At 40.3% G+C, this 142,526-nt stretch overlaps 8 protein-coding genes across 15 annotated transcripts; 3 read left to right on the plus strand and 5 right to left on the minus strand.

The window, feature by feature from the left end:
- Nucleotides 1-12,159: 12,159 nt before the first annotated feature.
- LOC124864813 (cdc42-interacting protein 4 homolog) lies at nucleotides 12,160-33,889 on the minus strand. Of its 5 annotated transcripts, XM_047359741.1 has the most exons (17): nucleotides 33,565-33,888; nucleotides 32,873-32,941; nucleotides 29,240-29,355; nucleotides 28,668-28,724; nucleotides 28,248-28,395; nucleotides 25,812-25,874; nucleotides 24,273-24,377; nucleotides 24,051-24,179; nucleotides 22,985-23,131; nucleotides 22,685-22,870; nucleotides 17,102-17,269; nucleotides 16,851-16,874; nucleotides 16,173-16,282; nucleotides 15,790-15,922; nucleotides 15,563-15,651; nucleotides 15,341-15,474; nucleotides 12,160-13,412 (listed from the first exon to the last, which is right to left on the minus strand). In XM_047359741.1, the coding sequence occupies exons 5-17, from the start codon at nucleotides 28,353-28,355 to the stop codon at nucleotides 13,261-13,263; spliced, it is 1,548 nt and encodes a 515-aa protein (XP_047215697.1). In that variant the 5' UTR covers nucleotides 28,356-28,395; nucleotides 28,668-28,724; nucleotides 29,240-29,355; nucleotides 32,873-32,941; nucleotides 33,565-33,888; the 3' UTR covers nucleotides 12,160-13,260. The 5 variants fall into 5 exon arrangements, with proteins under 5 accessions (XP_047215697.1, XP_047215692.1, XP_047215694.1 ...); XM_047359736.1 differs by lacking the exon at nucleotides 32,873-32,941 and having other exon boundaries at nucleotides 33,565-33,889; XM_047359738.1 differs by lacking the exons at nucleotides 17,102-17,269; nucleotides 32,873-32,941 and having other exon boundaries at nucleotides 33,565-33,887.
- A 326-nt stretch (nucleotides 33,890-34,215) lies between these two features.
- On the minus strand, nucleotides 34,216-38,801 carry LOC124864564 (hemicentin-1-like). Its single transcript, XM_047359393.1, has 10 exons — nucleotides 38,557-38,801; nucleotides 37,412-37,690; nucleotides 37,000-37,311; nucleotides 36,582-36,884; nucleotides 36,236-36,487; nucleotides 35,788-36,126; nucleotides 35,469-35,705; nucleotides 35,154-35,378; nucleotides 34,765-35,031; nucleotides 34,216-34,584 (listed from the first exon to the last, which is right to left on the minus strand). The coding sequence occupies exons 1-10, from the start codon at nucleotides 38,639-38,641 to the stop codon at nucleotides 34,385-34,387; spliced, it is 2,499 nt and encodes an 832-aa protein (XP_047215349.1). The 5' UTR covers nucleotides 38,642-38,801; the 3' UTR covers nucleotides 34,216-34,384.
- Nucleotides 38,802-43,265: 4,464 nt separating this feature from the next.
- On the minus strand, nucleotides 43,266-45,389 carry LOC124864163 (angiopoietin-related protein 2-like). Its single transcript, XM_047358829.1, has 4 exons — nucleotides 45,371-45,389; nucleotides 43,974-44,167; nucleotides 43,470-43,732; nucleotides 43,266-43,368 (listed from the first exon to the last, which is right to left on the minus strand). Exons 1-4 carry the CDS (start codon nucleotides 45,387-45,389, stop codon nucleotides 43,365-43,367), a joined length of 480 nt encoding a protein of 159 aa, XP_047214785.1. The 3' UTR covers nucleotides 43,266-43,364.
- A 13,457-nt stretch (nucleotides 45,390-58,846) lies between these two features.
- Nucleotides 58,847-66,548, plus strand: LOC124864434 (suppressor of SWI4 1 homolog). The gene is made up of 12 exons (XM_047359212.1): nucleotides 58,847-59,072; nucleotides 59,295-59,465; nucleotides 62,014-62,115; nucleotides 62,205-62,255; nucleotides 62,443-62,613; nucleotides 62,804-62,880; nucleotides 64,687-64,794; nucleotides 64,900-65,023; nucleotides 65,112-65,190; nucleotides 65,383-65,512; nucleotides 65,589-65,746; nucleotides 65,834-66,548. Exons 1-12 carry the CDS (start codon nucleotides 59,058-59,060, stop codon nucleotides 66,307-66,309), a joined length of 1,662 nt encoding a protein of 553 aa, XP_047215168.1. The 5' UTR covers nucleotides 58,847-59,057; the 3' UTR covers nucleotides 66,310-66,548.
- An 836-nt stretch (nucleotides 66,549-67,384) lies between these two features.
- LOC124863993 (P2Y purinoceptor 11-like) lies at nucleotides 67,385-68,684 on the plus strand. Its single transcript, XM_047358590.1, has 2 exons — nucleotides 67,385-67,498; nucleotides 67,596-68,684. The coding sequence occupies exon 2, from the start codon at nucleotides 67,619-67,621 to the stop codon at nucleotides 68,534-68,536; it is 918 nt and encodes a 305-aa protein (XP_047214546.1). The 5' UTR covers nucleotides 67,385-67,498; nucleotides 67,596-67,618; the 3' UTR covers nucleotides 68,537-68,684.
- A 3,547-nt stretch (nucleotides 68,685-72,231) lies between these two features.
- LOC124864583 (eukaryotic translation initiation factor 3 subunit G-like) lies at nucleotides 72,232-75,000 on the plus strand. Its single transcript, XM_047359419.1, has 10 exons — nucleotides 72,232-72,322; nucleotides 72,400-72,446; nucleotides 73,063-73,154; nucleotides 73,297-73,356; nucleotides 73,449-73,553; nucleotides 73,913-74,108; nucleotides 74,232-74,342; nucleotides 74,436-74,572; nucleotides 74,719-74,825; nucleotides 74,904-75,000. The coding sequence occupies exons 1-10, from the start codon at nucleotides 72,300-72,302 to the stop codon at nucleotides 74,917-74,919; spliced, it is 894 nt and encodes a 297-aa protein (XP_047215375.1). The 5' UTR covers nucleotides 72,232-72,299; the 3' UTR covers nucleotides 74,920-75,000.
- A 6,946-nt stretch (nucleotides 75,001-81,946) lies between these two features.
- On the minus strand, nucleotides 81,947-93,445 carry LOC124863672 (DNA (cytosine-5)-methyltransferase 1-like). 2 transcript variants are annotated; one of them, XM_047358097.1, is made up of 35 exons: nucleotides 93,274-93,445; nucleotides 92,828-92,864; nucleotides 92,508-92,615; nucleotides 91,680-91,914; nucleotides 91,494-91,566; nucleotides 91,320-91,401; nucleotides 91,192-91,232; nucleotides 91,062-91,113; nucleotides 90,881-90,964; nucleotides 90,689-90,798; nucleotides 90,477-90,595; nucleotides 90,282-90,374; nucleotides 90,051-90,202; nucleotides 89,776-89,963; nucleotides 89,609-89,623; nucleotides 88,849-89,029; nucleotides 88,652-88,749; nucleotides 88,350-88,497; nucleotides 87,616-87,731; nucleotides 87,338-87,539; nucleotides 87,132-87,259; nucleotides 86,804-86,983; nucleotides 85,115-85,339; nucleotides 84,834-85,026; nucleotides 84,631-84,721; nucleotides 84,404-84,538; nucleotides 84,035-84,317; nucleotides 83,803-83,944; nucleotides 83,523-83,689; nucleotides 83,257-83,434; nucleotides 82,983-83,178; nucleotides 82,735-82,898; nucleotides 82,455-82,571; nucleotides 82,231-82,327; nucleotides 81,947-82,140 (listed from the first exon to the last, which is right to left on the minus strand). In XM_047358097.1, the coding sequence occupies exons 1-35, from the start codon at nucleotides 93,318-93,320 to the stop codon at nucleotides 82,106-82,108; spliced, it is 4,512 nt and encodes a 1,503-aa protein (XP_047214053.1). In that variant the 5' UTR covers nucleotides 93,321-93,445; the 3' UTR covers nucleotides 81,947-82,105. The 2 variants fall into 2 exon arrangements, with proteins under 2 accessions (XP_047214053.1, XP_047214054.1); XM_047358098.1 differs by lacking the exon at nucleotides 89,609-89,623 and having other exon boundaries at nucleotides 93,274-93,444.
- Nucleotides 93,446-98,484: 5,039 nt separating this feature from the next.
- On the minus strand, nucleotides 98,485-129,990 carry LOC124863700 (sphingosine 1-phosphate receptor 2-like). Of its 3 annotated transcripts, XM_047358136.1 has the most exons (3): nucleotides 115,009-115,536; nucleotides 107,778-107,947; nucleotides 98,485-101,583 (listed from the first exon to the last, which is right to left on the minus strand). In XM_047358136.1, exon 3 carries the CDS (start codon nucleotides 101,438-101,440, stop codon nucleotides 100,325-100,327), a length of 1,116 nt encoding a protein of 371 aa, XP_047214092.1. In that variant the 5' UTR covers nucleotides 101,441-101,583; nucleotides 107,778-107,947; nucleotides 115,009-115,536; the 3' UTR covers nucleotides 98,485-100,324. The 3 variants fall into 3 exon arrangements, with proteins under 3 accessions (XP_047214092.1, XP_047214093.1, XP_047214091.1); XM_047358137.1 differs by lacking the exons at nucleotides 107,778-107,947; nucleotides 115,009-115,536 and adding an exon at nucleotides 129,877-129,990; XM_047358135.1 differs by lacking the exon at nucleotides 107,778-107,947 and having other exon boundaries at nucleotides 115,009-115,535.
- Between the last annotated feature and the right edge of the window lie 12,536 nt (nucleotides 129,991-142,526).

Genomic DNA, 142,526 nt, shown 5'->3' on the forward strand with positions numbered 1-142,526 from the left:
CAGTCCCGCCAAGACGTCTAAGGGACTATCCATCACCAGATCAGCATTGTAACCTGGGGATAGATTTCCTCTACCTTTGCCCAATCATCAATCACCAGAGGCCACTGTGCATACCCAAGGAGGCTGCAGACAGTGAGAAAGGCCAAGCAATGTTATCCCCTCACCTCAGAAGTAAGTTGCACAATTCAAGAAAAATAAATAGTTTGAAGAAATTACAAAACGTTTGCACCAACGTTTTTGGTGAGGACTAAATGCAAACGTTTCTCCAGATGTAGGTTTACAAAGCAATCAGTTGCATTTTATTATGATTTAAACCAAAAACAAAAGATCATTTTGGCATCTAAAAGTAGATGTATTTATACTGAATTACTACATTTTGTGCATTAATTACACATTAATAACAGAAAAAAAGGCAAATAGGATTTTTTTGTAATTGACACTGCCAAAGAATATTTTAAGAAAAGAAACATCCTACTGCCTGATGCAGTAAATGCATGACAAGATTTCAAGCAAAATAATTTTTGTGTAATATAACCTATATCATATGTCTGCAGATTTTATGTTCCAAGGAACCCATTTTTGTCCTTTTGCTCAGAATAAAATAGGCCAGGAGCCACAAATGAATGAAAATTTGCACAGTACAAAGTAATAAACTCAAGTTCTTATTTAAATAATAAAACTCCCTTTTGTCACTCTTTGTATGCTACTGGGAAAAACACACCTTTATCTCCTTTTCTTGTATAAATATAGTTGACTTTAGCACTCCTTGTCATCATAAAAGCCAGTCAGTTCAAGTGAGTGTGAAAAAGTCTATATTTTCTCTCTACAAGTCAAATATTAAAGTAAATGAGTAAAATATGTGTTCTGGAAAGGGAACACAATGCATGCCAGAACACTGGATACACAATGTCTGAAGCAGATCAATAAACTATGAGCTTTAATCTTTTTTATCTTCATGTAAAAATTCAAAAGTTATATTTAGCTAAAGCCACTAATAAAAATGCTGGGAAGCTGTGCAGGCTGTCCCATGTAATTATAATGGTTTACAGCCTAAGCTCATTCACAGGCAGCACACTCTGGCTCCAAAAGACAATATAATTAAAGTGTCATTGCTTTTGAAATTTAAACATGACAGGAGTTCCTGGTGTTTTTGGTCAAATTTTCACAGGGCAAGAGAAAAACTAAAGATTTTACTTTTTATTTTATGGGTTTGCTAATACATCAAATTCAAATGTTTTCCTCACAGTAAGGAAATAAGGAAACTGGTGTTGCTCTTCCAACAGTTTTGGAGAAAATGTAGAAATTGTTTTTGTAAAAGGACGTCCACAGATGCTTTGCCAACATGTTTATAATGTATGTAAGTAGTTGTAAAGACATACAACCCCTGGCAAAACATATGAAATAATTTCAGTTCAATTAGCTCTTACAAAATAAAGAAGAAAAAAAAAGAAATAATCACAAATACGACGCAAAATAGTTTTGTGATGTTCTGGCTTTGTAAATTATTAACTAAATAAATAAATAGCAATGTTGTAAGATGGAGCAAGGAAAAATGTTAGGCCTTCATTTAATTTCTATCTATTCAATTCAATTCAGTTTTATTTATATAGCACCAATTCACAACACATGTTGTCTCAAGGCACTTCACAACAGTCAGGTACATACATTCCAATTAGTCCTAACCATTGAACAGTGCAGTCAGATTCAGTTATTTATTCAAATTGGATAAAAAGTTTTTCTATCTAAGGAAACCCAGCAGATTGCATCCAGTCAGTGAGTTGCAGCATTCCCTCCTCCCTGATGAGCATGTAGAGACAGTGGACAGTCACTGGCGTTGACTTTGCAGCAATCCCTCATACTGAGCATGCATGTAGCGACAGTGGAGAGGAAAAACTCCCTTTTAACAGGAAGAAACCTCCAGCAGAACCAGGCTCAGTGTGATCGGCCAGCTGCCATGACCGACTGGGGGTTTGAGAGAACAGAGCAGAGACACAAAGAGAACAAAGAAGCACTGATCCAGGAGTCCTTTCTATGGGAAGGAAAAGTAAATGTTAATGGATGTAGCTCCTTTAGTCATTTCACCTAGAAAGAAAGAACAGATAAACTTTGAGCCAGTTTTCAATGTTAGAGTCTGAAAGACAGCACATAGAGTTAGTCACAGTAAAAGCTCAGTCAATCACCATGTCTAGAAGAGAGAAAGGTTAAACACTGAAATACAGGGCCATGTGGATCATCGGTAGAGGGTGAGCATTAAGTTGTTGCCAGCAGAAGCTTGGACGATTCCCCTCTCCAGAAAGATGTCACAGGTAGACACAGAGTCAGGCCAGGTGTATCTTCTAGGAAGAGAAAAGAGAGAGAACAAAGTTAAAAGCTGAAATAACAGCAAATAATGCAAAATTGGAGAGTAGTGTGAGAATGTAGCGCAGAGGGTGAAAGTGGTCATTATGTCCTCCAGCAGCCTAAGCCTATAGCAGCATAAGTACACAGATAGTTTCAGTTCAGATTATTTAGTTAAACGGCGCTTATTTACAACGATGTCGTATCAAGGAACCCCACAAAGTGTCCCACTGATGGTCATTGTTATACTAAAAACCACAAGGATTGGGATACCTCTCTCTGTCAGACTGATTATAACCATTGGAAAAGAGAAGAGGTGATACAGGTAGCAGAAATGGAGGGTGTGTTTGCACCTCAACCATAACTGAGCCAGTTTAGGCTAAACCTGACTCCTCCTTACTCCAACCAATAGGGAGGGAGGGAGGAAGGCTCCCTCCCTGATAACCTAAGCCACTCGAACTATAAGCTTTATCAAAAAGGAAAGTTTTAAGCCTAGCCTTAAAAGTAGACAGGGTGTCTGCCTCATGGATTAAAACCGGGAGCTGGTTCCACAGGAGAGGAGCCTAATAATTAAAGGATCTGCCTCCCATTCTACTTCTAGAGACTCTGGGAACCACCAGTAAACCTGCAGTCTGAGAACGAAGTGCTCTGTTAGGAACATATGAAACCATCAGATCTCTGATGTATGATGGAGCTAGATCATTAAGGGCTTTATATGTGAGGAGGAGAATTTTTAATTCTATTCTGGATTTAACAGGGAGCCAATGAAGGGAAGCTAAAATAGGAGAAATATGATCTCTCTTTTTAATTTTCATCAGAACTCTTGCTGCAGCATTTTGAAACAGCTGAAGGCTTTTAACTGCATTTTGTGGACATCCTGATAGTAAAGAATTACAATAGTCCAGCCTTGAAGTAACAAATGCATGGACTCGTTTTTCAGCGTCACTCCTGGATAGGATATTTCTAATTTTGGCAATGTTCCGGAGGTGAAAGAAGGAAATCCTAGAAACCTGTTTAATATGGGATTTAAATGACATGTCCTGGTCAAAAATAACACCAAAGTTTTTTACTTTATTATCGGAGGTCAATTTAATGCCATCCAGGTAAAGTGATTGACTAAGCAGTTTCTTATTTAAAGACTCCGGTCCAAAGACGACAACTTCTGTCTTGTCTGAATTTAGAAGCAAAACATTTAAAGCCATCCAAGTTTTTATATCTTCAAGACATGCTTGTAGTCTATCTAACTGGTTGGGCTCATCAGGATTTATGGATAAGTAAAGCTGAGTATCATCAGCGTAACAGTGAAACTTTATCCTATGATGCCTGATAATTTGACCTATTGGAAGCATATATATAGTAAAGAGAATTGGCCCAAGTACTGAACCCTGTGGTACTCCACAATTAACCCTGGAGTTTGAAGATGATTTATCATTTACATGAACAAACTGGAATCTGTCAGACAGATAAGATTTAAACCAGCCTAGCGCTGTTCCCCTGATCCCTACAACATATTCCAGCCTTTTTAAGAGAATATTATGGTCGACTGTATCAAATGCAGCACTGAGATCTAACAGAACCAGAACAGACACAAGTCCATTATCTGAGGCCATAAGAATATCATTAGTGACTTTCAGCAGAGCTGTTTCAGTGCTATGATGAGCTCAGAAACCTGACTGAAACTCTTCAAACAGGTCATTGCTGTGTAAATGCTCACACATTTGATGAGCAACTATTTTCTCAAGAATTTTAGATAAGAATGGAAGATTGGATTGTAATTGTAATTGTAATTGTCTGTAATTTTTCAAGTCATCTCGATCAAGCGAAGGTTTCTTAAGTAAAGGTTTAATTACAGCTAACTTAAAAGCCTGTGGTATATATCCATTTACTAGAGATAGATTAATCATATCTAAAATGGGGCTGGTAATCAGAGGGAACACTTCCTTAAATAATTTGGTTGGGATTGGGTCTAACATACAAGTTGAAGGTTTAGATGAAGCTAATATTTCTGATAACTCAGGAAGCTCCACAGGATCAAAACAGTCCAAACACAAATCAGGTTCTGCAGTTATTTCCAATGTTGTATCACTTGCTGAGGATGAAGTAATCATCTTCGAGAGTATGTCAAAGATTTTCTTTTTAATAAAATCCATTTTATTTAAGAAGAATCCTCCCAACTAGCAATAATCTAGTAAGAAAAAACGCATCTATTATATTACAGTATTCACAGCTCTTTGGAAACTTCAACAACTGCTTTTGAACCCATGAAATAGAAGCAAGCTATTTTGGTAGGTACAGGGGGGGGGGTATAAAAATCAGTCCTACATTTGAGAAAAAAGATAATACAGAGAATTTCCACAGTGATGCAAAATCATGCAAGAAACAATGACATGGGCTCAGCAGAATTGGGAATAAACATGGTGCTAATTATTCAAACTACAGAAGAAACAAGTGATGATGCAACTCAGCAGAAAGAGCAGCAAAGTAGAGAAATTGAAAGAAAAGATTAGCTGCAGTTTTGAAAAGGAGGGGGGGCTGGCGCCAACAGGACAATATGTCCTCTGTCACTGACACCTGCAAGGAGAAGATGCAGAAGAGGAAGAAGCTTCTGTCAAGTCGATACAGCAGAGGCTGAGCACAGTGGCTGATAGCACTGAGTAAGACAGCACCTTGTCAGTGTCCTTCTGACATCTGTACTCCCCTAAACGAGCCACTGAAGAAAAATAGAGCGTGGCTCTGCAAGCAACACCCTTCCAATTAAAACCAACAGTTAATTAATGCTATTTAAAGATGCAGATATATTCCCGGCTGCAGGAAGCACAGTAATGTGGGAGAATAATAACTTAACTGCTCACTAATTTAACTGCTCTTTGTACAAGCTTTTAGCATAGCTACTGATTTCCACAGATCCATTCTGCAGCTGTCAGATAGAAAATAGAACAAACTCAATGCAACTAATGTGCACAAAATCAGCATTTTCTCTCTAATAACGAATTTTCTTTTTTTAATTTTTGGCAGTGCAGTAACCTCACCGTGCTAAGAAATCAGACAACATGAAAAACATAAAGGAAAATAAATTGAAAGACTTTCATGTGATATTTTTAAATTGGCAATAATGTAAGAAAAATAGATGATGAAGTTTAAATTCTGTTACGTTTTAAAGAAATAATTTCTCATTCAGGATTCAATTTCTGCTAAACAGTTTTTTTCTTGTTTTTTCTCCTTTGTTTTGCATATGTATTGCAAGACTCCACAAAATAAAAAGTCCAATTAGGATTAACTTCAACAAAATTCAATGATACAAAGGCCCCCAGCAACCAGAACAACAGATGTTTTAATAAAAGGGAGAAGTTTTGGTTTAACAGTGTCTGCATTTTGTGAAATTAAAGTTGCATTGATTAGTCAGCTAAGTCTAAGCTTTTAATTATAAAAGTGCAGCAACACAATGTGCTGTCCAGAAAAAGTCTGAATGTTTCCTTATCTTTGTATTTTTGCCTATTAACATTATTTGCAAGAGAAACTGTTTTCAGCTATTCTATTTGCAGGAATAAATCTTAATAACTGTCTAAGATAAACTGCTATGCAACAGTAAAACATGCCCCAGGACTTTGAAGAGGAGATGCAAACTTGCTATTAACGACCCAATCCATCACTTCATTCTGACCTCCTGGAGCAACTTTAAATTGCACTTTTTTAACTTTCATTTTATTCCTAATTATATGATAAGGTTTTGTTTATGGAAGAGCTTCTTTTAAAGCTTGCACATAGACATTTTTACATTTGAAGAACTGCATGTATGTTTTTCAAACTGTTTCTGCTTCACGTATTTGCATCTTCAGCCGTGTGTCTATCCACTTTGCAGAGCAGCCTTTTTATGTTTGGTTATCTCTCTATGTGGGTTGTTGGTTAGTCTAATGGGAGTGGCAAAAAAAAAATTTCTTTGTATTCAACAGACTACATACCAACATTGTATCTTCTGTATTTGCACACTCAGCATAGTGTGTGACATTCAGGAAAAGTTACAAAAGAATAACATTAAAACAGACATGAAGAACATATGATTTGCCCTGAGCCCACTGTGTGGAGAACTGGCTGATACCAGGCAAAACAGGGCGGATCTATTAGTGTAAATATCCTATGCTCACATGTGTACCTCATCCTGGTCCAAACCTTTCTGTAATACAATGAGAGGGACACATTTTGGCAGCCTGCATTTTCTCCTGGTAAAAAGAGGTCATTAGCATCTCTTGCTCTCTTCCCAGATAGAACTTCCCCTCAAGCTGAATACAGATCCTATGTCTTTATTTCCAAGTGAAACACTCAGAACCAAACCATGTGGGTAACCTAGCGAATCTCAAGCCCTATTCCAAAATAGATTCATCTAATTAGTTGAATGCTTTGGGAAAACTGCAAGGAGACACAGATCTGTGTTGTTTATATCTGTTTTGGTTTAAACACAACTACAAATCCCTGATAGTATATGTCATATATTTAGATATCTCACCAATCAAATTGCCTCTGTCAGTTCTTCAAACCTATTTTCATTTAAAACTTGCTCATACTTGTCTTTCCGTTCAACTAAAAACCTGTCGTCTGTTGTGCAATTATGTAAACTGTGAGAACCTTTTTTGAATGCTTTGGGATTAATTTAAAAGGCAATATTTACACAACTTGGTGTAGCTTCTTGAATGAGAATTTGAAGACTTACTTAATATAATAGCAGTTCAATACTGCTATTATATTTTCAAACACAATGACAAAAAATCTGTGCTGTAATGGCAAACCAGGTTTCTAGAGATTAACTGTATGAGCTCGGCAATGGTTACTTCACAAAGGTGCACTATTTTAACATGCAATGAACAAAACAGGTGGATGTTCATTACCTTTAAACACATTAATAACTTACTCCACGTTGTTATAGGATGTATTTTTATGAGAATAAAGACTTCTTACAATCATAATTGTAATCTTGGTATTATTGATTAAATTATATCCTTGCTTTTCCTCTATGTGGATTAATTAGAGTTGTTGAGAAATCTTGGCAGAGCTGTGTTAGATTATAGCTCTGACGAGTGATGAATGATCAGTCAGAAATACAATACTGTTTTCTGTTTAGAAACTAGTGCATTCAGTGAAAGTACTGAAACAAAATAATATTTTGTAATTCAGTAATGTTTTATATGAATTGTCATGTATGAGTGAAGAGTTTAAAAGCAAAATAACAGCATTTGCAGTTTCTATTTTGTCTTTAGTTTATGAAAATTATGTGCAGTGACTTCTTTTTTTCAGGATAGTGAAGTAAAGATCCCCCAATGAAAAAAGGTTTTTAATTTCAGGTAGCATTTATTGGACCATCAAAGAATCAGTAATGTTTAAACATTTTTTTCCAGCTAAGATCTGTGGCTAAAGTTAGAAGTAGTTACATATTATTTTAATAATATATGCCCTCTTGATCCTACTTGATGAGGGTCTCTCTTATTAAAGCAACACAAATTTTATTAGGATAAAAAGCTTTTGTGTAGAAATGGCATAAATAGGAAGCAGCAGTATGACACACATCTTCAGTTCCTTTTTCTTTCATTTGGGTGTTTGTATGAGACTGATAGGTCATGTAACCACTGGGTCAGCCATTGCTTGGAGAATGTGTGGTCTGAAAGGAAAAGACTGAACAAAAAAACAAATATCACATCATCACTTTCCTTGTCAAACAACATTTAAGGGGTTCTGATCCAAGCAGAAAAACATTCTGACATCTCATTTGAAACCAACCGGAATTTAAAGATCCAGTGAGAGATGATAGATGTGTTTATATACCATGGATACCCAGCGGGAATCCATGGAATATAAACACATCCATCTGGGTTAAAGTTACCATCTGGCATATCCTTTTCATTTCATTGTTTGTTTGATTTTTCTCTATGGATTACTGAAAAACGTGCTTTGTTTCTTGTTGCTAAAGGGTAAAATAAATTCCACTATAAATCCTTTAACAACTTGTAACTCATACCATCTTCTACCTTTTAATACCGGCATAGCCTTTGGTAAAACCCTGAGGGGACTGTTGCTGCAAATGTTTTTGAGAATTACATTTTAGAAGAAATCCAATTACCTTTGTCTTGATTTTTAAATTGTATGGTGGAATAATAACCACTTCACTCAAATGTGAGCTTTGTGTCTTGCCTTTAAGAATAAATGACTCACAATATTTTTATTAGCTGCTAACAGAGCACACTTCTCAAACAAATGACTTATGCATAAATAAAAAATGCTTACTGTTGAGTTCAGGCCAATCTCTTATCTCTTTTTCGTTTGAAACTGAAAAAGGATTTAACATGAAGCAATGATCAGTGGCGGTTCTCATATTAATGATGCCCTGGGTAAGTCCCCCCCTTTTGCACCTTATATTTAGGTTTTGCATGCCACACACAGTCACACAGTAGCGCACTGTTTACGGACGTAATAATGGATGTGTTGTTATTAAGTTGTGCAGCAATGAGAGCCGGCAATATTATGGCCGCATCATAACATGAGGGACAAAGGTACGAAAAAAGAAAGCACAGCTATTAACAATGGCCTTTTATGGAGCAATGACTGCTACATCTGTAGAGAAATCTGTGTGGATGCGTAGTCAGAGCCAGGACAATGACATAAAAGTTGGATAAAATGCGAAATAATCGTTCTGACTGCGGACACTTTAAAACCACTGCACACATATCGGATTTAGTACCACATATGAAAGTGGCACAATTCTGATTTTTTTGGAGATGAAAAGACCAGAATTGTTCCTTTCTGACTTCAGATTTCTCAAAAACCTAAATTAATTAAAACAGGAAAATGGCCCTTTAATTTAGCATTTGAATCAGATACCAACTTGACAGTACAAGACCTGACATTAATAAATAAAAAATAAACAACAAAGGGCACACCTGACTTCTCCCACCCCTATCCCGTACTGAATTTTTCACATTTTATCCTGGTGATATTTTTTAACAGTTATTTTTCTTTATGGACAGTAACAGTTAATTCTCTTCTATGCTCCACTGAGGCACAAAAAAAACCTTAAGGCTTCGTTCACAATGTTTCTTTCTGCAGCAACAGCTGGAAGATTGATTTCTAAGCTCTTCAATCACCTACGGTGCAGTAGGCAGAGAAATAATTGCTTGTTTTGTAACATCACCCACCTCAATAAACATGTTCTGGTAGTTATTGTCCTATAGAGGTACAGTTGGGGAATTTTTCCAGAAAAATTGTTTATAGTAGCTTTTATCTCTATATTAGCAAAACATTAAACTGGACTAAAAGCATTGCTAAGATCTTTAAATTGCAGTTCATTAGTTTATCAAGCATTAAACGTTTAAATTAGGTGGATGGTGAGGACCATTAGTTGTTTATTCCTGAATTATTTTGTGATAAAAGCAAAAAAGCTGACATGTTTCCTAAGAATCATTGAGTAAACCAAAAAAAAACTGAAACCCAAGTCAAATGTCACATTTATCCAATTTATAAAATCGTAAAAAATGAATTTTTTTAATGTTATATTTTAGTATTTATTCAAAAGCATATAAAATCTAATTTGTCTCATTCATTAGTATTTTTTAAACGTATTCATATTATCTAAAATAATGTTTGGTTTTACCTTAAAATTCATATGATGATTTTCCGAATTTGTGTGGCCTTTCTTGGTATGTTTTTAAATAATAAAACTTAAAAAAATTAATGATGGGCACAATAAAGCCTGTGCACCACTTAAAAAAGCAGTTTTTGTAGTCCAACTGTGCTTTGCCATAAGTGCAATATGCATAAAATATGAAGCCACATTCAGCACTAAAACCACTCTTTCGTTAATCTCTGCATGATCATTGTGAAGTTCCTCATTAATACCCCCACAAGGGTGGGCTGAGGTGCCAGGATGCAGCACTGCCTCCCCCACTGCAGGCAGGTGCAAGATATCGGCTTAGGGAAAAGCTGACCTTTAAGGCATCTGAAGGGTTAAGGCTTTGCATACAAATGTTGATCTGATTCCTCAGTCATCTGCTCAGTTATTCACTGTCACAGAATGTCACTGCTGGAGTCCCCCTTTGCCCAGTAGATCTTATCAATATGTTCCATTCTCACTGAAACTATGAAGAAATATTTCATAAACATTTTGTTAATATTCATGTTTGTATTTGTCATTTTCTTCACTTGCTTTATGCTATGAATTAGGTAATAATAGAGATGCAAACTTGCAAAAATTAGGTTTATTAATTTGTATCCAAAGCCACTGCAATTTAATCACAAATGCAGATGTATGGAACTACAAGGAGAAGTAAAAAAAAAAACAATGTAAGAAATTATGCAACATTGCCACCTACTGGCAATAAACCCTAAGAACTCGCAAACCTACTCACTCCCGCTAGTAATTAAACTTTGTTGAATCCAACTCTGGATTCTGAAGATTTATAACAAACACTATGCCTCGACTGTGACTTGAGCTCTTAGATGTGACATTCTACACTGAAACAATGACAGCCTGAAGAGATAAAAACACAAACAGAAATACTGGATTTCTATGTGCATTCATGGGATAAATAGGATAAATACAAAAACTCTAACCCTATGTAAACTCAAACAAGCTGAATTGCACAAGAAAAAACTAAACTATTTCTGTTTCTCAGGACTATTTAACTAAGTAACAATTTTCAGCCAGAACATAATTAGCTATGGCAAATTCACAATACATAGTGCTGTGCAAAAGCAATCAGACCCTGGAGGTTTTCCAGACTTTGTCACATTACAACCAAAACCTTTAATGTATTTTAGTGGGACTTGTTTGAGGTAGACAAATATAAAGTAAAGCATAATTGTGAAGTGGATGGAAAACCATACACGATTTCCAATATTTTCTCACAAATTACAATCTGAAAAGTGTGGCACGTATAGGTATCAAGATCTTTTTTAATCTAATACCACTAAATGAAATCCAATCCAATCAATTGCCATAAATAGATTAAACTTGTGTTTAAGCTGTTCTCACACACTGTTCAATCAATCGTCTACAAATGTAAATAATGAGGCACAACTGCAAAGCTACCAAGACATGGCAGTTATCCTAAACTGACTGGCTCAGCAAAGATAAGATTAATTGGAGAACCAGCCAAGGAATCATTGTAACTCTGGAGGAGCTGTAGAGATCCACAGCTCAGGTAGACAAATCTGTTGACCGGACAACTGTTAGATGTGCATTCCACAACTCGTCTTTATGCAAGAATGGCACAATTGTGGAAAGAAACCATTCCCCTGGTGAAACATGGTGGTGGCAGGCGACTGTGGCTCAGTAGGAAGAGTAGTCATCTTGCAATCGGAAGGTTGTGGGTTCAATTCCAGCTTCCTCCTGCTGTATGTCGATGTGCCCCTGGGCAAGGCACTTAACCTCAAGTTGCCTACCGATCTGCGCATGTGTGAGCGTTAGTGAGTGCGATTGGGTGAATGTGGCTCTAGTGTAAAGCGTTTGAGCGGTCTGTATGACTGGAAAGGCGCTATATAAATTCAGTCCATTTACCATCATGGGGATGGTTTTCTATAGCAGAGAGAGAAGCTGGTCAAAGGTAAGCAAACATAAATCTACAGCTACAATGGAATGGTTTAGATCTATGGGCCCAACATGTATCCAATCTGATTGAGCTTTAGATATTTTGCTATCAAAGAAAAAGTTGACACTGTTAAAAACATGCTTCAAATTACTTAGAACTGTAATTTTAGGCAAACATGAGAAAATGTAGAAAACGTTTAAGGAGGATGAATTATTTTGCAAGCCACCGTAAGTAACACACTCACTTCTCAGCATTAGTGCTTGTTTCACTAGTTTATTTTTCAAGTTTAAAGTGAACATAATGACTTCTACTGTTGAAATGTGTTTTACAATTATTAAGTATTGAAAAAAAACAACAATAACAAAAGTTATGTACACAATGCTTCAACCAGAAAGGCACCAAAGACACATAAGTATTAAACAGATAGATACAAATCCTCGCTATAGGAAAAAACATGGATCATCTTGCGAGCATTATAAGTAACAAACTTCAAAACTTACTGTTTTTCTTTTAATAACAAAACAACCTTTATTTGAATGGTTAAAACGCTAATAAGACAATAGTGGTGTTGTGATAGCTAAAATATATATATTATATAAATACAATATTCTTAATGTAACATTTTTTTGTGTGTGCAATTTTTCCTCCCTTTTGTGGCAACAGTCTGTCCCACTCTTTGTGCAAGGAGAAAAAAAGCAACATCAGAACCTCCTAAATACAAAGTACTTTTTTGTTTTCAAATATAGACATTTTTATTCACACGCACTTGAAATAAATTATCTCTAGCACATTATCTATTAAAAAAACAGCAGCAGGTTTCTATCAGCTGTTGTAAGAAAATGACGTCTGCTGTATTTTCTTTACTACTGATAAATGTCTGAAATTAAATGACGATATGGATGTGATTGTCTGAACATTTAACAGTTTGTGTATAATAATGGTTTTTTTCACCCTGACAGGAGACAATTTGCTGAAAGTTGATATGAAACATTCTCGCTCCAAAATCTTGAGTGGACAAACTCAAGTGACATTACCAATCTAAGCTGACATTGTTGAGGCAAATGAAAAATGAAGGAGGTAAACTTTCTCCTAACCAACGCAAGTGTTAATAAGAAATATCTGGCCATAGATGTGAGCAAGAATGGTACTGGGAAATTATACTAAGGATAAAGTGAAATAACCTTGTTGTTTATGTAGTGGGTAAATGGAATCACAGCACTGTGATCTGCATGTATATGGTGCCCCTCTCGTAAAAAATAGCACTTTTGAATAGTCCTGCCCATTGATGACATGTTTGTTTCCACCAGAGGAGGAAGAAGGTTTGAAATGTTAACCTGATTTTGTCTTTCTTCCCTCATTTGTTCAGTGTGATGGTGACATAAGATGTAGGTATGTAGCCTTCATCTCCATTGTGTCTTCGAACCCGGGTCCAGCCGTCTCCTTTATCTTCTTCCACTACAGCAAGTACTTCCCCTTCCTCCATCGAAATAGTCCCTTCACTTGCACCTGAAACACAAAAATTAGCTTTTCCATGTGACAGTAGAGCAAAGTTCAAGCCAGATATTTACACACACGGTATCAAAAAAAACAACTTTTTCACAGCTTAATATTAAATAAGGCGAAGAGTTTCCTGTTTAGATCAGTTAGGATTACCAATATTATTTATATTCGCTCAAAGACGGAATAATGAGAGATAATTGTTTTTAGATTTTTTCCCCCACTTCATTCAAAATTAAAAGTGTGCAAATGAATCAACTGTGTGAACATTTTCACAGTGAACACCTGTTTGAAGAGCTATGGTCACGTTTCAGAGCTCATCATAAAACTGAAACAGCAGAGGTAAAAGTCACTAATTATACTCTTAAGGTCTCAGATAATGGTCTTATGTCTGTACTTGTCCTTTTAGATCTCAGTGCTGTTTGATCATGGTCAATCACAGCACTAGGCTTGTTTAGATCATATTTGTCTAACAAGTTTCAGTTTCAGGTAGCATGGGAAAATGCATTTAAATCCCATATTAAATGGGTTTTTTGGACTTCCTTCTTTTACCTCCAAAACACTGCCAAAATTAAGAATACTTAGTACCAAGGTGACACAAAAAACTAGTCCATGCATTTGTCCAAATTCAGTGAGAAGGGCTCAAGCTTATCCAAAATGCTGCAGGAAGAGTTCTGATGAAACTTTACCTTCTTACTTATAAAGCCTTTACAATCAAGACCCATCATTTATTACAGATGCCATTGTTCCATTTCTTTCCAACACAGCCCTTTACTGTAAGACTGCAGCTTACTGGTGGTACCTAGAGTTTCTCAAATTGAAATAGGAGGCAGATCTTTCAGTTATCAGGTTCCTCCCCTGTGGAACCAGCTCCTAGTTTTTGTCCATGATGCAGACATCCAGTCTACATTTAAGACTAGGCTTAAAACTTTCCATTTTGATACTTAAACTAAGAGTGGCTTCGGTTATCGTGAGCTAACTATAGTTATGTGGCTACATACTGACCACATTTCATCACTCTAATTGGATTAATGGTGGGCATGTTCAGCCATTGTACCGTACAGGTTTTGATGCAAATTGTGCTCATCAACCCCAGAACAAAAGCAAAAGGTACTGGTAAGAAAGTGTCAGTATCCACACTGAAACAAGTCCTGAACAAACGTGGGCTGAAAGGCCACTGAGAGGAACAAGCCATTTCTATAAAAGCAACATAGTTTGAAAAAGTACTCAGGGACAAGATCTTAATTTTTGGACTAATGTCCAGAGGTCTGGTGACACAAAAATGTAACTGTTTGGCCATATGTTCCAGATGTAACAATGGGACCACCATTATGTCTGGGGAAAAAGGTGAAAGCATGCAAGTCTGGGAGCATAATCCTAATCCTAACTTTGAAGTATGGGAGTGGCAGCATCCTTTTGTGAGTGTCTCTTGCTGAAGACGGGGCCGGTGCAAATATATAGCATAATAAGGTAAGAAAATATTTAAGCCAAATCTTAAGACCTCAACCAGAAAATTGAATCTTGGACACAAATGGGTTTTCCCCCAAATGGACAATCACATTAGGCAAACTGCTAAATTAGTTACAAAAGTGGAGCAGAGCTTAAAAGTTGGTAATGTGGCCTACACACCTGACTCACTTACACTGGTTCTGTCAAGAGAAATGGGCCAAAATTTCTGCAAATTATTGTATGAAGGTAGTGGAAGAATACTCAACATGTTTCACCCACATAAATTGTTGGGGCAATTTTATAAAATACTAAAGAAATCTTTCTGAAATTTACTCTTATGAATTCAAGATAATTATATTATTTTGGTCATCTGTGTATACAGTATTTGCTGTTAAAATAAAAAATATATATATAAGTAAGAAAAAAAAATAGAATAATTTTAAATGGAATTAAATAAAAAATAAATAAATAAATAAATAAAAACATACCAGGGAAGTTATACATCGCTGTGCATTTCCCAATAGGAGCGGCTCTCTCTTCATCCTCAAAGTCATCATCAAACTCAGCATAAATAGCTTGAGAGGGATCAGGAGTACTTTCATCAGAATGAGCAGCATCAGGGCTGGAAACAAGAAATAAAATCTACCTTTTAGGAATAGAAAGATAACGCTTTGTTAAAATCCATCCCTAATGAAAGAAAATCCCTTTACCTAAGCACTTCATGAGCTCCATTATTGTTAAATGAATGCGCTCTATATCGTAGTGCGTCCCCTCGAACACCTGCTTCAGACAGCCAAGTCTAATAAAAAGAGAACATGCTTTATGTCGATTTAGTTTCATCTGTATGACAGGTTTGCCAAGAAGACAGCAGCTTAAATTTATATAATAATAAAATGAGGTGCTTGTCCTTTGAATAAAGAACAGAACAGAGAATTACCTCATACTTGTTAAGTTCTCCTCTGAGCCGCTCTATATTCTGAGATGTCTGACTGATCTGGGTTGCAAGACTAGCTGGATCTCCCATTTGAGGATTTTTCTCATAAACATCTTTCATCTTTCCGAGCGCCTCGCTGCAAAGCAAAACAAGGAAGAAGACAGGAACGAGGGGCAAGAAGGGAGAAGAGCCAAAGAGACTTTCGGTAAAATTTAATCCGCCCAGGGAGCTCAGGGGTAGGTAAACAATTCACTCACAAACAGACAACACAGACTGGTTTACACTGCATGAATATTTCATCCACGCTTCCAGCAATAAGGTTACAAGAGAGAATGTTACCAATGGGCAGAAAATCATCATTTACATGCCGATGCACATACACACACCTCTGATCTGCTTCCTTCTGCAATTCTTTAGAAATTTCCTCTAGTTTCTGTTGTAACCTCTTCCTGCGTTGCTCTGGGGGGAGATGGCCAAAGTCCTCCATCACGGTAGGCTGCAACAAGAAGTCACAGGAAGGGTGGGTTAACACTGAACATTTGCCACCTTCATAAATGTGCCAAGACACAGGAAACAGACAAGTGAGACGAAACGCCACGCCTGTGGTTTGAGATCAGCTCAAAGCTTAAATTACTTATCTTTTCTTTATTTTAAAATCTAAAAATATCTAAATGAGTTTATTAGTGAGCTGAACACAAAGCCACTACCCAGCAATTACAATGAAGCACCAATTATGTGATTTTAGACAAAAAGCTTAAAAAAAAAAAAAATTGATTGAAAGAGGTGACACAGAAGTGACCAAATCGTTAACTGGATTCCTGATTGCAGTTTCATCCTGAGCTAACAAGCGTCACCACATTCCTCCACCAGATGGCCACCTTTTCAACACAACATCAAGCAAAACTAAGCTTTCCACACATTAAGGTTATCTTTACGCACAGAAATATTAGCACATTGTTTTTAATGGAAAACAATGACAGTTGTTGTGAAGAAAAAGTGGTCACATTTTTACGTGTTGAACAACTTAGACCCCCACACCAGCATTAATGACTTAGTTACAGTACCATGCTCCTCTCTGAGGTAAATTTCTAAGGGGAAGAGTGAAACAGCACATTTGAAGTAAAACCCTCTCGGTAACCTCAAAAGGTGGTTGCATGATGTCAAAAATATGTTAGTAAAAATGCAAACAGTACACTCTAGAATGAATGCTTTGTTAATGAAGAATCTCTTGGAGAGGTAAAGACCACATGATGATGCCTATGTCACTAGAAGTGTTGGTGGCCTTGCACACAAATCATCTCCTCTTGTCACTCACCGATCTCCTGAGTGTCCGGAAGGAAGAGATTCTGGGTTTGACTGTCTTATTGATCTCCTTCAAACAGTACGACAGAGGGTCCCGGCCAAACTTGAGGGAAGGGGCTCCATTAGGAGGTAAAGGGGCAGGGGGTGTGGAGAAAGGAGTGTGTGTGGAGGTGGAGGAGAGCTGGGGTGAGGCAAGACCAAATGTACCGGCACCCAAAAATGAGGTGTGCAGGTATAGGAGAGTGTAAAAAGGGGGGGAGGGAAGGATGAGGATAACAGAAATATAGGAGGGGAAAAGAGAGGACAAAAACAAAACAAAAAAAACATGGTGACAAAGGAAAGAAAAAGACACCGTCAACACCTTAAAGTGCACCCCAATGCCTGGAAGACCTCACAAACACAGCACAGGAGCCCAAAGGGCATGAAAGCACAAACACATTTTTGGCTCTAATCAAATAGGACATTTCATGCCAACTGACAATATTTTTAGCAGGATAAACAATCATTTAAACTCTAGAAACTTAATAACGTTGACTGGATCTGTAACGTCTTAAGTTTATTATGATAAAAATTAGATTCTGGTATTTTTTGTTTGTGTTGAATTTTAAAGTTTAAGAGGTCGGTCATGTATAAGTTGCTCTGCAGGATTTAGAAATGACTGTGAGCTCCAGGTCAATTTAATCCCTTTGCTAAATATGTTTGCACCATTTCGTTCCCGTTTCTTTCTACTTCCATTTCATACCTGTTAACAAACCATTTCTTACCAAAGTAATTAACCCTTGCGTGGGTGAAATAGCATGGGACTTTGTCTCCAATGTGTTTCAAATTAAATTACATAATCTAGTTTAAAAAAAATAATTATAATAATAATAGTCCACAAGCCCTTTAAAAATAAAAAACCTTGCATACATTCTACACAATATAATTTGACATATTTGATACTACTTGTACTTATATGCAACATTTCTGATTTTAATTTACTGCTGGACATTTATTAATAAGTGCTGTGAATTTCTGAATTTTCTGTTCATTTTCTTTTGCTGAATCCAGTCAAAGAAGGGGCAGCACTACCATTTGCTATGCTTTAAATCTAAGGACATTTAAGAATCAAAAATGAACAACTAAACTGTAGTGGACTGATTCTCAAGTACTTAGTATGGATTTGAAGAGTTGTGTGAATTGGCATGGAATGACCAGAAGCACAAAAACAACACAGTAAGAAACCAGCCCTAGCCTCCACACTGGTGCTACACCAGCCCAACACTTGCAACAAAACTCAGGTAAAGTTGAAGGGCAGAGTGAGTCCCAGTGAGGACCATGGGGCAGGCCACCAAGACTAAACATCTGAATTACTTAAAATGTCAAACTGAATGTTTCACAGAAGCTCTCCTATTTTAAAGTTTTCCCCATTTATTTGCCTGTCATGATTAATAGTAATAGATAGCTTACAACGTAATAAATAGTTTACAAGGCGTACATTGTGCAGCATTCTTTAATGTAAAAGGGTCAATACTGTAAAAGTAAACGGTTAATTAACAAGGTTCAGTGTGAAAAAAAACGTGTGTACCTGCTGCATGCAGATCCAGAAACTGACCCACATAAATAACACCAGCTTGTAAACCAGTACAGTTGTTATAAATAGCTGGCTTAATTACTACAGTCGAATTGTGCATATAGATTTTTGAGGCAGGGCAAATGCCCTTTATTAGAGAGAGGTTAAATTGACAACATGGCAGGAGTGAAGTACAAACACCTACATCTATGCTAAAAGGTGGTGAGGTGGGGATCCATTAGCTAAGTTACACAGCAGGCTGATGGCTTCTAGTCTTCAATTCAGAAGGTCTAAACTGCCCTGCAACAAGGTCCTGTGTGTAAACACAGAGATCCAGAAGTACAGGGCTGTTATGTGAATGTCTGCTGCTTTAGTGCCACATTTCTTAAGAGTTATGGGGCTTTAACTACAGGAGTTTAGTTAATAGGAATGCTCAAGGGCCAGACATAAACCATGAGCTTACTCGAACCATTACAGCCAGTCTTCTATTCACACTTGTAAGGTCTAATTGGGAGAGCATTACTGATGACACAGAACTCTGCGCCACACACATACACCAAACAGGAAGAGCGCACAGCCACTAAGACATGCAGAGAAAAGAAGAGGTGCTGAACAAGCAAAACGCTGCAGAGAAGAAGGAAGGGATCATTTAGTTTTGGGACTGGAGGAAGGGACCATTAGCTGGATAGCAGTCAGCCAACCATGGAACCAGTGTGGGATATTAAAGTAGCTTACTGTTTCATAGCAGTATAAAGTGCTCTATGCTCCAAATAGATACTAAAAGGACAAATATACATATGTAAAAACTGACAACAATTGAGAGTTTCTATCTTAGCCAACCCAGTGTAATTCTGCTGTTGGCACAAATAATTTGTTATGATGCACACAATGGCAGGTTCTGGGCAGGATAATAGAGGCAGTGTGTTTGTGGAGAACTGGGGAGGAAAATTCAATGTAGTTTGGGTCTTGTGCCAATGAAATCACAAGCACAGCAAAATGCTGACTGTAGGTTGACCTATAGGAAGCCAGGGTGGTTATATGTGTGTGTATTTGTGTGTTTGGAGGGTTGGGGTTTAATCACTCAGCCAGGGAAACAATCATGCAAAAGGCGTTTTCTAGAAGTGCTGGAGTGTCTATGCATATTTGTAACGAAACAAAAGAAGCTCATGCATTATTATACTGAGCTTTACAGTTGAAAAAGTATTCACACAATTTGTGTTTTATGTGTGTGTGTTGCCATAACTACAGGTTCATCAAAAATACTTTTGGCAGGATATCCTGGCTCTGTTATGCAAGAAGTTAACTATTATCCTAAAATAGCAACATTAACATTTGAGCTTGTAAATTATTGTTCCTAATGAATATTCTCACTCAAGAGTTGAACAACTGCGAAAAAAGATTTTTGGTGTGAAAAACGACGTGCATGTGGAACTACGTTTTGTGAATGTGTTGAAAGAAAATCAATTTAAAAGACATGGAGAGTACAATAGTTTTGTATATACCAAGTCGGGAAATGCATATAAAAAATATAAAAAGTGATTAACTCTTGAGTTAGAAATTTGAAATCTGTAATTTTATACCTCAAACAAATTGGACGGTAACAACTCAGTCACCAATTACCCTGTCCATTCATTACAGAGAGGCTTCCACTGCCTTGTACCCCGTTTTTTTTTAACCACGTGACCTGTCACGGCATTTCAGGCATATTATGTAGAGAAGCTGATTACCTACATGTGCCAGGGCTCTAAAAAAAAGGATATCTGCCTTTAAATCTAAGTGTTCAACTGCAAACCTCACATAGCAAGCTCCCGCATATCCATCTACTCAAATTTGAGCAATAGATAATGAAACAGACTAAACATTCACCTTTGTTCTCCACAATGTCATCCAAACTTGGTTTCTGTAGAAAAAGAGGAAGGTGAGATGGAGGCAATGCAGCTGTTGTTTTTGTGCATGTTACACCTCTAAGGCCTTATTAAAAATTCTGGTTGTGCCTTCATTGTAAATCTACCCTTTTTTATAGTAGCAGAAGTAAACTACAATAACAAAACACTCAATAGATAAAGTATTACTGCGTACCGATACAAAATACAGAGCACGCCAGAAGTATTTAAACACAAACCTCAAACTACATGTATTTTATTAGGATTTTGATAATAGACCAACATAATGTAGTGCATAATTGTGAAGTGAAAGGAAAAGGGTACATGGTTTTCATTTTTTTGTCTTACACAGTTTGGCATGTTTAGACTCCCTGATTTATTAGTATATTAAAGCCCCTTTCGCTGCAGTTACAACTACAAGTTTTTTGAAGACTGCTTTGTTGCAAGCTTTGCAAATCCAGAGACTGACTTCTGTGCCCGTTTTTAGTTGCAAAACAGCTCAAGCTCAGTCAGATTGGATGTAGACTTTCTGTGGACATCAGTTTCAGGTCTTGCCACAAAGTCTCATTAGGATTTGGATCAGGACTTTGACTAGGTCATTCTAACAAAGGAATATGCTTTAAGGTTGTCCCAGTCTCTACAGGTTCCCTTTGATGACTACCATGTTTTTAGCTTCATCCTTCATCTAATTAACACTAATCAGTTATCCTGTCCCTGTTAAAGGAAAGCATCCCCAAAGAATAACGCTGCCACCACCATGTTTTATTGTGGCAATGGTGTGTCAGGTTCTCCACCCCTGTATGTTTTGCATGGGTACAACTAAATGTTTGCATGTGACAAACAGAAGAAGAAACTTTTTTTAACGTTTTTGATACACAATGCTTTCTTCTTGTCACTATTTTATAAATACCTGATTTGCAGAGTGCATTATTAACAGTTGTCCCATCAACAGGTTTTTTTTCACATGAGCTGTGGATCTCTGTGATTCTTTCAGAGTTACATTGACCCTCTTGGGTGATAATAGATTGAACAGTGCTCTGTGAGATGTTCAGAGCTTTGGATAATGTTTCTTAATCCAGACCTGCTTTAAACTTTGCCACAACTTTATCTTTCACCCCCCTGGTGTGTTTCATGATCTCCATGATGCTGTTTGTTCACTTATCTCAAACCTAGGTGTCCTTCTGCTGCCTTCACAAAAAAGCTGTATTTATACACATATTTACTAAGTGGATGCCTTTTAAAGGCATTTTGTTGCACTGGATATTGTGACTGTTGCGGAGCATTGCATTAAAAAGAACTGAATACATATAAACACCTGACTTTTTGAAGGAAAATGATGCACAGATTTCCATTTATTTTGTTATGCAAAACTGCTGTGTTGTTTCACAAGAAAACAAAATAATAAAGTTTGAAGTTTGTGGTTTCAACTTAAATAAAACGTGAAAAGGTTCAAGAACCATAAACACTGTTGCAGTGCTCAATGAATAGGAACAACCTCTAATAACCCAAACACAGCACTAAACTGTCTAAATGCTAGTAGGCAACTAAGGCAATTCTCACAAGCAGAGAGTATGCCCGAGCATAAATCCAAAACATAAAAAGGGGGAAAACAAAGCTGGGACAAAACTGGAGTAGCAAACTACAACATGACATCAGCTGTAAATCCTGCAGGGAACAACACAGCACACATAAGAAGTATCAACAACCGTATGTCAAAAAGCTGATATCAGCCAGTAAACCGCTTCATACTCGAAGGCAATAAGAAAAATCTGCCCTCTGATTGGACACGTTGAGCTGTGACTGAGTAGTTACTATCCCATTGAGGTATAAAAATACACCGCTACAACTATGCATTTATAATATTTGGGTTCCCACAATCTGAGTGGAATCTTGAAGCACAAAAGTCTTTAACTTTGTATTTGTAAAACTTCACAAGAACTTTAAAATTGTTCTCAGGCACATTCATTTCACAGAAACACAAAGTTTGACTGACAAAAACAAACCCTGGCATAAATCACTCAAGGAGAGGAATGTATCATCGATTTAAATGTCTGTACAATAACGATTTGTAAATCATAGATTGGGGGAATACTTAACTAATTCAAATATCTATCAGTGTCAGATCATATCACTGTCACACTGTAAAAATGAAATGTTCTACCTTACTCCTCTTGAAAAGCCAAAGGTTTTTACTCTTGTTCTTCCCCAGAATGTCCATATGGCCTTTAGGTGTACCGAGGCTGCTGTCAGAAGAGGCTCGATTGATGCCCTGGCTGTAGTCTTCAAACTCTACGTCTCCAGGACGCTCAAATCCCGACTTATTCTGCTCTATTACAACCATGGTGTCCTGCAATAAACACATTAATAGAAGAAAACTGAATTAATAGTTATTTCTAAACAAATAACAATAGCATGGATCTATCCTGTAGAATAAAATGATCAGTGTCTGAAACCAACTCACATTTTTCTCATTAACATTAGTGCCAGCTTTAGTAATGCCTTCCAGGCACTTGCTAATGATGGGCATCACATGCTTTTCTGTGTCCGAGAACAAGATGTAGCCTTGTGCTAACTTCTGTATTCGCCTCTCATCCAAATTCTGTAATTTCTGGGAAATACGAGACAGTTGAAATAACACTTGAAATAAACAAAAGGGTAAAACTATATGTATACTGGGAAACAATATTCAACCTTAGCTTTACCTGAACATTAAATGCTTCACAACAAAAAGAATACACAAAGACTTAGAACGTATTCCTAATGGTATTTTATAGTTTGTTTTCTTTTATATACCAGAAACATTGATTTTTCATTAAGTAATTGAACAAAAATCCAATGAGGCAATTGTTTCAGTTTTACAAGATGAGATGCAGGACAGTTAAGGATAAAATAAAATATTTTTTAACAAAAGTGGGGTTTCCACAGCTTAGTCTGTATCATAAAATGTGAAGGTAAAAATGATAGGAATGATGTCATGGTGGGTGCTCTATTTAAAGCCTGAAGTTGAGCCATTTAATTGCCCCCTTTGCAAAGTGGATGTCGTTAGGAAAATTTAGATCTCATCACAAATGATTGAAGATATTTAGCTTTTAAAAAGTTAATCATAATTTACTAAAGGAACCTTGCTTTCCTTTAAATAACGTGTAAAACTAGAAATGGCAATTTTTACCTCCAAAAACCTTTCCTAAAACTACAAATCACCACTTTTCTCATAGGTTTTCATACAAATAGACCTGTTTGTGGAACCACAGGTTTTAAATAAAATCTACTCAACATTTGTCTCACTGCATTCATCTATTAAGATTAGCCTATGGTTTTTACAGGTAACACATAATTATCTAAGAACTTTTAACATAGCACTCCTGAGTTAACAGCACAGATGTTCGATTTAATTGTCTATTATACATGTAATTCAGTTGTACATTTTGTAACATCCGGATACAAAATCATCACTTATCACTCCATTGTTGTGCTAGAACCCTAGAGCCGCTGATAGCAGGTTTGTGGGCTGCACCAGCTTCACTTACATTGAAAATAACTGGCATGTCGTTAAAATAGAACTGGCTCTGCTCTTTGTTGTACTTTTGAAGGTGAGAAGCATAGTCGTTCTTGCACTCCTCAGCTACGCGCGCTCTCATATGAGCCTGCTGTTTGGCCTAAAAACACAGATGCAGCAGACAGGTTGAAAAGCGCTACTTGAATAATGTTAAATACTTTAGCTCCAGTGTGTATGTTACACTAATTCGTACTTTTTCAACATCAGCTTTTGTGGCATTGATGTCTTGATCTGTCTTCTCTGCATACTGTGCTGCACGTTCTGCTTCTCTCCATTCCCTCTCAAAGCGCTTTTTACTCTGGAGGGAGAAAAAAAAAATGTACTTTCTCCACTAAGGTGTGGTGACATCTACCTGTTGGTGTAAAGTAACTGTATTGTACTGTATTTACACTGTATTCAATTTACATTGTATGTGAGTGTATTAGAATGAACTGGGTCGAACTTGGAGCCAACTGGATTCTGTGAGATGAGATTCACCACCTGCAGGCCACACATTGCTTTAGAGGCAAAAAACTCTACACTCTACACTTAAAATATATTGCCAAAAGCATTTTCTTGTCCGCCTTGACACACAGATGAACTTCATCGATATACGTTTTATGTCAACCCACCATATGCAGATATAGCACCTTTAACTCTTCTGAGAAAGCTTTCAAAATGGTTTGGTTTAGTGTGTCTATGGGAATTTTTGTCCATTCTTCACAACCAAATTGGTATGGTCAGACATTGATGTTGGGTGAGAATACCTGGCTCACAGTCTCCACTCAAATTCATCCCAAAGGTATTCTGTTGTTTTGAGGTCATGACCGGGCAGACCAGTCGGGTTCTTTCATAGCTCACGCACTCATTCAGGTCAATATAGATCTTGTTTTGTACACTGGTGAGTCATGTTAAATCAGGAAGAGGTCATTCCCAAACCTGTTCCCACAAAGTTGGGTGCATGAAAGTGTCTAAATGTGTTCGCATCATTCAGAGTTTCTTGAAAAACAGCTTACACAATCATCCCCTCGGCACCAAACTTCACAGTTGTCACAATACAGTCAGGTAAGTACCGTTCTCCTGGAAAATGCCAAGCCCAAACTGGACTGTCTGACAGGGGACCGTGATTTGTCACTCCAGTGAACACATCTACACTGCTCTAGAGTGCAGTGACAGTGTGCTTTTGAGCACTGGATGATCTAGAGACTGTGCAAAGAGGAATAGTAATAGTAAACGTTCCTTTTCCTCTCCTTATTTGCTCATACATTGTAAAATGTTATAGAAAAAATAAAAAATAAAAATCAAGCAGTGCCCGACTTGCAGGGTTGTACAAAGTAGTAGACTGTGGCACCAGTGATTTAGTGTTAAAAATAAAAATTGACATTGTTTTATACTAGTGAGTAATGTTACAAAATTTAAAAAGGTTGGATTTTTTTATTGTAACACCATTCACATTGAGATGATGGTGCTCTGATAAAGATCATTTTCTTTAAGGCTTTTACATATCTTTACCAGAGATGCCAATAAATTTGGAGGGTGCTGTGGCACTAAGTATGGATTGCATTGATAGTACAGGTTAAAGAGTTTAAAATAAGGCTGCTTCCCACTCTGACTATTTTGACTATAAACAAATATAAACAAATGATCAAACTGCTTGGGGAGCCATTCACTCACAGATTGCTTTTCTCTTCTTTAATCCTAAATTCATCAACACATGCATAAGAAGGTTTTTCAATATTAAAACCAGACTTACACTGTCGAGCTGCTTGTAGGTGCTCTCCAAACACTGCTGGGCCTTCTTGGCCTCCAATAGATACTGCAGACATTTATAAAAATAGAGAGAGAGACGCGTGGAAGAGAGCACAGAACAAACATTGACCTCAAAAAGCCACGCAGCAAAACAGACAAGAAAACAAATACCAGTGTGTCTGATGGAGCGAGTGGCTATATGTGGCTGTACTGTGCAGTCCAATATGACAAAGTCAATGGGTTTTTCATTGAGAAATGGAACACCACGGCCCAGACCATAACTCCCTCTGGAGACACTTAAACTTCTTTCCTGCAGCAATGACATCTCCACACATTGACTTTTTCTAGTCCTCCCTTATACTTTGTACTCCTGCCTAACAGTATGGGTTGTATGTGTGTGGCTCTTTGTCAAACTACTTCTTAATATGGTGATGCAGACGCACCATACGGTATGCTAGTGTATAGTAAACACAACTCTATTTCACTTTCAGGCAAAAGAGCTTAGCAATCTGATTAAAGCATTGTAAAACTGTACAAAATGAAGGTCGAACGTAGAAACATGATAACTAAAGTGACACATTACAAGTGAGCTTTATGAGAAGGCGTGTGTGTGTGGGTAAAACCATGCGGGATTCAATATTTTAGGACTCAACAGGCTGCAACAAACATAAACTGGTTGTGACATAAAAAATGTATCATAATAAATCATTTCAAAGCTTTTTCCAACTTTAATGTCACACATATTCCGTAAAACAACTGGAAAACAAGTCGGCTTGGGGGGAAACTTAAAAAAAAAAAGTAAACATTTGCAGTTACCTTGTTGTATATCTTGTTGAAGAAACTTTTGAAAAAATTCTGTCTTATTGATGCCATCAATTACAGATAAGCTGATTTACCAGAAACAAAGTTCTACTGTCCTATTAGGATTGTCTTGACATCTTTTACTTTTAGCTAAAGACGCAAGGAGAGGCACCCTTACAAAGAGTGAAAATTATCTTATTGTATAAAAAGTATCGGTCAGGAGAAGGCAGCCAAAACAAATCCCAGCATTTTAAATATTGGCACATTAAAGACCACTGTTAAACATACCATCAAGGACAATGGCCTCTGTGACAGTGCTTCATGGACTTACTTGCACACACACACTTGCACACACACACATGCTCAAGATAAACATATGCACCCCCTCACACCACCTTCACCGTTCCTGTCATGATAGTTTTTTAAACTTGTTGCTTCTTTGTGCCGAGGTTTTGTGCAATCTCAAACTGTATCCTGCTAAGGATAAAGTGTGATTTTTTCCCTCTACTTACCTATTGTGGCCTCTTTTCTCATCTAGCAAGGGCAGCGCCTGTGAGTGGGCAGCAAAGCCTCGGTGACCCGTCTTCCTTGTCTTGTGTCATGATGTCTGTTTGGATGGGTTGTACTAGAATTCTAATTTCCCCTCGGGGATCAATAAAGTATCTTTGAATTGAATTGAATTGTTAATTGGAGAAAATATGGACTAAAACTTTCTTCATAATTGATAAAAAGACAAAATAGAAACTCGTCAGGAAGGCTAGAGCCTGACAGTAATGCTGAAGGAGCCATAGGAACCTCTAGTTAGCACTGGTTGTGTTTTACACGTGAAAGCAACTGAGAAGCTGAGTTGCAGACTTAAGCCTTTTTCTCCAAAATAAACATCCGGTCTAGCTAAAATCTGTTATAGTCTGATGAAATCAATTTAGAACCTTTGGTCACTATTCCAAAAGCTTGGTATGGCACTATAACAACAATGAATGCCCTTATCCAAAAGAACACAATAACCACTATAAAACATGGTGTTGGCTGGATCATGCTCTGTGGTAACTTTTCTTTAAATAAAGGTGTATGAAATCATGAACAGTTCTAAACGCCTGTCTGTTTTAACCCAAAACTTTAAACAAAACTTTAAGGTGTCTGTATCTTACTTATAAGCATCACGGAGTATAACAGTCCCAGAAAATAGCATATTTACCAGAAGAAATACAAATTTTGAATGTCAGAAAATCTGTCACTGGGTGAGAGACGGGGTACACAGTGTACAAGTGCCCTGAGAAGGGGAGAGATGGGGGTACACCTTGGTTGGTTCATCAAAGGGAAACACAGAGACACAGAAAGAACAACCATGCACACACTCAATCCTCAGGGCAATTAAGAGAGACCAATTAACCTAAAATGCATGTTTTAGGACATCGAGAAGAAGCTGGAGTACCCAAAGGGAACCCAAACATGCATGGTTGAGAATATGCAGACTTGATGCAGAAAGATCCCAGGCCTGGAATTGAACACAGGACAACAATGCTAACAACCTCAGAAAAACCTTGCATTTAAACAGGGCTGTGTAGATTTTTTATATCCACTGTATGTCTTAAGTGGCTAAAAATCTGTGCTTGCTTGTTACTCAGCGTATCAAGCTCACCGTCTTTCGCTCCTGCTTGAGCTCCTGCAGGTACTTGGTGAGATCAATGCAAATGTTCATGATCATGTTCTCGGCTATTAGCTCTCTCTGCCCCGCATAGTCGTTCATCTCATTCAGGATGTCCAAAAAAGACTGGTAGCTGGATAGCCTGTCATTTAGGCGGAGAAAGGAAAGGGTGGAGAGATGAGGAAAACAGGAAGATGGGAGCACCGATAAAATGATAATCGCATAAAACTCTGCAGCAAGCTAAATTATGATAAGAGGATTGTGACTTCCTTATTCCTGTTTCATTCTAAGGGCATTTAAAATGTCATGTCAGACGAAAACAACAACCTCATGAATAACACTGGTAACAGAATACCTCGTCTGAGTTTTAAAAGAAAGTATAAAGACTTTGAAATAATGCATACAGCTACTCACCTGCAGTCAGGCTCATCTTTGCTGCTTCGTTTTTGGTTATACTTCTTTGACAGATTTCTGTGGATGTGGATATAAAGCGAAACCTAATTATTCAAACAGCTCAATGGGAAACAGCTAACAAAAAGATGACACTCTTAGCAACCATTGCAGTATTTTGTACATATTTGTATGACAGACAACAACCTATTATGAACATATTTAAATTGCTGCTCTTCCACCTTTCACTCTCCCTCTGACCACATCCACTATATCATGCGCCAGTCTGCTCCCACTTCCTCTCCTCTCCAGCAGAGCTCAGCACTACAACAGATGTGGGCTTGTGTGTGCGGGGAAACAACTGGGTGAGAAAGCGCATAGGATAAGGAGAGAGAGAGAAACAGGAGGCAGAAAGCATGCAGCAGCTGGAGAATTGGGCTAATGTTTCAGAGACAAGCTAGAATCTGTCCCAGAGCAGTCATAAGACCAACGAGCATTTCATAAACAACCTTCTAACATGCAGTCAAATACAAACACAAGCTGCTTTGAGCTACACACAAGAATGTGAGACAGTCAATGCAAGAGAGAGGGGGTACCTCAGTTGTTTGGCATAACTTTGCTCGATCTCAGTCCTTTCCTTCACAAACTTCACATATTTCTCCACCAGCTCCAGGCCGGACTGTGTGTGCTTCTCTATGATGTCATATTGATCCTAGGGGAAGGAGCGGGAAGACAAATAAGGAAAACGAGGTTTCAAAGTTGAGTTGACCTCCAGGCCACAGCTGTGATGTTTCTCCAAGATTTAGAGCACCTAGAATAATCTAGAATGGGGCCAAAAGCTAAACCCCACATGCGTTTCCTGCATATCTGATTCCTTGAATGCTCTTCACAGTTGGAAAATGTGTCCTTATGGTCTCCAAACTACACCTACAAACCCATTTAAGCTTTTTTTTGTTTTGTTTTACAGCAAACTTTTGTGCTTGCTCTATCGTACAAGGTTTTAAAAAATATCACTTTTTTAATTCTCTGCTTCGGTCTTTGACCTTTTTGTAAGAGATGCTATGATGCCTTCAAGCTTAGACAAGTCTGGAAGTGTTGGAAAATAATAGTCTTCCCTCACTGTACACAAAAAAAACTCTGCTGCCAGTCTTTGACTAACCCTGCAGCTGACTCTTATATTGAAGTCAGGGCCTGTAAAACGTCCTTACATGTCATGCCTTGTTTCTCAGCACCTTTCATGCTCTTCAGGTAAAACAAAAGAGATGGGAATCAATTGACTGAGACATCTGAGCTAATCACAGGACGTGGTTCAGAAGGGCTTAATTCAAGCTCTGAAATATTGTGTTCCTCACACACAGTCCTTAATTGTGTAACAGGAGTGTTAAAAGTCTTTATACAATCTCGGCCAACGTTGTTTTGATAACACCCACCTTAAAATTAGTCTTTATAGATGATTGATGCAAAATGTAAAATTGTTACTATTATTTATCAGTAGACAATGCATTATATTAACATGGCTGTAAAGCTAATAATAAAGTAATACAAGTGAGGTGCCATGGACTTGAAACTATGTGCACTACAGGTTATTAAAAGTCGCCTATTCATAATGAAACTTTGCATGAAAGAATCATATATTTTCCTTTCTTTCTCTGCATTGTTCACACATTTAATCCTATTTGCACTGCATCTAGCACTGTGCTTCTTATAGCATGCATATGAAAGTCTGTATTGATACATCATTTTTCATTTTATATTATTGCAATCAATGCTCATTGTTCACTTTGATCAGACTTCCTAATTTTAGATAAATCAAAAAGAGGTGAAGAGGTGTAGGTGGCCCCGAATTTCCCGTCAAATTATCCAGTAATGCTTAAAATAGTAATATTTCGTCAGATTTTTCTTTGTTAATTGTTTGGCTTCATTTAATCTGCTTTAGGGCTGAAACAATGTATCGGATTAATCATGATTTATTAATTAAAATTATCATCAACTAATTTAGTGATCGAATAATCATTAACTGGAGAATACACACTCTAAAACATGCTATTTGCTGAATGAACAACCCACTCAGAGCAGTAATTAGGCCAAAACTGTACAAAAAATATATACATTTTGCATTTAAGATTTAAAAAAAACCTTCTTTGTCTATAAATATGTTCTATCCAGATTTCCTCAAGTGGGATTTAGTTTTAGCTTCACCTGGTTAAAATCCTGTAAAAAAAAAAAAAAAACGTCCTATTAGGCATCTTTTGCTATTCCATTACTAATCCTTTAATCAATCAAATAGTCAACAGATTACTTGATTAGCAAAATAATTGTTAGTTGCAGCCCTAATCTCCTTTATGACTTATTTTACTTTGATATTTCGGCAGATAGACATAACTTCTTAAGAGCTCCTAAACTTTCAATCACCAGAACATGAAAGTACAGATAAAATGTTGTATTCTTTCGGTAGCTCCTGACACACACATTTTGCATGACTTAGAATATTATTTGCATATTAGGTTTTTGGACTGGTGTTCGGTGTGTACTACAGCATAACAAATCAGAGAGGGAAGTCTGAAACTGACTCAGAAGGTGAAGGATGTGTACCGTATCTGCTGTACAACCCTGTTGCGTTTCTGCATTATCAGTTTTACCCACAAAAACAGCAACTAATACAAACCTGGCAAGAGTTATCACATTTAGGAAATCTAAGCTAGATAAATACACACTTCAACATGGAGATAAAACCTCTTACTCTAAAGATGTGAAACTCTGACATGACCATTTGTGCCTGTGATCGGGGAGTTTACTCAGATCATTTTTACCATTGAATGATTTACCACGTTATGATCCCACATACATATCTGTAAATGTAAGCTCTAACATGTAAGTAAACTGAAGATGCTTTGTCTCAGGGTAGCACAAAAAAGGCTCTCTGTTGTTATTTATTTAGACACTTTTCACATTATGGAAGAAAACCTCCATTTTATTGAATGTTTTCTACTCCACATCTTTGGCCCCAACGGCATAAACAGCATTCTCAAAACATTTCAAGAGCCAACAAACAATAAAATTAGCCTTCTAATTAGAACTACAAGTAAAGTTCTGGATATTCTCTAATATCAGAGGGATACCATCACCGTATTTACAACAATTTATCTGGGGTTTTTCTTTCATTTCTATTGCTAAAAGTGATAGTTTTATTCAGGAGGGAATATATTTTCTGGAAGAAATTTGATGAACCAAAACTTAAAAAAGTAGATTTAATTGCACTCACTTTGTTCAAAATACAATTGCTATGTTTAGAAAAGGGAGTAATTTTAAAACACTGAAAATGATATGTATATAATCGGTGTTCTGTGAAACCACAGCACTGGTCAGACTATTGCCAAAGCCGCAGTCAAAGCTATCTTTATAGGTTTTCATTTAGGTGGTTAGAGCTCAGCTAATTTTCATAAATCAGCAACTTAACGTCAATAAATAAATCATCAACATAAAGCAACTTTACAATTTTTTTGCATTTTATTATAGGAGCAATTACTCTTTGTCTGTACATAATCTTGGATTTTTGATTGTCATTATAATGCTACAACAGTTAGCAACAAGTGCTCATCCGCCTCTCAATTCAATGTTTAGACTGGGTATCTGAACACAAAGCAAGTATCCAACTTGCTTCAAAGCTATGCAGTGCTGGAAGGAGCCACCCAGGATGTTGTTTTCCTATTAAGCTTCCACAAATGATTTGGTCCTGAATCATTCATTCCCGTAGAAAAATAGAGGCATGGCCCAGCTAGACCTGACGCACAAGAGCTCCACTCACTATCACAACTAAAGCCTAGGCCCTGCTATCTTGTACTGCACCAAGCAGTGCCTTAAAATAGCCATCAGATTAACAACAATCAGGAGGACAGATGCCAAAGGGCTGATTCAGCCTGCGATTTGACTATGCAGCCAGACATTAACAAAACCAATTATGCAAACAGGAATCTGAATGATCAGGCAAGCTAGATTCTTCCTAAACACACAAAAAAAAAAAAAAAAAAAAAAATCGATTCGATATTTTTCAACCTGTGCATAAAAAATTCAACTGCACCTTTAGATATTACGTGCAGAATTCATACTTATAGCTACTGCAGAAAGTTTGTGCAATGTAACAGGAGCTTCTCTGGATTTTTCAAAGTAGGGCAAAACTAATTAGGCTGTTGCACCATTGCATAGGATGAAAAAAGGGACAGAGTACATACCCAGGGGGAGACTGTAATGAGGCCAAAACCTCCTTTCCCTCCTCTTTGCAATGCTCCACTTTAGGCTCCCTGAGAACATACAAGTGTCAAAACTTGTTTTGGTTTGCTTCAGGAGAGTGCCAATCCTTTCACGTCTGCTTCCACGAAAATGCTTTAAAAGTCCACTACATGGCTGTGCTACCTTGATTTCTGGTACACAGAAATCAGTGCTCTGCTGAACAAGAAATCATGTCACTCAGGTAGAGCATCTTATCAGTGACGAGGCTTGTTGCCAAGCCACATCATAGCATCTCTATGGAAGCCAAGTGTGACAAAATGTACACAGAGAAGAAAAGACGCAACATTTATGCAGTTTACCAAACCGCTTCCACAACAAACTGAGTTTCGACACTGCAGGAAATCAATCTCCATACGTTGCCTTAACTGTGGACCAGAAAAGGGAGTAATAGAATCTCATAGGACCTCAAATGTCCTATGACTTAAATTATTAAAGTCATCTATAGAGAGAGTGCCTTTAATGAAGAGCTGCAAATAAAAAGCAGAAAGGCAGTTCTCATACGGCCTTCGTTTTGCAAAGACAAGATAAACCTTAAACCGATTTTCCAAACTGTATTCCTCTGCAACTTCATCAGGGTGCAGAAACCCCGTTTCTACATTAATCCTGGTTCTATTTCTTTTCCTGATGGACTCACCCAAAGTTCGGTGCCCCAGTCCATGTTCTTTGCCAAACTGTTTCCTGAATACAAAGAACTTCTTCCAAAGTTATCCCAGCCGCCGCACCAGCAGCAGCTCGGTGGACGGACGGCCCGCAAACAAACACAATCCCGACTTGATCAATTAGTAACTAAACACCAGAGCGATCCGCTGGCGGTTCTTTTCCTCACAACGGATGTGAACCGTCTTCATAATTAACCAATCAACATGTGCTGGCAGCCGTTGTTCTACTTGGTCCAAATATTTTTCATAGCGAAGGAAACAGAGGGACAAAGTAGCTCTCGTATCCGCGTCACTCCCAAATCCCAGCGTTAGTGCGCTGCCTTAAAGGGCCAGCTCACCCTTAAAACCCGCTCGGCCTGGAGTCTCCGTTACATCTACATTTCCTTCAGCCCTCTCATGATGTCCTCCTCTTGTTCCAGCTTTACAAGCAAAAATCAGCATGCTGAAACTCTTTTTTTTACCAGTCAATTATTCAAGTCAGGAATACGAGCGAACATTTTAAAATGAGATACAGTGCCCCCAGTTAAAATAAGTAATCAGTTACTCCGTTATTCTTTTAATACATGATCAAGAAAAATGTACTACAATAAAGGTGCTACAATTTATTTTTACATATTTAATAACTGATGATGCAAGAACAAAATGTACAAAAGCAATGATGATGAAAGTGTAAAAAGAACGTTTAAAAGCTAAAACACAACAGTTTAACATTTTGCACAAAAGTCGTTTTTTTTAACTGTTTTAGCATATATGAGGTTAATAATGTTTATTTACAAGCGGCTTTTGCTTTCAACTTTAGTTTTCACCATTCAGTAATTGCGCCCCATTCTCTACAGTGGTGTTGCTTTGCATTGGGATGTTTTTGTCATAAACAAAATTATACAGTCCTTGTTTTCTGCGGTTATTTCGATATATGAGTCCCAAAATGGCAATCACGATCAGTAGTACTAGTAGCAGGATAACCCACCAGTACGTGAAGAAGTGATCGATTTTATCTGCAAGAGAAGAAAAAAAACAAAGCTGAAATAATAGCTTACAACTCTTCATGTAAAGTTTAGTTCTTGCTTTGTGATCTATAGTGTGTGTGTGTACGTGTATACGATTTGCGAAATTACTTTGTATATTTGCATTATTTATTTATTTATTTATTTATTGCGCCAATCCAAGAATTCTACCTCTCTTCACCAGAATGACACTTCTTGTCACATTCCCAACTTTATTCGTGGCAACACAGATGAAATGGCCAGCATTAGTAGACGTGGCTCTTGTGATGGTTATGATCTTCTGGCGCCCCACAGTGGTCTCCCGTACATTATCTGCAGGCTGGTAGTGGGTCCATTTGATCTCAGGCTCAGGGTTGCCATCAGCATTGCAAACTAAACACACGTTGTTGTCTACAGTAAAACCCACAGTGGTATCTGGCTCCGTGAACTCAGGGGAGTCTGTAGAAACAAAAAAAACTACTTTCAAAATGTTGTTAGGTTTATCTCTAATTCTAAATTGTTTGCAGCTACAGTGAGCACAAAATAAAGAGTGAGAGAGAGGCTCTAAAGTTCAGACTTACACAAAATGTTCAGATAAAAATGCTGCTCAGCTTTTCCATGTTTGTTGGATGCTTTTAGTGAATAGTTTCCACTCTCATGTTTTTTCCAGTGCCGTGGAAAGATCTCAGTTCCATTTTTTAACCAAGAGATGTCAGGGGGAGGTGAACCCTCTAGTTCACACAAAGTTTTTGGTGCTTCGTTTACTTTAACCTCATACAGCATCTGACAGGACAAACTGGGTCTGTCTGTAAATATAGAAAAGCATCAAAATATTCTTAATAATAATCAACAGATTTTGGCTTAAATGCAATAAAATGTGAAAGACGTAGACCCACATTCAACTCTGATGCTAACATCAGTTTTAACCTGGCCCATTGAATTATGCACTGTAGCTGTGTAGATCCCAGAGTCATTCCTGTTAAGGAGCTTCAATGAATCAATCAGTGCACCATTGTAGTACCACTTAATATCAGGTGGAGGGTTCCCATCAGTTTCACAAGACAAATCATGCAGACGGAATCTATTTTCCACACCAGTGTGATGACTATTGCAAGCTTTGAAGGTTGGCTTATCTGCAGAAGAAAATTAGGATTCAGTTATTTGAACATTATTTGGTAGGTAGAAACGTTAAAAATGATCAAATGAAAAACCTACAGTGTACATGAGCAGTGTAAGGTTTTGAGGCCATTGATGGGGGCACCAGTGGCCCTGCAGGACCAAACTGAAACTCAGCCTCACATCTGAAAAGTGATCCATTGTCGCTTTTCTTGGCAGTGAAAGTGTAGAAATAAAACAGATTTTTAAGACTTCCTGGTGGGGACAAACTCAGGTTTTTTTTGTCATCTGAGAAGACATTTTCATTGTCTTTATACCACTTCACAAGGAGCTTATTTGCAGGGGTCACTGTGTGAATGGCACACTGCAACTGATGCTCTTCACCCTCTCTCATTGAATCATTACCCACCGCAGATACTGCCACCGAATCTGGAAGCTCTATAAACAAAACAAAACAAAGTAAAAATAATTATTTACATCCAATCCACAAATATTTGATCATAAAAATTAAAACAGTTAAGAGCAAAAGGCGTGATAGAGTACTCACTGTAAAGAATAATATCTGGATTTATAACGCACTGACTATCATCATTCAGAGTGACAAAGCAAAAAGGCTTCGCAGTGAAGTCTTTTAGTTTCTCAACCGTCCAAGTTACAGTGGGAGGTGTTTCAGAACTGCTGCCGACTGAAAACTCCCAGGACATTTTAGCAACATCTCTGCTGGCTGTGCTGCAATTTATCGAAGCTGGATCTCCATATTTCACATAAACTTCAGAGGGCATCAAGGTTAAGCCACAATCTGTCATTCAACAGGCAAACATTTTGAATCATAACTTGATTTGATGCACAATAAGAAATACGTCTTTAACTGTGACATCAACATAAATGCATACTTTCAAGTGCCTTTTCCTCTGGGTTTGACACGGCTGCAGGGCCTGTTGTCGTCATTTCTTCGACAACAACATAAACTTGCACAGTTACGTTTCCCAGAATATTTGTAGCTGTGCAGGTATAGGTTGAACTGCTGTTAACCTGAAAAATGTCAAGCCTGTCAGTGGTTTCAGACAAAGGCTCTTCATCAACAGTCCACTGATACTCAGGAGGCGGGTTCCCCTCTACATCACAGAGAAGGGTTGCATCACCACCCTTGGCCACAGTGATGTTCTTGTTAGAATATGTACTGACCTCGGGGACATCTAAAAAGGGAAGTGAATACTTTTTATTCATTGAAATTTGAATTAAAGCCCTTGAGCAGAGAACTAACAAAAAAGTAAAAGACAATATTATCATAAGGCAAACATGTTTACTCACAGCGTGCTGAGAGAATGTATGTTGTAGAAATAACAGGATTCGGTGGTTTCTGCAGTCCAAGATCCAGTTGAACTTCACATCTAAAGTCAGCAAAATTCTCTTCCCTGCTGATGTCAATGGTCAGTATATCGGAAATGTTTTCTCGCTTTCCGTGTGACTCAATGAAGGGAACTGTCTTAAAGATTTTATTGTTTTTGTACCATGTGAGAGAGAAGTTTTGACCAGAGGTATCATTAAAGACATCACAGTGCAGTTCATAATCTGTCTGCCTGACATTTCCATCCTTAACAGTGAGCCTAACCTCTGGGTTCCCTATTAAAACAAAATTAATAAGGATGAAATCATGTTAATTAATGTTCATATTGAGATATTTCTCTAAGAGTATTTTGTCTTCATCTGACAATAAACTTACTGTATACGGTTAATGCAAGCTCTTCGCTGCATTGAAAGGTGCCATTAAACTTAATTATGCACACTGCCTTCATCTGAAAGTCTGATGCTGGTGCATCACAGGAGACATGAGTTTCCCTTATTTGACTTTCACAGCGTTTGTTTCCAAGCCATAGGGTTAATTCTTCAAACCTTTTTTCTGTTGTGGAGCAGTTTGCATGAACTTCTGTTCCATATTCTATGATCCCAGGAGCATCCAGGATCAGAAGGTCAAGTCTTGGGGGGCATGTGAGGTTGCTACCTGTTGATAGAGAAATAGTGGCGTGGTGGAATTGTACTTCATGTTGGCAAGTTCTACAGTTTGCAAATTTGCAAATTGTTAATCATTGTGGTTTAAATGTTACAAACATGCACATAAATGTGCATATTGACTGACAAAATAAAATAAAAATACTATCGCATTAAAAAGGCAGGTAACAATAAACGAGTGATTGTTCATCTTTATTGTATCTGTGACTTAAAAGTCTGAGAATTTAAGATCTTCTTAAAACCAACAACAGACGAAAAGCAAATTGTCTGCCATGTCTGATAAATTTTGCTTATTTATTGATTTTGATGTATTTGCAAACATTTAACCAAGCATTCAAGAAGTAGTTTCAAGTTTGTGCAAAATGTATGTTTGACGCAATAAATTGTAAATAAAATGTTCCTGTGCAGTTCCAGTAAAATGAACTTTATCACCACACCCAGTTTCTGCAAACAGCCCAAATTACATCTTTAGGTTTGGTTTATGTGTGGTCATTACAACACCTACCCCTCCCACTTAGAATAACACCATTTTAATTCTGGTGTACCTAAATGTTTTGTTTAGCCTTCATTTTTTTTAAACTTAATTCAAAGCCTGAACTCACAACCATTAATTTGCTCATACAAAACTAAAAGAATAAAACCAAAAAATATTTCTACAACCTTTACAATCTGTTAAAGAATTTTCCATTTGAAAGTGGTTACACGCTACCACACGAGGAGCAACTAAAATAAAAAAGTACAACAAAAAGTAAGAAACTACGTCAACATCACATTTTCATCCATAACGAGATAAAATACAACAACAATATAAAGCAATACAAAGCAATCACGCAGCATCACTGTATAGTTTCCACTCACCATAGGTTAACAACGAGAGCAGGAGAAGCCCCAACATCCTGAGAGGCACCATGCCGAACCGGCACGCAGGTGGAGGAAGGCTCATGTGTGTGCTGTAAAGTATTTAATGAAGCTCCAAAGGAGGATATTCTATTTGACTGAATGAGATGAATCCTGGCCAAGAACTGGCCCTGGATGTGCTGACTCGTGTTTGGCTGCTGAACAGATGCTGTTGGGAAAAAGAAAGTATTCTGCTGGGTAAACCAAACGCCCTTATGCACAGGAAACAGGAAACACTGTGGTGCAACCGTTGTTGTTAATTCCCTCCACCCATATGTGCTGCTTCTGAGTTTTCTAGATGAAAACGTAGTAAATATGGTAATGTGGCAATAAAACAATTCATAGAATAAGTTGGCGGAGTAGCCAACCTTTGAGTGGAGCTTTGAGTCCATTTTTATTATATTAATTTTAAAGAAACAAGTACATCAATGGTTTTGATCAATAGTGCCTTCTAATGACAAGTTGAACAAGCTGGCAAGTCAAAGCCTTATGGTTTATTTTAGGAGACTAATGCCATTACTAAGGTTTATATCGGATTTTTGTTTTTGCTTTAACATTGAGGTCTTCCTAGGATGCCTCAAGGTCCAAAGTGTCATCTAATCTAATCTAATCTAATATAATCTAATATAATCTAATCTAATCATCTAAATTCTAAACTAATAAATGTGTTAGCACTCATACAGTATGCAGTGGCTTGTAAAAGTATTCATACCCCTTGAAATTTTCCACATATTGTCACATTACAACCACAAACTTAAACATATTTTATTCAGAGTTAATGTAAAAGACAAACACAAGGTGAAGTGAATGGTGAAGTGGAATGAAAATTATATATAATTTCTTTTTTTTACAAATAACAAAAATGAAAAGTGTTGCTGGATGGTTGCTAATGACTACATAAAGTCCACCTGTGTGTAATCTAAGCTCAGTACAAATACAGCTGCTTTGTGATGGCCTCAGAGGTTGGTAAATAGAATACTGGGGAGCAAACATCATCATGAAGTCCAAGGAACACACCAGACAGGTCAGGGATAAAGTTGTGGAGAAGTTTAAAGCAGGCTTAGGCAATAAAAAGATTTCCCAAGCTTTGAACATCTCATGGAGCACTGTTCAATCCATCATCTGGAAATGGAAAGAGTATAACACAACTGTAAACTACTAAGACAAGGCTGTCCACCTAAACTTACAGGCCCAACAAGGAGAGCACTGATCAGAGATGCAGCCCAGAATCCCATGGTGACTCTGGACGAACTGCAGAGATCCACTGCTCAGCTGGGCTAACCTGTTCACAGGACAATTATTAGTCGTGCACTGAACAAATGTGGTCTTTATGGAAGAGTGGCTAGAAGAAAGCCATTGTTAAAAGAAAACCATAAGAAGTCCCATTTGCAGTTTGCCAGAAGCCATGTTGGGGACACAGCAAACATGTGGAAGAAGGTGCTTTGGTCAGACAAGACCAAAATTGAACTTTTTGGCCAAAATGCAAAATGCTATGTGTGGCAGAGAACTAAAATTGCACATCACTCTGAACACACCATCCCCACTATCAAATATGGTGGTGGCAGCATCATGCTCTGGGAGTGCTTCTCATCAGCAGGGACAGGAAAGGTGGTCAGAGGTGATGGGAATATGGATGGAGCCAAACACAGGGCAATCTTGGAAGAAAACCTTTGGAGTCTGCAAAAGACTTGAGACTGGGGCGGAGGTCCACCTTCCAGCAGGACAGCAAACCTAGACATAAAGCCACTACAATGGAATGGTTTAAAACAAAACATATTAATGTGTTAGAATGGCCCAGTCAAAGTCCAGACCTAAACCCAGTCAAGAATCTGTGTCAAGATCTGAAAACTGATGTTCACAAATGCTCTCCATCTAATCTGATTGAGCTTGAGCTGTTTTGCAAAGAAGAATGGGCAAAAATTTCAGTCACTAGATGTGCAAAGCTTGTAGAAACATACCCTAAAAGACTTGCAGCCGTAATTGCAGCAAAAGGTGGTTCCACAAAGTATTGACTCAGGGGGTCTGAATACTTTTGTGCAATGCCCTTTTCAGTTTTTTATTTTGTAAACAAGGGAAATAATGTATATATATACAACACAGAGGAGCAGCAGTTTTAAAAAGAGAATAATGAAGTTTGACCTAATGTTTAAAAAGATATAAAAATATCCTAACCAGATCCTACAGCTGCATCATCCAGAGCATCCTAACCAACTGAACCTCTGTGTAGAGCTAAGGCAGCAGTACCAAAGACGTCAAGCTACAGAGCGATCAGGACGTCAGAGAGAATAGTCCAAGTCCACAAAGAGCAGCATGGGAAAGGTGTTTTTGCTTTGAGTGCAACCACTTTCCTTATCTGGAGTGAGATTTATCTGAACAGAGTGGAAACATCCAGAACTCAATGATTTATGTAAATTATGGCATTCATTTTAAAACATTTTTGTTCTTTTACATTTTATTCATAATGTTTACCTTTCTCTGCATCTTGTTTATTGTTTTTTGTGTCATCCTTGTTATGGCAGCAGATTCAGTACCTGTGGCATTCCTGAAGCACTCTTGGAAAGTAATGCAAACCATAGATTTACCAAAAATCTTTAGCTAAAAAAATGCCAGCAAAAGAGCCATTTAGCCAAAAAAAAAAAAAAAAGCAAATTGGAAAAAGTTCCTTTTCTAAAAATTCTTCATATTATTTCCTCTACACACGATTAGCACGGTCAAAAAACTGTATTGATCCGTGCTTCTCTGATCCTTCCTTCCTCTAAATGTCATTGTTTTCGTAATAGATCTGACCCACATACAGAAGAACAGTCCGGAGAGAAAGAATAAATAAGATAATGTTTTTATTGTGTCTCAAACAATCAGGAAACGTGAACGGACAAACCAGCAACTGTATGGAAAGAGGGGAAGAGAACTGGTGAAAACAGGGAACTAAATGAGACAGTAAACGACAAGCAATTCTGAAAGTCAGGTAAACTGCTTACTAAGTGGAAGCGGTCAGGTCGCCAGGGGTAGAGGAATTCGGAGTCCGGGTTGTCGAAGCTGAGGTTTTCAGATGAATTCTCTGGTGCTGTTTGAGTGAGCTTGGTGATTTCAGGAGAGAGTTCAATGTGCAGATACTTGCGTTGGAGGGTGGACAGGACACGCTTATACCTTCGTCCAGGAAACGAAGGAAGCAGGAAACTGCCAGCTTGGTCTGAATCCAGATGCAAACAGAAGTTAGGAGATGAAGTCCTCAGAACGTACAATACAGACCAAACGTTTGGACACACCTTCTCATTCAAAGAGTTGTTCTTATTTTCATGACTATGAATATTGTCAGAATATATCAGAATTATATGGCTTCAATAAATCTTCATATATATAATTAAGAGAAGCGTTTGTGTTTATTTCGTGCAAGAGTGATTTATCTGTCAAAATAAGGTCGAAGTTCCCCCACCTTTGGTGAAGCGGTTGATTAAACAGTGGTTTGGTTAATAATAATCATTTATTAATGAGAAGTTGCTAACTGTAATTATTAAGAGCTTTGAGCCCATAACCACAACACCAGAGGACATCTCTGATTTCTATCCATAAGTAAGGATTTTGGTTAAAAAAATACTTTTCCTGAATTATGATTTTTAATACATTTTTGATAAATATTAATTCATCAATAATCATAATCCTTACAGTGCCGCTGGGCTAGTGTTTATAACAACTGAAGAGCTTCTTGTGCTAGAGCTAGCTCTGCTTTTATTTATTTTTCATGTTGTCTATTTCTTTCCTTTTAGCTGAAATCTGAGCCAGTTTGCCCTTCTTTGGCCAATATGCCTGTTTAGCTTCTCTTCCACTGCTTTTTGTGTTACATGCTGTATCAAACAGTTGCTCAGTTGCTCATTATTGGAAACTTAATGTTCAATCAACACAAAAATAGGTTTCTGTAACTCAAGAAACTTGAAAAATGTTCTTCACAGGCTTTTAGTGTCCTCACAGATCATCCAGAGCTTGAATTAACTTCAACACTCCATATGTAGGCAGCATGAGAGGTAGTGCGCACCTTATAGCTCCATTAGCATCATAAGCCTGGTAATAGCATGTTAGCTACTTACAACACATGATGGTCTTCAAAATGGCTCATCCTTTCAAGCAGCGTCATCTGACCTTTTTCCAGCTTTATGTGCCTTTTTTCCGTTAGACGTTTTTTGAATATGTTATGACAGCAGATCCAGTATCTGTGTCAGTCCTGAAGCACTTTTGGAAAGTAAAGGACGCATGCAAACAGTGGAATTACAAATAAATTTTATCTAGAAAAAAGCCAGCAAAACATCCATTTAGCAATGAAATACAAAATGGACATAGTTAATTTTCTACAAGTTCTTGATATTATTTCCTCCACACGTGGTTAGCAAGGTCAAAAAACTGTATTGATCTGTGCTTCTCTGATCCTTCCTTCCTATAAGTATAACTTTCAAAATAACAGTAGGAATTTCAAAATACAACAAACCTAAACTGTTTTTTACCTGTTTAACAGCAAAATATTATAGACAAAAGGATTTGCACAAAATAATTCCATTCACTTCCTTTTTTATGGCTCTGACAATCCTCGTGAATTCCTGTGTTTACTGCAGTGATGCAGCTAAGTGGGTTTGATCATCATGGAAACTCGTTTCAGAGAGTAGGACCCTCTGTGGAACTCGGCCCAGTAGACCCCATCTTGGTAGCGATACCACACGCCGTTCAGATTGGTGTGTGCGCACATGTGATACCACCAGCCTCCTTTCTGGAAATGAGCGCAGTTACCTGATAATGCAGGCGGAGGAGAGAAGCAATTATTGGCACATAAAGTCAAGTCATGTCAGAAAACTGCTAAGCAGAGGCAGGGTGGGAGCAGACCTGCATACCTATCCTTGTCTCGATCCAAAGTGGTGAAGGCCTTGTTGTTGTGCCATGACAGGGAGTCTCCTGCATTGCCGTGGTACTGTCCCAAACGGAGGCGGTACCAGTCGTTCTCTGGTTCCAGGTGGAAACTGTCATATTCAGCAAACACCTGCCGGCCCTGCCAGTCTTCCAGGAACACCCGGAGTTTGTATTTGGCCTGCTGGGTCAACCAGTAGAGGTGTTCCAGGCCAAGCCAGTACTCACCATTTAGGTTTCCAAAGCCTTGCTGTAACAATGCAATGCAAACATTTAGGATACATGTCTATAACTTTTATATAAGTAAGCAATCTATAGCAATTACTGAATTACTTAGTTTTATATTTAAAAATCTATTAAAACTAATAACTGTCACCACTGACATTGATTTGAGATGTGAATCTACAGCCTTACATGTCCACTGCTTGTTCTACACCATAACATTTCTCATTTTCAGTGTGTTTTTCAGACTTCAAGTTGCTTGACGTCACCTTGTACTGCTCCCTAGTCATGAAAAAGTTGACTGACCCATCTTGTCTCCTCTGAATGACAGTCCATCCACCCTGAGCCTGACTCTGCTCACACCAGGCCTGCAAGAGTCGGTTAGCACTCTGAAGGCGAAGGAGGTAAATCCCACTGGTGGTCTCACCTGAATCCAGAACATGCTGGCAGTCCTGCCACGGCCCTGGACCAGAGGGACATAAGCAAACAACATGGTTTGCTGTATGCTTATTACAGTGTCATGCAAAAATATTCATAAATATTTTTATTGAAATGTTATATGACAGACCAACAGAAAATAGTGCATTATTGTGAATTAGAAGGAAAATGGCACATGGTTTTCAAAATAGTTTACAGGTACTAATCTGAGTAATGCACACATATAAAACCCGCTTAGTTACTACCTTCTAGAACCACCTTTACCACAATTACATGTGAAAGTTGTTTGCACCAGATTTTATTTAGGGAATTAGATTAGGGTGCTGAACACACCCACATGCAACATTTTTCACTGTGGTTCACATCTGCGCTCCTTACAGGTTGCTGATGCTCTGTTATTTTTTTTGGGCATGTTTCCTTTGACTTTTTATATTACATTTTGTACTTTTCTGAAGTATTTTTCAACAGACTGATTGGTTTCTCAACTAGAAATAGGATGCAAGTATTGCCACCTTTCTTGACAGTGGATTTAAACAAGCTTTTACAAAAGACTTTTAATTTAGAGGCAAAAAGTGAACGTGGAGGTGAATGGAATCTGTAAATGATTCACTGCTACCTACTGGACAAAAATGCCTGGAAGAAAATGCAAACATGTAGCTAGTTAGCATTGCTAGAGAACAGACAGGAAGAGATCAGAGAGAGATCAGTTCTCAGGGACATGGGAGAAAGAACAATGAGAAGAACCAGGCACCCAGGGATGCTGGCCAGCATTAACGTCCTCCTGCTGCTCCTCCTGCCAAATTAGAAATATAAATATACGCTTGCATAAGGAATGATAAACCATCCTGATGTTCTTAAACACATACCATCAGTAAACTTGCCTTGCGTTTTACTTTTTTCTTTGTAAAAAAATTAAATGTATCTTTTTTGCTTTTAACTGGCAATGATATATCTCTAAATATTCAGCAATAAAAATATTTGAAAAATGTCTAGTTGCTGGCAGTGGTGGATTTTATTTATCTCTGACCTGTAGTTCTTGCACATACTCTAAATTAGTTGTGCTGGTTACTGTACAGCGTACCCAAATACCATCTTGATGTTGGAAAGACCAAAAGATGATCTACAGCTTGAATTTATCTTCTAGGATGTGAAGAATTTGATAAGGTGAACACAGGAATCTGCATGGAGTAAATGTTTACACAGAGGAACAACTCCCACACAAACCTACGGGCTGCCACAATGTGCATTTTTACATGAGCTGGATGTAGTAATCAGCACTCTTGTATTATACGAGTTAAACAGGTGCCTCACTCACTTTGTCTCAGCCATCAGCTTTGTAATCGTGTGTACAAGTATATGCTAGATGTGTAATTTAAAAAAACAAAAAATATTGTGGAACAAGAGTGTGATCATTATGTTGGTCGTGTTCTGAGAGACACTTGCTGTGTTTGACACTGTTTAGGTTTTCCCAAGAAGATAAGACCTCTTTCAGCAGGTCAATGACTCCTTCAGCTTCTGCTACTTATTTGAGAAAATAAATAACTCTGACAGAAGTAAGACCTGTTTATACACAAAGTTTGGAGTGTAATCAGATGCTCTAAAATGTGTTTTACATTGTTGTACCTGGGGACTTAGTTACAGGGAAGCCAACAAAAGGCAGTTCAGTGGGAGTACTAATTGTAGAGGTAAGCAGGGACTGATCTTCAACTGTTTTTGCTTGACGTTGGTGTAAAGGAGTACTCTGGTCCCTCTGAACATCATTTGTCATTATGGTGGCCTTAATGCTGTAGTTAAGGTGATCATTACTATGGCTTTTGGGGGGTTCAGTCATCACCTGTTCAGATCAAGAAAAAAACACATGCTTGTTTGCTGACCACGGTTCGCATCCATGTCAAATGTAAAACAAAAGCAGCATTATTCCTACCAGAGAGGGCTGTCTGGAATCCCTGCACTGACACTGCTTCTCCAGTTTGGCGATAAACTGGTTCTGAAAGCTTATCCTGGAGGTGAGCGCTACATATTTCTTCTCTAGTTCCCTGTAACTGCTGGACACCTGCAAAGCCTGTGGTTCCCAGCCACAAGTAGAAAACATAAAGTTGAGCTTGATATCTTACCAATTATAAGATGATGGTTTCTGAGCATTTTTATTCTCACCTGTGCTGTACATTCAGGAGGAGGCTCTCAAACCTTTGGTGCTCCACAGCCAGGTCCTTCGTATGGATGACTTCATGCAGCAGCTGGGCATAAAGATGGGCAATACGTGAATTCATGCTGTTGCTCTCTTTGTGCAGGGCTCTTACCTCTGTGGCAAGGGACCCTTCATGCTCCAGTTGTCTCTGGAGCTTCTCCAGCTGTTCCTGTTGCCGTTTGAGCTCCAACTTCAGAGCTGCCACCTCTGATTGGTTGGGTATTGGAGAGTGCGTGTTCACACACAGAGCTCCTGTCATTTTTTGCTGGGGAACAATGAAAGTGTAGGAGCAACGCCCTGCTTTCAGATTTGAGGATCGTGATGATTGTTTGTATTCTCCATTGGCTCCAACTATCTGCCCTCCAGCTTTTTGTGTAGTCATACAAAGGATGAGGGAAAAGATCAGAGCTGTTGCCAGTGTCATATCCATTAATCGGTCAAACATTTGAGGAAAGCCTGATGGGGAAAGAGGAGGCATGATAAGACTGATTACAGCAACAAATATGACAAACTGATCATCTTTGACTGGACAGTTTACATGAAGAGATAAGTTTCTTGAGAACATGCCAGCCCAAGACAAAATAAGTGGCTTCTTGGTGCTTGCAAACTAAGTCAAGCTCTGACATTGTCACGCAAGCTAAATATTTTTTTTAGATATAAGAACAAAAGTTGTGACCCTTGGTTCTTAAAATGTTTTATTTAATATGTGTAGTAAGACTTGTTCTTGGGTAAAATATATTGCTGTTGTAAAGGTTAATGTTGACCAATTTCACCATAATGCAATCACCTAAACTAAAGAAGTAAATAAATGATTTATGTATACATCAGGAAGAATTATTGGTTTTACCAGAGGTCATATGCCTTCATCTTTTTAGTTTTTTTGTTTAGTTTTGTTATCTTATGAGTTCAAGACAGAGCAAGAGAATTTCTCTAAGAACTAAAAAGCTCTTAAAATATTTTTAAACATGCACACTTCCCCTCAAGCACAATCAATATATACATGATATGAAATGAATGTGCTTCAAGAAACAAAATTTGGTTGTGAAGTCAGGGAATGTGAATTATAACTTTGCTGATAACGCTTTAAAGCTGTAAGCTGTAATAATGGTTATGTTAGAAGTGTTTAAAGCTGTAAGCTGTAATAATGGTTATGTTAGAAGTGTAATACAGACATTTTTAAAGACTGATATTATAAAGGGGATATTGCCTGAGTTGTGACGATTGATAGCTCCGGGCCCCAAAATCCTATTCTCCTTGGTGTCCCATCCCTGGTGGATTTTGATATGGGCAATGTGGCCAGGGCATCATAATGTCTGGGAACCACTCGGAAACACCCCACAAAGTTTTCTCTTGTTTTTTTCCATGTGCAACCAATGAATTATGGGTTCCCCCTTCCCATACACTATGACTTAATGATGCCACTAAAGATAGTCTATTTTGCTCTAAATTAAAGGGCTATATTACAGTTTTTAAAGAATCTGAACAACTTTGATTATCACAGCCCAAATCTACAATATTAAGAAAAGTCAAACCTGAACTAGATTATTCTATGCCCAACAGTCTCTCAAAATACATGGTTTGATATTTGTAAAACCTTTATTCCATTTTAAAAAAATGTTTGCATTTTATGCGTTGTCTCAATGTTCTTTTTTTGTTTTGTTTGTTTCTTTATCGATTTTTATTTTTTGCATTATGTCATACAGGCAAACTGCATTCAAACAAGGATGATATTCCACACTGATTTTGTGTTTATATATTTTATGCCGCAGAAGTAGGGGCTTCTCTGGGTACAGTTTGTGCAAGACCAGCCACTGTTGTTGCATTCCTTGCTTGGCTGAAACTTGGCATATCAACAATAAAAGGAAGACAGTCAACACAAACCAGCCAAAACCAACATCCATCCATCTCTGGATCAACAGCACAGTTAACTCAAAAACACCATTAGCAAAACAAACAGGGCATCACCAATACACGATCTTAAAATGTACAAGTGTCTCAGTGAAAAATGTCAATAACAATATCTTATTTGATAACAAGACAATTATTATTATTCTTTTACTCCATTTAACCTCAATTAGAGGTAAAATATGCAAGATTTAATCAGCTGGATTCTTTTTACATTCTTTTTAAACAAGGTTGAAATTAATAACTCACCGTTGCAGATGAAAAGTATTACAAAGGTCCTTTTCTGTTATGGAGCAGCTGCTCCCAAAAACTGAAGGTGCAAAATCAATCAGAATCAGAATCAGAATCAGAATCAGAAGCTTTAAAATTTGCATAGGGTACACACTTTGAATGAAAAGCAGTGTACTGTCCAGAAATCCAATCTGAAAGCACAAAGGTTTGGGTAAAAACAAGCAGTTGGGTTTGTCAGAAGCCACATTTGCTGCTGATCTGAGTTCCTGTGCCAGAACCTCTAAAGAGAGAGGTAGTTAATTACAAACCATCTTAGTGTCACCGCCTTCCTGTACTTAGAGCAGGAATCTGGATGTCTCCTCCCTCTCCCATCAGTCTGTAATCCTGCCTGCCGTGAACTCACTATCACAACACACTGAAGCGTGAAGGGATTTTGGTGAAGCTGTGGCTTTAAATCAAACCCAGACGTCACAGATAAGAGACAATCAGTAATGAATTCATGTGAAAAAACAGATAACTTTAAATTCTTAAAACATTATACTTAAAATCTTGCACGTGTTTGTTTTTGCGTTGCATGGTTTGCCAGTTATACTTAAAATTTGACACCTAAACAGTCAACATGTATATAGTTTGGAATCTCACTAATATTTGGTTTCTTACTACTATACTCAAAACAAGACAAAAATCCCTCATGCATTCCCTCCGTGCAAACCGTGAGGTGAGAATCTGCTTTTCAGCATTTCTGGCATACCATACAGAGCAGACGATTGTCTATACATGTGCCAGGGCAGTTTTGCTCTACAAAAAGGATATTTCAAGACAGAGTCCTAACGGCGTGATTAACTAATTCCAGATTTAATCCAGCATCAAAGTTGGCAGATGACATTGATGTTGTAGTAACCTGTTATGTGACCTTCGACTATTCGGAGTAATTCTGTGTCGGTACATGAGTGTGTTAGTGTGTGTGGATGTGTGGCTGGGTGGGTGGTTGAGCATGTGTGTAGAAATAAGTGTGTTTGTGTTGAGTGGGTGTGTATGAGTGCGAGTTTGTCACCTGGAAGCATACATTTGTAAGTGTGGCAAGAGCGGTAGAAGGCCTGGAAATCACAGCACCTAGAGCAGCAAAGGGCTTCAGAAGGTCACAGCAGCCCCAGGCTGCCAGATATACAAGCAACACGTAAACAACATGTTGTTTACATGTTGTTTGCGCATTAACAACACAATGACTGCACGTTAATGACGTGTTGTCAACATGTTGATTTCAGATAATTATGAGCCATTTGGCCACTTGTCCAGTTTGAATGGGTGAGTGTTGTGTTTTTCCATTTGCTGCTGAGTAGCATCATCATCATCATCAACTTTATTTGGATAGCACTTTTAACCAGCCACAGTTGAAACAAAGGGCCTAACAATAAAAACAATAAAAAACACTATACAAACAATATACAAACAGATAAAAACAATACCGGTACAAGTTTTTAAACAAGTTTTAAAAATGGACAGTAAAGGTGCCTGCCAAATGTGCAAGGGTAGAGCATTCCGGGAACTACAACTGCTGTAGGAACTACAACTGCTGTTGGGGAAAAACAGGGACTTTTATTCATCGGCAGTTTTGTGCTTCACGGAGACGTGGCTGTGTGGATTAATACCGGACTCTGCGCTGCAGCTGGCAGGATTCCAGCTCTACAGAGCGGACAGAGACACGGAACTCTCCGGCAAAGCGAAAGGTGGAGGAATCTGTTTTTACCTCAACAGTGGTTGGTGCAACGACGTGACAGTGATTCAACAGCACTGTTCTACAGACCTGGAATCCTTCATCATAAACTGTAAGCCTTTCTATTCCCCCCGTGAGTTCGCTTCGTTCATCCTGGTCGGTGTTTACATCCCGCCGCAAGCTAACGTGCAGGTCGCACAGCGCATGCTCGCCGACCAGATACTGAGTGTGGAGCGGACCAACCCGGACTCCTTAGTAATCATCGCTGGTGACTTTAACAAAGGTAATCTGACCCACGAACTCCCCAAATATAGACAGTTTATTAAATGTCCGACCAGAGAGGACAACATTCTGGATCACTGTTACACCACCATCAGAGACGCTTATCACGCCATCCCACGTGCTGCACTGGGCCAATCCGACCACATCATGGTCCACCTGATTCCTGCATACAGGCAGAAACTAAAGCTCTGCAAACCTGTTGTGAGAACGACAAGGAAGTGGAGCAGTGAGGCTGTGGAGAATCTCCAGGCGTGTTTAGGCTGTACAGACTGGGATGTGTTCAGGACTACTACCAACAGTCTGGACGAGTACACAGAGGCTGTGACTTCCTACATCAGCTTCTGTGAGGACAACTGTGTACCATCATGCACCAGGGTGAGTTACAACAACGACAAACCCTGGTTCACAGCTAAACTCAGAAGGTTAAGACTGGATAAGGAAGAGGCCTTCAGGAGTGGGGACAAAGACATATACAGAGAGGCAAAGTACAAGTTTGGCAAGGCAGTGAAAGAGGCCAAACGACTGTACTCTGAGAAGCTTCAAAACCAGTTCTCAGCCAACGACTCTGCATCTGTCTGGAAAGGGCTCAAGCAAATCACCAACTACAAGCCGAAAGCCCCCCACTCCATCAACGATCGACGCCTCGCCAACAACCTGAACGAGTTCTACTGCCGCTTTGAAAGACAAAGGGACAGTCCTGCAACCATCCCCCACGACGCCCCCCAACAGCTGCAGCCACAATCCACCACCCCCATCTCTCCAACCTCAAGAGGGGCCTTGGCACCTCCAACCCCCACCCTAAAGTTCCCCCCACCAGCCCCCTACCCACGCCGAGGACGGCTCTTTCCATCCAGGAGAGGGACGTAAACAAACTCTTCAGGAGACAGAACCCCCGGAAAGCTGCTGGTCCGGATTCTGTCTCACCAGCCAGCCTGAAGCACTGCGCTGATCAGCTGTCTCCAGTCTTCACAGACATTTTTAACACCTCACTGGAGACATGTCATGTGCCAGCCTGCTTCAAGTCCTCCACCATCGTCCCTGTTCCCAAGAAGCCAAGGACCACAGGGCTTAATGACTTCAGACCCGTCGCCCTGACCTCTGTGGTGATTAAGTCCTTTGAGCGCCTTGTGCTCTCACACCTAAAAGACATCACCGACCCCCTCCTGGACCCCCTGCAGTTTGCCTACAGAGCCAACAGGTTTGTAGATGGTGCAGTCAACCTAGCCCTTCACTTCATCCTCCGGCACCTGAACTCCACAGGAACCTATGCCAGGATCCTGTTTGTGGATTTCAGCTCTGCCTTCAACACCATCGTCCCAGCTCTGCTCCAGGAGAAACTCTCCCAGCTGAGTGTGCCCGACTCCACCTGTAGGTGGATAACTGACTTCCTGTCTGACAGGAAGCAGCGCGTGAGGCTGGGGAAGCACGTCTCTGACTCCCTGACCATCAGCACCGGTTCCCCCCAAGGCTGTGTTCTCTCTCCTCTGCTCTTCTCCCTGTACACCAACAGCTGCACCTCCAGTCACCAGTCTGTCAAGCTTCTGAAGTTTGCGGACGACACCACCCTGATCGGACTCAACTCTGATGGTGACGAGTCCGCGTACAGATGGGAGGTGGACCATCTGTTGGACTGGTGCAGCCAGAACAACCTTGAGCTCAACGCTCTAAAGACAGTGGAGATGGTTGTGGACTTCAGGCAGAACCCAGCCCCACCTGCCCCCATCACCCTCTGTGACTCCACAATTGACACTGTGGAATCTTTCCGCTTCCTGGGAACCATCATCTCCCAGGATCTCAAGTGGGAGCCAAACATCAGCTCCCTCATCAAGAAAGCCCAGCAGAGGATGTTCTTCCTGCGGCAGCTGAAGAAATTCAACCTGCCAAAGACTATGATGGTGCACTTCTACACAGCCATCATTGAGTCCATCCTCACCTCCTCCATCACCATCTGGTACGCCGCTGCTACAGCCAAGGATAAGGGCAGGCTGCAGCGTGTCATTCGGTCTGCTGAGAAGGTGATTGGCTGCAGTCTACTGTCGCTCCAGGAACTGTACACCTCCAGGACCCTGAAGCGGGCAGGGAAGATTCTGGCTGATCCCTCCCACCCCGGTCACAGACTCTTTGAAACTCTCCCCTCTGGCAGGAGGCTGCGGTCCATCCGGACCAAAACCTCACGCCACAAGAACAGTTTTTTCCCATCTGCCACCAGCCTTGTTAACAAAGCCCGGAAACCACACTGACACTCCACTGATTCTGATTCCATAACTTCGGGGCCCTAATAGAGAAGGCCCTGTCTCCTCTAAGCTTACGCTCTGAGTGGGGAACCACTAGGAGCAACTGATTGACGGACCTAAGAGCCGATTGAGGATATAGCAGTGGAAAAGTAGGGTGGAGCCAAGTTATTTAAGACCTTTAAAACAAACAGAATCATTTTCAGAATCAGAATCAGCTTTATTGCCAAGTTTGTACATACAAACACGGAATTTGACTCCGGTACACTTTGCTCTTCATACAGAATATACATATTTACAATGTAAAATATACACATATATAATAAAAAGGTGCATTTGCAACATCTGTATGCTGTTGTTTTGTACTCTATTGAATGTTCAACAGAGAAACAGCCTGGGGGAAGAAACTGTCTCTATGGCGGCTGGTTTTAGTAAACAGTGCTCTGTAACGGCGGCCTGAAGGTAAAACTCTAAACAGTTTATGTGCAGGGTGTGTGGGGTCTGCAGAGATTTTAGCGGCTCTTTTCCTGACCCTAGACCTGTATAAGTCCTGGATGGAGGGAAGGTCAGCCCTGATTATTCTCTCTGCATTCCTGATTATTCGTTGCAGTCTGGACCTGTCCTGTTTTGTGGATGAGCCAAACCACACTGAGATGGATGAAGACAGGACAGATTGAATGATGGCAGTGTAGAAGATGACCAACAGCTCCTGTGGAAGGTTGAACTTCTTGAGTTGTCTCAGGAAGTACAGTCTCTGCTGGGCCTTCTTTCGAACAGTGTCTATGTGTGAAGACCATCTCAGGTCCTCAAAGATGGTGGTTCCTAAGAACCTGAAGTGGTCCACAGCCGATACAGTGTTGTTGAGGATGGTGAGGGGGGTGTATGGGGATGGTGTTCTCCAAAAGTCCACCACCATTTCCACAGTCTTGAGTGGGTTGAGTTCAAGGTAGTTCTGACTACACCAGTGTACCAGCCGATCCACCTGCTGTCTGTATGCAGACTCATCACCATCCTGGATCAGACCAATGACAGTGGTGTCGTCTGTAAACTTAAGGAGTTTCACGGACGAGTCCGATGAGGTGCAGTCATTTGTGTACAGAGAGAAGAGGAGTGGGGATAGAACACACCCCTGGGGGGCACCAGTACTTATTGATCTGGATTGGGAGAAGATGCTCCCCAGTCTCACCTGCTGCTGTCGGTCCATCAGGAAGCTGTTGATCCACTGACAGGTGGAGGCTGGGACGTTGAGCTGTGTGAGCTTCTGGTGGAGGATGTCTGGTATGATGGTGTTGAAGGCCTAGCTGAAGTCTACAAACAGGATCCTGGCGTACGTCCCTGGGTGGTCGAGGTGTTGCAGGATGAAGTGTAGACCTAAGTTAACAGCATCATCTGCCGACCTGTTTGCTCGGTAAGCAAATTGCAGGAGGTCCAGCAAGGGGCCTGTGATGTCTTTCAGGTGCTTCAACACCAGCCACTCAAAGGATTTCATGACCACAGACGTCAGGGCTACAGGCCTGTAGTCATTTAATCCTAGGATGGTGGGTTTCTTGGGCACGGGGATGATGGTGGATCGTTTGAGGCAGGAGGGGACCTCACATTTCTCCAGTGACTTGTTGAAGATCCTTGTGAAGATCGGAGCGAGTTGATTTTAAAATGAACTCTAAAATACACTGGGAGCCAGTGGAGAGAAGCCAGGGCCAGAGTAATATGCTCCTTTTTACGTGTTCCTGTTAAAAGACGTGCTGCAGCATTTTGCACCAGCTGCAGACGAGTAAGTAAGGACTAGCTGACTCCGAGATAAAGGGAATTACAGTAATACAATCGGGATAAAATAAAAGCGTGGATTACTGTTTCCAACTGTTGCCTTGGAAGAATAGCTTTTATTTTTGCAATTGTTCTCAAATGATAGAAACTAGACTTCAATCTGGCCCTTATTTGAGTGTCAAGTTTAAAATCATTGTCTGTCTTAAAACCAAGATTTGTTACCATGGGCCTAACATACGCTTCCAAAAAGTCAAGGTCAGCCGGAGGGCTCTGACATCTTCCACTATATCTAAAAACAAGAACCTCAGTCTTATTCTCATTAATATGTAAGACATTTAGGGCCATCCAAGCTTTAATATCCTGAAGACACACGAAAAGAGGTGTAATGGACCCCACATCGCCTTGCCTTAAAGGCACATAGATTTGACAATCATCGGCATAGCAGTGGGAGGAGATGCCATGTCTTCTGAAAATAGACCGTAGATTTTAACTGAATATAAACAATTTTGTCCAAGTGTTTTTGACATTAGAGGAAACTTGGAGATGGGCCTAAAGTTCCCCAGCACATTAGGATCAAGACCAGGTTTCTTTATCAGGGGCTGCACCACAGCATGTTTAAAATTGGTAGGAACTACTGTGTTTTCACAAAAGATGCAGGTGTGGAGCAAAAAGACGCAATTTATCTTTATGAAAATAATTTATAACTTTACAATTTATTTTGTCATAAAACTGCAATCCAAATATTACATTTTGATAGGCTACACACAAAAGGAAGAAAAGGACCAATAAATAAGAGGCTTCTTAGTATGTTAAATATTGGCAGGTAAACCCCCCTCAGGCTCACAGAAATGGTTTAACTCGGTGACTCATCAACCAATGAGAAACACTCACCCATTCAAACTGGACAACTGGACAAAAATGGCTCAGAATGTGACTTTTGACCCGTTAACACGTTAACAACACGTAGAAAACATGTTAACACGTTATTTGTGCGTTGTCAACGTGTTATATATGTGCGAGAAGTCACATGTTTTTGAACTAGCTGGGTTTCCACAGTTCCACATGTTCGTGGAAAGCTCAGTTTTTGTCACACAGTAACCGTGTATGCTTAACATTACAGCAGTCCTGAAAATATTACTTCTGGCCAAATGTTTCGTTAAAGTAAGTGCCGGAGAGGAGGCCATTTTGGCACAAAACCAGCTGAATTACGCTTGCATTTTCTTCCAATCAGCATCCATGCATGACTGCATAACGCGTTGCCTTCATGTTTTGTAGTAAAATCCGTGATTTCAAAGTCTTGTCCATTGACTGAAGTTAAAAGTGGGAACGAGAGGGAGATATACAAACAGACAAATTAGACAATTTCAGTCATTTCACTTAATTATTTTGACGTTAAAGTCTGAAGAAGAAAAGAAAAAGCATGGCCACAACCATTTTTCTGAATGTCTGGTAGCCCAACTGAAACGATAGTGTTGAAAATGGAAACAAACATAAAGAGTTTTATAATTACCGCATGCTGGCTAAAACTATTCTGTGTAGGTAAAAGTCACTTTTATTCAAGGAGCTCTTTCCATGCAAGCATTTCTACTTCAACTGTGGAGGAATCGTTTTGCTAGGTAGTTAAAATTACAGGCTAATATATGTCGAAGGCTAAATATAAGGCTCTCTGATATAGAGCAATAAACAAAAAATGATGAATAAAAAGGAAAATATTACTTAGTTGTCTGCTTGATTTTATTAGCATAATAATAGACCCAATGGTAACATTAACTACCTAAAGTTGAAATTACAATGTGTTATGCTTATGAACAACAGATAAGAAAGGGGTTTCTTGTTCTTAACAGCAGACTGACTGTAAAAATGTAGAATCAAGCAGCAAGTAAAGCATCACCTTTCCATGCCCCAATTTTATTTCCTCTTTTAAATGGGCCTCATACACTGTAGTAATGTGCTGTACAAACTGATCAACACTGTAAGTGGAGGCAATGTTCAAAAAATTATTTTGAAATGTTGTTGAAGTTTTGTCATTTATGATTAATGTAACTTGTGGCACCTTTCTCAATTGAATTCTGTGAAGTTCCTTGTAAGATGGTGAGTTGGTGGTGCCATTATTAGTTGAGACCAGCAATAAAGTTAACAGTGTTAACTGAATTTGCAATTTTAAGTTCAATTTTATAAACATAAATTAACATAACTTGAAGAGGTAAGTGCTATAAACATAAACATAAAAGTGTGAGTTGAAAGGATGTATAATGTTATGTTCTTTTGACAAAGGAAAACTGGTTTTCTCCAAGGCAACATTTAAAGGTGAGTTGTTTCAACTCAGAGTATCAATTTCAATCAATAAATAAGCATTAGTTAAAAAATGTATAGCCGGGTTTTCTGAGTTGAAATAATCTATAATATCTATAATCTATTTATTTATTGGATAATACAATATCGTAAGTTACCTCAACTCAACAGTATAGGTTCAAACAATGCATGTAAATTAAGCACTTTACCGCTCTAAGTGGAATAAAGTTTATCCTTATAAATGGGTTAACTAATGTTTTGTAAGGCAGCAATTAGTTGAACTACCCTAATAATTACTGTGGTTTGTGATTTGAAATGAAAGGTAGGTCTTAAGTTGAGCTACATGAAAGTGTGGTGAGTTATATTGATATTGGTAATGGTATATTATTAGTGTAATGTTTCAACTCTGTCAGATAACAGTCAAATAATTTATACTGTTTTCTCCCCTGATTCAGTGAGTCTCTTTTGATTACTATGCATGGCAGAACATTGATTTATTTCATTTACAAATTTTGCAGCATAATTTCAAGAAAAGCGAGGCTATAAAAGCATAAATATATAATGTTTTTATATTTTAATTTTATAAATACATTTGGCAATGGATGCCCGTTTTTGGCTTGAGCACCTGCTTCCAAAAACGTCTGTGCATGTTCTGACCAGCACCAGATACAACTGGGATGTGGTGCTGGTCTGGTTTTAGCTTTCTGGATAACTTTAGTATCTTTAGTATCATGATACTGTCTCCCAACATCAAGTCAAAGCCTAACAAAGTAAAGGCCACAACTCAGTGTATATTAGATGAACGTTTAACAGCATTTTGGGTGTTTACAATTGACCAATATAATTTCACAGTGACAGTTGATTAACCAGTGACCATCACTGATTGATGATGTCAAGTTCGACAGATTCTCTTTTTCAAAATAAATCAACTATTGATATAAGTAAAAAGACACAACATTTTGAGATTTTGAGATGTGTAGGTTTTTACATTTCTGCCACACAATTATTTCAATAGAATTTTCCCATGAATAATTTCTAAAAACCCTCCAAATGTTGTGAAAACAGGCCAGATTTTAACAACTCGTCCAAAACTATTTTCTTCCAGCCCAACGTGTTCAAAAGAAGCCTAACTGGAAAGAAACCAGTCTGGCAAATTGAACAGCCCTACACAGGTTACCCCAATCCCAAGAGAGAGAGTATGTGGTTTTAGAAGGCCAGTGGGAGTCAAACTATTTTGTTCTGCAATTTAAAAACAAGAGTTTTTCGGTGCTCCTGTCATCTCCTCATCTCTTGTTAAATATTTTTCCATGCTTTTGTCCTTCTCTCAATACCTGTATTATTTATTTTAACTCCTTGCCTGTCATACAGGATCCAATTACCGAAATGTGTTGATTTTCATCTGTAAGAGCACTCTTAAATACATTAGGATTAATCTTTTTTAGTCATTCAGTTACAGCCTGTATTTATTTCTGCTTTAATTTTCTTTAAAACTTTAGAACATCAATTTGGATTTAGTAGATTTAATTCATTAAATAGGACTAAATAAGTTTAACCATATAATGCGCACTTGTCATCTGCCTTGTAGTGGTCAAAATTATTTAAATCTTTCATTGTGTGCTTCTCTTCTGCCCTTTTCTGGTCAAAATTGCATCCTACATTTAAAGGGGATTGGTCCTACAGGCCTTGATAGATTTCTGTTTTAGATAGGAAAACATGAAACGGAAGCATGTAGTTATTGTCGTCAATCAGAAAAAGTTGAACATGTTTTGATAAGGTGCAATAAGTATACAGAAGAGCATAGCGTAAACATATGGCATCACTACCAAGTAGAGAGAAAAATCACTTACTTTAGATAATATATTGCAGGAAATATCTAGAAAATTAGAAATAAAGTGATGAGTTTTTTTGGGTTGTTTAACCGTGTTTAATTTATGCGTTTACCAAGGTATATACAGATAAGATCCTTATTCCCTATATTCGACGTCCACACTCCAGTTCGATAGACGGCGGTAAATGCACCTTGAGTTGGTTTGCCAACCGCCGGAAAAAAAAACTCTAAAAGAAGAAGTTGCTTGGTAGGAACTATCACGCACAAGTGAGAAACACGGACATTTCAGCGTGTAGCACACAGCGAGAAAACCATGTGGAAAGAGCGGAGTCAACTTAGAAGCGAACGATTTCTACTTTAGTGGTTTGATACAATTTGCTGAAACAAACTTACAATGATCAGTATGGTTAGCTTAAATATACTTTAGCAACATTTATCGAGCTTTTGGGTGATATCTTTTAGTCGGCTTCGAGTTAAATCATGGGAAAATCAAAGGTAAGTGCCCGGCCTAGCATTCAACTAACGGGTAATAAGCATTGACATAGACGTACATATCAGGGAAGGCATTGTATGATTCACTTGTGATAATATGATTTAGAACATAAAGCCATTGCTGATAAATATTTATAGCTGTGTGTTACGTCTCAGAAATGTGCTGCTGAAATATGTATCCACTGTAATGATTTCTGTGCGTGTTTTTCTGGTTTTTATTATTAGACCAAAAACCAGAAGAAATCCCGAGCCCAAGCCATCCATGTAGCTGAGGATGCCTACAGATCTGTGCCCCACTCCTTCGTGTTTCATCGGGGTCAGGTTGGAAAAAACGTGGGTCAACTCGTCCAGGACATGCGGACAGTCATGCAGCCCTACACCGCGGAGTCTCTGAAGGTTGGTCCTCTAAAATCAAGAAGTTTCAAGTTCAAAGGTTCAAATTTATTCGGTTTAAAAGTCCGGAACTACTAGTTCTGAGCAAATTCCTTAATTACATTGTCTTACAATTTGCATGCAAAAGTGACCTCAATAACTGCTCGTGGCTCTAAGTAACTCTAACTTTTGACAGTGAAGCACGACAAGCTCTCCAACTTTACGAGACATTTTAATTAAAAAGTGATCAATTTAATTGCTTTTTATATTTAAACAAAGTTCATCCTTTTATTTTTTTTAAAATACACTGAAATTAAAGTACAACAGCACATTGTGACATCAAAATTACTGAGATACAACTTGGACACTGAAACAGTTTTGATACAAAGCAACCTTGTGTGGAAAATGGCAGCGATTGCCGATGTATGAGCTGCTTAAACCAAGGACCTTGTAATTGTTTACTTTTTCTTATTCCTTTTTTTTTTTCTTTTTTTCCAGTTTAGATAAACATTATTTAAGTTTATTGGGAATAATTAATTCAGAAACTTGAAGGAAATCTGTTCTCAAAATAGTGTTTAAAAAAGCAACATGGTTCAAATGTTGAATTAAAGGAACAAAACTCTAAATATATAAAGCTCAAATTTGCATATTCCATCAGTGTTAAATGGTCTGCATTAGTATTGTGATCGTTGTGCCAAACCCACTCATTAATAACTAAACACAATACGCCTTTTTGACTGTGACTGCTGGTTATTAAAACATCTGCCGTAATGTCCTCAATACTTCTAAAACACGCGTAGCTTTGTCATTTATTTCCAAAGGACTATCTGATGTGCATCTCACTCCGCTGAGGATCTTAGTTGAGAGTGGTATCTGAAGAAACAGCCATCAAATATGAAGTCCCCTTCCCCTTGACTATGCAGCTTGTAACATGTTTCCTTTGTGGTTCCATTTATTTGGTTGTTAGTAACTTTCAGGAGTTATTCCCTTGCCTTATAATCAAAGCTCTTTAAGTGTGGGTAATTAATGACTAGTAGCTATAGCAGCATTATTCTCCATCTTCAGGTCTCTTCTATAGAAGTGCTCAGCTTAACCTCTTGTAACCCAAGGCGTTTTTGTGGAGTTTTTGCTCCAAATTACATGGCCAAATTTAATTGAGTTTTTCTCAGCAATTACAAACTCTATTTAAATAAACTTGGTGTCAAATTAAAGGTAACACTCTGGAGATTCAATCAGAAGTGTAAATATCACAGTAGCAGCTATTGTTTCAGAGATGATGAGGATGGCACACAGAAAAAAAATGAAGATTTTTTCGCTCCTGCATTGTACAGTATATAAACCTCTTAGCAATATCATGAGGAAGGCTACAAACTTTAGAAAACCCCAAATCCACTTGTGGACGTTACCTGTGAAATGTTTCATGCACCTGAGGTAAACTAAAGCAAAGTTATAGAGGTTTTAGTAAAGACGTTCGTAAGCGTTTTTCTTTTTGGGACCATATGGCACATTTCGGCACAATTTGGCACCATCTGCAAAAGTGGAGATTTCTTGTGTTTTTACTTGAAAAATGTAATAAACTACTTTTTACATGTCTAAAAACAGCCTGTTTTTGATTTTTTTGTGGCAGACAAATCCATTTATTACGAGACATCACAAAGCACTAGTGTAAAAAGAAAATAAATCTTTAAAAGTATTTCGCAATAAAACTAAAATGACACCTTTCAAGCAGCAGAACTTCATAATCCAGCTCATCATTGATCTTGTCGGGATAAATAAGCTCTTCGTATTCAGATGAGGAATCCTCTGCACAGACTTCAGTACCGCAGTCCATTGTAATTAGGTCCAAAGCTTTAGTGACGGTGTAGAACTTTGTGCAGGAAGCCATTGTGTTTCAAAAACAAACACTCGAACATGCAAAATGATCACCACAGCGCATAAACAGCCAGAGGTAGGAAGGTCCAGTGCGTAACAGCTGTAGCGACTGCGCTACAGTGTACTCAGTGTTTACAATAACAACCTACATTACGCACGCCAATAACTCAAGTTTGGATTGGCCGAATTGCACAAATGACCCCTCCTTTTCATCCTTAGAGCCAGTAGAATAAAGTTATCTCAACATCTTTCACGTAAATCCCACCAATCAGGAAGCAGAGGTCGAGACATCCGGTGAATCCATTTTGTAGAGTGCGTTTACTTCCTGCATTTTTCTGATTCAACTGCTTGTAGTTTTAACTGTGTTTGGTGTTTGTAGAAATGGTTTATGTCAGCTTTTAGCCAAGAGTCTGATGTTTCAGAGAATACCACACGTCTATGTTTAAGTAAGGGAAATTGGAGCAATAAATGTAGAAAAAAAAAAAAGAACCTGGAGCTTCTCCCATTTCCGGGGGAGGCTTAAGAGGTTAAGCGCAGTGTCCACAGAAAATAAGGTGTACGAGTTATGACTTTGAGAATCGCTGCTCTAAATGCAGCTGCCCCAAGATGTTAGTATTGCTGGCCTGAAAGAATAGTCTGCTTTGTTTTAAGAATGCAGTCACCCACTCATCATGCCTGTGCGTCTGTCTTTTTAAACCAGGTACGGAAAAAAAATCTCCTTAAGGATTTTGTGTCCATAGCAGGGCCGCTGGGAGTGACCCACTTCATTATCTTTGGCAAAACCCCCAACAGCATCAACATGGTGAGACCTATAAGTAATTGTGACCTGCAGTTCTTATGTGAAGACTGCGTTACCATCAGTTCAACATTTCCATTTTTTTCTTCGTGCAGAGATTAGCTCGGCTTCCCAAAGGCCCCATGCTTTATTTTAAGGTCCTCAAGGTAAGTTTTGTAACACGCAAGTCAAATTTGTCGGGTTCAGGTGATGATGCATAAAATTTTGATTGTAAAGTGATGCTTTTCAAAGTAAACGCGCTGATGAACCCAACCCTCTAAAGTCATATAATGACTATGATGACATTTTAATCCACATTTGTAAGGACTTTTATGTTTCATCTCTCTCTTCCAGTATTCCCTTATTAAAGATGTGGTTTCATCTTTGAAGAAGCACAGGATGCATGAGCAGCAGTTCACCCATCATCCACTTCTCATCTTCAGTAACTTTGGAGTGGATGGCATGCATGTGAAGCTCATGGCCACCATGTTCCAGAACATGTTTCCCTCCATAAATGTCCAAAAGGTGCGTTTAGAAAATCCATAATAATTTTTTTAAACACCATCTAAATGTGCTGATATGATGAAAGTATAGTCTTCTGAGTATTTGTGAAGATGCTTCAAAAGTAAACGCTTTCTGATTTGTGATGGAAGTAGGTTTTCAGCATGGTTAAAAGTTAAAGCATCGGGTCTAATGAAATTTTCTTTTTTTGCAGGTAAACCTCAACAGCATCAAGAGGTGTGTGTTGTTCAGTTTTGACCCAGAGTCCCAGGAAATTCAGTTTCGGCAATAGTAAGTAATAAGATTTGCTCTGTTAAGATTGTGATGTAATAAACAACCTTTTGGAGTGATGGGCTCAGATGATGAGAGATTACGACTTGATTCTGTCATGATGCATGTCCAAAGTAAACGCACTGATGGGCCTTCACACCTTCAACCAGAGTTTTGTTATACAGGTCCTTCTCAAAATATTAGCATATTTTGAGAAAGTTCATTATTTTCCATAATGTCATGATGAAAATTTAACATTCATATATTTTAGATTCATTGCACACTAACTGAAATATTTCAGGTCTTTTATTGTCTTAATACGGATGATTGTGGCATACAGCTCATGAAAACCCAAAATTCCTATCTCACAAAATTAGCATATCATTAAAAGGGTCTCTAAACGAGCTATGAACCTAATCATCTGAATCAACGAGTTAACTCTAAACACCTGCAAAAGATTCCTGAGGCCTTTAAAACTCCCAGCCTGGTTCATCACTCAAAACCCCAATCATGGGTAAGACTGCCGACCTGACTGCTGTCCAGAAGGCCACTGTTGACACCCTCAAGCAAGAGGGTAAGACACAGAAAGAAATTTCTGAATGAATAGGCTGTTCCCAGAGTGCTGTATCAAGGCACCTCAGTGGGAAGTCTGTGGGAAGGAAAAAGTGTGGCAGAAAACGCTGCACAACGAGAAGAGGTGACCGGACCCTGAGGAAGATTGTGGAGAAGGGCCGATTCCAGACCTTGGGGGACCTGCGGAAGCAGTGGACTGAGTCTGGAGTAGAAACATCCAGAGCCACTGTGCACAGGCGTGTGCAGGAAATGGGCTACAGGTGCCGCATTCCCCAGACCTGGGCTACAGAGACGCAGCACTGGACTGTTGCTCAGTGGTCCAAAGTACTTTTTTCGGATGAAAGCAAATTCTGCATGTCATTCGGAAATCAAGGTGCCAGAATCTGTAGGAAGACTGGGGAGAAGAAAATGCCAAAATGCCAGAAGTCCAGTGTCAAGTACCCACAGTCAGTGATGGTCTGGGGTGCCGTGTCAGCTGCTGGTGTTGGTCCACTGTGTTTTATCAAGGGCAGGGTCAATGCAGCTAGCTATCAGGAGATTTTGGAGCACTTCATGCTTCCATCTGCTGAAAAGCTTTATGGAGATGAAGATTTCATTTTTCAGCACGACCTGGCACCTGCTCACAGTGCCAAAACCACTGGTAAATGGTTTACTGACCATGGTATCACTGTGTTCAATTGGCCTGCCAACTCTCCTGACCTGAACCCCATAGAGAATCTGTGGGATATTGTGAAGAGAACGTTGAGAGACTCAAGACCCAACACTCTGGATGAGCTAAAGGCCGCTATTGAAGCATCCTGGGCCTCCATAAGACCTCAGCAGTACCACAGGCTGATTGCCTCCATGCCACGCCGCATTGAAGCAGTCATTTCTGCCAAAGGTTTCCCGACCAAGTATTGAGTGCATAACTGTACATGATTATTTGAAGGTTGACGTTTTTTGTATTAAAAACACTTTTCTTTTATTGGTCGGATGAAATATGCTAATTTTGTGAGATAGGAATTTTGGGTTTTCATGAGCTGTATGCCAAAATCATCTGTATTAAGACAATAAAAGACCTGAAATATTTCAGTTAGTGTGCAATGAATCTAAAATATATGAATGTTAAATTTTCATCATGACATTATGGAAAATAATGAACTTTATCACAATATGCTAATTTTTTGAGAAGGACCTGTATGTTGGGTTTTTTTCTGTCCGTAATTGAGGCAATATTTATTTTATTTATTTTTTCTTGTTCTTCCAAACCTGCAGCAGCCTGAAAGTCGTCCCTGTGGGCATGAGCCGGGGAGTAAAGAAGCTGATGCAGGAGAAGTTCCCCAACATGAGCAAGTTTGACGACATCACAGAGCTGCTGGTGAAGTAAGGTTCAGTTCTCACAGCACTGAAAGAAGTCGATTGGTTTTATCTTACATAAACTGAAATGTAGCATATCTGAAAGTTTTGCGTTATCCACAAACTCTTCAGGGGAGCAAACTTGTCTGAAAGTGAAGCCGAGCAGGACGGCGAACACAACATAACCGAGCTGCCACAGATGTACTCAGGAAGAGGCAACATGCCGTCCCAACAGAGCGCTGTCCGTTTGACCGAAGTGCGTAAGAAGCTGCTATAAAACTTTAAGCACTTCAGTGATGTTTGGATGTTGTCAACGCTACCTGTTTTCCTTTCCATCTCTTTAGATCGGTCCTCGTATGACTCTGCAGCTGGTGAAGGTCCAGGAAGGGATGGGCAACGGGAACATTCTTTACCACTCCATGAGTGAGTTTCTGTTATTCCTAACTTGTTTCTGCTTGATTTGTTCAGATGGACATGATGACAAGAGCAATATGAATTCTATGATTTCTCTCTAACAGTAAACGCTTACTGATTCATCCTGAGCTCTGTGTTGACTTTATGCACACATGGCTCAAACTGTTGCTCAGCTGGGATATTTTTGTACCATGTTTGCAGTATCCAAAACTGAGGAAGAAATACAGGAGATCCTGAAGAGGAAGGAAGCCAAGGTGAAAGAAAAGGAGGAACGCAAGAAAGCACAGGAGCAAAATGTGGCAAAGAAGAAAGAGAAACGAGAAGAGAACAAGTAATTTAGACCTAAAATTATTGGGCAGCGTTCCTTTTTACCTCATTAAGTCTATAAAACATTTTTATTTTTCCAGGAAGAAGAGTCTGGAAGGCATAAAGAAAAAACGAGCTGAAGCCGAGGAGGACAGCGAGGTGGAAGATCCAGGAATGCAGGAAGATCGGGCAGCTGCTTTTGAACCTGACGATGATGTGGAGTACTACAGACAGGCTGTGGGGGAAGAACCAGATGAAGGTGAATATCAAAATCAAACAGCTGTGCACCCTTGGTTGCACTAGTGTTACCCTAAGCCCCTAAAACGTTTTTGTTTTTTAAATGCAGATATGTTCTCCGGTGCCAAGAAAAGGAGACGCTCAGAAAAATCGCACAAAGGAGTCAAGAGGAGAAAGCTGTCCGCTGGTAAACCCTCGAAAGAACCAGATTCTAAATCACCAAAAAGAAAAGGTGCAGCAGGACAGCATAGAGACAAGACAAGAAATGCTGTACAGGGAAAAGGATGGAAGAAGTCTAAAGATGGAAAAGGATGGAAGAAAAAGATGGAAGAAAAGGACGGAAAAGGATGGAAGAAGTCTAAGAATGGAGAGAAATCATTTGGGAAGAAAAAATGGGCTCAAGGAAAAGCATTTGGCTCTAAACAATCTGGAGAGAGAGAAAATAAATTTGCGCGGAAAAACTTTGATGGAAAGAAAAACGAGGACAAATTGTTTAAATCGAAAGGTCACAAAGGTAAGTCTGACTTCAAGAAGAAAGGTGCAGGCGGAAAGCAAGCTTTTACACGGACCAAAGGAAAAGCCTGAACTTTGGTTTTCTTCCCTTCATTTGGACTTTATACTAAATGCCTTTCCGGTGCTTTGGAACAGCACCAAATGTATTTGCTCCTACTGTCTCAGTGTTTGAACACTTATTCTGAGTGAATCTTGCTGAGCAACCTAAAATAAACAAGAGGTAAAAAAAGATGCAAAAAATGTCCTTTATCATTTGTGTCGACCACTGAACAACAATAAGCTTTTATTCTGATTAAATATGCAGCTCTGAATTCCCTGTGTTCTGTCTTTTCTTTGCACATATTTTTACATATCTAAATGTCTATAAAATCATATATTTGGCCTAAATAAACTTGAGTGGGACAGTTGATGAGTTTTTCAGTCCTCTCTATAGGACATTAGTCCTATAATCCTGGAAATGTTCTTCAGGTGTAAATGGTGTTAAAATTTGCCAACACACGTTTTAGATCAAATTTTGCTCTGAAACGTGACAAAGCAAAACAGGAAGTCTATTTTGTTCAGCCTATGTTTATCACACTTTGCGAACCGACTCTTAAAATAAAAAGTTTAGTTCCTTAAACAAGCATTGAACTGAAGACACATCCTCTAACTATCTTTAAAGACAGCCTTCTGAAAATTGAACACCTGTTGGTATCCTCAGCTGTATGACCCTATTTATTATTTTAAATATTGCAGTCTCAAGTACAACTTTGCTTAGAAAACATTTTACAACCCTAAAAAGATAATCTGCTTATTGCATTGTGGCTTCTTTAGGTCATAATGGGCATAAAATGATTCAACAAAACCAATTTATGTTTTTGATTTTGAGTAGATTACTACATCTGCTGTGTGTTAAAAGAATTTGACAGAATGGGCATGTTTATTCTCATTACTGTGAGTTTTAAGGAGTTATTTTTGTACCGTGTTGTACATACCCACTCAAAATCTGCAGAAGGATCTCTTCATCTTCATTTTTAGTCTTTTGTGCACTTTGAAAGAAAAACAGTTCTGAGTCAACCTAATAAAATGCATGGTGCTGGTGTAACAGCAGTTTTCCTTCTGCATATTGCACAACACAAGCAGGGGCACAAGGAAGTGATGTGTTCGTCTGAGCTGTTGTCTCAGATCATCAGATGATTGAGTGACTCCAGTCTTCAGCCTTTTCATCGACGAAATATCAAATCAAGGCTTTACTTTAGTGCATTTGCATGTATGCCTAAAGGTAGGCTGAAGTTATTTTTTATGGTTTCTAGACTGTAGCAGATGGAATCTGTAAGGACTTGAAGTTTTACTACATTCTGTTTCAATGTTATTTTTAGAGTAACCACGAGCTGAAAGCAGGATGGTGATTAAATTCTCAGACTGTGAGAAGTTTCAGATCGGTCTGCTCCCTGCCGTGTATGGGGTTGAGTTTGCCGTTGCCTTGGCAGGAAACCTGTTTGCCTTGTGGGTGCTATTCATCAGAAAAAGACGAAACTGGCACTCCGGTGTTGTCCTCTCCTGTAACCTGGCCATCAGTGACCTGCTGTACATCCTCACCCTGCCTCTGCTGATCGTCTACTATGCATTGCAGAAACACTGGGTGTTCGGCGAGGCTGTGTGTAAAATCGAGAGGTTTCTTTTCACCTGCAACTTGTACGTGAGCATCTTCTTCATCATGGCAATAAGTGTGATCCGCTGTGTGGGCATCGTGTGGCCCTTCTTCACCCAGTCCCATGTGGAACCGTCCCATGTCAAAGCCATCAGTGTCATCATATGGATTATTGTTGGAGTCATCTCCTGCCCTGTGCTGACCTTTGCTTCTCTTTGCAAACACAGTTACAATAACAATACTTTATGTGTGTCCTTCTGTAACCAAACATCTGATCCGAAGTCTGTCCTTACCTACAACATGTTTCTTGCTGTGTTTGGCTGCCTTGTTCCCTTTACAATAACATTTACTTCTTACTGTTTTGTGATTCGGGTCGTGTGGAAAAATGTCAACATAACGACACTTGAAAAGCGTCAAGTTGCCTTGTTAATCTCATCCGTGATCGTCCTGTATGCTGTTTCCTTTGTGCCCTATCATGTCTTCCAAATCTATCATCTGTATTTGAGGATATATCCCCACAACACACACTGTTGGGTCTACAAAATGTACCAAGTGTCCAAGGGGCTGGCAACACTGAACATGTGTATCCATCCGATTCTCTGCATGGCGGTGCTTGACAGTATCAGAGTAGCATGCTGTGGAAAAAGCTCAGAAGACAACATTGGATGAGGTAGTAGAGCTGGTGGCTTTTGTGTGAAGAGCATCCTTGTTTCAGACTACCCATACTTCCCTGCACGTATCTTTGCAGGACTGCTAGAGCTCTGTACTAATTACATTTATCAGGCCTGTTTGTAATAAAGATTTTTCCTTTTTCTTATTTTATTACAATCCTGTCTAATTTATATTAAACAAGTGGGGTAGCGTGTTTTTTTTCTTTCTTGTCAAACTTAACTGTTTTAGATCATCAAACAGGTTTATGTATCAGAAATAACAAGAGTAACTACAAAAAGTCTGCGATGAACTGGCGACCTGTCCAGGGTGTAACCCACCTGCTGCCCATAGACTGGTAGAGATAGGCACCAGCTTTCCTTTGACTCACCATGGAAGAAGCGGTAGAAAATGAATGACCACAAAAAGTAGTTTCTAAAGGATGATTTACTTTGTTAAGGGAAAAAACTATTCACATCAACTGTGTGCAAAGATAATTGCTCCTCATGTTAAGTCATAAGTTACCTGTGATTAACCACGTTTTTAAAAGCTGAAATTAATTTCACTAGCTACACCCAGGCCTGAATGCAGAATATATAAACTTAAATAGAACCTGTCTTACAAAATGAAGTTGGCAAAAGGATGTTAAAAAACATCAAATCCTGCCCCACTCTAAAGAAATTCAAGAACATCTATCATTCTGGAGAGGGTTACAAAGCCATTTTCTACAACACTCCAGCAAACCATATTGAAATTCATCTAGTTCAGGATTGGTCAAGGAAGATTTCCCTCTCCCCTATAAGAGTCCAGCTCACTCTGAGGAATCCCAAAGCTATTCTGACAAGAAGGGACAGTTCCTCCAGCTTAATCTGGTAATTCCCCAGTGGGATGCTTTGAAACATACCTTTATTTCCCCTTTCATTTCCTCACAGCTCTATTACAGTTCTCCTAAAATTAAACCACAAATTTCTGTACTGCTTTTCTAAGGCTCTGCCAAAAGATCTCAGCCAGACTGAAATTTGGACTTTGACGGGGCCAATACGTCTTCATTCCTTTCTCTTTCCAACCACAATGTTGTAGATTTAATGGTATGCAATGTGGACGAGTGACAAATTACATTTACAAGAACAATTTGTCTGTAATTTGCTCTTTTTTGCATAGTTTACATACTTGAGTATATTTCAATTTAAGTATTTTACTATTTTACATTTTAAATCCCATCCGTTACGGAGTAAAAAACAAATTATATTAGATAATAAAAACAAACAGTGGAAGCAACGATCAAGCATCTGAAACTAAAAATAGCATCATTTGAGCCGACCAGGTGCTCACCTAATTACAGCGGGTAAGAATCAATAAGTGGACAGAATGTGGTTTATGTTCAGGACTCTGACCATGTAAACATGCTAAATAATATTTTAACAATAAATGTAAATAATATCAGTTTTATCTGGCACTTATGATTATAATATTGCATTGGCTGAAAACAGAAGATCAGGTGCTTAGTTTGGAGTCAGGTATTTAACACTATTAGATATTAGGGATGGTGGATATATTGGACAAAGGATGGGATGAAGATCAGAACTGCCAGGTTCTGGGAAGAGGAAAACCACAGAGAAGCTTCATAGATGTAAGGAAAGATGCAGAGGATTTGGTGTGACAGAGAAGGATGCTGAGATGGGGGAGATGATCAGTGAATCCGATAGGCAGCACCTGACAGAAGGAATTTAGAAATTAATATTTACACATATAACCTCCCAAAGATTCATAATGTCATATGTTGACATGTTTTATTTTTGTCTTGCCTTTTCACTTATAAAGTTGCTCCTTTAATTAACAACAGTTTGAGACTAATATCTATTCCTTTACGAAATGTATGAAAGGGACTTTCTTCTGCTCATAAAACAGTAACTAAATAACATTTTACCTAAAGTAAAATTTTAATGAGGTACTTTTTACTTGTATTTGAGTAAATTTTTAAAAAGGTAACTTTTAAATTTAAGTAAAAGTCTATAAAATAATATACTTTACTACATAATTTTTGTAATCTTTTTACTTCTGAAAGCCAGATGTACTAAAGATGCTGAGTACTAATGTACAGGGGTTAAACAATGAAACTGAAACACCTGTCATTTTAGTGTGGGAGGTTTCATGGCTAAATTGGACCAGCCTGGTAGCCAGTCTTCATTGATTGCACATTGCACCAGTAAGAGCAGAGTGTGAAGGTTCAATTAGCAGGCTAAGAGCACAGTTTTGCTCAAAATATTGAAATGCACACAACATTATGGGTGACATACCAGAGTTCAAAAGAGGATGAATTGTTGGTGCATGTCTTGCTGGCGCATCTGTGACCAAGACAGCAAGTCTTTGTGATGTATCAAGAGCCACGGTATCCAGGGTAATGTCAGCATACCACCAAGAAGGACGAACCACATCCAACAGGATGAACTGTGGACGCAAGAGGAAGCTGTCTGAAAGGGATGTTCGGGTGCTGTATCCAAAAAACATAAAACCACGGCTGCCCAAATCACGGCAGAATTAAATGTGCACTTCAACTCTCCTGTTTCCACCAGAACTGTCCGTCGGGAGCTCCACAGGGTCAATATAATCGGCCGGGCTGCTATAGCCAAACCTTTGGTCACTCATGCCAATGCCAAACGTCAGTTTCAATGGTGCAAGGAGCGCAAATCTTGGGCTGTGGACAATGTGAAACATGTATTGTTCTCTGATGAGTCCACCTTTACTGTTTTCCCCACATCCAGGAGAGTTACGGTGTGGAGAAGCCCCAAAGAAGCGTACCACCCAGACTGTTGCATCCCCAGAGTGAAGCATGGGGGTGGATCAGTGATGCTTTGGGCTGCCATATCATGGCATTCCCTTGGCCCAATACTTGTGCTAGATGAGCACGTCACTGCCAAGGACAACCGAACCATTCTTGAAGATCATGTGCATCCAATGGTTCAAACATTGTATCCTGAAGGCGGTGTCGTGTATCAGGATGACAATGCACCAATACACACAGCAAGACTGGTGAAAGATTGGTTTGATGAACATGAAAGTGAAGTTGAACATCTCCCATGGCCTGCACAGTCACCAGATCTAAATATTATTGAGCCACTTTGGGGTGTTTTGGAGGAGCGAGTCAGGAAACGTTTTCCTCCACCAGTATCACGTAGTGACCTGGCCACTATCCTGCAAGAAGAATGGCTTAAAATCCCTCTGACCACTGTGCAGGACTTGTATATGTCATTCCCAAAACGAATTGACGCTCTATTGGCCGCAAAAGGAGGCCCTACACCATACTAATAAATTATTGTGGTCTAAAACCAGGTGTTTCAGTTTCATTGTCCAACCCCTGTAGATGGTGTCGCAGAAAAGAGTCACTTGCTGCTGAGGTTACTTATAGAGTCAACAATGTATTTACAAATATAGCAGCTTTCCAGGCAAGAAACGATGTGGCTTTGTTATAGCTTACCTTATAGGCTAAATATGTATACATATGTCGTTTTTGTAAATTATATTGGCCTTCTGAGAATAGAAATCGTCACACACACATATACATACATATGTATATGTATGTATGTATATGTATACTGGTTAAGTGTTTGTCATTTTTTAAGAGTAAAATAGTACAAAGAACTAAATTAGTCTGTAACTATAGGACATAAACATTTATTATGAAAAAGCTTCGCATCACGTCTGACTCTTATTGCGAAGTTCAAATCCCGGAAGTGTGAGTTTACTGCTTCGCGGTGAGCCTCTTGGAGCTAGGCTATCAGAGAGGATGCCGTCGATTGAATACGACGAGTAAGTTTAATTATACAAAAGTTCCTAATTCTGCCTGCGTTTGCGGTATTTTACGAATTTCTGTCTCCCTTTTCTAGCTCAAAGCCCAGCTGGGCCGACCAGGTCGAGGAGGAAGGAGATGAAGGTAAGGAGCATTTTAGCTGGGGGAGCTAACGTTAGCACAGCTCTGATAGGGCTCAGTCCGCAGGGGGAGAATGAGGCCCGGCTAGGCGGCTTCCTCTTCCACGTGGTTGTATGGCATTAAAATCGAGAGAAAAATGTACCCACCAACTGTTGGGGATTGCAGTCACATTTGTCAAATAATTTAGTGATTGGTGTAAATGGTTTATAACCGAATAGTTAAAAAGCGACCCCGATGACAGCGGCGGCGGTTTTCCTGCACGTTAAAGGCTGTTAACAGAAGGTTGCGTTGACAAGGCCATTATGATGTAGGCGTTAATCACACCACAGGTTGATTAATAATCAACTTCATTATTAAATACATTCGTTAAGGCATACGTTAGGTTCTAAATAAGGTTACAACAGAAATGTGACATTTGGAAAAATTTTACTTTTCTTTTGAATCTGAGAACGATTGTAATAACTGGTGATCTTATTGTTTTCTATGTAATTACGTGACATGTCAGCTCATGTCTTGTTCTTAAGGATTTCTTTTCAATAATTTCTTCTCAATATATTTCTCGATCTCTTCTCCCAAAGTTTGGAAACTTTGATCAAAACTCGCATTCCTTTTTCAACAGGCACATTGCCATCTCCAAAGGAAACCATAAAAGGAAACATAAAAACTGTCACCGAATATAAAATTGATGAGGATGATGGGAAAAAATATAAGGTAATTATTACACCACTATATAAAAAGTTTTTGTTAGATGTGCCATGGCATTGATTTTTGTATCCAGACACTTCCATAACACCTAAAGTGATGATTTTCTATATAGTATTTATTTATTTTTTGGTTGGCGTTTGTCGTCTAGATTGTGCGGACCGTCAAGATCGAGACAAGAAAAGCTTCCAAAGCTGTTGCCAGAAGAAAGGTTTGTGTTCACATTTTATGAAGTCAAAGGTGCATTCATTCACTAAAATGATCAAGTGTTTTAAAAGTCACTTGTGATGTAACATTTTGCAGAATTGGAAGAAATTTGGCAACTCAGAGCGTGATGCACCAGGTCCTAATGTTGCTACCACTACAGTCAGCGATGATGTCTTCATGACTTTTATCTCCAGCAAAGATGTGAGAATCTGTTGCATTTGCTTGTCTCTTTCTCCCCACATTTTGCTGTTTCATTTTTGCACACAAAACCCAGCAATTGTGAGGTTACATGTTGATAAATGAAGCATGACAACCCCACAAAATTATGAAGAATTTCTGTTTTTCTGACCCCTCATTTTGTAAATGCTTTACTGTGGGTTGGATGAAATGTTTTGGAAATCTGCACTTCCTTTTTTGACTTTGAAAACAACTTTGGGAACTTTCTCAAATATATTAATTAAAGGAGTAAGAAAATGAAGTTATGGTCCGAAACAAACTTTAAATGCTGAATTGATAATGGATTGGAATGTAGTCTTGTGCCTGAATCTTTCTTTCTGCAGGACCTAAATACCCAAGATCAAGAAGAAGATCCCATGAACAAACTTAAAGGACAGAAGATTGTGTCCTGTCGCATTTGCAAAGGCGACCACTGGACGACCCGCTGTCCATACAAGGACACCCTGGGCCCTATGCAGAAGGAACTGGCTGAACAGCTTGGCCTTTCCACTGGAGACAAGGAGAAGTCTCCTGGTTCTGGTACAATTTGTTCACAGTTTTTATAGTCAGGTTATCTGTAATGTTGTTTTTTTTTTTTGTTTTTTTTTCTTGAAGATGTGTTGTCAATAAAAAATGGCTTGCTCTTGTTTTTTTTTCAACTAGCTGAACCAGAACCTGAGCAACCTCCACAAACCAAGACTGGCAAATATGTGCCGCCAAGCCTGAGGGATGGAGGCACGCGAAGAGGGGAGTCTATGCAGCCTAACCGCAGAGGTGAGTATTAGTGAAGGAGCAAAGACATTCTGCATTTCAGTTACTGTGTGTTTAAGCATTCTTCTGATTAAACACTGAATGACAACCTTATAGCTGATGACAATGCTACAATCCGTGTGACCAACCTGTCTGAGGACACCCGTGAGACCGACTTGCAGGAGCTTTTCAGACCATTCGGCTCCATATCAAGGATTTATCTGGCGAAGGACAAGAATACAGGACAGTCCAAGGTGGGCAGTCACTCTATGCTTTTTTTTTTTGGTCTCTGCACTGCTGAGTGAATTACCATTCGGTTATATCAGTTATTAGGATTTGATAGACAATGACAAGAAATGGCAAGTTCCATTTTCCTGATCTGATGTCTTCTTTCCTGCAGGGATTTGCTTTCATCAGTTTCCACCGGCGGGAGGATGCAGCCAGAGCCATCGCAGGAGTTTCAGGATTTGGATATGATCATCTTATTCTCAATGTTGAATGGGCCAAGTAAGTCGGTTGTCACTGTTGCATACTGAGTTAGAAATGTGTTTTCCTGTTGCCAACATCATTTATTTCTCTTTACAGACCTTCAAACAACTGAGGAATTCATCAGACATTCGAGATGCCAGATTTTACTTCTTTAAAATGTGGCCGTTACCTAAATAAAAATAATAAATTGTCACTTTGTAGTTTTCTTTGTCAGAGACCAAAAGAAAAGGTTTTGTTTTACTAAAACCAAATCAATGTCCGTCACAGTGAACAGGACTTGGAGTATGAGCTGATACTGTATATTCACATTTTAACAGTTTCATTTTAAATAGAAAGACAGGATTTCTTTTTTCCTTATAATGCAAAAGCTTATTCCAGAGGAGAGGTCTTGAATACACAGAAGTGACAGTTAACATAAATTACTTGGAATTAGATTAATAGACTTTATCGAAGTTCAGCCATTCAAAAATGTGAACTCAGATTACTCACAGTGATATACAGGTCCTTCTCAAAAAATTTGCATATTGTGATAAAGTTCATTATTTTCCATAATGTCATGATGAAAATTTAACATTCATATATTTTAGATTCTTTGCACACTAACTGAAATATTTCAGGTCTTTTATTGTCTTAATACGGATGATTTTGGCATACAGCTCATGAAAACCCAAAATTCCTATCTCACAAAATTAGCATATCATTAAAAGGGTCTCTAAACGAGCTATGAACCTAATCATCTGAATCAACAAGTTAACTCTAAACACCTGCAAAAGATTCCTGAGGCCTTTAAAACTCCCAGCCTGGTTTATAACTCAAAACCCCAATCATGGGTAAGACTGCCGACCTGACTGCTGTCCAGAAGGCCACTATTGACACCCTCAAGCAAGAGGGTAAGACACAGAAAGAAATTTCTGAACGAATAGGCTGTTCCCAGAGTGCTGTATCAAGGCACCTCAGTGGGAAGTCTGTGGGAAGGAAAAAGTGTGGCAGAAAACGCTGCACAACGAGAAGAGGTGACCGGACCCTGAGGAAGATTGTGGAGAAGGGCCGATTCCAGACCTTGGGGGACCTGCGGAAGCAGTGGACTGAGTCTGGAGTAGAAACATCCAGAGCCACCGTGCACAGGCGTGTGCAGGAAATGGGCTACAGGTGCCGCATTCCCCAGGTCAAGCCACTTTTGAACCAGAAACAGCGGCAGAAGCGCCTGACCTGGGCTACAGAGAAGCAGCACTGGACTGTTGCTCAGTGGTCCAAAGTACTTTTTTCGGATGAAAGCAAATTCTGCATGTCATTCGGAAATCAAGGTGCCAGAGTCTGGAGGAAGACTGGGGAGAAGGAAATGCCAAAATGCCAGAAGTCCAGTGTCAAGTACCCACAGTCAGTGATGGTCTGGGGTGCCGTGTCAGCTGCTGGTGTTGGTCCACTGTGTTTTATCAAGGGCAGGGTCAATGCATCTAGCTGTCAGGAGATTTTGGAGCACTTCATGCTTCCATCTGCTGAAAAGCTTTATGGAGATGAAGATTTCATTTTTCAGCACGACCTGGCACCTGCTCACAGTGCCAAAACCACTGGTAAATGGTTTACTGACCATGGTATCACTGTGCTCAATTGGCCTGCCAACTCTCCTGACCTGAACCCCATAGAGAATCTGTGGGATATTGTGAAGAGAACATTGAGAGACTCAAGACCCAACACTCTGGATGAGCTAAAGGCCGCTATCGAAGCATCCTGGGCCTCCATAAGACCTCAGCAGTGCCACAGGCTGATTGCCTCCATGCCACGCCGCATTGAAGCAGTCATTTCTGCCAAAGGTTTCCCGACCAAGTATTGAGTGCATAACTGTACATGATTATTTGAAGGTTGACGTTTTTTGTATTAAAAACACTTTTCTTTTATTGGTCGGATGAAATATGCTAATTTTGTGAGATAGGAATTTTGGGTTTTCATGAGCTGTATGCCAAAATCATCCGTATTAAGACAATAAAAGACCTGAAATATTTCAGTTAGTGTGCAATGAATCTAAAATATATGAATGTTAAATTTTCATCATGACATTATGGAAAATAATGAACTTTATCACAATATGCTAATATTTTGAGAAGGACCTGTACACTGCTCAAAAAAAATAAAGGGAACACTCAAATAACAAATCCTAGATCTGAATGAATGAAATATTCTCATTGAATACTTTGTTCTGTACAAAGTTGAATGTGCTGACAACAAAATCACAAAAATCATCAATGGAAATCAAACTTATGAACCAATGGAGGCCTGGATTTGGAGTCACACACAAAATTAAAGTGGAAAAAGCACACTACAGGCTGATCCAACTTTGATGTAATGTCCTTAAAACAAGTTAAAATGAGGCTCAGTATTGTGTGTGGCCTCCATGTGTCTGTATGACCTCCCTACAACGCCTGGGCATGTGCCTGATGAGACGGTGGATGGTCTCCTGAGGGATCTCCACCTAGACTTGGACTAAACCATCCACCACCTCCTGGACAGTCTGTGGTGCAACGTGACGTTGGTGGATGGAGCGATTCCTATAACTGTCAATGAGACTTCTGCACCTCTCAGCAGGTATTCTGGCCCAAACTGCTCCAGTTGTCTCAGGTTTGAAGGATGCCTTTTCCAGACGGCATGTTTCAGCTCCTTCCAAAGATGCTCAATAGGATATAGGTCAGGGGTCATAGAAGGCCACTTCAGAATAGTCCAATGTTTTCCTCTTAGCATTCTTGGGTGTTTTTAGCTGCATGTTTTGGGTCATTATCCTGTTGTAAGACCCATAACCTACAACTGAGACCAAGCTTTCTGACACTGAGCAGCACATTTCTCTCTAGAATCCCTTGATAGTCTTGAGATTTCATTATTCCCTGCACAGATTCAAGACACCCTGTGCCAGATGCAGCACAGCAGCCCCAGAACATAAGAGCCTCATCCATGTTTCACAGTAGGGACGGTGTTCTTCTCTTTATATGCTTCATTTTTCCATAACATAGAGCTGATGTGCCTTGCCAAAAAGTTAAGTTTCTGTCTCATTTGTCCATAAGACATTCTCCCAGAAGCTTTGTGGCTTGTCAACATGTAGTTTGGCAAATTCCAGTCTGGCTTTTTTTTATGATTTGTTTTCAACAATGGTCTCCTTGGTTGTCTCCCATGAAGTCCACTTTGCCTCAAACTACGTCAGATCTGACACTGATGTTCCTGGAGCTTGAAGTTCACCTTTAATCTCTTTAGAAGTTTTTCTGGACTCTTTTGTTACCGTTCATATTATCCGTCTCTTTGTTTTGTCATCAGTTTTCCTCCTGCAGCCACGTCCAGGGAGGTTGGCTACAGTCCCATGGATCTTAACTTTCTGAATAATATGTGCAACTGTAGTCACAAGAACATGAAGCTGCTTGGAGATGGTCTTATAACCTTTACCTTTAACACGCTCGTTTATAATTTTCTTTCTAATCTCTTGAGACAACTCTTTCCTTCGCTTCCTCTGGTCCATGTTGAGTGTGGTACCATGTCACCAAACAACACAGTGATGACCTGTAGCCCTATATATAGGCCCACTGACTGATTACAAGAATGTAGACACCTGTGATGCTAATTAATGGAAACGCCTTGATTTAACATCACCCTTTGGCCACATTATTTTCAGGGGTACCATTATTTTGTCCAGGCCGGTTTCATGAGTTTCTTTTTTTAAATAATTCTGTTGAAGCATGTTTGAAAAGCAATATCTGACTTTCATTATCAATATCTGAATTTTTATTCATTATTACCCTTGTCAGATTCAAGTTATTTCTGTGACCATTGTGGGTTTTTCCTTCATTTACCGAGGGGTAACAACAATTTTGTCCACGTGTGTATCAGGAGAATGATGCACATGTGCATAAGTAGTGAGGCAATAAAAGGTGGAGAGACAGAGGAAGCCTGAGGGAGGGCTTAAATGATTAGTGATTAAAATATTATTAGAGCTAGGGGGGGCATCAGGGTGGTGGGGTAAGGTTTAAAAATCACATTATCACGGTTTTGGGTAGGATATGAGGTTATCAGCTGCACTAGAACAAGTGTTCTGCACATTTATATGGTGAAATGTCCATAATAACAGAGAGGTGGATTTTTTTTTTTCCCCCATTTATTTTCACTATGTGCCACCGTTATGCTCAGAAGTGGTGCCTTAGACATGCGTCTCTGAGGTTATTTTGTATATTTAGGAGCAGCAATGCAGCAGCACAAACAGAGAAAGTAGAAGATGATATAGGGTTGGAGGTGAGGTCTTAAAATAAATCAGTAAACACCTTTGATGTCAGGGTTATGCCATTAACAGAGTTGACTGTGTGTGAACCTAAACACATCTGCAAATCAGCTGTTCAAAAGCTTTATAATAGCCTCAACAGATGCTTTTTTATCTTTTGGAAGTCAAACCCTGATACTATATGTAATGTAAGACCATGCAGGGACATCAAGGGTTTGAGGCATTTTTGACCAATAAAACATGTTAAACCATTTACAGATCTGTTAGGTTTCTAATACAGGTCCTTCTCAAAATATTAGCATATTGTGATAAAGTTAATTATTTTCCATAATGTCATGATGAAAATTTAACATATATTTTAGATTCATTGCACACTAACTGAAATATTTCAGGTCTTTTATTGTCTTATTACGGATGATTTTGGCATACAGCTCATGAAAACCCAACATTCCTATCTCACAAAATTAGCATATCATTAAAAGGGTCTCTAAACGAGCTATGAACCTAATCATCTGAATCAACGAGTTAACTCTAAACACCTGCAAAAGATTCCTGAGGCCTTTAAAACTCCCAGCCTGGTTCATCACTCAAAACCCCAATCATGGGTAAGACTGCCGACCTGACTGCTGTCCAGAAGGCCACAATTGACACCCTCAAGCAAGAGGGTAAGACACAGAAAGAAATTTCTGAATGAATAGGCTGTTCCCAGAGTGCTGTATCAAGGCACCTTAGTGGGAAGTCTGTGGGGAGGAAAAAGTGTGGCAGAAAACGCTGCACAACGAGAAGAGGTGACCGGACCCTGAGGAAGATTGTGGAGAAGGGCCGATTCCAGACCTTGGGGGACCTGCGGAAGCAGTGGACTGAGTCTGGAGTAGAAACATCCAGAGCCACCGTGCACAGGTGTGTGCAGGAAATGGGCTACAGGTGCCGCATTCCCCAGACCTGGGCTACAGAGAAGCAGCACTGGACTGTTGCTCAGTGGTCCAAAGTACTTTTTTCGGATGAAAGCAAATTCTGCATGTCATTCGGAAATCAAGGTGCCAGAGTCTGGAGGAAGACTGGGGAGAAGGAAATGCCAAAATGCCAGAAGTCCAGTGTCAAGTACCCACAGTCAGTGATGGTCTGGGGTGCCGTGTCAGCTGCTGGTGTTGGTCCACTGTGTTTTATCAAGGGCAGGGTCAATGCAGCTAGCTATCAGGAGATTTTGGAGCACTTCATGCTTCCATGTGCTGAAAAGCTTTCTGGAGATGAAGATTTCATTTTTCAGCACGACCTGGCACCTGCTCACAGTGCCAAAACCACTGGTAAATGGTTTACTGACCATGGTATCACTGTGCTCAATTGGCCTGCCAACTCTCCTGACCTGAACCCCATAGAGAATCTGTGGGATATTGTGAAGAGAACGTTGAGAGACTCAAGACCCAACACTCTGGATGAGCTAAAGGCCGCTATCGAAGCATCCTGGGCCTCCATAAGACCTCAGCAGTGCCACAGGCTGATTGCCTCCATGCCACGCCGCATTGAAGCAGTCATTTCTGCCAAAGGATTCCCGACCAAGTATTGAGTGCATAACTGTACATGATTATTTGAAGGTTGATGTTTTTTGTATTAAAAACACTTTTCTTTTATTGGTCGGATGAAATATGCTAATTTTGTGAGATAGGAATTTTGGGTTTTCATGAGCTGTATGCCACAATCATCCGTATTAAGACAATAAAAGACCTGAAATATTTCAGTTAGTGTGCAATGAATCTAAAATATATGAATGTTAAATTTTCATCATGACATTATGGAAAATAATGAACTTTATCACAATATGCTAATATTTTGAGAAGGACCTGTATGTCCTCCCCAGTGTTTAACTCATTCCTACACCCTTGGTGGTCATCCATCAGTGAAGATCCATACAGGGGGCAATTCTAAAAAAAAGTTTAGTTCAAGATGTTGAATTTATCAAAGACTGATTCTCAAAACAGCTGCTGAACAGAAAAGCTTCAGTCTTCCTCTGCTGATTTTACTTTCCCAGACAGGGTTGCTCCACAGATTAAATCTTTGCATGATCACTGGAAGAAATCTGACTAGGCTGTTGGACGGAGCAGAGATGGGATTGAAGAAACTGTCTGAACTGCAGGCATCTAAAAAAAAGTTGACTCTAAGGAAACAATACAGTACTTTGTATAATTGAATTTCAATAGAGATGCAAAGCTGGGAACAGAGCTATAATCAAACCTGGGGAAAAAAAAAAGGAAGGTTAAAACAAGTTGCTAGATAATATGGAGTCAAGGGCATTTACTTTGAGTCTTTACACCTACAGAAACAAGACAAAAAAAAACATTTGTAAAATATCTAGCCAACTTTTTGCCAGTTTTGGGGACATGAAAATGCCTAAAGGCTGGGGCTGCATCATAAGCAGACAACTCCTGGGTGGCGGGTGCCAGTGGGCGAGAGGACGGAAACACCCTGGACCGTTCTTGAAAACGGTAGTAGAAACATGCAATGCACCCAGACTTGTGTGTAATTAAGGTGTTAGTCTTTGGGAGGAAGCTGGAGAGAACCTACGTATGCACCTGACGAGCATCCAGGCTCCATGCAAATAGGCCCCGACGAGGATTCAAACCCGGAACCGTTTGCCGCAAGGCAACAGAGCTTACTATCCAGCCCATTATTCCAACAGCATTTTTCTTTATTGGAGTGATCCACAAAAGGTGTCAACACCACAGATGTCATAAGACCAGTTTACTTAAATCTATAGCGATTTGTTTTGATTTAGTTGTGTAAAAAGCTGTCAGCCTCACTGGCATTACTGTCATGTTCCATCCAAGCACAAATACAATGTCAGAAGAACTTTATTTGAAATATTACATATAAAATCTACATTCAACTTACTCAACATTGAACATTTAACAGCGTGAATAAAAACAATTAAAACTTAATATGGAATGATTACTACATGGTACATAGTGGCCACTTGGTGACAGCTGAAAGTCAAGTCACTTAAAAAGTATTTCACCATCAGCATTAAAACCCTTAAAATATGGAAAAGGAGCAGTTAATCAGAGACCTCCATCTTCTCTTGTTTGACATCTGCAAAAAGAAAAAAAGAACATGGGATTAAGTTTAAATTGGAAATGTTAGTTTGGAAAAATAAAGCAGACAGGAAATAAAATAAAGCACCTGCTGTATCTTGTTCCTCCTTCATCCTGTCTAAGACACATTTCTTAATCTCCAGCCCGATGGCTCTTGAGAGTGGAGGAGGAACAGCATTTCCAACCTGGGAAAAATAAATTAGATACTGGTGATGATTATTGTTTTAGACCCTTCATAAATTGAACTAATGTTAATTGTTTGGAAAAACGGTCTGCTCGAGTTGGCGGCAAGCTCCAAAAACTGGATCGTACCTGTCTGTGTTTGTCCAGGATGTTTCCGAAGAAACGGTAGGTGTCAGGGAAACCCTGGGAGCGTGCACATTCCCTCACACTGACAACTCTGTGCTGCTCAGGATGCAGAACACGGCCCTGTAATCACATGTTCCATGTTAAGATCAAAAGGCAGCAATGTTAGGCTTATTTATTGAATGCATCCATACATTTTGTTCCACAGTATTCACAAGACGTAAAATAAAATGAACCCCCCCCAAAACATTCAGGTATGAAAATAACTTCCAGAAAGACGATGTACCTGCTTTCCCATGGGCTCAGGGTTGGTGACGGTTGTGCTGAAGAAGCCGTCCCACTCCAATCTACCGTACAGCCCGGCCCAGTGATTGTGACGGTTCCCGGTATGGGGCAGACACCAGGGAATTAGGGTGTTAAACTGCCTGTCGGCAGAGTCGCAGGTTTTCCCTAAAATAATGAAGACCATTTATTCAGCTGAAGATTTAAGCGTCATCATTTTTATTAGAAGTCAAATAAACGAGCCTTACGTACCTCCTGCGCATGTGCAGACGCCCCTGAGAGCCCCGGTGCTGCTGCGGCCGTTCTTCTTATCATGATGCGTGTAACGTAGTTTCTTCGTCATGGTGCCATCTTTTAACCGAACTTCAATGTTGGGGAGATCTCTCCAGTCGGAGCCTGGAGCTAGAGGGATGTGACACATCCTGGCCTCAACCAGCGCACTCATGTCCTGAGAACAGTAATCATAAAAACAAATGAATCCTAGTGATTTGTGACGAGGTTACATGAAAACTAAAATATAGCCTACCTTGCAGATATGGTCTCTGAGAATGGGCTGATACTGTGTGCCTCTGATCTGCCTCTGGAACCAAGATTGAGGTTCTCCATTGTAGGAAATCTCCATGGCAGAAGCACCATTGCGAATCTCAGGCAGGTCAGACATGGTGTCCCTGACTGTGATGGTTCTGTAGATGCCTCCGTTACCTCTGTCAGAAGACAGAAAATTAGATCTACAAGACTCACTGAGGTTTGTAGACTAACAATCAGCGCTGCAGAGGTGAAGGTTTTCATTACCGTGTAACATTGCTGACGTATTTCCTCTCATCTACTGCCACGGTAAGCGAGCATGCTCTGGGAGCAAACACATGCAGAGGTTCAGGATAGCGAGGCAGCTTCTCCCCTGGAGCAGCAGCCAGGATGATTGCTCTGCGGCGGGTCTGAGCAACACCGTACTGACCGGCCTGAAGAGCAGGAAAGGACAGAGCTCCTCAGGGATCTGGTTTAGCCTCACCAGGACATTTTCCCACATGCAGTACTCCATGAAAGAAAGAGTAATCTGCACGGTCATACCTACCTGAAGGACTCCAAAAGTACACTGGTAGCCCATTCGCACCAGACAGCGCAGAGTCAGCTTCAGGACCATGGAGTTTTTGAACGATACAAAGTTCCTCACATTTTCCAGCAGGAAAAACTTTGGTCGGTAGTAGTCGCAGTAGCTGCAGGAGGAGCAGGTCCCATTCAATCAGCAACCCAAACTGGATTTCTGCTCAGTTGTATTAGTAACAGCTGGTCTTGGAGACACTCACCTCAGATATGACACCACAAGTGAATTTTTGAATTTGGAATAAGTGCGAGAATTGAAACGGTTCATCCCACTGAAACCTTGGCAAGGAGGTCCACCGCACAGCATTTCTACATCCCCCTTCTGAGGCAGCTTTTGGCCAAGAGAATTGATCTTTTCTCCAGACATGACCAGCTTCAGGAGGACATTACAGTCCTCCGTGAACACTGTGGTGCCAGGATTGTTGAGTCTGAAGGCCTGTGCAGCAGGCTCCCACATCTCAATAGCCCAGAGGGTCTCAGAGATACCTGAAGGGAAAAAAAAGCAGTAACTTTGACCAACATTTGTGTATTTGAGAGCATATTGTGTTGACTGAAATGGAAGAGGCACTCACCAGCCTGGTGGAAGCCTTCAGAAAGTCCACCACAGCCAGAGAAAACGTCAAGTGTGCGGTATTTCAGTACTTTCGGTGTCTGAGGTTCTGTGCGAGACTCCTGCGGTTCTTGTGAAGCCTTTCCTTTGCCTTTACCTGATAAGAGTAAAGTGAAATTTCTTTCAGCAAAAAGTTCAAACAAAATAAAATAGAGATCTGCATGTAGGCTTTTATTTTTTTAAGCCAACCTTTTCCTTTGCCCTTTCCCTTTCCTTTATGAACACAAGAACGGGCATGATTAGGAGGATCTTCAAAACTCTTTGATTTAGCACTGTAGGCCTGTAAGACAGAACTACATTTAGACATATGCTGCATCAAAGAGATGCTCTATTTTTTTTTAAAGGAAATTCTGAAATTACTGCAGAGAAAACAAAAGCAAGAACAGTTGTACCTCCAGGAAATAGAAGCGGTCTGGTCCACCGTTGGAGTAATCTTGGACCGACTCATTCAGGTCTTCTGCATACTCTACTTGACAGCGTCCAAGTACCTCAGACATGCTAACAGTCACTTCCTCATCACTCCAGTAGAGCTGATTGATGTCTGTATGGTAACTGGCTTTGACACCTCTGTGTGTGTTCTCCGGCCTGTTGGTCGACACAGATTTCAGTATATTCTGTACTCCTTCACATAAAAAAACCCCTTAAATAGCCTGCAAATAAATCAAACATCTACCTGTAGAACTTGTAGAGTCTCAGTTTGACCTCTGAGTTGTCTGCTTTCCCATTACTGCGGCGATGACAGAAGATCTCTTTGATGCGGCCAACCCGGAAAGGCTCTGGAGCATCTAGGTTTGACCCCTTAATGTAGTCTGAAGACTTCCTGTAATACTCTGGATACAGATCTTCATCCACATCTTCTTTCCTGTGGGAGCGTTTCATTGGACTGGCTGGTTTCACACTGTAAACCAGAAATAGGCAGCAAGTCACATGATGTTTTCGACAATAGTCCTAATCTTGGACATTCAATTGATTCCTAAAGCAGCTAAAATGAACATGTTTAAAATCTGAACTATGTCGTACAACAATACTTGGCAGACCGGGACTACTTTGTAATATTCTGCAATTATCTAATCTAACAGACATATGACGTTCCTCAAGGCTACATTCTCGGGCCTCTTCTATTCAATAACTAAATGCTCCTCCCAAGCTTACATTATTGGATATTTCATAAACTCTTATAGACAAATAACGTTATATTTCTGTGTCAAGACACGACGACAGCGCCTTACAACCAATGAATAAGTCGATGGGGCAGTGTCCTTTATGGAGAATTGTTTTTGGCCTTAAACAAACAAAAAAAAAAAAAAATCAGCACTAAACTAAAGACCACAAAGCATAGAAGAAACCTCGTTGGGGTTTCCTCAGTTACACGTCACCTATGATGTTGTACTCTATAGTAAGCGTTTGGCTTTGTTTAGCACTGTTCGGGGTGATTGTTTGCATGATTTTCCTTGTTTTGAAATTCTGTAAAGCACTTTGTTACGCTTCACTGTAAAAAAGTGCTTTACACAAAAAAAAAAAGCCGCAATATGAACTATGACCTAATTTTGAACAATAATAAGTCAGCATACTACTACTACAAAAACAGGTATATCTCAAATTCTCAGTAAATTACATTAAAAATTGTATTTATCAAATCAGATAGCTGGATCTCATTCAAAATGCTACTACTAGAGTCCCGAGTAAATCAGGACCAAAGATCATATCACACCAGTCCTTAAATCACTGCAATGGTTTCCTGTTTGTAAACTGATACATTTTAATATCTTGGTTTTGGTCTGTAATGAATGCTATTGGATCTAAACGACTTTCAGAATTTCTTGTAAGGTATTGTCTAGAACCGTCAGGTCATCAGAAACCAGTTTACTTAGTGTTCCCATGAGCAGAACTAAACAAGAGGAAGAGTGCAGAAAGTGTTGGCTCCTTCACTGCAGCTTTCCAATAACTGTCAAAGACCAGTTTGTATTTTTCATGCTTCTTGGCAATTTGTTTTAAATTTGCAATATTTCTTTTTTATGTGGTCCTTAAAATTTTATACAATTCTATTAGAGTTCTTCTTAATTTTCTTCATCTTTGTTCCCTGTTCTTGTAAAAACACACTGAATGACCATGTGCAAGAATGATGCTATACAAATAGGCTTGCCATATCATGGGTGCACTATGAATTAGTAGACTTGTGAATAACAGCAGGTCAGTGATTGGCTCGCTCCCAAGTGTTGTTTGTATTCCTGTTCTCTGAATCATGTTAGACCTCAGATTGGACCAAATGCTGTCAAATCTGCCCTGTTAATACTGCACAACACCATAATCTACATAAACCCAACGGATTCCACTGTGCGTCTAAATAAAAACGATAACTTACCTGAAACTAAAGGCTTCAGCAGGCAGGTAGACGCCGTCTCCAACCCTGAATTGTTCTCCCTTGAACCAGGCTAACGCATAAAGAGCCTTGTTGTCACTGTCATCATTCTCCAGGGGCTCAAATGGTCGAGGTACTTCCTGCTCATTTTGCTCTTTAGTGCGGGTGCAGCTGTCACAGAATCTAAAAGAAAATATAACCAAGATAATGCAATGCTTTTGAAAAAGCTAAAGAAGAAAAATGTATCTTATTTTTGGAGCAAAATTAATAACAGGGTTAACGTTATTAGCACTACAGTAGGCATTTCTTTTAAAAAGTGGCTGCTTTTTACCTGAAGTCTTCTGATAGTTCAGTCTTAGGAGGAGTCTCAAATCGGGCAAACTCTGTATCATACCAGAACTGATAGAAGAAACTCTTCCCATCATCCTCAATCACCTTGAGGTCAACGTCTATCCCACCCTGAAACATACAAAACAACTTTTAAGTAACAAATCAAAATAAACGGCAAAACAAGGGGCAGTAAACCAATTAACTTACCTCCATGAACCAGTTGTTTGATGGAGCTTTGTACATGACGTTCACCTTTCCTTGTACGTAGTTGAGCAGCATGTCTTCACATTCATCAACGACGACGAGCTCCAATGGATCAGAGGACTCTCCCAGAACTGTGTGAATCCCGCGAAGGAACCAGTGGGCATGAAACATCTTCCCATTATTGTCCTCCCACAAGGAAGTGATCCTGAAAAGGAATGCTCATTAAATTCACAAGGTTAGACTGAATAAAATGTTACAGAGGACCTTAAGAAATGTCAAACCTTGCAAGATACAGAGGAATGGATGGATCTTCTGATGAAACGGAGACACAATCTCCCACTTCCAGCACTTCATCGTTTAAAGAGACCTTCTTGTAGTAATGTCTCTTCCCCACGGTCTGAGGATAATCAGAGTTAAATCAAGACAATGCTGACACCAACACTTTTATTTCACCAAGATGCTGCAGTAGGTACCATCCACACACAAACTAGGTTTTTGAGGAAAACAGTTTTGAATTTTAAAAACCACTTCAAAATTATTTGCGATGGATACAAGTCAATTAGATACCCTAAGAGTATTAACAAAACATGGAAAAAGATGGGCATTTTGCAAATAACCACCCTGACTTTCTGTGCAAGAAACCACAACAAACGTGAACTTGTTTTTATGTAATTCAGCCAATCCGTTTCACTTCGGGGTGACTTTTCTCATTAGACCTCAAAATATAAGCTGCAGATGTTAATCACTGAGAGGAAACCATAACCTGTGTCAAAGGAAAACTGTTTGGGAACAATCTTCAGCCTGCAAGCACTGTTGCAATGCATGCTGATGTTATGGTTATTGCCACCTGTTGGCAGAGCATAGGTATCACAGCATTTATAGAATAGAAACTAACAACCAGTGGAGAAGGAGATTTCTCCCAAAATGGAAGAAAGTCTAAAAAAAAAAATGATGCAATCAATTTGCAGACAGCGCTGCAAGCCTGTTCTTCCACAAAAGGAAATGAAAAACATACCTCGACAGGCTCACCGATCCATGCTAGTTTGGACTGGGTCTGCCTCTTTTTCTTGGTTTGAAGAACCTTTTTGGTCTTTTCTGCTGGAACATCATCCTCCTCAATATTTTCATCATCCTCCGCCTCCTTTACAGCAAGGTTTGGACATCTAAAAACAAAAAAAAAAAACAAGGATAAATACACAATAAAACTAAATGCATTCCCCTCATACCCGTTTTATATCAAGAAGCTCAAACACAATGGAGGCCAAAACCAGAAAAACAAAATGTGTTCTTGTTTACAAGCCGTATTAACAGCCTCACCTTCTCTGCTTACAAGCTTGCTTGCTTTTGCCACTTCCTCCAAATTTGATCATGTCCTTGCAAGCTGCGCATTTGCCACAATCAGGAGACTGGCACACCTACAAAACAGGGGAAGAAAACCAGACACATTTCATTTGTTTAGAAGTACGAAGACAGATCCTCATTGCTAGTCTTAAACAAGAGCTTCACCAACTCACTTCACAGACTCCACAACGCTGCCGTTTGACTCCTCCGTCTTTATCGTTCTGCTCAATCTGATCAGCGAAGAAGGCATCGAAAATCTGGCAGACCAGCTTGGTTGTGGTGGCCTTGGTAGGTCCTTTACTGTCCTTCTCTATCTTAGTTGGGTGGCGGATGGCCTGTCTCCTGGCAGCTCTCCTGTCAACAGAAGAAAGTTATTTAACTTGTGATCACGTGTGGAGCGATGGCATTATGTTGCCACTGGCCATTAAACCACTGCATCAGGCCATGCAACGCAGCAAGCCAAAAACAAAAAACAAAAACTGATAGTCAGGATGGAAAATGCACCTTGTAGTGAAAGTAGCTGATAAAGTGTGGAGCACCCTGGCCTTTTAATACGTCAGCTACTTTTTTCCTGTTGCAGAGATATCACTCTACTTACTAATGCGCTTTTCTAAGTTTACAGTCCTCAAACCAAAAGTGTTTTTTAATGCAGTAAAAACTAGACTGTTCTACAAACTTGCTACTACAAAAAAACCAAGTATACATTTTATTGGCACCGATTCACACACCTACTTCTTTAAACTGCCGTATTTCAGGAAAAAAAAACAAACAGGATAATATATTAGAATGTAAAGCAAAACTCTGGCTAAAAAAAAAAAAAAAGTTTGCATGAACTATGATATGGATCTTATTATGAACATCAAGTTTTAAAATGCTTCACACAAACACACCAACAAACAAGCTAAATATGCAATCACAGTAAGGCCTACCTACCAGTACAGCTGCATGCTGCATTAGGAAATGTTAAAGGAACGTTAGACATCTGGGAGACGGGGAGTGAGGAGTATAAATACAGGAATATAAAAAGGAGTAAAAATCAACAGCTTGTTTAGAGAAGCTTGGATCTTCAATTCATGGTCACAAACAACATTTAGCCGTACCTCTTTCCCAGAGTGACTCCTGCCAGTTTGATCAGATCTCTCATGCAAGGAGTAACAATGATGGGCTGCTCATCCGAGTCGCCGGCCTCATCATAACTCTCCACCTGTTCCACGACAAACTGGGCGTGACGCAGCAGCGTGTCTTCAGTGAAGCAGTTAAAGTTCAGTCCTGCAGGAGGGACGGTTGTCTACAGGTGGTGAGAAGAGCTGGTTAGTACCGTAGTGCAGCATAAAAAAAAATAAAAAAAACGCTCAAATTTCACGCCAGAGCTCACCTCGATCTTGTTGAGAAGATCCTCGTAGGTTACGTCTGGATTTTTCTGGAGGAATTCAACGACAATCTTGCTCATGTAGATTTTCTCCTGCATCAGTGCGAAAATGGGGGCATACTCCTCACTAGGCTCCATCAGGATGTAGTCGGCAAAAGCTAGACAAGCGGTGTAGATAGTATTAGCAAGTCACGTAGGTAGCATTAAATATTCAATAAGAACAGGAGCAAAACTCACATGTTGTAAAGCCGATTAAAGCCTTTTCTCCTCCATCGAAACCAGTTATCCACCAAGCGTTGATGGGTCCAAGCTTTCTGGCAAAAACACCACCTGAGGAAAAGAAAATATGGCAGAGAGTATAATTTATAGAGGCTACCAAAAGTGACAGCCATAAACATAAGGTTTATATTTTAAAGAAAACATTAGTCATACTAGTTAAGCCGGGGCTGTCATCATAGATGGGTTTCACATAGCAGCTAAAGTAGAGCTCCACGTTCTTCTCAATCAGCCCCGAGTCAAATGGGCAAAGATGGCCCCGCTTGTCGTACACACTGCAAAGACACAACATACCAACGTTAACCTAACAGCGGTCCAAGATCCATCACGGGGATCAACGCAGCTTGGATACAGACAGGATCACCTACCTGAAGTTGGTGATCCGGTGCTGTGGCAGATGGTCATAGCTCTCAAATCCGTCCTCATTTGCCTCAAACAGTGACAAACTCTCATGAGTTAACATCTCTGGCTCTTCAAGCTGAAAGTGCAAATCAAAAAGACTCAGGTTTGGAATTAAGCATTTGGCTGGGCTTGACTGACTGAAAATGCAAAGACCTCACCGCGTTATCGGGATCCCCTTGAAACAACTTCAGATCTGGGTCATCCAGATACTGCCTACAGTCAGGACATTTAGGAGGTGGCGTCTGGGGGAAAGAAAAATAAAAGAAAAACATTGAAGTAGTTCGTGTTACTACCAACCACCTGACCAGGCCATCAAGGTTTAAACAACCACCCCAGTACCTTTGCAGCAGGTCCTTGCTTAGTAATTTTGGATTTTGACTCCTCTGGAAGTCTGCAAAAACAAAACCAAGTATTGTAAAGTGTTTGTTCCCCCCCAGGAGTACAAATTTTCTGAGTGGATATCACTTACTTTTCATCAGACTCCACCTTGAGGCGTTTCTCCTCCTGAGTCTGCAACAATGTGCAAAATGGATTTTACCACCAACTGAAAGTCCCAACCTGAGCAGACATTTATGTTTCAGCGAATAAACACCTCACCTCTTCAGAGTCTTCTTCCTTCTTCGGTTCATTTATCCCGTTGGCATCTTCTCCGTTAAAGTCCTCAGATTTGCGCTTTTGACTGCAAAACAGATCCGTTAGAATGCCAACCACTTCCTTAGAGACACATTTAGCCTCTTGATCAAAAAGAAGCAAAATGAAGCTTATACGTACACTTTGGTGAACATTGACAAGATGGTTGGCTGTTTCCCACTGTTTCTTGTTACTCTGGTACTGGTCGGTGATTCTACAAAATTTTGTAAAAGAAACCTTCTGTTTTAATAAAACATTTACAGATTTTGTGAATAATTCTCTTGAAAACAAGGATTTGCTTTATAAACAAACAAGTTTCCTCCTAACTTTTAGTTTCCGGGTTTGCCTTGCTCCTGCGCGCACCCTTCCATTTGGGAGCGGCTGGCGACTTGGTTTCCGTTACTTCCTGTTCTGTTGCCATATTTACATCGTCTTCCTCTTTATGGGAGCCATTAGCGAAGCCATTCACCTTTCCATTCTGCTCCACGCCATCCACATGTGCGCCATTTTCAAGATGAAGCTCTTTACCCAGCAAGACCTTCACTTTCGAGATATAAACCTCCTGAGGAGAAACATTACAGGGGTGTTTAAAGGTGCACCTCCATAATTAAGTATGATGACTTCATTTTCCTGCAAAACCTTACAACCCAAACTCCCTGCCATGGAGTATTGTCAAGAGGAAGATTAAACATAAAAGAGCCCACAAAGCAGATGAGCTGAAGGTTGCTTTAAAAGCGACCTGAGTTTCACTCAACACCTCAGCAGTGCCACAGGCTGATCGCTTCCATGCCTTGCCACAGTAATATATGCAAAATAAAGCCCTGACCAAGTACTGGCTGCATCCACAGTAAAGTACATGGACATAGTGTTTTAATAGGCTGGGTTTACTCCATTAGCCCTGCAATATTCTAATTACATTTCTAAGTTCTACTCCAAGAAACAGAATCTTGACATTCATAAGTTCTAGGCCATCTTCATTTAAAGTTGACTGAAAAACATTAAATATGACCGTCCTTTTCTGAAACTGAATCATTGAAATGAATGAATTCAAGGTAATGGAAATTATTGAGATTTATTGTTTCTTAGATGCACACCTTTATCCACAAATAAGAAACAACAAAAATAAATACATAGCTATCTTGAGGCATCCCTGACCTTTGATATTTCTGAATTCTTCATTTTTTCCTCAAGGCTGGTCAGTTGGTCCTGAGCATCATCATGCAGGAAGTCCTGCACCAACCTAAGCTTCTCTTTCACTTGAACCTGAAATGAGATGTTTACAGTAATGAGAATTTCAGGTTAAAAAACCCAAATGTAAAACCTAAGTTTGGCAGCCAAACTCAAAATCACGTTAAGAATCAGAAACCAAACTTGATCATCTTATTAGATTCTAGTGACGTAGGGAGTAGTTTTTAGAGCGTAGGTTGCATACATGAAGCAGCCATACTGTGTTACTTAGTGCAAACTTCATTTACCTCCTCTGGAGATCCATCCTCATCCAGCATCTGCAACCTGTATCCAAAACACAGGTCAAAATAACTTTAGTGATAACACAGCGGCAATCTTTCGGAAACACACTGCCTTCTATGTTATAATATTTAAATGACAATAAGAGAGAATAGAAACACATCAATAGGAAAACTTCCTGAGTGGCGCCAAATCACACACACACACGAACCTATCCATTGTGAGGCTAACCCTGCGGCTAGCAGGCTAATACAGACAGGAAATACAACCAGCTGAATAATTAGCTACAAGCTAACGCTAGCTGCAGAAGCTACTGCGAGCAAAGCGGTGAAGTTCAACAGTCATGAGCAGAGAGGTATGTGACAAATGTTCAGGCTTACTGTCGTGACTTCTGAAATCATATAGGTTGCTAAACAACTGTCACAGTATTAGCATATTTTTATTATTACCATACCTCTTCTTCACGTCGTCGGGCAAAGAGAAGGACGTTTTGGATGGCATCGTAAACAGCGACTTAAAAGCGCAAGACACACAATAAAACTATATTAAAAACTGTTAAAACAACTCGTTCACCCCGCTGTCATTAACCACAGCACGGATCCACAGTGACCCGCCAGTGTGTGGCTGCTTCCTAACGTGGATGCTATATGCAGTTCGGGCGCGCAGGCCGTGTTTTCGCGCGGAATCTAGTGGAGGGCTTTCCGTTTCATTTCCGGGAGCCGGATCTTTTGGCTTAGAACGTCTTAAGAGCCGATTCTTTCATCTCCCAAACACTTCTAGCACTAAAAAATAACATAACTTTGAATTTTTTTTTTTTTAATAACTGCAAATACTTTCCTAATCAAACTTTTTCTAGATAGATGATTTTTCTCAATACAATAATTTTACTTTGATTGACAAAAAAAAAAAGTCTTAAAGAAATTAAATCTATTTTTATAAAATAAAATTGTATAAATTTTCTATTTATACTTTCTGTTGCAAGTAAACTGTACTATGGTAACCCACTTCTGGAAACATTTCCAAGCCATGATCTAAAAGCGTTCTGCTGCCTTGGTTTGTACTAAGACTATTGCAAAAAGGCTGGATCATACTCAATGCTGCCTAGGGAGGAAGTCCCAAAGCAGAGTTTGTGAGAGGGTGTGAAGTCAGGTCACAGTCATTGAATTATCTTCTTAAAGAGGCTGGTGTCTATGTACCGAGTCTCTATTTTTCACTGTGTTGGAAGGATTCTTGCTTGTTATTTTTATTGGATTTCAGTACAAATAGGTTGAAATCTTTATATATTTTCAATATCACATCCTATGTACCAGACACACACACTTTAAAATACAAACAAAACAAAAAAAAGTAAAGTCGATTCCCCATGTAAATGAGCTGGCACATCGAGCCGGCTCGGTCGCGGCCGACACATTAGTAACGGAAACCCGGCGCTGCAAACTCTACCACTGCAGCGACCTATCGGTGAAATACCTGCTAAATACCATGAACAATCTCCATTTAATAAGTGGGTTGGGATCACACACATATTTTATTTATCAAAAATGCAACTCATAAGCAGAGCAGTGGTTATTACGAGGATAAAATTGACCCAAATATACATGTGTATAAATGAACGAGAAAGGCATAGCTTCCCCCTACTTGTTTCACATTTGTTGAAGTCCGCTGACCAGGCGGAAGCAATAAGAATGCTGTTTACTAATCGGCAATAACAGTAAAATGCATCTCAAAGTCCAGATTTCGCACTGGCGACTGATTTCGGAACGATAGAGGTTACTAAACAGAAAAACAAAGATAAGATTTAAATACAGGATCCCAACTATTTCTCAATGAAGTATACAGATGTAGTAGTGACATTAACCCCAACAAAGATAACTGATTTAGGGTGCATAGCTAATGAAGCAGCTCACTCTGCATTGAGGCAGACGTTGACCTTTGAGGAACTTGCAGACCACATTTGAGCATCAGATGCTCCTATTCCTCTCACAGTGTTCTGGGACTACCTTACAGGTGCCCTATTTCAAACCAGCTCAGTAATACTAAACTTGAATGGGTAGGGAGGTATTGGTACATTTATTGGGCCTAGTTAAAGAACAGTACCACAAGCTGATTACTGAGGGGTCTTCTAAGGCATTAATTACTGGCTGGTTTCTGCCAGGAACCAGAAATGAATAAAAAATTCATAGGACATTTTTCTTGTGATTTATGTTTTCAGCTATGGGTCTTGCCAAATAAAATGTTTTCAACCACACACCCTCCATTGCTTTTCACTTCTCTGAGATTGGGTTTCAGCAGTGACAGGTCCCGGAGAGAAACCCAAACCTTTCTCTCTTTAGAGACACTCTTTTGCTCAATCACTGACACCAAGACACTTGAACTTCTCCTGTTCCTGGTTGAGATACATGACCTAAGACTTTCATTCAACAGGTCAATGTTTTCAGTACTGAATAACCGAGCTGTTTTGTACAGGACAACAGCGCCACCTGACCATCTTAAAGTTTTACTGTAACGTATGATTCAGATCCTATCTGTAATACAGCGGACATTAAACTTCTTCAGAACCCTGTTGAAATGTCTGATTTTTGTGATGTAAAAAGACCAAGATAAATCACCTACCCCATAGGCTTGATATATAAAAATTATAATAAAAATAATCAAGACTGTTGTCACGTGTGCTACACAGACCGTACTTGACAAAAATTTCAACAGCTCCTTTAATGTTACTATAAGCCTCCTACCAGCTTTCTTCTTGTCCTATCAAATTTGAAGGGATGTCCAGTTCTTGTTAATGTCACTGTTGAGCATATAATTTCCACTTGATGATGACTGTCTTCAATTATTTATATAATACTTTGGAAATTCTTTGCAGGCCCTTTTTGCTACTTTAGGTAGTAAGATCATTTGAAATCTTTCTGTGGAGAGTTTCCAAAGCACTGGTGACTGATCACAGCCACATACTGAGGTATAAGAGGGTGGGCACTCTTATGTAACCACAATATCGTTTTTTCCTCCTTACATTTGTTTGTCAATTGAATTGCACAGTGTGTATATATATATATATATATATATATATATATATATATAGGCATCAAAACTATGAATTAACACATGTGGAATTATATACTGAACAAAAAAGTTTGATACAACTGAAAATATGTCTTATATTCTAGGTTCTTCAAAGTAGCCACCTTTTGCTTTGATTACTGCTCCACACACTCTTGGCATTCTGTTGATGAGCTTCAAGAGGTAGTCACCTGAAATGGTTTTCCAACATTCTTGAAGGAGTTCCCAGAGATGCTTAGCACTTGTTGGCCCTTTTGCCTTCACTCTGCGGTCCAGCTCACCCCAAACCATCTCGATTGGGTTCAGGTCCGGTGACTGTGGAGGCCAGGTCATCTGGCGCAGCACCCATCACTCTCTTTCTTGGTCAAATAGCCCTTACACAGCCTGGAGGTGTTTTTGGGGTCATTGTCCTGTTGAAAAATAAATGATGGTCCAACTAAACACAAACCGGATGGAATAGCATGCCGCTGCAAGATGCTGTGGTAGCCATGCTGGTTCAGTATGCCTTCAATTTTTAATACATCCCCAAAAGTGTCACCAGCAAAGCACCCCCACACCATCACACCTCCTCCTCCATGCTTCACGGTGGGAACCAGGCATGTAGAGTCCATCCGTTCACCTCTTCTTTGCCGCACAAAGACACGGTGGTTGGAACCAAAGATCTTAAACTTGGACTCATCAGACCAAAGCACAGATTTCCACTGGTCTAATGTCCATTCCTTGTGTTCTTTAGCCCAAACAAGTCTCTTCTGCTTGTTGCCTGTCCTCAGCAGTGGTTTCCTAGCAGCTATTTTACCATGAAGGCCTGATTCACACAGTCTCCTCTTAACAGTTGTTCTAGAGATGTGTCTGCTGCTAGAACTCTGTGTAGCATTCTCTAATCTGAGCTGCTGTTAACCTGCGATTTCTGAGGCTGGTGACTCGGATGAACTTATCGTCCGCAGCAGAGGTGACTCTTGGTCTTCCTTTCCTGGGGCGGTCCTCATGTGAGCCAGTTTCTTTGTAGCGCTTGATGGTTTTTGCGACTGCACTTGGGGACACTTTCAAAGTTTTCCCAATTGTTCGGACTGACTGACCTTCATTTCTTAAAGTAATGATGGCCACTCGTTTTTCTTTACTTAGCTGCTTTTTTCTTGCCATAATACAAATTCTAACAGTTTATTCAGTAGGACTATCAGCTGTGTACTGTATCCACCTCCTGCACAACACAACTGATGGTCCCAACCCCATTTATAAGGCTTGAAATCCCACTTATTAAACCTGACAGGGCACACCTGTGAAGTGAAAACCATTTCAGGTGACTACCTCTTGAAGCTCATCAACAGAATGCCAAGAGTGTGCGTAGCAGTAATCAAAGCAAAAGGTGGCTACTTTGAAGAACCTAGAATATAAGACATATTTTCAGTTGTTTCACACTTTTTTGTTCAGTATATAATTCCACATGTGTTAATTCATAGTTTTGATGCCTTCAGTGTGAAGCTACAATATTCACAGTCATGAAAATAAAGACAACTCTTTGAATGAGAAGTTGTGTCCAAACCTTTGGTCTGTACTGTATATATATATATCACATGAAAGGTGGGTAAAAGTCTGAAATTAATCATCTTGGTGTTTTTTTGGAACATATAAAAAAACTGGCATTTTAGCTAAACAGGGATGTGTAGAGGTCATAAAGCCACAACAAACTGGTCAAAAGTAGTTTTCAAAAAAAGATCAGCTGTTTGCTTGTTTTGTCACAAGATGGCGTTACGTAGCCACTATTCCTAGCGCGTCATTCTGTTTCTTTTTTCACATTCTAAATGTGAACACAAAATAGCCGCAGTTTTGATGTGATTGAATTGGAAAACACTTAATTTGGAACCGGACAGTGTATTATTGTTGCTGGACATGAACATGGATAACGTACCGTTTGTGCTATTTTGTCTTAAAGATTCTTTCCTAAATGAATCATAAATACAGGAATAATTCAGAAGTCTTAAACATTTTACAAGACCTCACCTACAGGTTTCCAAATCTGGTGTAATATCCCTAAAGGCGCTGAAAAGATTTGGCTGGCTGCCCAACCTCCTAGGATTGATTTAGCTAGTGTTCCCACCCAGGAATTCTGGATGTCTGACAGGAAACAGTCCCAACTCTCTCAAGGCCACTATAAGTCAGTCTCTCCCTTCACCCCAGGACTCCCCCTCACCCCCCAAAATAGCCTCTGATGTGTGTGTGTGTGTGGGGGGGGGGGGGGTATGTTGTGCTTCTTGCAGACAAACTATCTCACAGACAGCTTTCATCACCACACCCCACTTCATCATCCCTGCTCTCTGCCCAGCTTCCCTTCATTGCCCGGTCTTGCTTTAGCCTTTAAGCAACTGAATCATTTTATTAGGTAAGACGGCCATGATTAAGGCCCACGCAGTATTTGCACGCACAATTTCAGGCTTTCATGTTGAAGCCATTGCTCCTCTGACCTTGTCAGGGCATGTTTAGATGTAATGCTTCATTTTAAATACTTTGCGGATCTAGGCACAATAACAGAACATCTCTGGGCCTGCAAAGAAGTTCACGCTGCATCTTAATTGCTTCACAGCCTGAAATGAAACTCAAGCACACAGAATTAGTTTCTGTATTTCATTTATTATATAAAACTGGAATGCATTTAACAAAAGGTTTATGTACCTCCATTAGTGTTTAGGATTGTACCAATTTAACACAGGCAGCGTGCTACAGAACACACAAAGCTATTGCACACGAGACATTTCATACCACACAAAATCATACATACTGTACAAAGATACATAATTACAAACATACATAGCAATTCATATTTGTCATACAATACCATCGACATACACTGAAGTCATACACATATTAGAACACTGTTCCACCCAAAACGGGAAAATGGGGGAATTTGACATCAGCTGCCAAAGTGCTTTTCACCATTTCTACTTGGATTTCTAAATGTAAATGTCACTAATAAAAAACAAAACAAAAACACTAACGGACAGCTTCCTGTATCCTGTCTGGTTACAGGAAGGTTGGTGTAACCCTGAACAATAGGAAATGGACAGTTGAAAGCAGGACTTCCTATGGCTGGAGGAAGTTGCATGTTTTATGTAGAATAAAGAAGCATTTCTCCCAGGAGGGCAGACCCCAATGGTGCTTTTGAAAACGGATCTCCTCCAATCGTACAGAGGCGGTGAGGGGTTGGGTAGGGTCTTTGGAAAGATGAGAAGTGTTTACACTTTTGGTCGCACAAAGCATATAGCTAGCAAGATAAACCGGGATGTTTACAATTTCTTGTTCGTGGTGCAAGAAGAGTTCACAGTGAAGGTGACCTACCCTGTATATCCCACTCACTGCTCATCAGTGACTTGGCGATTCAAAATCCTGATCAGTAATACTGTCTATAATGGAGCGCATGCTCCCAACACTTCATTCATACATTCAGCCTTTTTCTCTCAAAGGAAGGCACAAACAAAAGGTGGCACATGGCTGCTACGTGGCTACAACACTGTCAGGGCTGCTGTCTCATTAGTCAAAGTCAGCGGAGAGCTGTTAACAGGTGAAATTCATCAGTGCCAAATAACCTGATGCGCTTTCTGATGTGGCCTTCCTCAGTGGAAACAATGAGGATATAGAAGACAAAGGTAAAAAGCAGGAGAGAGATAGTTGGAGAGGAGACATGGGAGAAGGGTTGTTAGTGATGGAAGCTGGAATATACTACAAAAACATTAGCGCTTACAAATGCATTACAATTTCAACATGCACTAAATAAAGCAGATTATGTACTTTTGTTGTGGTTATTCAGTTTGTTTAAGCAAGGTTATATAGTGAATATATAGTCCTTGTTTTGCTGAAGCACCAGTCAGTATGGTCTCGGCATGGTGGAGTGCTCATTGTTGCAAACTGCTTCCTCTTGTTCTATTAATATGTGTGGTAACTCTATACCTCTTTCTCTACAAACAATGAAGCAGTTGAAGTTTAGACCAGACCATCTGCATGCTAATCGACAAAGTGCAACTTCGCGTTGACATAGCTCAACCTAACCGGAATATTATACATGCTCTGCCCGTACGTTAGCTTTTTAATATGGGTTTGCATGTTTAAAAAGAAAAAGATGAAAACGGTTTGCTCCATATTCACTAATAAAAGTACCAAGCTAAAACGCTTTTTCACATTTTTTTTCATATAGGGAATTGGTTACTCCTTATAATGTTTTCACACCTGTTTCACAGCTGAATGGTGTGACTCTTGAATGCTGATTGTAAAGTCCCACTGTTCTATGTGAAAAGCACTCTGCATCCTGAAATGTGTCCCAACAGACAGCTGTATCCCAACGTGTCCAGAAGTCTAGTCCCAGCATGTGCCGGCTTCTCTGTTAACATCTGTCCACCTCATCATGACGTCTCTCCCTCTCGTGCACACACAAAGCCATCTAACGTGTTTGCACCAAGTCAGACACAGGTGGTACCCGTTTGCATGATGGGTGTGGTCTGGTGTTCGAATTTGTTGGTGCAATGTTCCATAGAGCTAGAGCTCTTCAGCTGGACCAGGCAGCGTTCAGAGGGCCGGCCGCTCTGCAGCACACCCCAACAGCACAGCACACGCAGGAACTCCCTTCTCATGTCCTTGCTGCGCAGCACGTAGATCATTGGGTTAAGTGCCGAGTTCAGAGTGGCTAAGCCGAAAAACACATGGGCATTGCTGAGCACAGGGCAGAGCTGCATGCTGCAGGATGAATCCAGGAGCAGCACGGTAAAAGCTGGCAGCCAGCATATGATGAAGACACCCAGCACTATTGTGACTGTTTTGAAAAGGGCATATGCTTGTGAGTTAGTTGCCTCCTGGCGGCTGGAGCGAACGATCAAATAGATCTTCACATAGAGGATGACGATAGAGAGCAGTATGAGGGTAAAAATGGAGACAACAAATAGTATGTATTGCTTAGAGTAGAGCGGCAGGACAGTTGAACAGTCAGGGAGGTTGTTGATGCAATTCCAGCCTAAGATGGGAAGTCCTCCAAGCAGAATCGAGGTGACCCAACAGGCTCCTATCAGCAGAAACATGCGACATGTTTTGGTGGAGCCGTACACTTTGACTTTGGTGATAGCAATAAAGCGCTCTATAGCTATCGCCAGCAGGCTGAAGACAGAAGCAGCCAGAGCGATGAACGCCGTTCCTTCTCTGATAAACCACTGTACCGGCACCAGTTCTAAGGTCTTTGGTCCTGACAGGAATATATTGGCTATGTAGGCGGAGCCGGCCAGCAAGTCAGAGAACGCCAGGTTGCCGATGAAGAAGAACATGGCTGAATGGAACTTCTTGTTGCGGAAGACAGCAAGTAGAACCAGGAGATTTTCGAGGATGATGATGGTGCACAGGATTACAAGGACAATGTTAACCTCAGTGAGCTGTTTTTTTACCTTGTATTGTTCCCTTGTTTCATTAGCGGTCATATTCTTAGCATAGGCATAGTGGTATGTGATGAGACTCTTGTTGTAGTACTGGAAGTACTTGCTCTTCATGGTGACAGAGTGGCAGAGCCCAGCTGCTTTACAGCAAAGATTCATTCAAACTGTGGAGTCGTGAGGAGCGTCTAGGGCATTAATTACTGCCTTTATGGTAAGGACAGGAAAACAGATGTGGGGGTGGGGGGGGGGTGAGGAGGACTGCCTGTCCTACAGTCACGTCTCAGGAGCCGTATGTGGGTCACCTGCAGATACAAAGAAAAAGGGAAGCCTGTGTTAGTGACAATTGAGACAACAAAGACAAAGCAAACCTTAATTTTTAGCAGTGGAAGGCCAAAGTCTAACATAGAAAGCAGTATTTAGACAATATGTAGATTATTTTGAAGAGTGGAAAATAAACCGTAAATGAAGAAGATTAAAGTAAAACAGCTTTTAGCAAACAATAGGGAGATTTAAAATAAAAAAAAAGTTTGCATTTACATTTCCAGCTAATGAAAAAGATAAAGTGTACCATGCGAACGGAAACCCTGCTTGCTCTTTGCATGTTATCACAGCCAAAAATTCTTATATTCCCAGCGGAATAAGTAATTCATTTTTTCAAATTATTTTTGGTGAACCTGTACAAGCAGACGTCATTCTCCAGGTAAAAGAAAGAGTCCTTTGTGAGTGTTGAGACAAAGGGCTGCTCTCCCAGTCTGAAGAGGACATTCCTCTAACTCTGTCCGAGCACTCGGCTGTCAACACAATGCATTGTTGTGCGGAGTGAACCATTCCACTCCAGTGAGCTACCTTTTAAAACTGCAGCATAACTTGTGGATCAGCCAGACCTCCTCGCCCTGACCTGCCCAACCACCTACCCACCAACTTCCAGCCAGCTGAAAAAAGCCAGCAGCAAATCAAACTGATACCTGCCAGGAAGAAGTAGGGGCTTCTCCGTATTGCACAGAAAAAACCTGTTAAGACTTGATCGCGCTCTGCAGTATTACTTCCACTTTTACATATTACTGGTGCAAAAAATATTCACAGCAGTAATATGCCAGATTAAAATTTTAGCCAAAAGAAGCACCTGTGAAAAAAAAATTTGGAAAAATCTTTGACTTAATACGAGTTTATTTATGCTTCTGAAGACATGGATAAAACAAAATGACCTTCCCAACCACTGCCATGGTTTCATATTACTCTTTTATAGGAGCAGCCTCCTTACAAATGTAAATAAAATAAAATAGATAGACCCTTCAGGACTGAGCACAAAGAGGAATTTAAAGCTCTGGAAATCTAATTAGAGGTGAAGCTGGTGTCTTAAACCTGTCAAAAGTAACACGATCCCTCTACAGACGAGCTCCCAGGGAAATTCAAGACTGATGATTCCTTCCACCGCCTGTATTTGCACTTCTGGAAGGCTGCAAAATATTTTATGTAAATAGATGGATGGAAACTACGCCTGGACCTCCTCACTGTTCTGGTGGGCTTTGAGTCAGAACCTGGGAGGCTGGAAGATAAAGACAGACGGAGATCAAGAGCAAGAATCTCAGACGCAACTGTGACATACACATACTCAAAGAAAAAACAGCTCACTGCAGACTTTTACAAAAGCAGAAAAATATTGTTCCTAAGAAGAAGTTAATCGTGACAACCTGATATTATTGGGGCAAGGTGTTCCCTTGCTTACAGGCAGGTTAAGCTGCTTTTGGCTGCCAGCTAGAACTAGAACATTGTTTCCTCAAGCAAAAACAGCAAATAGGCTCCTTCAGTGCGAATAGCAGTGGCCTTTGGTCTTTATAACGGAGCAGCACAGATCCATTTGGCTGCCGACACTATCATAGCAGAAATATATTCTCGGTCGAGCACTCTGTTATCGAACTGCCACCTGAGGAGGCCTGTCTTCTCCCCACTCTTTTTAGCTCCATTTATAGACATAAATAGGAGACTTGAGCTTAAGCACATGTGCCTGCTGCAGCAGGGTAATTGCATTAGGTTGCATTATTGGAGCATAATGATTTCATTCGTGGAGAACTGCTGCATCTCCACAGACTTCTGTCTGCTTATAAGCCACAGAGTTTTCTTTGTTTCATCTTGGTCTGTTTTTTTTGCAGGACAGGCCCACTCTCCATCTGGTGTGTGTGTGTGTGTGTGTGGACAACTCAAGGTCCTCTCAACTTTGTGTAGTCTTCGGAGTCTGTCACGGTGTTGCTGCATGTGGGGAAACCTGACAGGCCGGTTTGCCTGCAGCACTGTCTTGTGTTGGCCCAGCCCTTCTACCTGCCATGCGCCATTCGGAGGATTCCCCGTGGTGATTGGTCAGCCGCAGTACAAACTCCCTGCAATGTAAACCAACCCCCTCCCCCCCATCATCCATGCCCTGCTCCTGTACACCTCACATAACTCTTTGTCAAAATTGTGCCCCAAGTTTGACCCAGACACGGCTGTCACACTTGCAGACAAAACTTGTCAAATATCCTGTCATGCTTTTCCTGACAAGACAACAGAAACGGCTTTAAATAAACTGGGTTGTAGTGCTTCACCCAAGCAGTTTAAGTAACAAAAGATGTTTATTTTAACAATTTTGAAATAGTGTAGTCTTTTGCTTTTGCTACCACACAACTTCAGATCTTCAAATACGTGTTAAAGTAAACAAATATAACTTCAGTAAGAACAAAAAGAAGTTTCCAACAGAGATTTTAATAAAAAAGCTATTCAAACAACCTATCCTTATGTGAAAAAATAATTGCCCCCTAACGACTGGTTGCGCCACTTTGGCAGCAACGATAGCCTTTAAATGTTAGTGAAGTCTGGCTATTACTCTTTTAAATCTAGAGCAATTTTGGCCTACTCCTCTTTGCAGAATAGTTTTAATTGAGCCACACTGGAGGGTTTTCAAGGATAAATGGCCAGTTTGAGATCATCTCATTCAGATTCAAGTCTGGAGTGATTTTTTTGTTTTGTAATTCAGAGGCGTACTTGCCTGGGTGTGACTACTGAAACTGGACTCAGCTTTTGTGGTTAATCACAATTTATTCATGATTAAACGTAGTGAAGGTGGGTACTTTTCACACGGGGCCGGGTGGTTTGGATAGTTTTTTCCCTTAATAAATGATTTATTCATGTTATAAATATGTAAATAAATGTTACTCATGTTATCTTGGTCTGATATAAAAATTTTGTTTGATGTGAAATATGCAAGTGTGCCAAAAAACTAAATCTGTAAGAAGGCAAATGCTTTTCTGTAGCATTGGATACAACAAAACCGTGTCACAGTAGTGTTACAATTTAAAGCGGCTAAGTACGCAAAGGTAGGAAGTACAAGTTTATAATATTTGGTTGGATCTAATTCTTACATTAATGATGGAAAAAAACGGAGTATCACTGGTTTGTATGCACTGTAATACGGCTAAAGATTAGTGAGACTATAGAACTCAGCATGCTGCCTGAATTTTATCACCTCCTACTAAACGTAGTTTAGAGATGATAAACACCTTGAGAGCTAAGATATAAGCCAAGAGATAGAGTTAAAGGAAGTCAAAGAAGAGACAGGATATCCTCTTCAAAAAGACAACATCAAGACTACAGTTCTCATTTCAGAAAAAGACTCAAAGATGCTCTTGTGGTCCACATTCCCATGAACACAAGCCACCAAATGATTTGTCTCTGTGCAACAGTTCCGCCCACTTTTTAACAGCATGCATCACTGCAAATGCATGCATTTAGTGCACAGATTTGTATTTCATGCAAAAGGTGAAGCAAAACGTTTGCTGCGGAAAGCTGGCTCTTGCTATCTGTTAATCCTATCAGGAGACACAGCTCCCTCCATCAACATGGGACTGAAGAGTGCACAAAAGGCCTTAGGTGCTTTCCCAGAAACACCAGATAAGCCCCTATTAGCAGACTGCCCACTCTCAATAATACAAGGCAACACCACCTCATTACACCGCCTGCGAGCGTTGAACTACACTTAAACCTGACTCCACTTTCTCCTGGTGTAAAACCTCTCCCAAGAGCTAGGCTCCTCACTTTTGAGCAAGCAGTGCCACATTTCCATCTCATGATCTCCAGCAACTGTCTTAGATAAGAGATAAAGCTGAAATTTAGACGGTTAATATTTGCATCGTATGTTGTTTGAATTCAAACGTTATTACAGGTTGTTTAGTCAAATGAGTCAAGTCAAGCATATGCTGCAGATCAACAGTTTGTGGTCTGAAACATAACGCATCTGCTCCCATCTGCTCCTCATCCTTCCTGCACACAAGCCATTGTAGTGACAACAAACAGAACCAATCCAGCTTCTGGTAATCTAAAGCTACTGAAAAGGGAGTCACTTTGGACTTTTAAAAGAACAATTTCTTTATGTTAGGATTATTATATAAATATATTAATTACAGATGACGTATGTTTATCTTCAATAGTTTAATGGGTTCCTGCACTCCATAAGAGACAGTAGGCTAAAAGACACTTAATTACATTTGGTGTAATAAACAGAAATCAAGTAATCTACAATGAATAACCAGATCCCGACTACGACTGGGATCATCAAGTCTTTCTCAGTTTCACAAGCTAATGATAAAAAGGTTCATCATATTTGTAATAGAACTCTGTGTAAGAGTCAGCAACCTACATCTTTCTCATTCCTTTGCTTTTTCACATCCTACATTCTTATGCTGACCTGTGATTTCCTTTCGCCATGTTTTAGTGAATTAAAATGGACTTGAAAATGTACAGTTGAATCCAGAAACTTATATACCCTGTATAAAAAAAAAACACACAGGGGAAACCTTTCTCTCAATGTGTTACATGAAATCAGACTAAGTTTTTCCTGCTTTAGGTTTTTAGGTTAGATTTGCTAAATGCCTCAAAATGGTGCGACTTGGGTCTAATGTTTTTGGTATCCACAAAATGACTGAGATGAGGGCTTCGTGACCGCCACTCAAAAACATTGATTTTGTGGGTCTTGAGGCATTTTTGTAACTAATTTGACAGTATGCTTTGTGTCATTGTCCATTTGCAAGACATATTTATGCCTAACCTTCAACTTCATGGCTGATGTCTTCAGATTTTGCTTCAATATTTCAACATAAGGTTTTTTCCTCATAATGCCGTCTATTTTGTGAAGTGCATTCGCACATTTTACACCAAAACACTTTCATCTCTGAGAAACAGAACCCGTATGCTTCCTGAAAAGCATGATTGCTCTAAACTCCCATGCTTTTTAAACTTGCATATAATTGTTTTAATAGATGCATCTTATATTTAAGAATGAAGCAGACAAGCAGAGCTACACAATTCTCTACAAGCCATCTTGAATTTTCTTTACATTATTTCCATGATGACACACAAGGAAGCAGGTGTGACTTAATTTAACCTATCAGACGATCACAAAGTGGGTTATCTAAATTTTTAAAGGCATAGTAACGCTAGTGCAAAGATTTGTAAAAACAAAACAAACAAAAAAAAAATCTGATTGTTCTGGAAAATAAAACAGAAATAATTCTGGTGATCTCGCAAAAAATAAAGGAAAGCCGAGGTCTGATTTAATATCAGACAGTAAAAAAAAAGGTTGTTTCTTTTTATGCCGTGTGTGTAAATATCTGACTTCAATTTCAACATGAGGGAACACACGGTGAGGCACAAAAACTCTCCTGAAAGGAAAATTCCAAGTAATACATGCAGTAGTCATAAAGTTTCCCCAGTCAAGTGTTGGCATGCCCCCCTCTCTCTCACACACACACACACACAAGAAGAAAACACAGTAATTTCCACCACAAAGTTTTACCACAACTTCCACAACAATTCAGTGTAAAATGTATGGTCAATTTGTCTCTGCTCTCCTTCTGATTCTTAAACTACATCACGATGGTGCCTGTGTCCCCATCTGCACCATGGATAGGTCAGTCCTCCTGTGGGGCACACAGAAAACCCCCAAAGGCAGGTTTTTGTTTTTCTATTGAATTGCACCACAGAATCATGCTATGCAACCAGAAAGCACATAGAGTTACTGCCTGCAGCAACTCTGTGCTGTAATATCCATCCCTGAAACCCAGGCCTCCCACTGTGTGATAAAGTTTTTACATAAGCACAGCCAAACTATTGATTATTCAATGGCAATTATTCGTTTTTCCTGCCATCCTCTAACAGCATTTGGGGGGAGGTGAACTTGGGTCACTGGTGTGATACAACTGTGGCACTCCACATCTGCACAGATGGAAAATGTATCATCTATAAGATCCACAAAACCAAAGGCAGCTCCTTCTATGTCAGGAGAGCCTGAATCTACTTGCAGGTGTTGAGCTGATCTCCATTTACTTGCAACACAGCAGAAAAATATGTTCTGATGATAAAAAAAAAACAACAACTGTCACAAGGATAAAAATTATCATCATAAGTCTCTGTTGTTACAAGAAAGTCAAGCAGAATTTCTTACAAGGATGCAAAGTGAATGTCATCTTACCCACAGCAGAAATGCCTTCGAGAGCTCAAACTATTGCACCATTTTCACATATCCAAAGAAAATCACTAAAAGAAGAGTTCAAAGTCTTTGTTTGAGTTCAAAGTTTAAAGGTTTGATCTGTTCATCTGGACATCTTCACGATGTTACCGCAGACGTTGAGACAGTGATATCTGAAACGACAAAGACAGGGAGTCTCACACATTCTAGCTGTGATTTTCCGCACACTGCGTGTTTGCAACAGAAGCAAGAGGATAAAAGGGTAGGAAGTGTTTTTTTTCTAAAAGGTCACAAGAGACAAGCAAAAAGTGAAGGAGAAGTGTAATCTAGAAGGATGGTATGTGTTTAAAAGCTTCAAAATGAAACGGGGCTTTGCAACATCTCATATTTTTTACCTTGGAGAGGAACCTCAATTCTGTGAGTATTAAACAAAAAACAACCAGAGCAAAGAAGAGTCTGTCCCTTGACTAAACTGAAGACCTTAATCACATCCCTATTTTAAAATAGAGAAGTATGAATTTTTAATTTGTATCAATATCATAGGTGCACCAGAGCTTTTGAATGAGTGAACCACTTCCTTTTTTTTGTATCAGAGTAAATTGTTTCCTCGTGTTTTTTGTTTATGGCAAATGTTTAATTTTAGCCCCACACAGTATTCCTTCCTCTCCTTTGTCCTCTTTTGTGTACATTCAAGCGTCACAAATGCAACATATAATCTACAAGACACTGGGGCAGTATGTGTCCCCAATACGTGGGGTTTCATCATATAATTAGGGATTACCCTTTCGCTCGTCAAACACTTTGACAGTTTGGGTACAGTCGCTTATGTGCTATCCAATCTGTCAGTCTGCAGCACAAAATTTTTATCTATTTATTTATTTTACTTCTATTGCTCTGCAGGCAACATCTCTGCACCTTGGCAATTCTTTATTTATTGATGATACTAATGAGGTTTTAAGAGCAGCCGCAAGAGAAGATAAAAACAAAGCGCTGTGTAAAAAGGGGCATCATGTAGCCCAAAGAAGTAGGGGGGGGGGGGATGCCTGCAGAGGCAGTTACAATATTACGGTCACCCGGTTAAAAAACATTCATGTTCGTAAGTTTCTCTGATTTGCATATTTCTATTTAATGCTGAACCGATTTCCGAAGCCACACCATTTCCACCCCGACACCCCCTCCTTGCTGCGCATATTTTAAACTTACCACAGAGATCAAAAGACGGGGGCCACAGAGAAGTGATTAAAGGCACATCAAGACGAATTTATTTGGCACACATTTGAAGGAAGCCTGTTCTTAAAGCCCTCCTAAAAGTCTTCATTACAGTCCTCGTGTATCGTCAGTTCTCAATTCAGAGGACTTTGGAGCTTTGCTTTACAAAAGAACATTTTCCAACACAAGTTAAAAGTGTGTGTGCGCAATATGTTCAGAAAAATTGTAAAACCGTTGTTCATTTGTACATTTCCTCAGCAGACAGGAAGTGATCTCAGGTGTGTAACTGTCCTGGGGTTTTTACAGCATGCCATTTGAAGCGGTGCAGAATTTTGGTTTGCCTCTGGAACAAAGGTCGGCCCAATGCAAAAAGTGCTGATGTGAGTTAGTTAGGTTTGCGTGTTTGAAAGAGGGCTTCTGTTAACCGCATGCTAAACATTGGGACTCAAGTGTGTTAGATGTGCACGTGATAAGCCCACATCTCCACTTTGCAGAGTTTCATTTTTGGCACCTTTTCTTCAAACACCAGCAGATGAGTTGCAGAGAAAATGGTAGGTCAGATGTGTGTGAAGCTCAACAACAAGTGTGTGGACTAACTTGTGTTTGATCGGATCTTCACTCACTCTGAACTTCTCACACCTTCCAATGTTCTTTAGAGTCGGATCTCTTAATGAAGGGTTTTCAAGCTCCTTAGGTGTCTTTTGTTTTGCCTTTTCTTCTCCAATTCTACATTGTAGATAGACCTTAACCTCCGCCCATTCTCAAGTTCTCTTGCTTTGTAGGGAAAGCTGTGAGAGACCTGAATATTTGTTGCATTGCAAGCCATGACATCAGATATTATGTGTATTTTGTAAGTCCTCACGGTTGTTCATTAAACTGATTTCGCATTGATTAACAGCCTTGTAAACAACACAGGGACAGAAAAAATAAATTTAAAAAAATAATATTGGAGAGCAGTCAATTGAAAATTACAAGTAACATTTAGCAAAGAACAAGAAATCACAGTGCATCCCTGACTGCATTTACCTCATGGCAACTAAAATGAATTTGAGCCCTCGGTCTTTCCTTTTCATTGGCTGTTGTATGAAACACATTTTTAGACTCCTCTGGCAAACACAGATCCATTAAACAAAGTACTGTTTTAGTAGGAAAACCACTGTTGCCTGGAGAGGGAACATTGTAATGTCCACACACTCTACCGTTGTTACGTAGAATTTTAGGGATTATTTTTTTATTTATCAAAAAAGAAGTTTGGGGATGGAATGTAAAGATTATTTTGCTGAAAAAAGCAAAATGTGCGACTGCCCCCCCGTTTACCGAGAAGCCTACTCCCCTTTTCCTTGGTTTATATCAAGTTTCAGGTAGTTTTCAGTATTTTTCAATCAAGACAGACAAAAATATGTACGTATTTGTTTACTCTATTTATGATTGAGCAAAAATGTTTAGATTTTGTGAGAAATATTGGATTTTATTCATATCTTCTAGCATTTCAAAAAGAGGACAGGATTCAAAAATTGCCAATGTTGCTATTTAGAATTTTTTGTAAAAAAAACTTATGATACATTTAAATCACTCTGCTTGAGGTTGCTTCAGGTGAGTAATTAAGGTCAGTAAAGGATTAACTACATACTCCATCACTGCTGAAAATCATTGACATAAAGCTTGGGTTCTGTCCACCTTTTTGTCTCCATTGTCACTGTGGCTGAATGAGAAAATGTAATGTTCCCAAACAGCATGCTTTACTGATAGCTGGGAGTCCTTTCTTTGCTTTGTTTTGGTGTCACCTTTTAACGGAGATTTGCAAACTTTAGTTCTGCATCTGTGTAGGTTTAAAATAAGGCTGTATCCGTTCATTACACGTGTGCCCCGAACACAAAAAGGTTGCACTGAGAACATTCTGTGCAAATACTGTTACACTCCAGTTCACATACAAAGGAAAACCTTCATCGTTTGAAAGTTCTGTTAACAGACTCATAATTTAAAGTTCATTTCTTCATTCCTGTTGCCTTTGTCTTAGCTAGGGCAACATTCCAAGTTTAGCTCTATGAGCCAGTATTAGCCTTTTTTCCCTATGTATGCTAGTGAACGTGCCTTCAGTGGAATGTAAAGTGCAAAAAAAAAACAACCAAAAAAACAATGCAAAAAGGCAAAAAAAAGCAAAAGCAAGCATTGACAATATCAACAGAAGGTCAGAGGTGGTGGAAGGTGGGCCCCAAATTAAATTCTGCAAAGAGCCTCATACAAGCTTGGACCGGCTATGTATGGCAGATTGGTCGATGGTAAATAATACTGTGGTGCAGCATTTTAGTGGAGAACAAGGCAATTCCTTTACTCTGACTGCCTGACATGGCTCATCTAAAGTGGAGCCATTGTCAGTTACATAAACTGCATCCACTTCCACTAAAACGAACTGTCTGACCTTTGTTATGACCCTCCTTGTGGGTGGCTGTTGGTGAAGCTCCTGGTGTCTTCAAGCGTCCAAAGACTTAAACCATTACTCACAAAAGTTCTAAGCCTGGTCTGGTTTGAGTTTACTTTTAAAGCCTGTTAGTGATTAGAAAATCTAATGAGGAAAGGAGCTCATGAGGATGAGAGGAAAAGTAAAATCTCAAGTTCCAAACAAAGGCTTCAGCAGACTAACTGGCTTTAGATTCAAAAGATTCAGCACCCAAGAAGACTGTCTCCAACATATTTTGGGGTCTCTGGAGGTGGGGTTTTGAAGTAATCCTGCCGAGTTCTCCAGCTGTACAAACAAGGTGAATGCATAACAAAGACTTCCACTAGAGAAACAAAGAAGTGTGGTGTGCAAGTAACAGCAGCATCTTCATATGTACCTGCTCGCAAAGAATCAGTCATGAATGGGCTCCAAAATGACCAGAAATCAGAAAACCACAACATGACCACACTGATTAAGGCTGCAGCCAGAGCAGATGAGTTGTTCCCATCCAGGTCATAAATCATAGCACAGCCTAAACAGTGGTTGCAAAGTACTGCTGATCCCATCCAAAGCCACAGCACAAGCCAGAATCTCCCCATTCAGTCTACTTGCCATTGTACCTGGAGGAAGTATAATGTCCTTGTCTACATCTAACTCTGAACAGTGTCCCAGAAAAATACTCCTCAGATCAAACAGTTTTCCAACTAGCAGCTTTTTGGGATTGAGGCTCAATCCAAGCCTAAAATGTGAGGAGGAGGGAAGAGTTATCGTCATGCTAGAAAGCATTAGGAAATCCTGGCACGCTGCTACAAGCATCAGTGGCCTGCCATGGGGGGTCTTATGGTTTATTCCAGTACTCTAAGTGGAAAAGCAATGTAACAGGACACGTTTATACTAACGAGTTCTTTCCAAGGAATAAAAACACCTTCATAATAGCCAGAGGCAACTATTTCCTCACCAAGTGTAGTTTATGTAATAATCAAAGCCCAACCTTTATATCCATGAAGGGTTGTTTTCAAAAAGAAAAGACAGGTAAGGCGAGTGAGTGTTCATCTGTATTCTTCTACCTGCCAAGGAAGAGCGAGCACCTTCTCTCAGTTGTGTTTATAAAAAAGCAAAGACCGCCATATTTATACATCTGATTGGAAACACTCCTAGCTCCTGGCCATGAGTCAGAATACTACATGCTGTCAGCTGTGTTGTGACTTGCACTTTAGGAGCTTGCGAACAGAAGGCATTTATTTGGCTCCAGCTGCCACACCCAAGGAAAGTGTTTTTCTACTGAGAACCAGCTTGAACTGTTGGCACACAGAACCTAGAAAGCTGTTCAATATCCCTGCATAAACCACCCAAAAATCTATGCACATACTGATGCTTTTTTCCATTTTATCTGAAAGGAGAGACCTCTTCCAATGACCTGCTACTGGTTTTATTTACCCAGGTAAAACTAGGCAAGCTCTGGCAGGTGGCTCCATGCAATCACGTTTTATGCAATCAAGTTTCAGAGTCACAGCTCATCTAATATGAGTCAATAAAACGGTGAGTGAAGACAACAAAAGAAAAGTCAGACTCCCAGAGGAAGAGCCTTCTCGCAGCTTCCTATAAACGAACCGCTCCCAGGCTTGGGCTGAAACGTGAGTGTCTTTCGGGGATGGACACCACCCACCAAAAACCCATCCCACCCTTCAACCCCCTTGTGAGATGCGCCAATAAAAAATGCCACAATTCTAGTTCCCACCACTTAAAGATTATTAATTTATTTATCCATGCAGGCACTTATACATCTATTTATTGATTCAACTCATCTATTTGTCTAAATTTCTCACACTACCCCTAAGCAGTCCCCCCTGAGGGGACTCAAATTACATGAGTCAACTTCTAGAGAAATACACAGCCACTGTACAGCGCGTGCTGGGCCAACAGGAACACAGATCCTGAACTCCGAGGTAATGGCCTGCTGATGTGAGTCAAAAACCTGGCTCTTCTGAGCCTAATATGAGTGCTTCATGTCTTTGAGAGAATGCTTTGAGGTGAGAGGTTGTGGTCAAAGTCTTAAAGCTTTTCCTAGTACTCTCCGGAGTGGGGCTCCAGGGAGGGTGCAGTGAAAGTGCTGAAAATCCAGACAGCAGTCAGGTCCAGTGGGGTGGCGGGTGTTTTTGAGTCCATTGAGCCATGTGATCACATGAACCCAATATTGATGGACATGTGGCCGCATTCGTCTGCCCCGTCTCCAGCCAGTCATGTCCATAGGTGGTCAAGCATGCACAAAACAACAAAAGCAGCCCTTGCACAACCACTTCATCACTCAGACTGTTGACAGCCCGTTCAACACTTGATAGTCTTATCCAAACTCTGCTGGCGGTGCTTCCTCTTCACCTCTCACTCTTGATGTTATCACACTAAGATGCTTGCTTGTACTGAACAAGCTATTCAGCATCCCTTTGTGCTTGACTTGTTTTATTTTTGTCCCCTTACTGCAGCTGAGTTTAGATAGTGCTCTCACAAGCCTAGGCAGTTTCAGACAGATTGTTAATAAGCTCCACACTGTGCAGAAAGAACCAGGCTGAGCACAGCGTAGACGTTTTTGTTTTTTATCAGGATAGTAAACATTAGTTCCTCTGTCTTATTATCTTATTGCACCGTGACTTGAGGATTCTCCCAGGACGCCTTCTGGAGCGCTGACACCTATGTATCCTTCCTTAGCAAGGCAATGTTTTAAAGGAAAATTAAGCCTGTTCTGGCCATTTTCAGCTGCCAAGTATAAACTAAAATGACTCAACGTCTATGGTGACAATGTCTGGATAAAGATATTGTGCAATGTTTATTTCTGGAGAAAAACTGTGATCTGTTAGGTCACTGCTTGCAGAATCTCTGAGCTGGAGAGCTCTGAGGAGCCCAATTCCAAACCCCATGAGATTAACTCCAGCACACGGGGATAATGGGGGCTTTTGTCTTATTAATACAGCCTTTCAATATAATGCTTTCTTTAGAGTGACGGATGAACAAGCCTCAACAGCATCGGACAGGTTCAGAGGGTGGGGGTGGACAGAAGGGGGCGCACCATGGAGCCGTGAACATGCGAGGCCCCTAAACAACTTTACAGCTTACTGCCTGCAGATGATGCAGCAGGCTGTGTCGGCCGCCCTGTACGGTGGACATACGTATGTATGAGTAGGTACAAATACAGTGTTTTCATCAAAAAAGCCCATTGTTTAGCAAGCACAACTGTCACATGGGACCCACGTAGCCTACTGGCTGCAGCAGCGTTTGTAACTGAGAAGTGCATGGGCGCAACTTAACGTGGGCGATCAGTGCTGTCACAGAAAGGTTTAGTTCGTCACTGGAACATTTCAAGAGTTTATCGTGACTGGGGATGTTCAGTTGATCATTGAACGCGTTTGACTCATCGAACGGCAAATAAAGGCAGAACACTCTGAAGATAAAGCGTGACTGTGAGCCGTAAAATCCCCCCCAAAAAACATTTTATTCAACACGCACTATGTACGGGAAGCCCGGATCCCTTTGTTCGCTTAACTGCAGCACATGTGTTGAATATAAGTATATATTTGAAAAGAGCGCACAACTTACCCCATGAGAAAGAGAATGTGGAGCAACAGAAAAACTGCGTCCAAACGTGCTCCCAAGAGTAAAAACGCTGAAACGAATGTTCTCTGCTGTCCTCCTCACCTCTGGTGTGGAGAACCATCGATTACAATAAAAACTTTAGTGGATGATTAGACAGCATGTCTTGTCTAGTCTGTGATTACTCAATCCATTCCGGTCTGTACAATATCACAGAAACAACGTTCACCAGAGAGTGCAACGATTCCTTCTGAAATGAGAAGTTATTCGAGCCACACAGACGGGCAACCGACACAGAGACATTGAAGGGAGGGAAAAAAAAGTAGAAATCACACTTTCTCTTTTGTCTTTCCTAATCCGGCAGTCCGTGTGCCTGTCCTGAAGCTCACTGGGAACAACAGCTCTACGGGGCTGAGGAGCTTAACACAAAAGACTGCGCACTCGCATACAAACACACCCACACGGCAGAGATGGTGTGTGGAAACCCCATAAGATTCACGGTTCACGATTTTAGAATAACAGCGCAGATTGGTCGGCAGCAATTAATGTGGAAAATACGGTTTAGGCCTATTTCAGGAGGTTTTACCCACTTTGCAGCACACTAAATGAAATCCAGATGTTACACCTCCTCTTCTTCTATTTTCCCAGGACCATACTTCTCAAACTGCGTCAAGTATGACCGGTGGTGCATCACTGGTACTCAGAAAGAAAAGGCTTTGATATGAATTCATTACAAAGTAAATGTACTCGTCGTACTAGTCGTCTTCCGCGTATCCGGGACCGGGTCGCGGGGGCAGCAGACTCAGCAGAGACGCCCAGACGTCCCTCTCTCCAGACACCTCCTCCAGCTCCTCCAGGGGGAGCCCAAGGCGTTCCCAGGCCAGCCGAGAGACAAAGTCCCTCCAGCGTGTCCTGGGCCGTCCCCTGGGCCTCCTCCCGGTGGGATGTGCCTGGAACACCTCCCGAGGAAGGCGTCCAGGAGGCATCCAATATAGATGCCCGAGCCACCTCAACTGGCTCCTCTCGATGTGGAGGAGCAGCGGCTCTACTCTGAGCCCCTCCTGGATGGCCGAGCTCCTCACCTTATCTCTAAGGGAGTGCCCGGCCACCCTACGGAGGAAGCTCATTTCAGCCGCTTGTATCCGGGATCTTGTTCTTTCGGTCATGACCCAAAGTTCATGGCCATAGGTGAGGGTAGGAACGTAGACCGACTGGTAAATTGAGAGCTTTGCTTTTCGGCTCAGCTCTCTCTTCATCACAATGGACCGGCACAGTGCCCCCATTACTGTGGCAGCCGCACCGATCCGTCTGTCGATCTCCCGCTCCATTCTTCCCTCACTTGTGAACAAGACCCCGAGATACTTAAACTCCTCCACTTGAGGCAGGAACTCCCCTCCAACCTGAAGAGGACAAGCCACCCTTTTCCGGTCGAGTACCATGGCCTCGGACTTGGAGGAGCTGATCCTCATCCCAGCCTCTTCACACTCGGCTGCGAACCGCCACAGCGCATGCTGTAGGTCTTGGCTAGAGGGGGCCAGCAGGACCACGTCATCCGCAAAAAGAAGAAACGAAATCCCCTGGTCCCCAAACCAGACCTCCTCCGGCCCTTGGCTGCGTCTAGAAATCCTGTCCATAAAAGTTATGAACAGGACCGGTGACAAAGGGCAGCCCTGCCGGAGTCCAACATGCACTGGGAACAGGTCCGACTTAGTGCCGGCAATGCGGACCAAACTCTTGCTCCGCTTGTACAGAGACTGGATGGCCCCTAATAAAGGGCCCCCGATTCCATACTCCTGGAGCACCCCCCACAGGGCATCACGAGGGACACAGTCGAATGCCTTCTCCGGGTCCACAAAACACATGTGAACCGGTTGGGCAAACTCCCATGAACCCTCGAGCACCCTGTAGAGGGTATAGAGCAGGTCCAGTGTTCCACGGCCGGGACGAAAACCACACTGCTCCTCCTGAAGCCGAGGTTCGACTATTGGTAAATGTGATCGAATTAACTATGCGATGTGTGTCCACTGTGGCCTCATACTTGTTGGGGATAAGAGATTGCAAAAAATTCAATTACTCAATGTTTTAAAGGGATTTTAACTCTATTTTAATAAAACTAGGACCAAAATCGAAAATTTTTAAATAAATATATTTCAACTGATTGGACTATTTCAGATTGAATATTAATATGAGCTACAACATTTAATTTCCCTTTGGAATATCTCAATTTGAATTTCAATTGAATTTGATTCATTGTATATTCCTGGATAACAATTGGCTCTTTTTCTCTTGTAAAGTACCTCAAGAAGACATTTGTGGTGAACTGGCGCTTTACAAATAAACTATATAGAAATTACGTGTTGTCCAGAAACTTCCCAAAAGAGAAGTGTAGTGGAAAAACATCTGAGAACGTCTACCTTCTGAAACCATCTGTGTTTCATTTGCCTCTGAAGTCGAATGACATCATACCCAACTTAACCATGTTCCAGTAACAAAAACGGAAGCCTATTGAATTTCTGTATTGTGTATTGATATATCAATATGCTCAGTGCCAGCCATCTCTATAAACTGTGCATTGAAATCCTGCAGCAGCATGTTCACGAAAGGGGGTTTTACAGTACAGTGCCCGAACTAATTGTCAAATGTTTCAATTCACTGTTTTTACTGCAGCTATGGCTAGGTTTTATAGGCAAGGTAGCATTATTGGATTTAGAATGTTGCTGATTATTATTATTATTGTTACTATTCTTTGTTTTTATGATAAAACACAACAAACCGAAGCAATGTGGTACTGCTGTGTAAAATATCTATCAAGATGGTGGTATTTGGCAAGTCCTGGGGTGGTGCTTGCTATAAAACATAGAAAACCATTTTCTAGCAGATCACAGTGTGATGATTACACATTTGAATTCCTCCTGGCACTGTTTCCTTTTGCAGAAATACCATGGCATTGATATGAATTAAATTGTATGTTGTTCAGTGATGAAATATGTTTTTTAATCCAATTTGAATTGGATTTCTAATCCATTTTATATGGCTTTAGTTGTAATACGGGTGAGGTGAGGGTAAGTCACAACGTAGTAGTCATCAGTACTACCTTTGAGACTGCAGGATCTGTCTAGAGTAAAAAAGGCCTCTATTCGACCTTCTTTGAGGAGATACAGGGGTTGGACAATGAAACTGAAACACCTGTCATTTTAGTGTGGGAGGTTTCATGACTAAATTGGACCAGCCTGGTAGCCAGTCTTCATTGATTGCACATTGCACCAGTAAGAGCAGAGTGTGAAGGTTCAATTAGCAGGGTAAGAGCACAGTTTTGCTCAAAATATTGAAATGCACACAACATTATGGGTGACATACCAGAGTTCAAAAGAGGACAAATTGTTGGTGCACGTCTTGCTGGCGCATCTGTGACCAAGACAGCAAGTCTTTGTAATGTATCAAGAGCCACGGTATCCAGGGTAATGTCAGCATACCACCAAGAAGGACGAACCACATCCAACAGGATTAACTGTGGACGCAAGAGGAAGCTGTCTGAAAGGGATGTTCGGGTGCTAACCCGGATTGTATCCAGAAAACATAAAACCATGGCTGCCCAAATCACGGCAGAATTAAATGTGCACCTCAACTCTCCTGTTTCCACCAGAACTGTCCGTCGGGAGCTCCACTGGGTCAATATACACGGCCGGGCTGCTATAGCCAAACCTTTGGTCACTCATGCCAATGCCAAACGTCGGTTTCAATGGTGCAAGGAGCGCAAATCTTGGGCTGTGGACAATGTGAAACATGTATTGTTCTCTGATGAGTCCACCTTTACTGTTTTCCCCACATCCAGGAGAGTTACGGTGTGGAGAAGCCCCAAAGAAGCGTACCACCCAGACTGTTGCATGCCCAGAGTGAAGCATGGGGGTGGATCAGTGATGGTTTGGGCTGCCATATCATGGCATTCCCTTGGCCCGATACTTGTGCTAGATGGGTGCGTCACTGCCAAGGACTACCGAACCATTCTTGAGGACCATGTGCATCCAATGGTTCAAACATTGTATCCTGAAGGCGGTGCCGTGTATCAGGATGACAATGCACCAATACACACAGCAAGACTGGTGAAAGATTGGTTTGATGAACATGAAAGTGAAGTTGAACATCTCCCATGGCCTGCACAGTCACCAGATCTAAATATTATTGAGCCACTTTGGGGTTTTTGGAGGAGCGAGTCAGGAAACATTTTCCTCCACCAGTATCACGTAGTGACCTGGCCACTATCCTGCAAGAAGAATGGCTTAAAATCCCTCTGACCACTGTGCAGGACTTGTATATGTCATTCCCAAGATAAATTGACGCTGTATTGGCCGCAAAAGGAGGCCTTACACCATACTAATAAATTATTGTGGTCTAAAACCAGGTGTTTCAGTTTCATTGTCCAACCCCTGTAATAGTGTCTTCAGTCATTATCTTGTAAGTCATCCCTAGTGGCAGTGATGTCATGCGTCTGTAAAGGCGAGGGGCTTCCTAATGTTCTGATGTATTACTTAGCTCGCAAAATATCTCTTCCTGGCTTCTGTGCAACAGATATGAGTTTCCATTTGGGATCTGAGGGAGCTGCTTCAATATTTATAAAATTTCCCAAATCAAAAAATTAGGAATTTTTTTGCATGGCCAATTTATTTACTGTATTTCACAACAGCGAAAGGGGAAAATGAAAGGTTTACGTGACAGCATGTGACTTTCATATTCTCTGACCACAAACTAAGAACAGGAAGCAGATGGTACCGCTGAAAAGATCCTTATACATCTTGGTTCCTGCTCTGATTCATATTAGGCTAAATGATGTCAGATAATGTCAAAGGAAAGTACTTTTTTACTTAGTTCATCACACAACTCACCTATAGCTTTAGTGCTGTGGAAGCATCGCATGAGTAAATACAATTTCCAGATGAGACATTGTGTGTCACATAACAAACAATTTGAATAACTTTGGCTCTTCTGCTATATATTTACACTTTCTTGCTGAGACAACCTGTATGAGGGGTCAAAGTAACAAAAATTAACTTGAAATGAATTGAAGGTGTGAAATACTGAACGTGGTAAATATGATTCTGTAGGATTATTTTCAGGCTATGTGTGGTGACTATTTGTCAAAGGAAACAAATCAACCAAACTAAGGACTTAACTCAAAAATTCACTGTTGCGCACCATGGGTTTGAATAATAGGCTACTGGTTTAGGCAGCAACCTATTATTCAAAAGAGTCAAATATACAAACAAAAGTATATCTTTTCAAAAGTTTATTTCAACAATGGAATCAGGCACCTTCTACTGAAGAGGGAGGGAATACTGCTCGGTCGGCTGATAGCTGCCTAAGCGAGCTGGCGCCGAGAAACGCAAAACCTCGTCATCGTCATCGTCTTCTGATTTATCCGGGACCGGGTCGAGGGGGCAGCAGACTCAGCAGAGACACCCAAACGTCCCTCTCCCCAGACACTTCCTCCAGCTCCTCCGGGGGAGCCCAAAGCATTCCCAGGCCAGCCGAGAGACATAGTCCCACCATCGTGTCTTGGGCCGTCCCCTGGGCCTCCTCCCGGTGAGACGTGCCTGGAACACCTCCTGAGGAAGGCGTCCAGGGGACATTCAGTATAGATGCCCGAGCCACCTCAACTGGCTCCTCTCGATGTGGAGGAGCAGCGGCTCTACTCCGAGCCCCTCCTGGATGGCCAAGCTCCTCACCCTATCTCTAAGGGAGTGCCCGGCCACCCTACGGAGGAAGCTCATTTCAGTCGCTTGTATCCAGGATCTCGTTCTTTCGGTCATGACCCAAAGTTCATGGCCATAGGTGAGGGTAGGAACGTAGACCGACCGGTAAATTGAGAGCTTTGCTTTTCGGCTCAGCTCTCTCTTCACCACAACGGACCGGCACAGTGCCCCCATTACTGTGGCAGTCGCACCGATCCGACTGTCGATCTCCTGCCCCATTCTTCCCTCACTCATGAACAAGACCCCGAGATACTTAAACTCCTCCACTTGAGGCAGGAACTCCCCTCCAACCTGAATAGGACAATCCACTTTGACCAGCAATGAATCAAGGGAAATTGTAGATCACGCTCTACAAAACTCCACTGGCGCACCGGGGCTGCTGCCGTATGTCGAGCTACTGGAAGTAACAAAAATTACACTGTGAACGTAATGAATGATAAAACTGAAGTGGTAAAAATGGAGGCGCTCAAATCAAGGCAGTGAATGAAAACGAGCAACGTTAAATTTGATAACATTAAAATTTATAGCATTAATATTTACCATGTTATCATTTTAATGACCTCCAAATTCACAGATTCTAATTTTCACAGATTTTCACATATTAATCATGTGTTGGGTTTTACAGCACTCAATTTTACCACGTTCAGTATTTCACACCTTCAATTCATTACAAGTTAATTTTTGTTACTTTGACCCCTCATAACCCTGTGTGTAATCCATTCTTACTGAATGTATCCATTCCAGCCTCGCAATGATTTCGTAAGTATTTGTTCTTCTTACAGAATAAAGAAAGAAAACAGGTTCACTGAACCAATGGCTGTTTTACAGAAAGCCTTTATGGACTGCCTTGCCCACTGTCCATGGAATTACCATGGCACAATTTCAGGGGCTTGCTCAGCTAAAGCTGCCCTGTTGCTCTCATGTCTCACTAGGCCTTTAGGGGAGGGGTCAAAAGGCCTTACCTCACTTCCTGTTGGGGCTCCTCACAAACATTCCATTGTCTGTGAGAATGTGCACTGGACTCGGGGGACTGTGCACATCTGGCAGCTGTACCCACCCTTCATCCCTGATGAGTGTTACTTCACATGCTAGCGGACATGTGGTCCTTTACACTGTGGGACGGTACTGTTTTTATGAGTCTTGCCTGCTGAGACGACGCTGATGTTGCATTTTAGTGAAGTGTTTCTACAATAAATGGAGTTGTTAACTAAGAATACAAAGGTGAACGAGGAAATGTCTTGCTTAATTAACTCTTTACTAGAGCTGCACTTGGGTTTCTCTACAAATTAGACAGGAAACTGTAATGATTAATCAGCGATAGGTGTTCTGGTAAGCAGATTTTATTACTGTAAGTGCTGACACAGACAATTACATATCAAGAAGCCTTATCTTTCACAAAAGGGTGTTTTTTTCTATGTGCAGAGCCATTCGTTTAAATGTACTCTCCACATTTACCAAATGAAGTAACTGTCACGTAGTTCAGCTGAGTTGTGGTCTCCCAACCTACAGTTGAAGGGCCGTTTTTTCCCATATGCAGAGCCGTTCGTTTAAATGTACTCTCTGCATTTACCAAATGAAGTAACTGTCACGTTGTTCAGTTGAGTTGTGGTCTCCCAACCTACAGTTGAAGGGCCGTTTTTTCCCATATGCAGAGCCGTTCGTTTAAATGTACTCTCTGCATTTACCAAATGAAGTAACTGTCACGTTGTTCAGTTGAGTTGTGGTCTCCCAACCTACAGTTGAACTTGACAGAAACCTGACAATAACCAGGTTTTATGCTGAAGACATATCTGTGTTTGACAGCTGAAGTAATCATTTCTGCAGATCTGAGTTCAAAGAGAAACAGACCCCAAAAAGGCAAAGTGGTCTGTGCAGCTAAATACTGAGCGTTCCTCCTTTTAGACCCAGGATTACACTGGGGAAGTCATTAACAGCACATACGAACTGTTCTCAGGCTCTGAGTCTTGAGAGGTTGGAAATTTCCACCCATTGTTTACCATCGTATCTACAGTATATAAAGATTAAGCACAGATACAAGTGAGGTAATTATGAAATAAAAATAAATCCTTTTGGCTCCAGTATGCCACACTGCCAGCCTAATGTTTGTTTTTAGTTGTACCTGTGAATTAATGATATATCTGTGCCCTTGTGTGTTTGCTAATCCATCTGCACAAGAAAACATTGAACTGTTTCAACTACAAACACACACACACACACACACACACACACACACACACACACACACACACACACACACACAGAGGAGTTGTGTAAAGATCTGCCCTCACTTTCTTTTCCAGATAAAAAGGAAATGCACCGCCGACTTCCAGAATCTTCATTCTCTGCCCTGACAGTCACACCGAAAGAAGGTATATATTTTTGTCGCTTTTTTGAAGATCATGTGGATCAGAATTGAGTTGGACAGTGTGACCAAGATCCCCAAAAAACAAAGAAGGAAATGTGTCATGCTTGCACATGACAAGTTGTTTTTTACAGGTCCTTCTCAAAATATTAGCATATTGTGATAAAGTTAATTATTTTCCATAATGTAATGATGAAAATTTAACATCCATATATTCTAGATTCATTGCACACTAACTGAAATATTTCAGGTATTTTATTGTCTTAATACGGATGATTTTGGCATACAGCTCATGAAAACCCAAAATTCCTATCTCACAAAATTAGCATATCATTAAAAGGGTCTCTAAACGAGCTATGAACCTAATCATCTGAATCAACGAGTTAACTCTAAACACCTGCAAAAGATTCCTGAGGCCTTTAAAACTCCCAGCCTGGTTCATCACTCAAAACCCCAATCATGGGTAAGACTGCTGACCTGACTGCTGTCCAGAAGGCCACTATTGACACCCTCAAGCAAGAGGGTAAGACACAGAAAGACATTTCTGAACGAATAGGCTGTTCCCAGAGTGCTGTATCAAGGCACCTCAGTGGGAAGTCTGTGGGAAGGAAAAAGTGTGGCAGAAAACGCTGCACAACGAGAAGAGGTGACCGGACCCTGAGGAAGATTGTGGAGAAGGGCCGATTCCAGACCTTGGGGGACCTGCGGAAGCAGTGGACTGAGTCTGGAGTAGAAACATCCAGAGCCACCGTGCACAGGCGTGTGCAGGAAATGGGCTACAGGTGCCGCATTCCCCAGGTCAACCCACTTTTGAACCAGAAACAGCAGCAGAAGCGCCTGACCTGGGCTACAGAGAAGCAGCACTGGACTGTTGCTCAGTGGTCCAAAGTACTTTTTTCAGATGAAAGCAAATTCTGCATGTCATTCGGAAATCAAGGTACCAGAGTCTGGAGGAAGACTGGGGAGAAGGAAATGCCAAAATGCCAGAAGTCCAGTGTCAAGTACCCACAGTCAGTGATAGTCTGGGGTGCCGTGTCAGCTGCTGGTGTTGGTCCACTGTGTTTTATCAAGGGCAGGGTCAATGCAGCTAGCTATCAGGAGATTTTGGAGCATTTCATGCTTCCATCTGCTGAAAAGATTTATGGAGATGAAGATTTCATTTTTCAGCACGACCTGGCACCTGCTTACAGTGCCAAAACCACTGGTAAATGGTTTACTGACCATGGTATCACTGTGCTCAATTGGCCTGCCAACTCTCCTGACCTGAACCCCATAGAGAATCTGTGGGATATTGTGAAGAGAACGTTGAGAGACTCAAGACCCAACACTCTGGATGAGCTAAAGGCCGCTATCGAAGCATCCTGGGCCTCCATAAGACCTCAGCAGTGCCACAGGCTGATTGCCTCCATGCCACGCCGCATTGAAGCAGTCATTTCTGCCAAAGGATTCCCGACCAAGTATTGAGTGCATAACTGTACATGATTATTTGAAGATTGACATTTTTTGTATTAAAAACACTTTTCTTTTATTGGTCGGATGAAATATGCTAATTTTGTGAGATAGGAATTTTGGGTTTTCATGAGCTGTATGCCAAAATCATCCGTATTAAGACAATAAAAGACCTGAAATATTTCAGTTAGTGTGCAATGAATCTAAAATATATGAATGTTAAATTTTCATCATTACATTATGGAAAATAATGAACTTTATCACAATATGCTAATATTTTGAGAAGGACCTGTACACATTAGTATTTCTTGACAGAAGAACGAAATAAAAATGCATCCAATTGCTCTTCCTTTTGCTTTGCTGAAATAATTGCAATGAAAATAATTAGTGCAGACAGCAATGGAGGGAGATTCAGTCGCTTCTTCCGAGAGCTGCCTGGAGTCGGGCCTGCTTATCTTCCTCTGTACTCTAAACATGGGGCTTAACCTGCATGTCTCTGCTGCTCACAGCTTTAGAAGAAATCCGTCCACCCTGCAAATTGTCTTCAAACCCCCTACGCAAAACAAAAAAGAAAACAGGAAAGCCTGCAGAGTTATCTTACTGCTTTTTAGGAGTTTTTTTTATTCCGACACATAAGAACTTGATCTGTTCATTGTGCAGTGTTGACATCTGAATCATTGTCTGTGTCCTGATCATTTTATCTGTTCACACTAAAAACAGATGCGTTTCTGTAATGTTAAAATAAGCTATGTTTTTAGGGCTAGCAACACATAATGGTAATAATATTCAGCAAAACATTAAATCTATTTTTTAGAAGAATGCATTTTAACTGCATGCCTCTTTTTACATTTTACTGGTCTGCCCACTTGCTGGGACATCTAACATGTGTATAAAGTTAATTTATTTGCGCCATGGAGCCTGAAAAGTTTGTTCCCATGGTCTACTTCTGTAAATGTCTGTCTGATTTTGGTGTTAAATATAAGTACTGGGTGTTGTTTTTAAGATCTTCTGATTCACTCAGGGAAAATGTGATAATGGACAGCAAAGCGTGGGGCCCCCAAGGTTGCATTGGGGGTTACAGTAGTGACTTTTGTGGCTTCCTGCAGATTATCACACTGTTTGCACAGGCTTACTGAAGTACCCTTATCACAACAACTCCAAATCCATGCAATTATCATGAGAATCTTTTCATCAACTTTATAACCAGAAGTCTGCTTTCACTCTGTACAAGCAGAAGTGATGCAAACCCCTTCTGCCATGTGGTCCAACTGTCATTTAATTTCCCTGACTGCAAATGTAACCTCTGTCTATGAATAATAAAAACAACCTATCTGTTTTTGTGCTGGGTTCTTCTTTTGTTATACCAAATAAAGAATGTAAAATCTAGTTTTGAAAATACGTGTTGTCACGATGTTTTGTCACATCTGCAGCTGTCACATAAGACATCTCCTTTCTTCTTTGGCCTCTGTGGTTAAGGTGGTATTTCAAAGAATGCTCCATGCTCTCTGAGGTATGAAAAAGTACATGCTCACAGATGTTTCACATCCCTCACTCACAGCAAGACAAAAAACAGACCTGCTTCATTTCTTTCTGTCCACACAGAGGATTTTTTTAGATCTTCTGCTAAATGTTGATGGGAGGCGATGGAGGAAATGGAAACAAGACTGTAGATGTCTGTAGGCAGAAGAGTATAGGATGTCAAGTTAATCAGTTGAGTGTGAAATAAGCTTTTGGTAACCAGGGCAAGCATGTACCTATTGGATTTTAGCCTGAAGAAGGTTAGACGTTGTAAGATGCTCTCTGCATGTTTTTGCTTGAGGCAGATTGCTAAATATTTGTTTGGAGAAATGCATTGAAATGTGTGCATTTCTTTTCCCGAGGAGACAATATTCAACTTCCCGACTGCAAGCTGGATCTTGGCGGCCCGGGGGTCAGTGTTCTAGAGGGTGGAAATGGGTGTTGGGCCGTCATAAGATATGACGGATCAGGGTCGGGCCACTACTTTTATCCAGCTGTTACTTAACGTGAACTTTCTGCCTGTGTTTAAATGTGAGCAATCACAGAGCGGCACTGCCAAAGCTGTAAAATGTACAATAAACAGAAGCACAAAGGACGTAAGGAGAGATGGCAGGAGGGCAGCAGGGGTGTAGATGTCACACTTTTCTGATACACCCTGAAGCCCTGTTGTTGTTAAAGCTGACACAGACGTAAACATGCACACAATGAACATGAGCCAGACCTGGACAGAAACATCACACTGACACAAGGTAGGAGACCAGAGCTTCCCCCAGGGGGGGTGATGATTGCGTTTGTGCAAGAATCACAGAAAGGCTTCGAAGGGCGGATTAAGAGTTCATAGTCGTTGAGAAAATGACATCAGCTTTTTATGATAGCAATATCAGCTTTTTTGTTAAAAATTGTGCATATATTTTGAAGTAATTTTTCATTGTGACATTTTGAATTAAGGTCAAACCAAAGAAAGCTCTGTCTCCCTTTCCATGCTTATTGGCTGCAAAGTGTTGCCTCCCTTGTGGTCAAACTTCCACATGGCAGCCAGAAAACAATGCTTTGATCAGCACACATCTTTGGTTCACCATTTCACTCTCCTCCCCAGCTGTTTATTACTGGCTGCAGCTAGAGCACCTCCAGTTGCTCAAGCCTTCACTGCTCTGAGGTCAGACTGACAAAATTCTTCATAGAGCTGCAACCACCCACTGACAGCCGAAGCCAGATGTCCAAAAGAAAATGTCTAAAAAAAAGACGATTTTATCTCACCTTCTGACATTAAATGAGACTAAATATGTCCTGTTAGTTATGATTACTAAATGGCTAATTGTGAATTATCAGAATAAAGAGCAGATTTACTTAGGATATTTTTCCTTGAACTTCAAAAGTTTAAATATATTTTCTCAGTGTTTAGTAGAATTACTTTTAAAACTTAAAACATTTTGGATATGCCTCTACAAGCTTCTCAGAGAATGGGTGTAACTGAATCAGGTTTGTTGGCTGCCTTTCTCACACACCTGTTTGGTTTTGGCCTCAAGTTTTTTATGAGCTGTAATCGGGGCTTTGTCTACAACATAGACTTATTGTCCATTCATCGCTTCGTAACTCAGTTCAGGGTATTAATAAGATCATGGCCCATTTGTGTCCGTGCTTTACCTTCCCACCTGATGTCTTAAAATCATGCTTCATAATGTTTATCTTATTCTCGTGATGCAATCAATGTTGTGAGGAACAATTTTGGCTGCACGAAGGCGCAGTCGGTAGCACTGTTGCCTTGTAGCAAGAAGGTCCTGGTTTCGACTCCTGGCCGGGGGTCTTTCTGCATGGACTTTGCATGTTCTCCCCCTGCATGCGTGGATTCTCTCCGGGTACTCCAGCTTCCTCGTACAGTCCAAAAACTGTTAAGTTAATTGGTCTCTCTAAATTGTCCTTAGGTGTGAATGAATGTGTTAGTTCTGTGTGTGTCTGTGTTGCGATGGATTGACGACCTGTCCAGGGTGTACCCCGCCTCCCGCCCGTAGACTGCTGGAGATAGGCACCAGCTTCCCTACGACCCACTATGGAAGAAGCGGTAGAAAATGACTGATTGATGATGACTGACAAGCAAAACAACATGACAACATAATGTTCCTAGAGCTGTACTTCCCAGTTGTTCTCAGGTTTGCATGCTTGCTTTTTTCCTCCATATGTAGCTATGGTCAATAAGACCAACCACTTTAAATGTAGTTTCATCAGACCACAGGTCATGTGCCCATAAGTTGAAGTCTATGTCCCTGAGTGCATTTGCAAACTGTAAGGATCCTTTTTAGACTGCTTTTAGAATAAGGCATCATCCTCTCTAAATGGCCTTCCAGCCCATGTAGGCAGAAGAAGTGGTTTTACTGTAGATACAGACACTCTCTTACCAGCTTCATCTAACATGTTCACAAGGTATACAGTTTATATTCTATGGTTGATTAACACATTCAGAAAATGTCTCCTTCCTGAATGGCAGAGACAGACGGCTGGACATTTCCATCATGTTTTTACTTGTATTTTTGTTTTAAACAGATGAATATGGCAGCTACAGGCATCTGGAAATTTTTGGAAGTCCACTATTCTCCTCTGGATATATTGGCTGTTTTTTCAGTGATCTATGATGTCATACAAGGAAGCACGGGTTTTGAGGTGTTGCCTTAAAGTAAATCCACACTTGTGCATCAATTTAGCCCAGATGTTGCAAGTTAATCTACGTGAGGCTTACAAAGCCACGATATCTTATCATGCAATACTTGAAAGTATCTTATTTCATCTGCATGTTTTTCACTTTAAGTCAAGCCAGAATCCAGTTTAAAATCCATTGTGAAACGTAGAGATTTTTTGTAAGATGTTACTGAGAAAAAAATACTCTTTACTCTGTTGCTGATGACACTTTCTCCCCTTTTCGTTTTACATAGATTTTTCTTTTTTTTTTCAGTTTCACGCTCTCTGCTGCAGCATCGTTGCAGTGCATTTCCTGACTTTTGGCCTATAAATGTATTTGCAAGATGGCAGTGATAACTGACAAAAAGGAACAAACACTGTTTGTTACAAAAGGTTGTCAAACACAAGCATGATTGAAATTAATGTCTTTCATGTCCTAACAAGTACAAAGAATAAAAAAAATATTGGCGCTTTCAACAAGTTTCTCAGTATTACTCTTTTTATGCATAACTTATTTGACTCATCAAATGCATATGACTGTTTGCATAAGTGTCCCTTCTTGTTTTCTGAGAGTCATCTTAGAGTCCTGTTTTATGCAATAAAAAAAAAAAACATGCTTATGTTAATGCTGCTAAGCTAGATAGAGGGCTTGTCAAAATAAAAGCCCTGCATACAATCAAGAAGTAAAGCTTATTAGGTTTCAGGCCTTTTTTGTCTTCAAATACAAGCATGTTGTTGCAAATGAAAACCTATCAGATCAGCTGGCATTTGTGTCGTGAATTTCTCCAATGGTGTTGACATGGTGAATTGTTGCACTGGGTTCCAACTTTCGACAGTGTTCAGAGTTACAACAAACAGATTGTTTCGAAAGGATGGTAAATTTCCTTTTACTTTGAGTAATAGAGAAGGTGAAAAACAAAAAGTCTATTGTGACACTGATAGAACTAATTGCACCATGACATTTTTTGCAAGCAGGTTTAATAAAGACCCACTGTTTCTTTAATTCAAGAAACGTTGTTAGAGACCGTAGAAAAAGCATGAAATTGCATGTTATTACCTTCCTTTACATTTAAAGTGCATTTAAACAATGCTAAATGATAATTAACTGCAGCTCCAGATTCCACCTACTTGCATGGGGCCTTCTTTCATTACCAAACAATGCCCGTCCCATTGATCAGAACCATCACATTCTCCCAGATGAAGTCCATAATGAGCCAGCGAGGCTTAAGTGTGACGCCCTTGTACTGACTTCTCCCCAAACACATCTGAAAGCAGTCTAGCGTCAGCAGATCTGATGTGTCTGTGAAAGAGCCTCATACAAAATGATGACTCTGAGCTCATGCTGCTGCTTGCCAGCAGGTCTGGTTCTGCTTGCTAATTTGTGAGTCATGCAATAAGAGTCTTCCAAGTGTGCAGAGTGGAAAAGCAGCTTGCTGCATCGCTATCTGACCTAAAGGCATGTATGATAAGGGCAGCATCTTTGTGACAATCTGAAAGCGTTCACTCCCTTCTACAGCTGAGGTGAACGATGGCAAATGCGAAGTCAAAGACGTGTGTATCCACTCATAAAATGTTGAATTTGGCAACACTGCAATGGCCACAGAGAGATGCTTCATAAAAACTGACGAATATCGCAGCTGGATAAGAAAACAAAACTGTGGCATTGAGTAACAATTCACACGAATTCTTTTGTGACTGGCAATAATCTTAGCAACCTAAAACAGATTAGACATTTTATCTCATGCCAAAGCAGCAGTAGGGCATCTAACCCTCTGGATTTGTGCAAACTTCAAATGTTTATCCATGCCTCAGCCTTTTCTCTGATGCTACACACACAAGATTACCTAGGAAGTAAATCTGAGTTTAGAAATACAAATGGAGCACGCAAGTATGCAATTAGAAAAACCATGACTAAGATTGAATTCATTTTGTGCTAGTATTTAACTGGTTAAGGGGTTTGTTAACTCAAAAAGCATAAATGTTTCTTAATTTCATTTTTAGAAACAAAGTTCTTTTGTTTTGATTCTCTCATCCAAGTCTGTGAATAATCTAACAAAACTATTCTCAGACAGACTTATAATTCAGCACAGTTTGTAAAGGAAATGTCAAACTGTTCATTAGCTCTGTGAGATAAATGATTGTAATGGCCCTCATGAAATTCAGCTCTTACTCTAGATTTGGATCAGTTCTGCACACTAACCTCTTTTCTAGCTGCACCTCCAGCCCCATGAACAGCCCGAAAAACAAAAAAACGTCTGCTGTACAGTTCTTACCTCCATAAATCACAAACCTACTCCCTGACTTTTCCCTGTGGGGCTGCAAGGGAGAAACATCATCCTCTTCCCTTTCCACCCTGACCCCTCACAGCTCCACCTACCTTCTGCTGACTGTTTCATGCAGCCAAATTTAGCAGATGAGAACTTCCTCACCATTTTACCGCAACCTTAACAGGGTCTCTGCTTCCTTTTGAGTCACTCGCGGTGCGATCAGGTCTATTCAGCTCCCGTCTGCCGCACCACATTGGTGTCAAAGTGAAGCTCATTCAATCAGTCTTCCTGCTTCATTTATCTTTTAGTGTTTCGGCATGGGGCTGTGTTGACGTTGGGAGTCTCTATTGCCCCTCACTTCACAACACTGTGTCGGTCGTGGCAGATGGCTGCTCACACTGAGCCGGGTTCTGCTGGAGGTTTCTTCCTGTTAAAAGGGAGTTTTTCCTCTCCGCTGTTGCTACATGCATGCTCAGTATGAGGGATTGCTGCAAAGTCAACGCCAGTGACTGTCCACTGTCTCTACATGCTCATCCGGGAGGAGGGAATGCTGCAAGTCACTGACTGGATGCAATCTGCTGGGTTTCCTGAGATAGAAAACCTTTTTAGCCAATTTGAATAAATAACTGAATCTGACTGCACTGTTCAATGATTAGGATTAATTAGAATGTATGTACCTGACTGTTGTGAAATGCCTTGAGACAACATGTGTTGTGAATTGGCGCTATATAAATAAAAACTGAATTGAAACACTGGTGCTACAGTCACTTTTTTCTTTTTATAGTTAGAGCAGTGAGGCAAACAATGTAGAACATAACCAAAACCTCCCTGCAGGCTCATGTAGCAGAAATAACATATAACAGAGGAGGACAGAGCTACAAAATGCAGACTGAGAAAATGTTCCATGACACAACACAACAGTGTTATTCAACCCTAATTTTACTATAGCGGTGAAAAGATTTGATTGATCGGCCTGTGTTTAGGCCCACAAGACGGTGTGAGCACATTGTTGTGGCCTAAACCATAGAAGTAGTGCAGACCTGTCGCTGCATGCCCATCACATGCAGGTGAGCTGATTAATCCAGAGGGTTAGGTGGAAATGTGAGTAACACATCCATCACACAGCTGGGATGAGTGCCATCATGGCCAAAGGCAGTGACAGGAACTCTCAGCTCAGCTCTCATGATGAGCACATAAACAGAGAACATCCGTAAACAACTTGGAGGACCCTTTTGGACTTTGTTCCAGAAGGGTTGGGATAGGCAGAAAGCAGACCCAGACAGAGGGCCAAAAGAGTGAAGCACAGCAGCTGATATTCCCCTCAATGGCGGCCCATTTAGGGAGGAGCAACATCAAGCTGCTTGTACTCTCCTCTGGGAACTTCTGCCTGTACAAACAAACCGACCCCAGGCCTTGTGTCTAATGGGAACCAGATCTGCTCAAGGACCAACTCTCCTCGTTCTCCTTTCCCTCCTCTGCTCTCCATATGACCAGTGTTCTGTTGACTCATACTCCAACTGAAGGACGCCCATCAATTATTCCAAACAGACCTGAAAATATTCCCCCCTTTCCTCTCTCTGAGTTTTCCCACGCAGCAACAGTTCACGGCGTTCCATGTTTTTACATCAGAGCTGACCTTCTTGACCCTCAGGCAAGCAGACTCCAGCGACCTGCACTTATCTCCGCACACCCACATGCTTTCTCTATCACTACTCTTTCTCTCAGTCTGTAGATCACTAAACTCTGCAATTATCATGACGATATAGGCAAACCTTTCTTGGCCAGTCAAGCCACGTGTGTCAAACAAGACCAACATGCATGTGGTTAAAGGCATAATTATATTTTCATCGCATCACAAAAACATGAAATTCACCATGGTTATCTGCTGGATGCTGAGTGGGAGCAGCCCATCCCTTTCTGCAAAGCCTGACTGTTCTCATTGTGAGGGTTCAAAGTTTATCACTGAATGTCCTCCCAGTCTCACTGCTGTCTTTATCTGAATGTTCTGTTTCACCAAAGTATTAATATTGGCACTGAGTCAGACACAGAGAAGAAAAAAGGTCCTTAAAACACATAGAGCCTCCACATTGACTGCACAAAGAAAGCAGAGAGGGCTGATTGTGACGTGACCCGGTGACAGCAGGCCTTGTGGACATGTGGTGCTGTTTAAATTGCAGGACTTTATCGCCGTGTTCCTGTTCCTGAATGATAAATCTTAGATAAATACTACATTATAATGCTTCCTTCTGCTCTTATGCTTTATTTTAGTGTTAAAATCTTTCTAAGGCAAGAGAAGCACGTTGTTTGTGCGTGTAAAATCAGTAATCAGGTCACTGACGCCAAGTGCCTGGAAGTGTGGCAGATTTATTGACGAGAATGGACTGTGTCCAAAGAGCTGGAAATAATTCACAAACACTGGATATTACTGTTCAGCTCTGTGTCCTTCCCACACATCTGGGTACAGACCCGTCAATGTTTCCGTAGGCGAAGATCCGTGATGAACCCATAGAGGGTGATGCCTATTTCACATTTCATTTGACACACATGTAATTTTACATTCCTTCAGACAAAAGTCCTTAATTACATTTTTGCCTGGTCTTGTGAGCTTCTGTGCCTTTCATTGAGTTTCTGCCAGTTTACCACTTTGTGTTTTGCAAGCCTAGAGTTGCAATGCGGCTCCATGGAACTAGAGTGTTGTTCTGCTTTGTCAGCAGAAAGCAGCAACCAACCAGTTGCAACGTACCCCCTGTTGGCTCCCGAAAAGAGGTTATGAGTAGGAGTTACACACAGGATGTGAAACAAATGAATACAAAAAACAGATTTCCAGAAAACCTGAGTTCTCTAAAATGAAACAATAACTTAAAACTGAGATTTGTTTGCATTCCCTTGTAACAGACATAAGTTAAAGAGTCTATTTAACTACTCTTTTTCTCTTCTCTTTAACCTCTTTTGTATTTGGGAAACTAAAATCATTGCCGTGTTTGATTCCAGTAGCATAGTCATTCAAAGAAATATGGCGAGTAGCTTCATGTTGCATCATCCCCCCCTTTAATTTAACTTCTTAACTGTTTGGGAATAGAGAATAATAACTGATGTCTGATTCTTCGTAGCTTGGCTGCTCAGCAGTTTGTTTAAACCACTGTCTGATTCTCCTATTCATGATCTACCAAACAGAATTTATGAAAAATATGTTTTGAAGTCTTTGTTTGTATGGATCACTTAAATGCTTACAGACAGTGTAAAAGTCATATGGAGAACTTCAACTTAGCTAAGAGAATATTTCTTTCTGATATATTCAATTGTCAAAGTTTAGCTAATTTTTTATCTTTAATGCACAGTAACGTTTTGAGGTATTGGTACAACATATACTTCTAAACTACAGTACAGACCAAAGGTTTGGACACAACTTCTCATTCAAAGAGTTTTCTTTATTGTCATGACTATGAATAATGTAGCTTCACACTGAAGGCATCAAAACTATGAATTAACACATGTGGAATTATATACTGAACAAAAAAGTGTGAAACAACTGAAAATATGTCTTATATTCTAGGTTCTTCAAAGTAGCCACCTTTTGCTTTGATTACTGCTCTGCACACTCTTGGCATTCTGTTGATGAGCTTCAAGAGGTAGTCACCTGAAATGGTTTTCCAACAGTCTTGAAGGAGTTCCCAGAGATGCTTAGCACTTGTTGGCCCTTTTGCCTTCACTCTGCGGTCCAGCTCAACCCAAACCATCTCGATTGGGTTCAGGTCCAGTGACTGTGGAGGCCAGGTCATCTGGCAGAGCACCCCATCACTCTCCTTCTTGGTCAAATAGCCCTTACACAGCCTGGAGGTGTGTTTGGGGTCATTGTCCTGTTGAAAAATAAATGATGGTCCAACTAAACGCAAACCGGATGGAATAGCATGCCACTGCAAGATGCTGTGGTAGCCATGCTGGTTCAGTATGCCTACAATTTTGAATAAAACCCCAACAGTGTCACCAGCAAAGCACTCCCACACCATCACACCTCCTCCTCCATGCTTCACGGTGGGAACCAGGCATGTAGAGTCCATCCGTTCACCTCTTCTGCGCTGCACAAAGACACGGTGGTTGGAACCAAAGATCTCAAACTTGGACTCATCAGACCAAAGCACATATTTCCACTGGTCTAATGTCCATTCCTTGTGTTCTTTAGCCCAAACAAGTCTCTTCTGCTTGTTGCCTGTCCTCAGCAGTGGTTTCCTAGCAGCTATTTTACCATGAAGGCCTGATTCACACAGTATCCTCTTAACAGTTGTTCTAGAGATGTGTTGCTGCTAGAACTCTGTGTGGCATTGACCTGTTCTCTAATCTGAGCTGCTGTTAACCTGCGATTTCTGAGGCTGGTGACTCGGATTAACTTATCGTCCGCATCAGACGTAACTCTTGGTCTTCCTTTCCTGGGGCGGTCCTCATGTGAGCCAGTTTCTTTGTAGCGCTTGATGGTTTTTGCGACTGCACTTGGAGACACTTTCAAAGTTTTCCCAATTGTTTGGACTGACTGACCTTCATTTCTTAAAGTAGTGATGGCCACTTGTTTTTCTTTACTTAGCTGCTTTTTTCTTACCATAATACAAATTCTAACAGTCTATTCAGTAGGACTATCAGCTGTGTACTGTATCCACTTCCTGCACAACACCGCTGATGATCCCAACCCCATTTATAAGGCTTGAAATCCCACTTATTAAACCTGACAGGGCGCATCTGTGAAGTGAAAACCATTTCAGGTGACTACCTCTTGAAGCTCATCAACAGAATGCCAAGAGTGTACAGAGCAGTAATCAAAGAAAAAGGTGTCTACTTTGAAGAACCTAGAATATAAGACATATTTTCAGTGGTTTCACACTTTTTTGTTCAGTATATAATTCCACATGTGTTAATTCATAGTTTTGATGCCTTCAGTGTGAAGCTACAATATTCATAGTCATGAAAATAAAGAAAACTCTTTGAATGAGAAGGTGTGTCCAAACCTTTGGTCTGTACTGTATATATTCATTCAGTCTTTTCACAGTAATGTGCACCTTGGTTAGTTAAGGTGTTTGTAATTATCCATACATTATGTTTTATCCCTGATAAAGTTTGGCATAAAGTGTTCAGCTACTTGGACAGAAAGTATGAGTGTTTGGAAAATGCTGAGCAATCATATAATAATTAATTTGGTGTTTGCAGAATGTTTCTAAATTGCATGATTTGTACAGCAGCCCTTATATATGTATTTTTTTTTTTGGCAATCCTTGTAAAATGTAAATGAGATCTTAACTATATTCTTGTGTTATTGCATTGGTTTTAATGTAAAACTGACAGATATTGCTGCTGTTCTCAAACAGTGAGCTTCAGAGATTTCTTACCTCCTTTTCTTACCATTGACTTCACTGTGTGTGGTAGCATAGATCTTCATCTGTCTTTAGTTTGCCCAACATGAGATTTTTACAATGCTAAATAAATGTTTTGAAATTGTTGGTTTACTTTTTTTTGTGAGATTATGCTACAGTGTATTAAAATATTTGTATCTTCATGTGTTATCCCCTTTCTGTAACTCCTTTCACTGCACTAATTGCTCAAGTATTTTGGGGAAAGCCTCTCCCAGCTATGCATATCAAGAGAGTCAGGTTATTGCTAATTCTTCACAGAATAGCCCAACCTCCGTCAAACAGGATGGAGAACGTCTGTGAACAGAAATTTTCAAGTGATTGCAAAAATTTGCTTTAGATTTACGTCAGGGATTTGACAGGGCCATTTTAGCATATGAAATATGAACAATACTATTGTAGCTCTTGTGTGTTTAGGGTTGTCATCCTCCTGGAAGGTGAACTACCTCACCAGTCTCACGTCTTTTATAGCTTCCAACAAATTTTCTTCCAGGATTTACCCTTTTTGACCTCCATTTGAAATATTCCATCCATCTGGCCATCAGCTGTGACCAGCTTCCCCGTCCCTGCCGAAGAAAAGCATCCCCACGGCTTGATGCTACCACCAACATGTTTCACCTTGAGTGATTCAGGGTTTTGTGCAGCGTTAGTTTTTTTATTCATGCAGTTTTGCAATCTGCTAAAAAATATTTAATCTTTTACTACTTGTCTTGACAGATTCTCCCACCTGAGTTGGTGACTAATGCAGCTCCTCCAATGGTATCATGGACATCTTGGCTGCTAATTTTCACAAAAAAAACTTTTTGGCCTTTAGAGCTACAAGAATTCTATTTATATTGAGAATATATTATACACAAGGGAAGTTTATGCACTAATTTGGTGAGATCTCAAGGCAGTTTGTAAAGGGTTTTATGTAGGGGTATCTGACTAAACAAGGATAAATACATATGCATGCCACACATTGTAACAGTAAAAATATGATTTTTTATGTTTGCAACATAACGAAAAACAGAAGTTCAAAAGTTATAAATATGTTTACAAGTCAGTCAGTTATTTTCTATCCCACTTCTTCCATAGTGGGTCGCAGGGAAGCTGGTGGCTATCTCCAGCAGTCTACGGGTGGGAAGCGGGGCAGGACCCTGGACAGGTCGCCAGTCCATAGCAGGGCAACACACAAACAACCAAGCACACACTCACCTAAGGGCAATTTAGCGAGATTAACCTAACAGGCATGTCTTTGGACTGTGGGAGGAAGCCGGAGTACCTGGTGAGAACCCATGCATGCAAGGCAACAGTTCTACCAACTGCACCACCTTGCCGCCCTGTTTGCAAGTCAATGTGATTTAATAAAGAGATCTTAAACCACATCTGAGAAATAAATTACCTAAAGAGATAGTAATAAAGTCCCCAGCCTGGGCTGCCACCTTAACGTGGTGGAGGGGTTTGAGTGTCCCAATGATCCTAGGTGCTATTTTGTCAGGAGCTTTAAGCCTCTGGTAGGGTGACCCAAGGCAAACATGTCCTAGGTGAGGGATCAGACAAAGCGCAACAACCAGACCCCTCATGGCATATAGCATAAATGGAAACAGTGTTCCCTCGCCTGGACGCGGGTCACCGGGGCCCCACTTTGAAGCCAAGCCGGGCTTTCACCCATGGAGCCCAGCTCAACACCCATGGGAGGGGTCAAAGAGGAGACCATGGCGGTCTGATCCTCGGCTGCAGAAGCTGGCTCTTGGGGCGTGGAATGTATCCTCTCTGGTGGGGAAGGAGCATGAGTTGGTGTGCGAGGTAGAGAGGTTCCGGCTAGAAATAGTCGGGCTCACCTTGGCGCACGGCTCTGGCTCTAGAACCAGTCTCTTTGAGAGGGGTTGGACATTCTGAACCTGCGCGGTGTTATGTCATTGGACTTCTGTACTAGTCATGGATTGCCCATGGATTGCCCATAACTAACACCATGTTCAAGCATAAGGGACCTTCCAGTTTTTAATAAAGCATTCAACATTTCTTAACCCAATTTAGTAGATTCAGCAGTCACCTTAGATGTTTTTTGTTGCTTGATGCATGGCAATAACCAAAACCCTAACAACTTTCCACAACCACAGGATGATGTCCTCCAACATGGTTGCTTAAGAAATGACATAATTAAGGATTAAATAACTTGTTGCCAGCTGAAAAATAATCATCCATGCTGTAATTATCCAAATGGGAGGCTCCTACTTATTTGTTTTCTGAAATCTAGATGGCGAATTTTCTTTTGGACACACAGTGTATAGCAAATCTCCACAGCAGTGCTTGTCTAAGTTAATTTGTGAACATGTGAACCTGCATGATAGCCTCAGTAGATATTCAATGATCTCCCATTGATCTGCTTGAATTATGTACTCACATGCCACACAGCTGGGACGGATTAAAAGGAAACGGATCAATAAGGCAACATTTACGAGGAAAATTACAGGAACTAATCCATTACTTTTTTCTGGTGAGGTAGTTCACCTTCCAGGAAGATGACAACCCTAAACACACTACAAGAGCTACAATAGAATTGTTCATATTTCATATGTTAAAATGGCTCTGTCAAATCCCAGACGTAAATGTATAGCAACATTTATGCAATCGCGTTTTTTTTTTACTTGTTTGTGTCTGTTCACACGTTGTTATGCAACATTTTTTGTTTTTTGACCATCTTAGTAAAACACACTTAAATCTTACAACATAACCACATGTGGTGAGACGATTAGAGCAGGTGGGTGTGTCCAGCTAAGAGTCATGTCAGTGTTGGTTTATGTTCCCACTGATCAAATTTGTTGCAATGATGCTTCAGCAGGAAGGGACTGACAAACAGTCGAGGTCATCGACCCACTTTGGGGGGAAAAAACACCCACCAGTTTTCCCTGCTATTTCAAATTAATGATCGTTTCCTCACGAAGGACAAGCTGATAAGAAACAGAGCTGTATTTGACTGTTAATGTCACACCAAATTCTTGATTATGAATAGTTAAACATACACAATACCATTTGTTAAAATCTACTTCCTTTTCTCTCCTTTCTTTTCTAATTTTGGTCTTTTCCTTCTCATTGCTTCACTGCCATGTTGCAGCATTATTGGATCACAGGAAATAGGGACACCTGGATGTAGCTCGTCTTTCACAGAGATTGTTCTCCTTTTCCAAGACAGCTTACGTCAAAGTCTATTGCCCTTCGATGTCTGAGATGATGTGGCACGTTCTGATAGTGAGAAACTGTCTCATGCAGGGACTCCACACCTCCGGAGTCCCAAAAAGATCCCCTGTCCTGAATCAAATGCACAGAGATGTGTGGGATTACTCTCACAGGAGGAACTTGAACCCTTTTGACTTCCTGGCTGCTGCTGAGCCCACTGGTCTCAGTGGGAGTGGCTCAACAACAACCGAAGGCACGGAGCGAGATAGAGGGGGACTGGGGTGCAAAGCGTGGGCAGGGTAGTAGATGACAGGTTGATGTGGGGGTGGAGAAGGGTAAAGGAGGAAGAGAGAACGTTGTCAGGTCCTCAGGCTCACAACATATGTTCATGTTTAAGATGAAACTCAAGCTGTCATTTAAGTGTTAGGAATAACTTTTATTAATATGCTTATAGCTGTTTTTTCCCATTTATACCATAGTGAAGTAAAGTATAAGTTCTAATGTTTCTCTTCTGTTACAATAGGATAAGAAGGCTCATAAACATACAGTACAAGGACAAATGGGCCAATGATTGTCATAAATGACCTGAAGCTGGGGCACTGGGTTTGATAGTGGAGCAGCTGGTATAACTGGGTTGATTAGAAATCTACAGCACACTTAGATTAAGTATGGACACCTGCTACTACACAATCTAACAGATAGACACCACAATGGTGACACATAGTCTACTGATAATCACTGAGGGAGGGAACATCCATTGCATTGGAGTGCCAGATATAAAAACTGTATGTGACCTTCTATAGAGGCTCTTCATAATCCTTTCACAGACGTCAACGGTCTGAGATGGGAGCCTCAGCGCTGATCTCTGTAATCATTCCTCTGCCTTAACTTAGATTAAAAAGAGCTAAAAGTTAGAAACTGGTTGAGAGTCGTTCCTTTAAGAGTCTTTAGATAGAGTGTGTGATTGCTTCATGGGGACCAAGTACCGGAGGAGCTCCGAGGCGTCTGACCGCCAGCAGGGTGCGGTAGACCGGACATAAGGAAAAGGTCCAAAGCTGAGGTTTATTTCACAAGAGCCTGAAATATCTAAATTTCTTTAATGATTTGCTTTGTTTTTAGCTATTTTAAAAGTCACACAGTGCCTTACAACTCTGTGCCTTACAAAATTATTCACACATGTATTTGTATTCAGCCTGGTTGGATTCATGTGTTTTTAGAACTACATTTTGCCGGAAGTCTTATGCTGATTGTCTCTGAAAGCTTTGCACATCTTGATACTGAAACCTTTGCTATTCTTCTTTGGAAAATAGTTCAAGCTAAGTCATGTTAGATGGGGAGTGTGTCTGAAAAGAAATCTTCAAGTCTGGCATGACACTGTAAATTGGATACAAGTCTTGACAATGACTAGGCCATTATAAACTCTGAATGTACATTGATGTAAATCATTTTATTGTAGCTCTGGCTACATGTTTAATGTTGTTGTCCTGCTTGAAGGTGAACCTCTGCCCCAGTCTTGAGTCTTTTGCAGACTTTAATGGGTTTTCTTCCAGGGTTGTTGTGTATTTAACCCCATTCATCTTCCTATCAACTGTGACCAGCTCTTTTCTGCTGCAGAAAAGCATCCCCACAATATGGTGCTCCTACCACAATATTTCACCAGGGGGATTGTGTGTTTAGATTACCGTGCCACCTTCCAAATGTTTACTGAACCTCCTGCATGGCTTGTGGCAAACTGCAAATGGGACATCTTATGGTTCTCTTCAAACAATTACTTTCCTCTAGCCACTGTTCCATTAAGGGCAGATTTGTGGGCCATTTATCCCTGTGGCTCCTCCAGAGTTACCATAGGGCCTCTTGGCTGCTCTATACTCTCCCTTGTCTGGCTTGTCAGTGGCGATGGAGGGTCATGTTTTGGTAGGCTTGCAGTAATGTCATACTCTTTCTATTTTCAAATGATGGATTGAACAGTGCTCAGTGAAATGTTCAGAGCTTAGAAATCTGCACAGAACAACTGTTTTCATACTGAGATCGGCCTCTATTTACTCTTTGGTGAACTGGACTTTATTTGGAGGTACAATATTAAAAGGGGGTGAATGCAAATGAGCACCTCACCTTTGAGAGACTCTTGCCAGAAATTCTGAACAAAACAGTATTTCCTTTCCTTTCACAATTATAAACTACTTTGCATTGGCCTATAAATATGTCAATCTGTACAAATAAGAATCTATAGGGTCTGTTAATACAACTTTCAGGCTGAACCAGTTTCAGACTCTCCAACAAGCCATACAATTTCCCTATTGGGCTTGATGCTTCTCATTGTGTTACAAGGAAGATTTTCAGCACAAATGGGTCTTACAGGGAGCAGCATCACATTTTGCTCCCTGACAACTTGCCTGCCTTTTGCTGTCTCCCAGCTGATGGTAAAACAGCCCTGGTTAGAAAAAGCGCGAAGGTCAGAGTGCCCTGAGGTAACTTCTGCTCATTAAGCAGCGTGACCTGAACCGCTGTGAGGTTGAAGAAGGGGGGCACCTTGAGAGCAGCGCCTTCAACCCTAAATGTACAGTGACGGGGAAGGAAGGGAGGGGCAGGATGGTGATCGTACACACAAAGCCATCTTGTTTAAGACCAGGTTCGGATGGAGCTGCTCCATTGTCAAAAACGTCCACATCCTGCCGCCTTGCAAAAGCAGCCAATCTTCAAACAGGTTGCATGAACAAAGACCCATACAGGATTGTGTACATTCCTCTAACACACTCACACAGAGTAGAGCAAATCTTTTTGTCTTGCATCAGCTTATTAACAGTTTTTGTTGTCACCCTCGTTTGAGTGTTTCTTAAGAGGTTGTGGTTTCATAATCTCACACAACAACGGAATTAAGTAATTCTGATGCAGCTTTGTCAGCTCACACACACATACACACTCAAGCCCCGCCACACTTAGGCCCCCGTCACCGTGTCCC

Source organism: Girardinichthys multiradiatus, chromosome Y (genome assembly GCF_021462225.1).
Source record: "Girardinichthys multiradiatus isolate DD_20200921_A chromosome Y, DD_fGirMul_XY1, whole genome shotgun sequence".
Classification (NCBI taxonomy): Eukaryota; Metazoa; Chordata; class Actinopteri; order Cyprinodontiformes; family Goodeidae; genus Girardinichthys; species Girardinichthys multiradiatus.

Coding starts and splice junctions, on each gene's coding strand:
- LOC124864564 (XM_047359393.1), bottom strand. CDS start 38,641: ATGAGCCTTCCTCCACCTGCGTGCCGGTTCGGCATGGTGCCTCTCAGG. Junction 37,312..37,411: donor GCTTGCATTAACCGTATACA/GTAAGTTTATTG, acceptor TTGTTTTAATAG/GGAACCCAGAGGTTAGGCTC. Junction 35,032..35,153: donor TTTTTATCTGAACATTTTGT/GTAAGTCTGAAC, acceptor TTGTTTCTACAG/ACTCCCCTGAGTTCACGGAG.
- LOC124864583 (XM_047359419.1), top strand. CDS start 72,300: ATGCCGTCGATTGAATACGACGA. Junction 72,323..72,399: donor CCGTCGATTGAATACGACGA/GTAAGTTTAATT, acceptor TCCCTTTTCTAG/CTCAAAGCCCAGCTGGGCCG. Junction 73,155..73,296: donor ATGATGGGAAAAAATATAAG/GTAATTATTACA, acceptor TTTGTCGTCTAG/ATTGTGCGGACCGTCAAGAT.
- LOC124864813 (XM_047359736.1), bottom strand. CDS start 33,588: ATGGACTGGGGCACCGAACTTTGG. Junction 28,396..28,667: donor AAAGATGAGCCTGACTGCAG/GTGAGTAGCTGT, acceptor CCTAAATGACAG/GCTATCCAGCTACCAGTCTT. Junction 15,652..15,789: donor GAGAACTTAACAAGTATGAG/GTAATTCTCTGT, acceptor TCTTTTTATTAG/ACTTGGCTGTCTGAAGCAGG.
- LOC124863993 (XM_047358590.1), top strand. CDS start 67,619: ATGGTGATTAAATTCTCAGACTGTGAGAAGTTTCAGATCGGTCTGCTC.
- LOC124863700 (XM_047358137.1), bottom strand. CDS start 101,440: ATGAATCTTTGCTGTAAAGCAGCTGGGCTCTGCCACTCTGTCACCATG.
- LOC124864434 (XM_047359212.1), top strand. Junction 65,024..65,111: donor GCGCTGTCCGTTTGACCGAA/GTGCGTAAGAAG, acceptor CCATCTCTTTAG/ATCGGTCCTCGTATGACTCT. Junction 65,191..65,382: donor CATTCTTTACCACTCCATGA/GTGAGTTTCTGT, acceptor CCATGTTTGCAG/TATCCAAAACTGAGGAAGAA.
- LOC124864163 (XM_047358829.1), bottom strand. Junction 43,733..43,973: donor TGACTAGGGAGCAGTACAAG/GTGACGTCAAGC, acceptor GCATTGTTACAG/CAAGGCTTTGGAAACCTAAA.
- LOC124863672 (XM_047358097.1), bottom strand. CDS start 93,320: ATGCCATCCAAAACGTCCTTCTCTTTGCCCGACGACGTGAAGAAGAG. Junction 90,965..91,061: donor AGCAAGGACCTGCTGCAAAG/GTACTGGGGTGG, acceptor TCTTTCCCCCAG/ACGCCACCTCCTAAATGTCC. Junction 86,984..87,131: donor GAACTATCAGAAGACTTCAG/GTAAAAAGCAGC, acceptor ATTTTCTTTTAG/ATTCTGTGACAGCTGCACCC.